Genomic DNA, 111,466 nt, shown 5'->3' on the forward strand with positions numbered 1-111,466 from the left:
TAAATAAATAAATAAATAAAATCTTAAAAACAAAAACAAAACAAAACAAAAAACAAAGAAAATGTCCATATCAGCACTTCAGGTTCTACTCTATATTGTTTGGATTCACATAATCTTATTGATTCCCACTTAGCATGTCCAGTTAATATTGCTTGAAGGGCAGATTTACATGCCTTCTATTTTACAATTATAGGTAGGTGAAATGTTCTCCAATCAGATATGATGTTCATCCCCATAATGCAATCAGGTAAAAGGGATACAACCACTTCACATAAAGCCTGTTGCAACATACTAATTCTCCTCCAAACTTTCTCCTTAATTTTATCAGCCTTTACATTCTTAGCTATAGCTTCCATTAGGACTCCATCAATGGGTCCTAGTTTTATAAAACTAACTACAGACAGTGTTCCCCAGTCAAACATAATATTCATTCCTATAAAACACTCAGATAGGGCACCTGGGTGGCTCAGTTGGTTAAGCATCTGCCTTCAGCTCAGGTCACAATCCCAGGACCCTGGGATCAAGCCCCACATTGGGCTCCTGGCTCAGTGGAGAGTCTGCTTCTCTCTCCCTCTGCTAATGCTTTCTCTCTTGCTCACTCTCTCTCACATAAACAAAATCTTAAAAAAAATTTCAGCTAAAAGAGACAATTTCTTTCCTTAATGCCTGTTTAGTTTAAACAATATAATTTTTATAATCACATCAACTCTTACATTTCTATTTTCTCTCAATCTGGTTGTAATCCAAGTTAGGGCTTCATAAACAGGTTTCCATGCCACAGTGCATCTGTTTCTTTTTCTTTTTTTTTTTTTTTAAATATATTCATCAGAGACACAGAGAGAAAGTCAGAGACATAGGCAGAGAGAGAAGCAGGCTCCTTCTGGAAAGCCTGATTAGGGACTCGATCCCAGGACCCGAAGATCATGACCTGAGCTAAAGGCAGATCCTCAAGCACTGAGCCACCCAAGTGCCCTTGGAGCTTTGTTTCAAAAGAGTATCAGAAATTTCTCTACCTCCTGATCATTCTATCCACACATGTTCATATTGCCTCAGGTGTCATGCCAGAATACTCTGGCCCCTTGGTAAATCTTTACCTTGATTAATACACCTAGCCATCACCCCAAGCAATTCTGGGTAGATTTTTTTCTATAGATTGTAATCTATACCTTCTGGCTTTTAAAATTCCTCCAAACTGAGGTCAATAGAGCAGACTTGTTTGGGGCCTTTCAACATTGAAGATCTAGCAGGGAGTCCCAGTAGTCTGCCCAACTTTGATGATGCCGTATCAATATCTTTGTTTCAACACCATCAATGTCCACCACTCTCTAAAGACTTCCACTCTGCTGAGATGAGTCCCCTAACTCACCTATCTTTCCCCCATTTTCTTGTTAATCACTTTAATGATTTGTTTTCAGTAAAACCCATACTGGGAAGCTAAGACAGCAAATCTGATTGTATTCTCATGATGTTGTTTGATTTTTGCAAAAGTAAAGTTACATGGCATGCCCATGCAACAGAGGCCTCCTTAATCACAGCATCTACCAGAACCTGAGTAATGAGCATATTCATCAAGTGAATATCCCAGTCCTCATAAAGCCAGTCCCACATTGCTTGCATAAAAAGTGCATCAGCTGTTTCATCTGATGTTTCCATTTGGCAATTGTAGGGGGAGTTAGGCAGTCCCCCCTTTCCCAGATAAACACAATTTACAGTGCCTTTTATGTAGTCCATCAGGATGACTATTCCCTTGGGAATAACCACCTGTGTGCCTGGATCATGTATAGTCATGTGTGAATGTTTAACAATGAGCTTCAGGTCCTGTATTAGCCCAAACAAATTCTTCCACTCAGCAGCATTTAAAACCAAAGATACTTCTCCTAATTTAGTTACTCTTGCAATCCATTTTAGTAAGGGTTCTTTAGCAAGCTGATGATACTGATCTATAAAATGAGACAAATCCTTCACACTATACCCACTGTTCTCAGTAGTTTCTTGGTTTTGCCTTCCCCCACACAGACTTCCTTGTTGGTGACCAGAAGTATTAGAGGTAATTTCTATTGTTCTGGCATAATTTTTCCCTTTGTGGGCAGCTTTGAGGCTAGTGGCCAAAACTCTGACCAACCAAAATCTGAGCTTGGTCCAGCATCAAAGCCTAACCACATTTTCTTTCATTTTAGATTATTACAGATAACAATAAACAAGGGATGTTATTATTTTGCATTTCCCTACATATCCAATAAGTCAGCTCTACAGGAGTTGGGTCTACCACCATTTCTAAATTCAACTGGTAATGTTTTAAAAAATATTTTATTTATTTACCTGAGAGAGAGAGCTAGCAAGCAGTGGAGTGGGGGGAGTAGCAGAAGGGGAGGGAGAGGGATAAACAGACTCTGTACTGAGCACCAAGCCCAACACAGGGCTCACAGGACTTGATCCCAGGACTCTGAGATCATGACCTGAGCTGAAACCAAGAGTCAGACACCTAACCAACTGAGCCACCCAGGTACCCCACCAATAGATACTTTAAACTGAGAAACATATCAAAACAAAAAATTTCACTAGATAAGATCAAAAACAGGATAAAAGTGATAGAAAAACTTGAAGATATATCAATAGAAATTTTCCAGTCTAAAGAACAGAGGAAAAAAAGATTGAAAAGAAAATGAAGACAGCCTCTGGAACCTGTGGGACAATATCTGATGGTTTAATATTTGTGTCATTGGAGTTCCAGAAAGGTACATTAGTTTCTATATAAAGGTTAGTTTCTATTAGTTTCCTCTTGATGTTATATCAAATTACCACAAACTAGGGTGCCTGGGTGGCTCAGCAGTTGAACTTCTGAATGCCTTCAGCTCAGGGTGTGATCCCAGGGTCCAGGGATGGAATCCCACATCAGGCTCCCTGCCAGAAGCCTGCTTCTCCCCCTGCCTGTGTCTCTGTCTCTCTCTCTGTGTCTCTCATTAATAAATAAATAAAATCTTTTTAAAAAATTACCACAAACTTTGTGGCTTAAAACAACTGAAATCATATTTCACAGGTCTGGAAGCCAGAAGTCTGAAATTAAGGTGTCAGAAGGGCTGCATTCCCCTGGAGGCTCTAGGAGAGAATCCATGACTTGCCCTCTTCCAGCTTCTGGCAGCTGTCAGCATTTTTTAGCTTATGGTCATTTCTCTCTGTACTCCATTTTCACATTACCTTCAACTCAGTGTCTTTGTATTATCTCTTTTTGCCTCTCTTATAAAGGACACTTGTGATGGCATTTAGGGCCCACTTAAAAAATTCAGGGTAATTGCCTTAACTCAAAAACCATAATTTAATTATATGAGCAAAGACTGTTTTTCCAAATAAAGTAACATTTTAATTTTTAGGATTAAGTCTTGATATCTTTGGGTAGCCATTAGTCAACCTATTATAAAAGAAAGAGTTTGGTGCACATACACAAACTTTTTTGAAAAAATAATTACCAAAAACTCCACAAGTTTGGTGAAAGATGTAAATTTACAAATCTGCTGAGAATCAAGAATCTTAATGAATCTCAAACAGGATAAGTTCATAGAAAACTACCTCCAAAGATATCATAATAAAACTGCTAGATATACAAATATTGAATCACTGTTTGTACACCTGAAACTAATATAATGTTGTATGTCAATTATAACTCAATTAAGCAAAACAAAACAAAACAAACTGCAGGAAACCAAGATTAAAAAAAATCTTAAGAGTAGCTAGAGGAAAATAATACATAACATATGGAGGAGCAAAGACTTAAACGACTATGGATTTCTCATTAGAAACCTTAGAGAGTAAAAACAATGAGATATCTGTAAAATGCTGAAAGAAACTATCAATCAAAATAGCTTTCATTATGAAAGTAAAATAAAGACATTATCAGAATAAGAAAAACTAAGAGAATATATTGCCAACAGATTTACCCTAATAGAAATAGAACAGAAATTTTTCAAGACAAACGTAAGTGATACCACGGGGAAACAACTTAAAGACTGAAAGAAATGCAAAAGAAATGTAAATATGTAGATAAATATAAAAGACTATTTTTTTCACTAAAGTTCTTTAAAATTTGTATGACTTACAAGCAAAAACCATAATATCATCTGATGCAGTTTTCAAATAACATAGAAATATAATCAACATGACACACAACAGGAGGGAAAAAAAGACATGTATATGGATATAAGATTTTGACATTTTACTTAAACTGTGAAAAGTTAGTGATGTATACCATAGTCCTTAAAATAACTATTAAAAACACGGTATCTTCAGGGTACCTGGGTGGCTCAGTGGTTGAGTATCTGCCTTTGGCTCAGGTCGTGATCCTGGAGTCCTGGGATCAAGTCCCACATCAGGCCTCCTGCAGGGACCCTGCTTCTACCTCTGCCTATGTCTCTGCCTTCTCTGTGTGTCTCTCATGAATAAATAAAGTCTTAAATGCACATCAAACCATAATGATTACATGCCAGTTCTATCTCAGCAAAACTGGATAAAGATAGGACGCCTAGGCTCAGTGGTTACCAGGTAAAAATTAGAATATGAAAGTGTTTATAAAGACAGATAACAACTAAAAAACCAATATATAATAGAACTAAAAATATCCAAACAACCCAAAAAAGGCAGAAAAGGTGAAAGAGCAAAATAAAAAAGAGGAAAAAATAGAAAACAACACAAGGTTAACTGAAGTCCAATCACATCAATTATTACATTAATTTAAATGATCTAAACACACCAATTAAAAGCAAAAATTGTCAGATTGAGTTTTTTTAAAGAGTTAACTAAAATAAAATAAGCAACCCACAGATTAGGAGAAAGAGATGGTAAAAGATAACATTAAAACACTAGTCAAAAGAAGTGGGAATTGCTGTGTATCACCATGGATAAAGAGGTTTAATATAAAGAGGTTTACTATACAATGTTAAAAGGATCAAACTGCCAAAAAGACATAAAAATTCTAAAACAGATCTTCAAAATACATGAAGCCCAAACTTGAAAGGATAAACAGACAAATTCATAGTTATACTTGGAGCCTTCACTGTTTCTCTTAGCAATGGACAGAATAAGCAGAAAGTCAGCAAAGATTGAGAAGACCTGAACAACACTATCAACCAACTTGGCCTAAGATATTTGTGGAACACTCTACCCAGCAACAGCAGACTACACCCCTCTTCCTGTTGCACTCCCCCTGCTTGGGCTGTCTCTCTCAAATAAATAAAATCTTTAAAAAAAAAGTCACAGGGAAGTTAAAAAATACTAAACTTAGCTCAAATAAAAATACAACATATCAAAATGTATGAGATTCAGCCAAAGCAGTGCTCAGACAGAAATGCATAAAATCACATGCCTATATTAGAAAAAGTAAGCTCTCAAATCAATGGTCTAAACTTCTGCCTTTAAAGGGGCACTTACGGGATCCCTGGGTGGCGCAGCGGTTTGGCGCCTGCCTTTGGCCCAGGGCGCGATCCTGGAGACCCGGGATCGAATCCCACATCGGGCTCCCGGTGCATGGAGCCTGCTTCTCCCTCTGCCTATGTCTCTGCCTCTCTCTCTCTCTCTCTCTCTGTGTGACTATCATAAATAATAAATAAAAAATTAAAAAAAATAAATAAATAAAGGGGCACTTGGGGGCAGCCCTGGTGACCCAGCAGTTTGGCGCCACCTTCGGCCCGGTGGTGTGATCCTGGAGACCTGGGATCAAGTCCCACATCAGGCTCCCTGCATGGAGTCTGCTTCTCTCCCTCTCCCTCTGCCTGTGTCTCTGCCCCCCACCCTCTGTCATGAATAAATAAATAAAACTTTTAAAAAATTAAAAAAGAAGGGGGCACTTGGCTGACTCAATCAGTAGAGCATGAGATTCAATCTCAGGACATGAATTCAAGCCCCATGTTGGGCATGGAGCCTACTTAAAAATAAATAAACAAATAAATAAGTAAACTTCCAACTTTAAAAACTACATAAAGAAGAGCAAATTAAATCCAAAGGAAATAGGAGGGAAATAAATAAGAGCAGAAAACAGTAAAATTAAAAATATGGAAACAACAGAAAAAATAAATAATACCAAAAAAAAAAAAAAAAGAAAAGAAAAGAAAAAGAAACCAAATTTTACTGAAAATACCAAAGGAGTGCCTGGGAGGCTCAGTTGGTTAAGTATCCCACTCAGTTTTTGCTCAGGTCATGATTTCAAGGTTGTGGGATCAGGCTCCACACTCAGCACACAGTCTGTGTGAGATTCTCTCCCCTTCCCTCTCCCTTTGTTCTTCTACTCCCTTTCACCATCCCCCTCTTTGTGCTCTCTCTCTGAAATAAATAAAATCTTAAAGAAAAAGAAAAAATACCAATGAAATCTATAACCTTCTAGCCATGCTGACAGAAAAACAAACAAGACACAAATTACTAAAATCAGGAATGAAAGGGTGACATCATCACAGACACTACAGATATATAAGAGAGTATTGCACACACCTTATGCCAATTCATCCATAGAGACAAATTGCCAAAGCTCACTTAGGTAGAAATATGTAACCTGAATAATCCTATATCCATTAAAGAAATTAATTCTGTATTTTAAAACCTCCAGGTCTCCAGGATCACACCCCAGGCTGAAGGTGGCGCTAAACCACTGAGCAACCAGGGCTGCCCAAGAACTCAACTCCTAAGACTCTATTTCCACAGCTGAATTTATTATCCCTCCAAACTTGGTCTTTACAAATATTTATTTCCAGGGACGCCTGGGTGGCTCAGTGGTTGAGCATCTGCCTTTGACCCAAGGCGTGATCCTGGGATCCCTGGATTGAGTCCCATGTTGGGCTCCCTGCATGGAGCCTGCTTCTCTCTCTCTCTGTGCCTCTCATGAATAAATAAATAAAATCTAAAAAAAAAAAAAAAAAAAAATTATTTCCAGGGCACTGGCTGGCTCAGTTGGTGGCACACATTAACTCTTGGTCCTGAGATTGTAAGTTTGAGTTCCGTGCTGGGAGTAGAGATTACTTAAAAATAAAGTCTTAAGGGACGTCTGGGTGGCTTAGAGCATGATCCCAGGGGCCCGGATTAAGTGCCACATTGGGTTCCTCGTGGGGAGCCTGCTTCTCCTTCTGCCTGTGTCTTTGCCTCTCTCTCTCTGTGTCTCTCGTGAATAAATAAATAAAAATCCTTTTTAAAAAGTCTTAAAATGTATATATATTTTTCCCATTATCTTTGGTAATATCACTAATTTACTTTTTCTAATATTCATAACTTTACAAAATTGATTTATCTACCCACCCAAGCTACAAAAGAGAGATTCATCTTGGACTTCTAACCCACTCCACATCACTTGGGTCACTTAGGGTATGAACTAACTTTTGTTATGAATCAAACTGCTCCAAATTTGAAGGCTGATAAGGAAGTATTTATTATTTCCTGTGATTCTGTGGGTTGACTAGCTGATTCTTCTAAACTGATCCATCTTAGTTGGGGCTGGATGGTCTAGGATGACCTTACACATATATTTGGGGCCTCAACTGGCAAGGTTGAGATGGTTGGGATACTTGGAGCCTCTCTCCACGTGGTTCCTCATCTTCTAGGAGGCAAAGCCTAATACGATTACATGGTGGCAGAAGGGTTGTTGGCTGTAAAATGGCAAGTCCCAATATGCAAACATTTTTCAAGTTTCCACTAAATTACAACTATTATCTCAATGGCCTAAGTAAGTCACCTGAGTTATTCAGTCTGGAAGGGGACTACCCAAGGGCATGGATATAGGGGGCATAACTGCACAATTTATCACACTTAATCCTATTGATTTTATCTCCTCCTTATAACCCCTCTAATCTCATAAATCCCATTTTACTGAGTTCAAGACCTTTTCATCTCCTACTTCAACTATTTGTAATAATCTCCTGAGTTTGTATTACTGTAAGCTATCAGCATGTGAATGTTCTGGAAAATGCAAATCTTGTCACAAAACTCTGCTGCTTAAAACTCAATGGCTTTCCTTTGGCCATTAGAATAAACCATAGAATAAATTCCTAAATGAGACACACAAAATCTCTCATTTTCTAGCCCTATTCCCTAATATCCTCCCTACTCTTTCAGAAACAAAAAACTAATTCCTTCATTTTTTTCATTTTTTTTAAGGATTTTATTTATTTGTTGGAGGGAAAGAGAGCACACACAAGCAGGAGGAGCAGCAGGCAGATGGAGAAGCAGGGTCCCCACTAAGCAAAGAGCCCAATGGGACATGACCTGGCCGAAGGCAGAGGCTTAACAGACTGAGCCACTCAGCCATCCAGACTAATTCCTTCAAAGGGCCATTGTATTTCTTTTTCTTTTTAAATATGTAACATGTCACAAATTTGCGTGTCATCCTTGTGCAGGAGCCATGCTAATCTTTTCTGTATCATTCCAAATTCAGTGTATATGCCTTCAAAGCAAGCACAGGCCGTTGAATTTCAATGCCATGCCTTTCAACCTAATGTGGTTTCTATCTGGAATGTCCATTTCCTGCTGTGTCCTGGCAAATTTCTACATATTCTTCAAGATTTATCCCGAATACCACAAATTTAACGAAGCAATTCCTTTCCTTCCTGACAAAGTTAAATGCTCTAGTTCTTGCTTCCACTGTGTTGCTCATACAACCTTCAATTATGGTGTTTATTCCAGTACACTACAATTATTTGTTTGGAGACCTGTCTAGCCACTTATTTCACTGTGGGAGAGGAACTCTTTTTTTAATGTCTACCTCTCCAACATCTAGTACAATTATTGACACTTAGTAAGTACTCAGCAAATGCTATTTGAATTACTCAATTAAAATGCCCACCTCCTACATTCTAGATGCTAGTGGAAAGAAAATTTATCAGGTAAGTCTGTCACTGTCAAATCTTATCATCAACTCAGTACTCTTCTTCAAATGTTATTTTTCAGTCAAGTTGAGTTGAATACAGTTCCAAGTATACTAACAAACTTTCAATATACACTAATATACCTGCAGTGTTATGAACATGTTAAAATGAGAATTTAAACATTACAGTGATGTGTATAAATGTATAAATTATAAATGTATAAATGTGTATAAATTTAAAATGTACCTAATGTACTAAAATTATCAATGCATTAAAACAAACTGATGCCCTATTGTAGCTACAGCTAGATTACATGAGATTCTTTTTTTTTTGTTTCCCTAAATTATCATACCTTTTAAATTTTAAAATAAAAATACCCATGTTGTAGTTGGAATGAGAGAATCTACACACAAATAAGTCTCCTAGAAAAATTCACTACAGTCCTTAATCTGGCCCTTGGCCTTTGCTACAGTCCGAATATTTGTGTCCCCTACAAAATTCATACACTGAAATCCTAACGCCCAGTGTGATTAGGAGGTGGAGGCAGGTGATTAGGTCATGAGGGCAGAGCCCTTATGAATGAGGTTCCAAAGAATTCCCTCCATCCTTCCACCGTAGATAGACAACAGCAAGAACAGGAAACAGATATTTAAGGAAACAGGTACTCACCAGTCTCCAAATCCGCCAGCACTTTGATGTTAGACTTCTTAGGCTCCCGAACTGTGAGAAATAAATGTGTTATGAGCTACCTAGTATAGCTTTGCAGCCCAAATGGACTAAGACAGCCTTACTGACCCACAAACCTAATTTGCCAGCAAGACCAACGTTAATCAAACTCATGGAGACCTATGAATATTTTTAAAAAAGCCCAATATCTTAATCAACAGTAAGAACCAGATCTAAGACCAATTGGGGGTGGGGGTTAGAGACTGCTTCTCTAACCAAAAGAAGTGATTTGGTGACAGAATCAATCTGACTTAAGTATAGCATCAAAGTGGATAACTGAAAAAACAAAACAAAAGAAGTGGATAACTGAGGTTAAACAGTGTACTCAGTTGTACAGTCAGAATAAAAGTGCAAACAACTTCATGATTAAGAAGCCTCAGAAAGGGATCCCTGGGTGGCGCAGCGGTTTGGCGCCTGCCTTTGGCCCAGGGCGCGATCCTGGAGACCCGGATCGAATCCCACATCGGGCTCCCAGTGCATGGAGCCTGCTTCTCCCTCTGCCTGTGTCTCTGCCTCTCTCTCTCTCTCTGTCTGTGACTTAAATAAATAAATAATAAATAAAATATTAAAAAAAAAGCCTCAGAAAGTACACACCACCAAACTAACTTGGGCAAAGTTATGAATAGTTTTAAATCAGGTAGTGACCAATTAAAAAGACAAAGTATCGCTCATTCCACTAGTCAACTCATTGCATATATGTGTAAATTTATGGTCTCTAGGGATGAAAGTAAAACCCCTTGCCAAGTAAATTCAGTCTACAGGGCACAGAATATTTAATTTCAAGACTGTAGGAAGACTATTGAGTTATTTACTTGACGTCAATTTCTGTAAATTGAAGGTATAAGCTTACAGTTCAGAATGAAAAGGCTTTTTGGTAGTTGTGTGGAATGGAGATTCATGAAATACATTTAACATCGTTTAAAATATATTGTGGCTGGGCACCAGGAGGCTGGATTTTGTTTCTTTTGTTTTAAACTTTTTCTTAATAAACTTTTCGTTTTAGAACTTATAGTGAAGATAGCAGAGTTCCCTATATCCCACACAAGACCGGGTTTTTAAATTTAACTTCTACGTCCATCGCCATCCAAACCCTGACTTCTCTTTGCTTCTCCTCTCAAGTTCTGGCAGGGCCTAGCGTATACAGTGCAACGCTAGGAACACAACGAAAAGCCAAGTCAGTTGAAACTTCACCACACAGCCACAACGCGGTCAGGGAGGGGTTAGGCTCGAGAAGCGCGACTACGAAAGCCCGAACATTCTCGCTCCGCCCCGCTCTTCCAAAGACTCGCTGAGGCCCTCGCCGACGTGGCTCTTCTAGCTCAGATCCCAAGGGACCGGCGCGAAGCGGGACCAGGGTGGGGGTCAGCCTCCACACGACAGGCGCCCGGGATCCTGCGGGACAAGCCAGGGCAGGCCTGAGACAACCCCTCACGTCAGGCCTCTCCTCTGAGGGCAGCCGAAACATTTTTAACCTCCAAACGTTCAGGTCTCTGAGGCGAGGGGCGGATGGCGCGTATATACGCACACAGGTGACGGCGGCTTAACATTTAATGCAGACACCTGCGGACGGTCCTCAGGCACAGCCCCCAAGCCGCCTCAAGCCCGCGGGGCACCCAGGGCGCAGCCCGTCCCTCAGCGCGTTGCGCGGGGGCGGGTACGCGGCGGGCAGCGCACGCGCGCGTGAGGACGTCCGGGGAGCGCGCGCGCCGCCGCCGCCGCGCTGGGCCGGAGTTGCTGGTAGTGAGTGGGGTTTGAAGGTGATGGCCTTGACTAAAGGCCTCCAGGCGGGGTCTCTCGCTGTTCCTGCAGTCGCTGCCGCGGCCTCCGTCCGCTCTTCGTCATGAGAGGTCAGGCCTGGGGGAAGAGGGCGGAGGCGAGGGGCCGCGGCGAATGGGGCTCGGGGGGAGGGGGGCGGAAATAACTAAGGCACTCGAGGCTCGAACGTGGGTGGAAAACTCAGTCCTGGGGATTCCGGAAGAGTTGTGTGCGTTTGCTTTTCGTAATTTTTTTCGTTCCCTTTCTTGTTTGTGCTGGGAGGAAAGTGGGAAGGTTCTACGTTTTTAGTTATCTAAAAAGACACAGAAAACAGAAAACTGTCCGGTCCAACGTTGGTCTTCGGAGGTTTGAGGGAATAAATAGCACCTGTGGCGTCGGAGCATCGGTGAAAGGCCTTAGTGAAAGGCATTAAAAACCGCACCAATATATAGTAACTGAAAAAACAAACAAACAAACAAAAAACCAGACTTAGGAAAGAACTAGAATGACAGAACACACCCTGAGTTAACCCTAGCATCCCCCTATAGAAACGGCAGACTGGGATAAGGCTCTGGGCGTCGTCAGCTGGGAATCTGTCATCTTCCAAGGCTGCCCACACTGGTCATTTAGGGATCCTTCCCTGCTAGTTGTCCGTCCCATCCCCCCCGCCAAGATGGTGGCGTTTTTAATGGACAGACTATGTAACTATCCTTACTCAGACTAAAGACTTACCTGGCAATTACATGGCGACTCCCCAGGTCTCCCTATTTAAAGGTTATTTAGGTAGCATTCATTCTTGGGGAAGGATAATACTCTTGGGAGTAGTTATTATAAATCTTTTAAGCGTTGGGAAAGCTATTTCAACAAAATGAAATTTGTAGGTCACCTAAGTGAAATGTTTATTATTGGTTTTCCACCATAGTTTAAAAGGCATTAAGGGGGGCACCCGGGTGGCTCAGTGGTTGAGCGCCTGCCTTTGGCTCAGTGCCCCATCAGCTCCCCTAGGGGAGCCTGCTTTTCCCTCTGTGTCCCTGCCTCTGTGTCTCTCATGAATAAATATAATCCTCTAAAAAAGAAATAAATAGGGATCCCTGGGTGGCGCAGCGGTTTAGCGCCTGCCTTTGGCCCGGGGCGCGATCCTGGAGACCCGGGATCGAGTCCCACGTCGGGCTCCCGGTGCATGGAGCCTGGTTCTCCCTCTGCTTGTGTCTCTGCCTCTCTCTCTCGGTCTCTGTGTGACTATCATTTAAAAAAAAAAAAAAAGGGATCCCTGGGTGGTGCAGCGGTTTGGTGCCTGCCTTTGGCCCAGGGCGCGATCCTGGGGACCCGGGATCGAATCCCACGTCGGGCTCCCGGTGCATGGAGCCTGCTTCTCCCTCGGCCTGTGTCTCTGCCTCTCTCTCTCTCTCTCTCTCTCTTTCTCTCTGTGACTATCATAAATAAATAAAAAAAAATTAAAAAAAAAAGAAAAAAGAAATAAATAAAAATAAAAGGCATTAAGATTTGATGTTTTTTCTCTTCCTAGCCTTTCTAAGCATTAAAAAATACTGTCTCAATTTATGATATACAGAATCTCCATCAAAGATGAAGAGGGGCTCCAGTGGAGCAGAGTGAATGTACAGATGTATTCATGTATGAATGAGTATTGGTACATTATTAACATCTGCTGGGCACTCATACTTTGACTATTTTGCTCTTAACCTGTCATTAGAGAAAGGGGCATCTGAAACTAAATTTTTGTAGCATATGTTCCCTAAAAAATAGTTTGGGTATAGCAGCAGAGCCTTGGCATTAAGAGAAGGGGGAGGACTAGTAACAACTGATTGATAACCTGAAGATAATTCATCAGCTATGACTACTGGCCTCTCCTGTAGTGAATAAAGGATTCCTATTCAGCAGTATTTTCTCTGTATTTAACTGTTCACTTAGAATATTTTCTGCTCTGATTTTTAGGAGATAGAGCCCTGAAGCAAAGAAATCTGGATCACAGAAAAAGTATTCAAGGGTCATGCAAGCCAACTGTAGTCAACTACACAGCCCTCCAGGAGCTGCAGGCAATGAAGATGCCTCAGCTACCCAATGTGTGCATACAAGATTGACAGAAGGTTCTTGTCTTCATTCTGGAGATATTCATATCCAGATAAACTCCATACCTAAAGAATGTGCTGAAAATCCAACCTCCAGAAATATAAGGTCAGGTGTCCATAGCTGTACTCATGGATGTATACATAGTCGCTTACGGAGTCACTCCTACAATGAAGCAAGGCAGCCTGATGATACTGCCACAGAGTCTGGAGATCATGGTAGTAGCTCCTTCTCAGAATTCCGATATCTCTTCAAGTGGTTGCACAAAAGTCTTCCATATATTTTGATTCTGGGTGTCAAACTTGTTATGCAGCATATAACAGGTAGGGTATAATAAAACATTGAATTGTTTCATTGCTAAATTCAGTTAATTTTATTTCTATTAGTAATCTACTTGAACCTTTGTATTTGGTTAGCTTTTAAAATTGCATATGTTTCCTTTAAATTCATGTCATTGTGTTAGCTCTTGGATTTTTTTTTTTCTTTCAATTAACTGGAACTTATTTCCTAACAGGAATTTCTCTTGGAATTGGGCTGCTTACAACATTTATGTATGCAAACAAAAGCATTGTAAATCAGGTTTTTCTAAGAGTAAGTATAACAAGTAACTAAAAAAAAAAAAATTAAATGTTCTCTCTATAGAATTAATTATATACTCACTTCTGAGAGAAATAGGAATTAAGATCATTTTCTTGACAAATTTAAATAGACCTGTTATAGCATCCATGATATATTAAATTTTGTTATCTAAATGATCTGTCCTAATGCTAAATTGTTTTACTTTATTTTCTTTGTATGTTGAATTCCTGATAGAAAAACTAGATAGGAGTAAAAGGTTTAGAATGCACTGTTTGATCTGATTTTGTCAAGTGCCTTCATACTTTGAGTACTTTGACCAAATGAGGTAATATATCATTAAAAACTTTAGCTGTTGCCCTATAAGATTTAAAATAGTTAAATAAAATGTACATTGAATGGATATTAAACTATTTAGGTCTCTGTTATTTAAAGAAAATTAAACCCAAATAGTTTTTCCATAACATAAATTATAAACTATTAGGTAAGTTATTGGAAAAAATAGGATTAGTTTATAAAATTTCATCTTCAAGCAACTTTATAAAGGGTTGTATCTGTGTAAAGGATCATGCATTCTGACCTGGATATTTCTAGTCAGAACCTATAAAACTATAAAAATTTAATTCAGGGTTTATAATAAAACTTTTAATTAAACTAGTAATTAAAACAATTTTAAGGGGCGCCTGAGTGGCTCAGTGGGTTAAGTGTCCTACTCTTTTTTTTTTTTTTTTAATGTTTTATTTATTCATGAGAGATACAGAGAAAGAGGCAGAGACACAGGCAGAGGGAGAAGCAAGCTCCCTTTGGGGAGCCCACTGCAGGACTCAATCCCAGCACCCCGGGATCATGACCTGAGCCAAAGGCAGACTCTCAACCATTGAGCCACCCAGGCATCCCAAGTGTCCTACTCTTGATTTTGGCTCAGGTCATCGTGAGACCGAGTCCATGTCAGGCTACACACCCTGTGGTTAGTCTGCTGCTTGTCCCTCTCTGCTCCCCTTTTCCCCCTCCCTTCATGCATGCTCTCTTCTCAAATTAATAAATAAAATCTTCAAAAAATGTTGAAGTGAGATTAACAACAAATCACCTTGTTAAAATCTTAACTGAATTGTTTGAAATTTTTTAAAATTATACTTACAAATCCTAATAACTTAAGTGCATTTTTAAAAATTCTGTTTTGTCAGGGAGGCAAAAATAGGGAGCTTTGCAGAGGTAAAGTTTGTACTTGGTTGGGTCCTTTATATCAGCTTGTAGAAGACTGGGCTTCTTTGAAACCTGGGTAATGTTTTAATACAATGAAGAAACTTGTATTTTAAAAATCTGTTTAAATATGAGTTCTGTTTTGTTCACTAAAGATTCATAGAGTGTGGTGATGTACAATTCAATATATTAAGATTAATTTCTTAAAATGTTCTAAGTTAATAAATTAGTCATGAAATAAAAGTTTAATGATGTTTATAATTCTGGCATAATTCATAGTAACAAATTACAAAATTGTTTATTTTTCAGGAAAGGTGCTCAAAGATTCAGTGTGCTTGGTTACTGGTATTCTTAGCAGGATCTTCTGTTCTTTTATATTACACCTTTCATTCTCAGTCACTTTATTACAGGTAATTTGAGGTCCAAATACACAATCCCATTTTTTATGTAACAATTTTTCCATAGAACTTTGTATATATCTTAACTTGCACATATTTACTGTTAGAGTTCAATTTTTACTTGTCCCTCTCCTTCCAAGATCAGTAGGTCTAAGTGACTTACTCAGATTTGTATACTCAGTGCCTTGGCTTATAGCAAGTACTATTTAATTTTTGATAAATTTTTACTTATATAATCAATAGTTTTGAATACCATTAGGTTGTTGATAATTGTCTTTTTAAAATTTTACCTATTTTTGACAAAAATTATATATATTTAAGATGTACAATGTGATGTTTTGAGATATATATATATGTATATGCACATTGTGAAATGATTATACAGTCAAGCTAATTAATATATCCACCACCTTCCTCAGTTTTGTGTGTATGGTAAGAACACATGGTCTTTGTTTCTAGAAGTAAGGAGAAGACTTACTAAAAGACAATAATTAAGTTTCCATGTCAGATAAAAGTGTTTTGAGTGTTTGACTTTAATTAGATAATTAGAAGCCTTGGCTTCAATAGAACTGGAGAGCAAATCTGAGATATAGATTGTAGGGGGAACTACTACCACTCAGATTGGATAGGGTGGGAAGGTAAGGGGTAAGAATCAAGGATGACACCTAGGATTTAGTCTTAGCAACTGGCTGGATGGTGATGCCATTTATGGGCTGGGAAAGACTGGGGACAGAACTGGTTTTGATAGGAAAATCAATAGTTTTTTTGCTTTGAACATGTCATGATATACAGCTATGTCATGAGCTCACAGTTAAGGTTAGGGCTATAAATTTTGGTGTTATCCAGTGTATGGTTGATACCTAAAAACCATGGAATTCACCAAGACTAAGGAGGGAAAGAAAGTTTAGACAGGAGAGGGTGCAGGACTGGACATGGCCACAATTAAGAGGAGCAGCAGCAATTGAGATTTAAAAAACCATCAGAACTAGAAGAGTGTGGTGTTAGAGGTCTAGGAAGAAATAATTCAGGGAGGGAAGATAGAGAATGAGAAGTGACCTTTGAGTTTAGCAAGATGGAAGGAACTGGTGATCTTGACAAAAGCAATTCAATGGAAAGGAGAGGATGGAACCCTGGTTGGAGTTGGTTGAGAAGAGAAATGGCAGATGGCTATTTAGTGAACTTTTTAGATCACATGCTAGCTTTCCAACCATGACATGCTAGGACTTTTTCTTTGTTTTATGGAGAAAAAAGGTGAAATTTAAGTATCTTAAAAGTCTCTTTAAAATAAGCAAAATGATTTCCCATTCTATTTACCTACACTCTAACATCTTGCGAGACACATTTTTTTACACATCAAATTAAATATTTGGTAGCAAATTAAACCCCCTATCAAAACTTGACCTTTGTATATTATATTGCTCTGGTTAAGTTTGGTATTTTCTCTTGGTAGCTTAATTTTTTTAAATCCTACCTTGGACCATTCAAGCTTCTGGGAAGTACTTTGGATTGTTGGAATTACAGACTTCATTCTGAAATTCCTCTTCATGGGCTTAAAATGCCTTATTTTGTTGATGCCTTCTTTCATCATGCCTTTTAAATCCAAGGTAAGAAACTAACATGTTTAATTGAAAAAATGTTAGCAAATCACCTTAATGCTTAGTCTTTGTTGAAATGACTCTTAGAACTTTTCATTTTCTTAAATAACCTAATTTAAATATCTGTATTATCTCATACTGGCGACCACTGCTCAGAGACTTGAACCCAAATACTAACCTAGTCCAGTAAAATCAGAATATTTGTTTCAGACTAATCTAAAAATCAGTCCCCACAGCACATATAGAAAAATAATATTTAGATTTGTACTGTTCTCCTCCAGGGCTTTATCAATTAATAATGGATAACTGACTATATTGTGTTTTTCCCATATTCAGTAAAAACTTTCATAGATTTTTGTAATCAGCAAAAATGTAAGTTTTACTTATAGTATACATAAAAAATTTTCAGTGTCATTCTTTTGAAATTCTTTCGAAACCACTCAGTAATTATGAAAACAAGGTTGAGATTGTCAGTTATAACCATTATCATTTTGAAGATTAATTTTATACTTATTGTACCATATACTCATGATCATCTCAGTCCAATATGAAATATTTGTGCTATGTATATAAGTAGCTTGTATAGCTTTGTTTCCTTTTTCCTTCCCTTTTAGGGTTACTGGTATATGCTTTTAGAAGAATCATGCCAGTATTACCGAACTTTTGTTCCCATACCAGTTTGGTTTCGTTATCTTATAAGCTATGGGGAGTTTGGTAATGTAACTAGATGGAGTCTTGGGATATTGCTGGCTTTACTCTACCTCATACTAAAAGTAGGTAACTTTATAAATCTTGTCATTGAATAATGATTCATGTGATGATTACAGATTTTACATACTACTGTTTTTGTCTTTGTTTTATAGTTTGTCTTCATATGATTAATTTGAAGTAATGGCAGGTTCTGTATCTACTTAAGAAAAGGAAAAATGGAAATATAGATCTTTATCTTAATCCAGTAGTTCTCAGATTTAATTGGGGGGAGTGGACCTCCACATAGCGTGGGTAGAATAGAACATACCCATCCCCAACAGTAGCATCTGTCATATACAAAATTCTTGAACTATTATACTGTCCTGTTCTCCACAAATTAGTATGAAACTTTAAAAAAATCTAAATACATTTGAACCAGGTGAAATTGCTTTATCTTTTACACAGTTAAGTTTATATTTGTCTTAACCAAATTGTAACTCTAGATATTTAAATATACTTCATTTTGGTTAAGAGTTGGCTGAAACCTATAAATTTAAAGCACGGATGGGTGGAGGAATGGGCAAAATGGATGAAGAGGGGTGGAAAATTTTTTTTAAAGAGTTGGCTGAGGGGAGCATAGGTGGCTTAATTGGTTAAGCATCTATCTTCAGCTCAGGTCATAGTCCTGGGGTCCTGAGATTGAGCTGAGCCCCAGGTTGAGCCCCTTGCTCAATGGGGAGACTGCTTCTCCCTTCCCCTTTGCTCCTCCCCACTGCTTGTGCGCACGCACGCACACACACTTTCTCTTTCTCTCTCAAAATCTTTTTTAAAAATTGGCTGATAATCTATAAATTGAATGAAATATTCCATAATTAGACTTTAAATATTTTAGAATGAAGTGAATATGCAATGAGCATTAAGTTAATATCAGTATTTTATATTGTGGGATTTTAGCTTTGATCTCTAGGTTTAACAGGGCTCTTTGAATTCATGAATTCTCATTTCCTTTTAGCTTTTGGATTTCTTTGGAAATCTGAGAACTTTCCGACGGGTTTTGCAAATATTTTTTACACGACCAGTAAGTATTTTTATCAATTAAAAAAAAAAAAAAAAACCACTTTTTGGGACGCCTGGGTGGCTCAGTGTTTGAACGTCTGCCTTCAGCTCAGGGCATGATCCTGGGATCTGGGATCAAGTTCCACATCATGCTTCTTGTGGGGAGCCTGCTTCTCCCTCTGTCTGTGTCTCTGCCTCTCTCTCTGTCTCTCATGAATAAATAAAATCTTTAAAAAAGAAAACATCACTTTTTACATTTCTTCGTTATGCAAATGTTTTAGTTCATCAATTTTACAAGTATGGGTCTCATAGAACACCTGGCTAGCTCATTTGGTAGAGCATGTGACTCTCGATTTTGGGTAACTGCCTTCAAGCCCCACATTGGGTGTACAGCTTACTTTTAAAAAGGTGTGAATTTCATAATTTCATGCTTTTTTAGTACTTTGGCACATGGGGTTATGATAATTTCAGAATTTTATTTCTAAGATCGGTTTCTTGACTTGAATGTTGACAACTGCCTGATAGTTCATGCAGTGCTTGTATTTCTGAATGTGCCTCTTGCCCCTTCACATCACTTGACATAAGGATTTATATACATTCCCTTAAAAGTCTCGTCGTGAACTTTTGTTCCTCCTTTTTTAACAATTCACATGGAGTACCTAGGTGGCTCAGTTGGCTGAGTGTCTGATTCTTGGTTTCTGCTCAAGTCATGATCTCAGGATTGTGAGATTGAGCCCCATAGCAGGCTCTGTCCCCACCCCTGCTTACGTGTGCGCTCTAAAAATATGTAAATCTCTAAAAAAAATTTTTTTTCACAAATGGTGGTTTTTTGTACTTCCATTAACTCTTTACTCAGCTCCTAATTATAATTTATTGTGTATTTGAGAAAAGCTCATTACCAAAAATGTCTCTTGAAATTTCCTTACTGGAAAAATTCCCCACCAAGTCAATTCTGTATGTACAAATAAGTTCATGGCATGGAATTTAACAATAAATTGAGATTCCAGTGTCAATTATAAACCTGATTATGTGATTCCACTCGTTACACATTACAGAGAAAGGCTCATTTGCTATTCAGTAGCCTCAAAGGTTGTCAGTACTTAGATGTGGACACCCTTTGGCTAGATAGAGCTAGTAATTTTTTCATTTTTTTAAAGTAAGCTCTATGCCCAACGTGGGGCTTGAATTTGACCCCAAGATCAAGTTGTATGCTCTACCAACTGAGCCAGCCAGGTGCACCTAGAGCTACTAATTTAATGACAAGTTTTGCTGCATCCTATTCAAACTTCTTTTTTTAGACAGGTACAATAAAATTGAGAGTTCGACTTTCATGAAGTTATTTCAATTGATTATATGAGTATCAACTATTTTACTACAATTTAGTAAGACTTGTGCTGAAATACTTTTGATATTCATTCTCTGTAAGGCATAAAGAGAAATCACAATCATTGATACTCTAATTCTTGAGTCTCTCAGGAATACGTGTGTGTGTGTGTGTGTGTGTGTGTGTATGTATATATATATATATATTCCTTAACTTTGCCAAGGAAATGGCAATCCCATCAAAATTAAGTCTTCACCTGAAGGGAATCTGCAGAATGCCACACAGAAGTGCAATTTTTAAAAAATATTTATTTGAGAGCACTCACGAGCGAGCCCAAGCTGGAGGGGCAGGAGAGAATCTCAAGCAGTCTCTTTTCAGGTCCCCCAAGGTGGGGCTTGATCTCAGAATCCTGAGATGACAACTTGAGCCAAAACCAAGAGTATGATGCTGAACTGACTCTGCCATCCAGGTACCCCCAGAAGTGCTATTTTAAAAATTTGTCAGGCTTATGTATCTGCAGTGCACTCTGCTAAGTGACATTTTAATGAAGGGAAATTGGCACCAAGATTATGCATCAGTATCCCATATTGTTCCTGGAATTTTTATATCAGCAGACTCAAAAAAAAATCTTATTTTTAAATATTTTTTATTCTCTGAATCTTAGTTTGATTTTGTTAACTCTTGGTATTTAGTAAAATAATTTTAGATCAAAGTCTCAAGTTATGAGTCAAGTCATGCTTTGCTCTCATTACCATGACTGAACTTGGGTGTTCTTACTTCTCTTCCACCTTTTCCTCCTCATTTCTACAAAAAGGTGATCTCATTTGTTAACATTTTGTCATGTCTAGTTAATAACTATATTCTACTGAATTTGGTGAGGAAGTTATTAAAGTCTTAAAGAGATAAACTAAGGACTTAAGGAGAAAAGGAAATTCAAAGAAATGTATGATCATTCAGATCATTTAACTCTACCCATGATATTTTGCAATTCCAGTTCTTTTATAAAATTTTATTTTTTCCTAGTACTAAGTGTTCTCTGACTTTTGTGATAATTAAGGATGACAGTCAAATTACTTTTAGATTTAGTAACAGGAAACTGTTCACTGGTCCCCAAACCTTATTCATATTCAGTTACCTAGAGAGCTTTCAAAAATTAGATTCCTGGGTCACATCTTAGTATGTCTGAACCTATTAAGTCAATCTCCAGTATGGAGCACAGAAATCTATTTTTAAAGCTATCTCTACATGAGTTATATTCAGCCAACCAAGCTCTGAATGGACTGTTTTGAACCACTGCCATAGGTAGTAAGTGGACTATTTGGTAATACCAGGTCACAAAATACATGAATATAGATTTTATAATAGTTATATTTCAGACTGCTTAGTCTCTTAAGCCAGTTGATATTGTAGCACTATCATTATTTGGGAAGCCAATGAATCTGACAATCTTCCAAGATCCTGGTATGTATCTAATGAGTTCACCTTGATGCATACAGCCCATCAGGACATGATTCTACATACACAGTTTAGCTTTGAAATGTTTAATCCTTCAGGAGAGTCTTCAAATGCCTAGTTCCAGGGAGAATTGAGAAATACAGCATCACCTATGTATTTGAGTAATAGGAAAGAAAAAGATTTGTAGATGAACAGAAACTTTTTATCTTCATAGAGTTATGGAGTAGCTGCCAGCAAGAGACAGTGTTCAGATGTGGATGACATTTGTTCAGTATGTCAAGCTGAATTTCAAAAACCAATTCTGCTCATCTGTCAGGTAAATATATTTTTTAAGCATACAAAATACAGCTCTTCTCTGAGTCACGAGTCACTTATGTTAGCTATAAGGAAAAATCTAGTGTTTAGCCTAAAGTAGCATTCAGGGCACATACTAGTCATTTCCTATTTGTAATCAAGGGTTTAATAGATTAGCTAAATCTTGTCGCTTATGTTCTAATGATTTGTATGCAGAGGAATAATATGTGGGGAAAGATAATTCAAATGCATACTGGACACCAAAGTGACTGGATAAATAGGCTACCTTTAACAACTGGATACTAGTCTTTTAGAATAATACCAGTGTTTATTATTGGATGTGTAAGGCTCTTTTCTATACTTGATGGCAGTTACTTTCAAAGACTTTATTAAACCATTAAGTCATTATATCTAAAGTTATCACCTAGGGATACCTTATAGTTTATATATAGCTTATATTTTATTAAAAGATGTTAAATGAACAGTCAAAAGAACACTAGTGGCTCTACTGCTAACATTGCTTTGTGTTCTTGGATGTCATACTTTCTCATTTGTAAAATGGATTAGTGCTCTCTAAAATTCCTTTCAGCTCTAGAGTATGATTCTCTGGAATGTGATGATTTTAAAATTAAAATGTTATCAAGAATAAAATCTAATTTTAATTCCCTTACAGCATATATTTTGTGAAGAATGCATTACCTTATGGTTTAACAGAGAGAAAACATGTCCACTGTGCCGAACTGTGATCTCAGACCATATAAACAAATGGAAAGATGGAGCCACTTCATCCCACTTTCAAATATATTAAGTTGTATAAACTATAAAGGCCTCAAAACACTAATTTCATTTGGCTACACTGACTATTGATAAATAAAGACATTAGAATGGGTTTTTGGGACTAGAAGTTAAAGAAAATGTTTCCAAATGGTTTTAGATTACTATAGTAAGACTTAAGTGTGTAGTCTATTTTATCAAAAGATTAAATGAAAGAACCTTATGTTTTATTTTTATTTTTTTAAGAACCTTATGTTTTAAGAAATATATAAGTAATGTTCAACCTAATGCATATGAACATTTATTCTGTCCTAATTATTTGACAGGTGGTTGCAGTGTTAAATTGTGACTGTTTTCTCATTGTTACCAAAACAGCTATTGGGTAACTGAAACTAGTGGTTTTAGAGGAACTCAGGTATTCTTTTCCTGACATTGTTTTCAGAATAAAGAATATTTTTCATAATATTTTAAGATACACATTATCTGAAAGTAGAATTTACTTTAGCATTGACTTTTGTAGTTCCCATTCTAAAAATTCTTAAAATTTTCATAAAGTTTGTATTTAAAATGGAAGTTCTAAATGCTATTTTTTATCTGTAAACAGATTTTCTAAGTGAAGATTAATTTACTGAGGATGATATATTTTAATATTGTATTGTTTTCTGTAGTATGATTAGCAATCAATTGAGAAGATTTAAATTGTTTGTAGACCTCAGACATACAATCCTGCCGTCAGCTTTAATGTACATAATCTTGCTTTTTGTATAGTGCCATGAACTATCTTTAACTATTAAAATAATTCACATGGATTACAAACAGCTGGCTTCACTGAGGATTTGAATAGTATGACAAATGAAACCTACTCAAATTCTTAGAAAAGAATTTTCCTTATAACCAATCTTCTCCAAAGAGTTTTAGAAACTTTATGCTTGGGAGATTAAAGCTTGCACTCAAAGGCTTCCAGAAAAGCCTTAGATAGTGTAGTTTGTTTGCTTCTAGGTATTTGTTCAGGGTTGATTGGAAAAAGCAATGAAGCAATTTCTCTCTCCCCATGAAACCTTTGAGGCAGAATCAAATCTTTAACAGAAGTATAAAGGGCTGGTTACATCTAAGAGTCTAAGTTTCTGCCCATTTTCTCTATTACCATTAGTTTACACACAAGGGTAAAAGTGGAAAGGAAAAGTTGGGAGGTGAAAAACAAATCTGCAGTATTAAGACAAAGTCTAAACCAGCATATGGATTAATAAGGATAGTGACCAACCAGCTACAGATTAAATCACTTTCATGCTTGTATAACCACCCAAGTTGACAAAAGAATATTAGAAAGCCAATAACTATTTTTTTGTACATAAATATTGCCAGGTTCTAAGTTCAGCTATTGCTATTCGATGAGGATACATTGAACTCTATTACCCACTTTGAGAACAGTTGCAAATATTGAAACAAGCTTACTTGGCCTTAAACTACCTTGATTGTGATGAAGCCAATTTTATTTAGGTATACAGCAGGAGATAGGTGAGGAAGGCAGTTTGGGATTAGAATGAGTGTGGAGGTGCCTGGGTGGCTCAGGTGGTTGGGTGTCTGCCTTTGGCTCAGGTCATGATCCCAGGGTCCTGGGATCGAGCCCTCCATTGGGCTCCCTGCTTAGTGGGGAGCCTGTTTCTCCCACTCCCTCTGCTGCTCCCCCTACTTCTGCTCTCTTGCTCTATCAAATAAATAAAATTTAAAAAAAAAAATTTGAGTGTGAAAGACAGCTGTGCTGACTTCCTATTACCAACAAAAGAGTAGCAACTTACTACATTAAGCCCTATTCCTACTCTTACCCTATGGCTATATGGATAGCTTTGTTTCTTTTTTTTTTTTTTTAATTTTTTATTTATTTATGATAGTCACACAGAGAGAGAGAGAGAGGCAGAGACATAGGCAGAGGGAGAAGCAGGCTCCATGCACCGGGAGCCCGGGGTGTGATTCGATCCTGGGTCTCCAGGATCGCACCCTGGGCCAAAGGCAGGCGCCAAACCGCTGCGCCACCCAGGGATCCCGCTTTGTCTCTTAATAAGATTTAATAAAACAGGAGGTCCATGATATACAACTGGGTTTTGGTTTTTAATGAACAAGAAAGCAGTTCACATGAATTTAAAAGGGGGGGAAATGTAAGAGGAAAGCTATGCTATCCACCAACAACACTGATGAACTGGAAGTGTTTCTCTACTTCTATTTCTTCACCTCAAAACGAAAACAGGGATTCAAAAACCCATCTATTCTGTGAATTCAGATCACACCCTCTGAAAGACTGTTTTATCAGCATTAAGGGCCACAACCATGTTTTATAAAAAAAAAAAGTAGCCGGTTTCAGAACTTCTATAGAGAAATGATCCAACTTCAAATAATGGCTTATACAAAACACTGATCTTACACTAGATATATTTAACATTAGTTAAAACAGATTTATGTACCTACATTATGTAGTACATACACACCCAATAACCAAATGTAGTTGACAAGTGTGGCTGAACAAACTGTCAATTGTTAGCACAAGAAAGTCTTCCTAATGTATCTATGTGAAGCTAACTTTCACATATAATTCTTCACATGAGCTTTTTTTTTAATGCAACCAATTCAACTATTGGACAGAACTTGGAAATTACAAGTGTGTAACATCTAATATATAATATTAGTACTAAAACTTGTTATATATTTAAGTAGCTTAAATTTCTCAGAAAGTTTTACAACTGTCAGTCCTCACACATATAAGCAGTTTATTAAATAAGAGAACCTGAACATATCTGGTATGTTAATGCAAAAAATTATTGAAACCATTTGTGCACCTGATAGTTATTTCTTCCTATCTTAGAATAAAAAAAATCACTTCTATTTTATGTTCATTCAAATTTGCATTTAATTTCTATTTACATTCATTCAATCCGAAATCAAAATACTTAATACAGTAAACTAAATACAAGATGAAAAGCAGAAAAGTGTGTTACCCTCATAGCACTCCTAATAAGGCAGCTGAAGAATTTATTTACTCTGATAGATGCAAAGCCAACTTGGGATAGGAAAAAAATAATAGTTTAAAGAACAAACACAGATGAACCTATCCTTCAGATATTACTTCAGATAATCCACTGAGATAATACTTGTGCTGTAATGATAAATTAAGAATCACACAAGAAAAGTTTTTTCTCAATCAGCAACAGACGACAGGTCATGGTGTGACAAGTATTTTTATGATTTTGTCCAGCTTGCTAGTTTCTACTCCTATGAAAAAGGGTAGATGTTTGGACACTGGTGCTTTTATTTGAGAAATTAACCATTTTCAAAGCCTCAAAATCCATTCTTCATAAATTCAACATTTCTCATGGGAATAATCTTAAAATCTAACCCTTGTAAGAACCATATGACTAACCAAAATAGGTCCTATATTAAACACAAAATCCAAGGCTCAGTATATTAATAACTATTGAAGATGCATCTTGTTTATAATCTTTTATTAAAGAATGTTGAATTTATGGAGTATCATACATGCATTCTTAACCCCCACCCCCCAATTATCTTCTATCTCAAAAAATAGTATGGAAAAATTCTTCTTGAAGGATTCAAATTAGGTGAGACCATAAAGGGGAAAAAGAACATAATTTTCCTAAAAATCTGATTCAAGTTTAATAATTCTTTACATTGTTAATCACAGCTGGTTTATAAGTCCCAGTTTATTCGTAATGCTACAAACCTTATAAAATCAAAATTAGTAAACTTCAGTTCTCAGTGATTATATTTTAATTAAAAAACAACATGTATAAAGTAAAAAAATATCTTGTAATAGCTGATTTTAAAGAAAATAAGTGATGAAAGAAAAGCACTTAATCTCTTTTATACACTTACCTGGAATAATCCTAAAGAACCCTCTTAAAAACTTAAGACTAGTAATATTGACATCATATATTTTAAACTATGCTTGGATTTTTACAAATAAATATAGGGTAAGCCATATTGCATAGGTGTGTGCTTTCTGTCTGTGACACTAAAGTGGCACTTGACATGTTTTCACAGTCATAGTAGGGATATCCATTTATGAAACAATTTCTCAGTAAACTTGCCACAGCAATGGAAATTAATTTCACTTAAGTTTGAAAGACTATTTGTATGGGTGGTAGGTATGTAATTAATGCTTTTTATGCAGAAAAGTTGCAGTGTATGCCACTACTGCTGGCAGTACTAATTATGAAAATAGTTTATGGGGTAATCAGAGCCAGCCAATCACAGTGCAAATATTACTAGCAAATAGGACTGAGGAGGACTGTTTTGGTGTAAAAATTTCTCTGGAATTTGGTTAGGCAGTCAACACTACAGTTAGTAAAAACACATTTGAAAACAAGTATCAGAGTAGCACAAGCCATTTACAGTCTGAAATAAAGCCTGTACCTATCACCATAGCTTTTGGGTTCTGTTTTTTTCAGACATAAAATTTCTGCCCTTATCATTATTGTAGCTTCTAAATTACCAGCTACAGTTGTAAAGTTCTCAGTAGGCTGCTGCAATAAGGAAGGAAGGGGTCTAGAGGAAGTGATTAAAAAAAACAAAAAACAAAATAACTTTCTGTCCAAAGATGAACTGTTACCAATTCTTTCATTTATTGCCACAATTGAAAAGGTATATTTCCAATCATTCTTCGTGGTTCTATTTTGCCTAATGTCATAGGATTTCATCTCATCTCACTTGAATTGCCATTTAAATAAGCAAAGCTCTGCTCTTTTCTGACTGAATTCAACATGCATAAAGAATCTTATGGCTTGGATCCTATGGCTCAAAAAGGTTTGAAAAACATAGCAAGCAGCATCTATTTAAAAAAACTGTAGGGCTGCAAAATATTACAAATTGACTTTATAATAGCTCAGACTGAAAACATTATAAAAACCAAAAAAAGGTGGTAAGACTCATCTGCAACTGCATGATATCTATTATACCAGTATGCACTGAAATGTATTTTTATAAAGCTCTGCAGATATTAAACCCTTTCACCAGCTAAAGTCATGGAAATGCTCTCTTTAAGGCAGGAAGTATTTAAGAAAGGTAAAGTTACCTTTATTTTTATTCTTTGTACCTGTATATATCACTTATGTTGATTTTGTTACAATTTCAAAAACATAGTGTCTTGTTAACACATTTCCTAAATTAAGCCACTAAGTTTTCTTATTCACTGTGGAAGACATTCATCAAAAGGCCATCAAATATTTTTACAATCAAAAAATGTAGCCCCAGGATAGGAGAAAGAAGAATACTTTTTTTCCTTTTAAAACTGTTGAGGAAAAAAAAATGTAAGGAAGGTAGACAGCAAAAACAGTTAAAGTAAAACTTAAAATCTTACCAATTTGCTGTAAAGAGATTAGACATAGAGAGTGGAACATGACAACACCCTCTTCCCCTGGATCTCCCTCTCTTCCTCACTTTACTGCCCTCAGTATGCATTTTATCCTGACTCTTTTCCATCCTTCTTCAGCCATAGGCTGAAAACATTTGGCGTCTTGAACCAAATACTGGTATAAGAACAGGTGGCGGTATTTTTCCAGTGCAATGCAGGCCCAGGACAAGGGTGAAATGTAGGACATACAACTTATGCCCATTCCAAAGCTTCCAGTTAAGCTTAGCACATAGCAGTACTGCGAGTAGAAATGATTAAATAGATTTTTTTTTCTAGTATTACAGACAGGTATTGCAGCTGGGTTACTGAAAATAAACCCCAAGTCCACCCCAATCCCTCAAACGAGCAGCCACAGCTGTGGTTAACAATGATTCATTTGCATTTTTATTATTTCACCAAGAGAAGAAACAGAAGTTGTCTGGCTTTCTTCACACCAACCAATAATTTTGCATTTTAAAGTTGGGATGTTTTCCATAATGAGCTGAATCAAAAATCTATTTGAAAAATATATATTTATATAAAAAAAAGATTCAGGTTGTTTGCACGTAAAACATCAATCGTTAAGTTTCTTTTGTCTTTGATTCCATGTTGCTGGAAAAAGTTTGAACAAGCTTGCATGCTAATTTGTCCTTAGTTGCAAGTATTACAGGCAATTTCATACTTTGCCTAATGAAAGGATTACCCTTCTTCGATACAATCAGAACTCAACAGTGATTCAGAAGCAACATCCTACCCTTAATACTGTCAGTTCGAGCCATCAACATGAAAATCCTTGATAAGGTTGAGAAGATGTCGCTAGGAATCAATTAATTGATGTGCCTAAGAGTTCCACAATACTATTTTGCTTTAGTTTTTTTTTTTTTGCACCATTGATTGATTTTTTAAAAATCCATGTTTATTTTTCCTCTATCCAAAGTGTTCAATGTAATGACACTGACTCTTCGAGACTGTCATTTTGAGTCTTCTTGTTTCACCTTACAGGATGCTCACACATCCCTTCCCCACCTTTTTTTTTTTCTTTGCCTTAAATTCATTAAAATCATTGCTCTGTCATAGATTCATACGTAGGTGCTCTGGTCGTTTGGAGATCATGGGAAAAGCTTGTTTTTTGTATGGCCCGGAGTTCGGCTGTCGTATTGGAAGTGGTGCTGAAGCTTCCCCACTCATTGTCACATCCATCTGCTCTACTCCACTTGTTTCCATTGGATATTCCACAGGTGTCTGAGGATTTGCTGTGCTGGCTGAAGCACCTCTTCCCCAGAAATCCCCAGGAGAAAATTTGACCGGGCTTTAAGACAAGGAAGAGCTATCATTCATTTATCTCAAGGATTATCTCACAAGAAATATTTCCCTTATTTTTAAAAGGAGTGGGGTAATGTGACATTTATTTTTATTTAATTTTATTTTTGTGTGAATTTAGTACAAAGGCCATTGCTCCCCTAGACTAACTGCTAGAGTTTCCTAATCGGTCTGTTTACCTCTATTACTGCCTGTGTAAAACCCTCAATGATATATATATTTTTTAAATCATTTTACTCCCCACTTAAAAGAGCTTTCCATTACATTTAAGATGAAATACTTCTCCAAACCTTTCTCTTCCTCACTCACATGTCAGGAACATTGACCACCCTTTCATTTCCAAGACCAAGTTTTTTCCTCCCTTAGGGCTTTTACATGGGCTGTTGCTCTACCTGTAACACCCTTAATACTTCTGATTTTTGTGTAGGTGGCCTTTTCTCTTCGTTCTTAGAATTTACTTCATCAGGGAGGCCTGGTTCTCCGATCACGAACAGAAGCCCCCCTGTTGTTATTTGCTACCACCACACTCTTTATATTTTTCTTCATATAGTAGATTGATACTACTTGTGATTACATATTTCTTATATTTCCTTCTTCAGTTGTTTTGACTCTCTTCTCACTAACTGTAAGCTTCATCAGAACAAGGGCAATTCCTATGCTAATCATGTACCCCCATTATGCAACACAGTCCCTGGTACACAATATAAATGTTGAATGAATGGGTAAGGAAGACATTTGCCAGTGCAGCAATTTTCACAGGAGGGAAAGTATATATAGCATACAATAAGATGGAGATGCTGTGCTTATGTCAACCAAAGAGAATATGACAGATCTTTTATTTATGTAACCTGGCATAAATTTCTTAAGCATACTCTTCTAGGTTAAAAAAAAAAAAAAAAAAAAAAAAGAATAACAAAGTCTGAATACCTGACAGGTGTTCGTGGGCTGCCAATAAATCTTCGAGGTGATCGGATTTTTGGTTCAAAGGAAAATTTTTCTTTCACACTTTCAAGTACAGATGGAGCCACATATGTAAAACCCTGAAAGATAGTAATTGTAGACTACAGAATGGCACTGTGTCATATACATCAAGAAAATGTGGTTTCAGTCTGACACACCAAAACAACAATGCACACCTAAATCACCACTCTTATACTCCCATCTCCTCAATCTCATTTCATACCAGTTAGATTCTTTCCAACCATTTCTTGAGGCACAGACCTCAAGAAGACAGAATTCTACTGAGCCCCATATGCCAGCAAACAATATTCCACACTGTGTTGAAAGGAGTTGAACAAAACAGGAAAATTTAGGCTCTATGTTAAGATATTAAATACCAAGAGGAATGCAAAGAAAATTCTAGTGTTTCTAGCTACATGAACACAAGCAACTAAGATTATCACATCCTAGTTTCTCATCACACCCTAGTAAAAAGAGAATTCTCCAACTTAGCATGTGTGATCTCTCTGGTTTTATACCAATGATTGGATAGATTTGGTATTTTCTTGAATGTATGAGGGAAAACCCTCAGCATTGTGAAAACCCTCAATTGTAATAGGCAAACAGGCAGTTTTGTTAGCTTTAGTTCTTTCTTAGGCCTTGCTATCCAGCTACCAGGTGTCATTTCTCTTGCTGTCAATGTTTTTAAAGATTTTTTTTTTTTAATTCATGAGAGACACACAGAGGCAGAGAGGGAAGCAGGCTACCTGCGGGAAGCTTGATGCAGAACTCGATCCCAGGACCCTGGGATCACACCCTGAGCCGATGGCAAATGCTCAACCACTGAGCCACCCAACTGTCCCTCTTGCTGTCAATGTTTATCCCTTTAACAATCAGTCCTCCACCTAACTTCCCTTCAATTTACTATTATAGTCACCTATGAATAGCCATTATGAGTTATAGCCAAAGCCTCCGGGTGAAGTCCTAAAGAGTGAGGTGCAAATCTGCCATGCATATTCTTTGTGACAGGTATATGTGGACTTTAGAAGCCATTTCCCCACAGTCTAGTGGGCTAAAGCCATAACTACCAAGAGGACCAGGCTGTGCCTTCTTCAGCTTTGAATTTCCTTTAATTCTGTGATAGGAATTTAAATAATTATTGAACTGAAGTTGCTCTGATCACAATCTGCATGTAAGTGGGATGTTACTATTTTTTATTAATTTTTAGGGATCCACTTTACATAAAGAATTCTGTCTATAACCTAACAAATGAATTATTCTTGTGTTTATTATTTGGCCAGTTTAAGTAATTATGAAAAGTTTAACTGGCAATGAAGGCTTAGTTATATAACTTTTGCCACCATGACTCTAGATTTCCTTATAGCAAGGTAAGATATATCTAGACTTTTTTATGGGGGCAAAATTGTCAAACTAGTTGAAACTTTGCAATGCCCAACTGAGGAAAAGACCTCTATGTTATTTTTTTTTAAGATTTTATTTATTTATTCATGAGAGACACAGAGAGAGAGAGAGAGGCAGAGATACAGGCAGAGGGAGAAGCAGGCTCCATGCAAGGAGCCCGATGTGGGACTCGATCCTGGGTCTACAGGATCACACCCAGGGCTGCAGGCCGTGCTAAACCGCTGTGCCACCGGGGCTGCCTGACCTCTATGTTAAATCAAAGCTATAAACTCCACATCAGTAGAAAACAAAATTCTGTATCACAAGAGAAAATAAAGAAAGCTATGCAAGAATTAAAATGAATCATGAATACTTCACTAACAGAACATGAGAGATTTTGCTAAGGAGTATACAATGATTTTGCTTCATGTAGACATAAACTTAACATTCATTCATATTTCATCCCTTATGTAAATTGAAAATATTGTAAAATTATATTTTGCATATGTGCTCTACTCATATCACTATATAATCATACATTTATAAAATTATTATTCAAAATTTCCTCAAAACTATACTGTACTATGGTGATTTAAGACTAATTTTACACAATTTCTCCATTCCATGCTAACTTTAGAACTTACCCTCTGCCCCAAAAGACTACAACACTATTATGTATTATAATGTGAATAGTATAAAAAAAATTGAGAATTAGTGACAAATCTAGTGAACTCAGAAATAAGAGGGGAAAAAAACCCAACTTCCAAATTATTATTTTCTCCATATTCCATTCTCCCTAGAGGTAGTCTAAAAAGAAATGACAAAGGATAATGCCAAGTAACAAAGGAAAAAAATGAGGTTTTTGTTATCAAAGTCTACAATCTCTAAAAAAAAAGATTTAAAAAAATCTAAAAGCTTTGATTTTTTTCTTTTTTTAAGATTTTATTTATTTATTTGACAAAGAGAGGGAAAGCAGGGGGAGTGGCAGGCAGAGGGAAAGGGAGAAGCAGACCCATGGAGCAGGGACCCTAATGTGGGGCTCGAACCCAAGACCCTGGGATCATGACCTGAGTTGAAGGCAGATGACCAACCAATTGAGTCACCCAGGTGCCTCAGCTTTGCTTTTCTATTTGAGGAGACAAGGTACAAATCAATACAGATACTTCCACAATGAAAATAAATCTACTACTGTTTCCTATGAACCAGTCAATATATTTTGATGTCAAATATTCACAATCAACAGGTTAAAAATCCCCTACAAAGTTATACTACATGTACCAAAAATCTGTAGCTATTTCAGGAATAGAATAGTTATAGTGAGCTCTTCTCCTATGGTTATAATAGTGTGACTTCCAATTGAGATACTGAGTCAAACATCATTTTAAGTCAATGGCCTATCTAAAAAAGGAATCATATACTCCAAAGAATTATATAGTCCTACTCTAACTGCTGAAATGGATACTGGATCATGAGAATCAATTTTCTAACTTAGCAATTAGAAAACTTAAAAAACGTTAAATATAACTAAATTAAAAATAGTATCTCAAGTTATCTGTATCAACCGCAAAGCAAGTAAACTGAATTTTCTTATTGAAAAGGGTCCATCATACTTGAATTCATACTTGATTTTCTCATGGCTACATGGAAATTCTTTCACTTACCAAAAAGACCTGGTTGGCACTTTCACTGAGAGTTGAGTCATCTGGGCTGTCAACAGGTGTCTGACGTGTAAACTTTGAATCAAACTGACTCACATCCTCTTCAGATTGCTTTGTGAAAAACAAAATTAGAAAATGATGAATAGTCTATATTATACATATCAACCAAATGCCATTACTTGCATTAGAGAAGGCTCTAGCTAGAACTCTTCACAGGGTTTGACTATAATAAAATCTCAGAATAGTCTTAGCAGGCACAGACTAAAGAATAAATATAGGTGGGAAGTTTCAAAGGTCAAATTACATCTTCAAATTTTAAACATATTAAAGTAGATTTTTATTAGTACACACCATTTAAAAAAAAAATTTTGAATGTCAGTCTTTCCCACTTAAAAAGCTTCAGTGTGCCTAGTCCACTGGCTAAATTTTCTAGTAGAGATAATTTGCTTAGTTGACTACTGCAGGTGTATGATAAACCTGAAAAACTATTGAAGCAGAGTTTCTTTTTTTTTTTTTTTTTTTTAAATTTTTTTATTTTTTTATTTTTTTTTTTTTATTTATTTATGATAGTCACAGAGAGAGAGAGAGGCAGAGACACAGGCAGAGGGAGAAGCAGGCTCCATGCACCGGGAGCCTGACGTGGGATTCGATCCCGGGTCTCCAGGATCGCGCCCTGGGCCAAAGGCAGGCGCCAAACCGCTGCGCCACCCAGGGATCCCTGAAGCAGAGTTTCAACACAAAACACATTTATAAAATGCTCTGAAGTTTCTTCTATTATTTCATCTGACTACAGATTTCTCAAGGAGCAAAAATGGTATTCTACTCTGTATGAGTCTATTTGCTTATGAAAAACATCACCTAAATTTAACCACTACATCTGTTTCTTTAATTCCTTCTCCCTGATACAACATCAGACTTTGTGGTCATGTCAAAAGAGCCAGGGAACCAACATGAAGAAGCACCCAGTATCCAAAGATGATAAAAACAAAGCATCAGCAAAAATTACTGCAATGGATTAAAACACAAATATATTCAAAAGCATAAGTTCATAATTATACTTTTAAAAAAATTACAGAATTCATTGGTCAATTTTGGAAGATGTTAAAGAACTAATTTATTATTTTGAAAACTGGGAAGGAAACAAACATTTATCCTGCCTTTCCTGTATGAACAATCTAAGTTTCTTTTTAGGGAAAAATTCACTAATGAAGAATTAATAATAGTATTAGAATAAGAATTTTGCAAACCCCTAACAATCTTCAAGCTAGGCCAGGGTTTCTCATTCTCAGCGCTACTGATATTTTGGGCTTGGTAACTCTTGTTGTAGGGGCCTATCCTGTGTAACAGAGGATGTATATCAGCATCTCTGGCCTCTACCCACTGCAAACCAGTAGCATCTCCTCCTCAAGTGGTGATAACTTGTCTCCAAACCTTACCAAATTGACCTTAGCTAAGAATCACCAATGTAGGCAATGATCAATGACCACTAACATCACTAAAAAAAAATACAAATACATACATTATGCCTCCTGACCAAAATATATAACATCAAAAGTTTTATCTCAATCAGATTAATTCTCTAAATCTAAATACTACTATCTAAATCAAAATCTAAATACAGGGAACTAATTACACCATATGGTCAATGACACTATGGGGTTTTAAAATCAACAAAATTGGGGCAGCCCAGGTGGCTCAGCAGTTTAGCACCGCCTTCAGGCCAGGGCGTGATCCTGGAGACCTGAGATTAAGTCCTATGTCAGGCTCCCTGCATGGAGCCTGCTTCTCCCTCTGCCTGTGTCTCTGCCTCTCTGTGTGTGTGTGTCTCTCGTGAATAAATAAATAAAATCTTTTTTAAAAATAAAATAAAATCAGCAAAATCAAGATGTTAGGAACCCTACAGGACAGAACCCTCTAGTTTCTTCAGTTAAGTACTCAGGAGAAGAATTGAGAGGGGGTATCTACAGATGGAAAGAGACATAAAAAATACAATAAACAAACTGTATACACCTGGACTGAATCCTTACTGAAACAAACCAACAGGGGGAAAAAGCAAACAAAGTGGGAAAATGTCAGCTTTTTTTTTTTTTTTTAATTTTTTGAAATGTCAGCTTTTTAGTTGTGACAATAGCTAGCAGTTCTATTTTTATTTATTTGTTTGTTTTTAAAGATTTTATTTATTTATTCATGAGATACAGAGAGAGAGAGAGAGAAAGAGAGGCACAGACACAGAGGGAGAAGCAGGCTCCATGCAGGGAGCCTGACATGGGACTCGATCCTGGGACTCTAGGATTGCACCCTGGGCTGAAGGCAGGCGCTGAACTGCTGAGCCACCAGGGCTGCCCTTTTTTTTTTTTTCCAGTTCTGTTTATATTTAAACAAGATGACCTGACAAGCTGGACAGTTGATACATAAGGGTTAATTAGCCTCCTTACAATTATATATATAAAATTTTTTTTTTTTAAGATTTTATTCATTCATGAGAGAGACAGAGAAGCAGAGACACAGGCAGAGGAAGAAGCAGGCTCCATGCAGGAAGCCTAGTGTGGGACTTGATCCCGGGACTCCGGGATTATGCCCTGAGCCAAAGGCAGACACTCAACTGCTGAGCCACCTAGGCGTCCTAATATATGTAAAAATTCTAAAGCAAGTCACCTTGTACTCCAGGACCAAATTATCATTTTCCTCCTCCTCCACCTTCATCCCAAGAAACAGAAAAACAAACTACCACCTCACACCAGTGAGATTGGTGAAAATTAACAAGACAGAAAACAACAAATGTTGGAGAGGATATGGAGAAGGGGGAACCATCGTGCACTGTTGGTGGGAATGTGAACTGGTACAGCCACTCTAGAAAACAGTGTGGAGGTTCCTCAAAGAGTTAAAAACAGAGCTACCCATGATCCAGCAATTGCACTGCTGGGTATTTACCCCAAAGATACAGATGTAATGAAATGCTGGGACACTGCACCCCAATGTTTATAGCAGCAATGTCCACAAGAGCCAAACTGTGGAAGGAGCTATGATGTCCTTCAACAGATGAATGGATAAAGAAGATGTGGTCTATATATACAATGGAATATTACTCAGCCATTAGAAAGGACAAATACCCACCATTTGCTTCAACGTGGATGGAACTGGAGGGTATTATCCTGAGTGAAGTAAGTCAATCAGAGAAGGACAATCATCATATGGTTTCACTCATATGTGGAATATAAGAAATAGTGAAAGGGATTATAAGGGAAAAGAAGGAAACTGAGTGGGAAAAATTAGAGAGGGAGACAAACCATGAGAGTTGACTCAACCCGGGGAAACGAACAAGTGTTGAGGAGGGGGAGGTTGGCAGGGGGTTGGGGTAAGTGAGTGACAGGCACTGAGGGGGGCACTTGATAGGATGAACACTGGGTATTATTTTTTTTTTTTTCAAGCACTGTGTATTATACTATATGCTGGCAAACCAAACTTCAATAAAAAACGAAAATAAAATAAAAGAAAAGCTGTATTTTCTCAAATTCTGAGGTCGAAGAAAGACAAGAACTAACACACCAACTAATTTACTCATAAACATATTGTTATGCTTATTGTTATGGTTTGAGTTGTGTCCCCCTCAACATTCATGTGTTGAAGCTCTAACTCCAAGTACCTTAGAATAAAACCTAATTTGAATGAGGGTCACTGAAGATTTAACAGTTTTTTTTTTTGTTTTTTTTTTTTAATTTATTCATAGAGACACAGAGAGAGAGAGAGGCAGAGGCACAGGCAGAGGGAGAAGCAGGCTCCATGCAGGGAGCCCGATGTGGGACTCAATCCAGGGTCCCCAGGATCAAACCCCGGGCTGCAGGCGGCGCTAAACCGCTGCGCCACCAGGGCTGCCCTCACCGCAGATTTAATTAGTTAAGATGAGGTCATTCTAGAGTAGGGAAGATCCTAATCTAGTATGACTGGTGTCCTGATAAAATGGGAAAATATGGACGCAGATCTGCACAAAAGGAAAATGCAAACATAAAAGCAGAGATCAGGTGATGTGCCACGGAATGCCAAAGATTGGTAGCAAACCTCCAGAAGCTAGGAGAGGCACAGAGTGGAACAGAAGCTATCTCACAATCTTCCTAATGAACTAAGCCTGTCAACACCTTGACCTTGGACATCTAGTCTCCAGAATTATAACGAACTACTGCTGTGTAAGCCACCTAGTTTGTGGTACTTTGTTACAGCAACCCTAGCAAACTAATACACATATATGATGTATTTTGAAGGAAAAAATTCCCAGAAAATCAAATTAAAAATAGGGTTGAATCAGAGGGTAACCAACTTACCTTGGTGAGCATTTTGTTATGTATGTAACTGTTATATCACTATGCTGCTTACCCAAAACTTACATATTATTATATGTCAACTAAACTTCAATTCAAAATCAAAAATAAAATAGGGGCATCTGGCTGGCTCAGTCAGAAGAACATGGGACTCTTGATCTTGGGGTCATGAGATCGAGCCCCATGTAGGATGCAGATTACTTAAATAAATAAAACTTAAAGAATAAAAATAAGAGGAAAAAATTATATCCCACAAAAATACAATAGGGTTGAATTAAGCAAAGTAAAAAAGTTTCAGTTACTTGAAATATTTGTCTAAGGCAACCAACTTAAAAATAGGTAATACAGTCATCAATTGCTGCTGGCAGTAGTCCTTGAAAAGACTGCACAGAATTAAGGATTGTGAAAAGTTTTCTGAATTGTAAATATAATGTTTTTGAATACTCTAAGATTCTCCTATTCTGAGAAAGTACCAGGTCCTTCAAATTATATGCTTTCATGTATACATACCAACAGAGGTTTAAAGGGTGGCTCCACCTTCCGAGCCAGCAGTTCTTCCCAGTTAATATGCCTGAAGAATGGATGAGCCTAGGAAAAAAAGAACAGGAAGAAAAGTCAAGGGGAATTGACTTCACTGGATTGACAAATTAACTGTTTGAAATTACAAATCATAAACTATACTATTTATTTTTTAGATTTTATTTATTTATTTATTTGAGAGAGAAAGAAAGCATTCACTGGAGAAGTGGAGGGAGAGGGAGACAGAATCTCTCAAGGTGACTCCACGCTGAGCATGGAGCCCAACACAGGGCTCAATCTCAAGACGCTGAGATCATGACCTGAGCCAAAACCAAGAGTCAGATGCGTAGCCGATTGAGTCCCCATATGCCCCACAAAATAAGCTATACTTTAAACTACATACAACCGACACAAACACATATAATTAGCATTCTCTTTCCCTCAAACCACCAAAAAGGCCAATCCCTACTTGAACTTCTCCAGCATCTCCAGGACCAGCTCCAAGCCGAGAAGCAGCATTTCTTTTCAGCAGCTTTAGGGAGGAAAAAAAAAAAACAACTGATGAACCTTAGTCAAAGTGATTATTTTTTACTTATAGAATTTGCTCGTCTATTTTGAGAAAATAGGCTTTACTAATTACTACTAAAAACTGGTTGGGAATAAAAAGGAAAGAAAATCTTTAAGCAAACAAACTTGTACTTTACCTGCAAAAACTGTAGGCTTTTTTGTTTAATATATGTGTATGATTTTTTATTCAAAATGTATGCTCAACTCTATTTACTTAAATCCTAGTAGTTGAGGCTTATCATTTCATGCCCTACCTTTTTAAGCAGATCTCTGGCTTCTTGTGTGAGGTAGGGAGGCAAATTGAGTTTACATTTGAGGATTTTGTCAATTGTTTTCTTTCTATTCTCCCCAGTAAACGGAGGCTAGGAGTAGAAGAGAGTGAGAAAAATTAGCATATAAAAAATAAAATTATCCATTTCCTGAATCAGTTATGCACAGAGATCAGAAATGTAGCCTGTGATATGGGCTGACTGCTTAAGATCTATGTAGGGTTTTTTTTTTGTTTTTTTTTTTTTTTTAAGATTTTACTTATTTATTCATGAGAGACACAAAGAGAGACAGGCAGAGACACAGGCAGAGGGAGAAGCAGGCTCCGATGTGGGACTTGATCCCCGGACCCAGGATTACACTCTGAGCCAAAGGCAGACGCTTAACCGCTGAGCCACCCAGGTGTCCCAAAGATCTAGTTTTTAAGCAACAGGACAGAATAGCAACATCTCAGAAGAAACTGGGTTTTCATTATTAACACATTATTAATATGATAATAAATGAGCCACGTTATGCTTTACTTTCTCCTTTTATAAAATAAGGGCAGTATCTATTTTTACCTATTTCACAGGATTGACATGACAGATCATTTAAACAAAAAAGTTTTTAAAAGTATAGGAGCCCATACTGCTACCAATAAAGCATTACTAGTGTTAATTTTTTAAAAATAACTCCATCAGTAACATTTTTAAAAAGCACAGGAAAGGTCTCTTGCCATATGATTTAATAACTACTCAGCACAGACCATAATACATGCAGCTTTTAACTGTGCACCTACTGCTCCAGTCAGCATGTCATACATTAATGCTCCCAAACTCCACCAATCCACAGCACGATTGTGGCCGCTTCTCATCAAGATCTCAGGGGCCCTACAATGAGAAAAATAACATGCCTAAAAAATTCACCATTTGCATATCATCTGAATTAGAAGTTTAAAAACAATATACAGAGCCAAATGGTACTACAGAAAATACAGCACCCTATTACATAAACCAGGTAAATGTTAGCTATTACCCCCCAAAACCACTTATATTTCTTTCAACATGCAGCTCACATGTATTCTATTGTTCCACAAAATGTGTGTGTGACCGTTCCATCATGAATAGATTCTTTGCATAGTCCAAAGTCTGTTAGTTTCACATGACCTACAATGGAAGATCATAGCACAGTTATTCTGAGAATTCTAAGCATGTGCAGTGTTTGAATGTATCATACAATACAATAATCTATCCTTCAATTTTCTGCCTTAAATATTTTTTGAAGATACAAACTAGCAAGGTGCCACCCATAAAATGGGATGCTAACTTTTTAAAGCTACCACAGAGTCATTTTTCAACAATATAATCTATAAAGTAAAGAGAAAATAGAGAAAAAATTAAAACAGCTGCTCCAAGACTCTAGCTTCACATATACTTAGAATCCTCCACCAGGGGCAGCCCGGGTGGCTCGGCAGTTTAGTGCCGCCATCAGCCCAGGGCGCGATCCTGGAGACCTGAGATCGAGTGCCGTATCGGGCTCCCTGCATGGAGCCTGCTTCTCCCTCTGCCTGTGTCTCTGCCTCTCTCTGTCTCTCATGAATAAATAAGTAAAATCTTAAAAAAATAAAAATAAAAAAAAGGAATCCTCCACCTGAGAAAGCAAGCCCTTTCAAGAAAAATTCTTGAAAGTCTTGTTTAAGTACACAAATCCTTGTAAAGATATGGTGCACCTTTTAAAGGTGTGACACTGTACTTCAAATATATAACCTTTCACCACAGTGAACTCTAACTGGGCAGTTTTAAAAATGGTCTCAGAAAGTCACTATAACAAGTTAGCTTATTCTGCCAATACTGCCAGTTCAGAAAAAGAAATCAAATTGCTATGGCGTGGGACCACCATCTCTTATCCAGGAAGTGAAAAACTCACCACCTTACACAAAACAAAGAACAAGTTTAGCCTTACTGAACTGTTATTAGATATCCAGTGGTTCAGCCACCCCAGGGACCCTACTATTCCAAGTTTATTTCAGAGAAAAGAAAAGGCAATGGCCTATTGATACAAATGTAAATGTGTACTTTATTGACAAAAAATATGACCTTTATTTTCACAGAACCACCTGACACAGTCAAGCTAATGGATCAAAGAAGTTAACTAGTCACTTCCCTAGTCTATCCTTTGCCTTAGAGTTCAAAATCAGAATCCAGGTTTGGGGGGATGGGAGCAGAACTGGGAGGGAGAGAGATACATAGATTCCCATGATGTACTTGGTTAAGTATAGCATTTCTCCTAAAAAACAAAAAAACAAAAAAAACAAAAAAAAAACAAAAAAAAAAAAGAAAGCACATTTTGAAATGTATTCATACTAACGTTAGTTGTTCACACTACTTCCTGTCCAAAAATTTAAAACCCTTAAATACATCATGTATCAATTTGCAGACATCAAAGGATCAGCAACTGCTACCAGCACCCGGATAACCTAGTTGGCTGGTTGTTCCTTTGGGGTATGAGTGAATTGTGAAGTCTATCTAGCCCAGATTACTCTTGCATAAATCAAACTATCTATAGTAGCATGAAGATGTAATCCAGATTCAGTCGGCCCTACCTACAGCTATACAGAATATTAGCCTTTCTGATCTTTATGTCTGTTGTTACAAACAGCAAGAATAAACTGATGCCTACTAAACATTTTCTTTCCAAGGCTACATCAAATATTTTGGTTCAATTCTAATCCTTTTTTACAGCATTAATAAAATTTATCATAAAAAGCACTGCTTCTAATACTTATGTACTTTATCATTAAAACTCAATTTATAGGGTTAAGATTTACTTTCCAATTTAAGGAACAAACCAAAATTAAAGTTTGGACTGGCTTTTGGCTCACCAGATATTATGTAAAGATTTCAAAAGAATGACAAGCTATAAAGAGCAAGGATTAAACCGAAAAACACAGCTGAGTGCACGGTTATTCCTAACTCCCTTTAATCTCATCAATCATAAATATCTAAATACCTAAATCTCAGCAAGTATTATGATGCCATAAGTTCTGAAGGAAGAATGTATAATAATAGATACATGACTATGGGGCTTTGAAAATGATCATGACCTGTGTGGGAGGATTTTAAGATGATTATCTACTATAAAATTGTATACAGTATATATCTCCACCTTGGTGATTAAGCATGATATTCTCCGGCTTCAGGTCTCTGTAGATGATCCCCTTTTGATGTAAATGCCCCAAAGCCATGGAGATTTCTGCCAAGTAAAAGCTGGAAACAAAAGTGATTTAATAAAATTAAAAAGAGTAATATACTCAAAGCAGTTTATGTATGGAGCAAAATTCCTTGAAAGAAATAGACATGCACCAAAGACCAAATTAGTGGGGATGGGGGTGGGTATGGGGGAGAGAGATGGCATAAGATGCTGCCAAAAGGCGTGAAGACATTTATGTTTCACTAATTTAGTGAAACTATAAAATGTTTTATTTCACCATCAGAACATACTGGTAATTGCAAAGTCCAGAATATGCCAAACTACCACTGGTTTTTGTTCTGTCTATATAGGAATTAGGCCAATAGTCATTCAGAGCAAAGCAAATTTCTCCCACCCACCCCCAATTTTAAACTCCCACAGGACATAGGAACTTCCTTATTCTCAGAGATCAAGTCTTAGTTTCAAAAGATACCTTATAAATAACCTGACCCTTAGAAGCCCGCTCATCCCTTAATATAGCTGCATATATACAGTTCATGCCCACAGTATCTGCCCTCCCTCTTGCCAGCCAGCCCACAACTATAAACTGTGTGACACTCAAATTTATCTACCTCAAAAGAATAAAGGGCTGAGTCAACCCTGTCTGGATTCGAAAAGCACAAGGTACTGCAATACTGGCTGCATAACAATGTTGCAATCCTGCAGATTACTCCAGGATGGAGAGGGTGTGTCCTAGAGGACTGAGGCAGTTTCACAGCCAGCAGGACCACAAATACAGCCTCCAACAGGGCTCAGAGAGCCTCCTCCAAAAAAGGGCACTTCATCCCTAAGGCTCTTAAATGCAGCTTCTGTGTTAGAAAAGGCCTGAAATTAAACAATGGAATGCAGTTTGGTAATTAAGGTAGAAAAAACATTTAAGTGTTTTCTATTCAATTAATGTGTAGGATAAACTGATTTATTGTTACCCAATACTGTCATCTCACAAAAGGATGTGTATATTTTTAATTTGAAGCAGATGCCATCTTAAGAAATATAAGGGTAGATCCCATCCTGGCCATAGAATCAATCCACAGATGATGTGTGCCGGCTTATCACCTCCCTAAGACTGCACCTTGGGAACTGGAAAGTCTAAAAAAAAAGAGGAGATGATTTCTGATACTTTCCATTGTTCCAGACATAAAGTTTCACCGGAAAACCACACTCACCCACAGCCAAGGCAGGCAGCTTACCAATTCAAGGAAAGAAAGCCCCAGTGAGAATGGTTCTGTTAGGAACTGGCGTTCCTGGTGAAGAGCGTTCCACCCAAGGCCTGGGGGCAAAGGAATGATGTGACCTCCAAAAGCTGCCCCATCCCAAAGAGCTTCTCCCCCTTGAACTCCTGAGTGACTGGCTCCAGAACAATTTATTGAATCATTTAGCTGCCCACAGTGGGGAGAGGGCTTTGCTTTTAATTATACGAATCAATTACCTGAATCCACGCAACCAAAAAATTTCACTTACCAGGCTGTGTCTTCCATAAATATTCCCTCTCTTTCTAACTGCATAAATAATTCTCCTCCTGTAAAGAAAAGGAAAAGACATTAGAAATAAAACAATCTTCATTTCCAATCCATTTCTAATGAGAGGTTTGTGTTTTCCTTTTAACCACAGTTAAAAGATATCAGTCCATTGAAAATAAAAAAAATCTTAAAAACTCTAGGTTTAAAACTAGGTCTTCAGGATTCTATTTTTAGCAGTGTTCCTATTCATATGTGAAATATGTAAGTTTTGGAATTCTAGGTTTTACATCTTTGAACTTCAAAATAGTTATAGATTTCAGACTGGATGTTAAAAAAATAATCTTGGTTAAAATTTCTCTCACATTTTATCCTACACAGAAAAATGTTAGCATATAATTAAACCACCCTTACATTAAAATTAGTGAATGCCCTTATTCCATATTTTCAGATATCTTAATCTAGAGGAACCTAGCAGTGGCTTTGTTAAAAGCATGGCATTATTTTGAATATAAAAATCAATAATATTAATAAGGAATTATATCCCACTGAATAATCTCAGAATCCATGAGTCCACAATGATGTAAATCAATGAAGAGATCAGTAAATTAAGTTTTAAAATGGGAGAGAAGGGAAAGCTCTGTTACAGTAGAATGCCAAATAATAAATGAATGAGGCACAATGGAATAAGAAAAATCACTTGGCAATCATCATAGTTAATTGTTTCAAGCAAGAATCGATGAATGCTAAAACTGTATGTGAAAGCTTGATGAGAGACAAGATATTTAAATAATCCCAAAGTATCTCAAGATACTTATTCATTACAAAGGAAAACTTCACCAGGGGAAAAAACTGGCAGACACCACCTTATAAATGTGATCAAAGTGAACATCAACAGTAATGGGATAAAGATATAAACATCATGTATCTCTTGATCCAACAGAGAAGGACACAATGTCACTTCGATGGTCCTCCCCAAATGCATAACCTAAATCTAATCCTGAGGAAACATCAGATAAGCCCAACTGATGCATTCTACAAAATAACTGGCCATACTCTTCGAAAATGTCAAGGTTATAAAAGACAAAGAAAGACTGAGGAATTGTTCCAGATTAAAGGAAACTGAGAGATATTACTTTATCAATGTTAATTTCCTGTTTTTGATAATTTTAGTAGAATTAAGATACTATCATTGATTTTAGACAACATACACTGAAGTATTTAGGGGTAAGGGGAAATCATGTCTGCAACACTCTCTTAAGTAATCCAGGATAAAAAAGAAGTATGTATATACATATACGTGTATATATATACATACACATATACATGTATACACATACATAGAGAGGGAGAGAAAAGAAGGATGAAGCAAAACAACTGTGGTAAAATGATAACACTTGGGGAATCTAGATGAAGGGTATGTGGGAAGTCTTTGTACTATTTCTATAACTTTTCTGTGTAAATCTGAAATTATTCAAAATAAAGTTACCCAAAAAATGGCAACAGTCAGAAAACAGTTGCTAAATTCTACAGCTTTCTGTTCCATGTTACAGGCCATTGTGAAACCTATTTTTCAGAAAACTCAAACATGTTGGCTGGAAATAGATACCTGTGGTCTAGAAATGTTAAGAAGCAACAAGTTTCAAGGAGGTAGTAAGCCCTGGAAATTGTGGATGTCTTCCTATGTAAACTGCTTGGTCTATCAAAAAGGTTACATTCAACCAAAAAATTACTCTGTTTAGAGATGCAATTCTAAAAATACTCATTATCTTAAATACTCTAAGTTTTTCATTTGAGTTTAGAAAGAAATGCTTTGGTGATTCATTTAAATTATAGTATCTTACCCGAGTACAGTCAACATGATGGCTATGTATCAATTAGGTGTTTCTTATTTTAAGTAACTGATTACAAGGGAATTAGGATTAAAGTAAAAGTTTACAGATGGGGGAAAAATTTAACCTTTAAAGTTTCCTTCATATTTGTCTGCAAAAAGAAACATATGGTCATATCTGAATTCCTTATGTCATATATTTATCAATTTTAAGAACTATTTAATCACATTGGGGAAAAAGCATTTTTCCATTGGAAAATATTGTTTGACCCAGTTTCTGGAGCAAATGCAAATAATTACACCAAACTGAGTGTACTGACCGCTGAGATACTCAAGGATGAGGTAGAGTTTTCCACCGGTCTGAAAGGCATAAATTAAATCCACAATGAAGGGATGCTTTACTTCCTCCAGAATATTCCGTTCTGCTTTTGTATGAGCTGTATCTTTAGCATTTCTTACTATCATTGCCTAAAGGAAAAGAGATGATCTATAAGAACAAAACAGTAGACATTTTTATTCTATAGTAACTGGAAAATCTATTTTGTGCTTCCCTTGCCAATATTAAACTACTAATCATAGTTTCCACTAGAGACTGAGATAGGAGTAATGGAAGACATTCACTTCTCATATATATATCTGCACTCTTTGGATTTTTTGCAGGGATCATGTAAATGACAACCTAAAGATAGATACCTTTTTAAAAAATGTAAACAGATGAAGTTTATTCATATATTCACAACTGTTCAATGTCTACTATGCTACAGGCTCTGTAATAAGAAGGAAGAACTAACAGAAGTCTCCAGCCTACAGGAGTATTAAGTCTCAGGGAAAAGAGAGAAGTCAATGTAGGTAAAGCACAAGGTGCTATAGGATAACACAGGAACTGCATCTGACCTGGCAAGAAGTGTTCCTGGAGGTGGCAATACCTAAGCTGTATTATGAAAAATTATTAAAATGAAATGTAGAGGGTAAAAAAAAAAAAGCATTTCCAGTGCTTGACAGGACATGTATAGGGAATCTATAAGTAGTTCAGTATGGTTGGAAGTGGCTAGAGATTAGGCTGGAGATGTAGGTGGAGACCAGGGAATGGTAGGCCTAGGTATCTAGGCAAAAGCATCTGAATCTTATCTTAGAGGCAGAAGAAAAATGTTGAGGTTCCAGAAATGAATAATCCTTGGCTTGAAGACAGACAGTTTTAGTAGCAGTGTGGAGTTTTAGGGAAGAGATGAGACTAGTTAGGAAGCCGGTACAGTAAACTAAGTAAAGTGAGATCTCTAACTAAGGAAATGAAGCTGGGGGGTACCTGGTGGCTCAGTCGACTCGTCAAACATCTGACTCTTGATTTCAAGTCAGGTCATGATCTCAGGGTTGTGAGACTGAGCCCTCCACTGGGCTCCACACTGGGCATGGAGCCTGCTTAAGATTCTCTCTCTCCCTCTCCCACTGTGCCTCCCTACCCCCACTCTCTAAAGAAAAAAAAAAAAAGGAAAAGAAAAATGAAGGTGGGGAAAAAAAAAGGAAAGATAAAGATGTGTCATCAGCACTTGCTGATGAGGTTGAGAAGAAATGATGATACCGTGGTTTCTTTGTAAGTAATAGGATAATGGTTAGTTATCATTCAATAACAGACAATGGAAGTTAAGAAAATCTTTTGGGAAAATGATGTATTGTTTTGGACATGGTAAGTCTAAATTCTAGGACTAAGTTCTGGCATATCTCCAGTAACATGAAAAAGCATACACACAAGATTATTAGTTGCAATATTATTTGTAAAAGTAAAACGTTAGAAACAACCTTAATGCCCATGCATAAAACTTTTGCTGAAAACCTATGGACTACCTAATGTGCAAAAAAAGCTATAAAAAGAATGGTAAATGTCTCTAAAGCAAGGTACAAAACAGCACATATGTATATGGCATATCAGTATCACAGTAAACTATCTTTTGTGTAAAAAAGGGGGAATATGTATCTGTAACTCCTCATATCTTCAATAATTAATGCAACTGAGATAAACCAAAAGCTAATGACAGTGGAAAGATAAGAAAAGTAATGGGACTAGACTTCTGAGTACACCTAAGTAAAATCTCAATGATTTTAGCATTCATTTTTCTCTCTTACCTAAATCAAAAATTATTTTGGTTACAAAAGGGAGGTTTTTGAATTCTGAACCACATTAATGTTTTATACATTCCAAAATTAAAATTAAGTCAACAAGGATGGGGAAGAAATAAAACTGAATACAACAGAAATACATAAATGTAATTGAGTATTACCCTGATAATTTTACTACAGGAGAAAAAAGACATTTAAATAACTTTAAACTGCACATTCTTACTGACATATATTTAAGCATAACAAAAATAACTGCACATTCTTACTGACATATATTTAAGCATAACAAAAATTGCAAAGAAACTGCACACTTAGTAGGTTTGTACTTGCTAGTATTATTAATATTGCAATTCTCAAGCTATTATGCATATATTGTACAACTGAGCAAAGGAGTCAATTTATCGATGTTGCTACCAGGTTTCTCACTGTGGAAAACCAGAGATGTAAACATGGACTGAGAGAAGAAAAGCCATATGGAACTAGACTGGAATTAGGGATATCAATATGAAGCCATAGTTAAAACAAAACAGGGACGCCTGGGTGGCTCGGCGGCTGAGTGTCTTTTGGCTCAGGGCGTGATCCCGGGGTCCCGGGATTGGGTCCCACGTCAGGCTCCCCGCATGGAGCCTGCTTCTCCCTCTGCCTGTGTCTCTGCCTTTCTCTGTGTCTCTAAGGAATAAATAAATAAAATTAAAAAAAAAACACAAAAAAACCTCCTAGCTCTACCCACTGAAAGAGCCATAAACAATGGCACTTTAGTAGTAGGAAGCATAGCTGGCACCCAGATCTTGGTTTCTCCACCAAAAGAAACCAGGGTTCCCTAGAGAAAAAAAAGATGGTTCTAAGCCAGGGTCTGGTAAAGTGCAAGGTAAATTTGGAGCACTCTATTATACCAAGAAGTACTCAAAAACCACCAAGGACACGTCAAAAGGACATAGAAGACATCTTAATAGAGCTCACTCTAGCAAAATTTGGGATAATGTGAGAACAAAAATGAATAATGAAAGAAATAGATACTATTCTGAAAAAAAAAAAAAGTTCATACTGACTCTTAAAAAATTAAATTTAGGAACACCTGGGTGGCTCAGTGGTTGAGCATCTGCCTTCAGCTCAAGGCATGATCCTGGGGTTCAGGATTGAGTCTCACATCTCCCTGCTTCTCCCTCTACCTGTGTCTCTGCCTCTCTCTGTGTGTGTCTCTCATGAATAAATAAATAAAATATTTAAAAAAAATGTAACTGTCATGAAAGACAAAAAAAAAAGCACTGTTTATCAATGTTAAGTTTCCCAAATGCGATCATCACACTGTGGTTATATATGAAAATGCCCTTACTCTTAAGAGATACAAACTAAAGAAAATAAGGGTAAGATACTGTATCTACAATTAACTTTCGAATTGTATGGCAAAAGAATAAAAATTTTGAATATGCATAAATATACATATACACGGAAGGGATGGAGAAAGTGAGGGGCAAAGAAAATATGGCAAACTTAACTGGTGTTCACTATAGTATTTTTGCAACTCTTTGGAAAGTTTGAAAATTTTCCAAGATTATTTTTTAACTGCTCAGGAGGTCTGGATTTTTTACAAGTAATTTTGAGAAAGTGTGTGAAGCAAGAAACTAAGAGATAAGAAAAATTAGTAAAGCAGAATCATAGAAGTCAAGAAAACAGAATTTCAAAATGGTATGGTCAATAGCTTCAATGTAACAGAGAGGTAAACTAAGAATGATGAATTAAGTAAAGACCATTGGATTCAGCCATTAGGAGACTCGTGGTGACATAGGGGACAAGAGTTTCATTGAAATAATAGAGTCACTGAGTCAAAATATAGTGACTGAAAAATAATAAAATATGATTTCTCAAGAAATTCAGCTATGAAAGGCAGAAAGGGTGGAAGCTATTTGTGTGAAGGATCTGTTCTGCTAAATATGGCAAAGACATGAATATATTTAAACAAAGAAAGAAGTCAGGATAGAGAATGGAAAAAAGAGAAAGTAGTGACAAAGACCTCTAACAGGCAGAAAGGGATGGATGGGATCCAAAACCTAAAGAGAGGGCTTAACCTTGGAAAGGAGAAGGAATACACCTCACTAACACTGGAGAGAAGGAAGTAGACAGGTGAAAATGCAGATCAGTAAGGTATTAGGAGTAGGGATTAGAACAGAAAGTGGAAGGTAATCATATATAACAGCCTGAAGTGGAAGGTAATCACACATAACAGCCCCTAATAGGAAAAGAGGCAGTCTACTAAAAGAGGTAAGAGGGACTGCTAGCAAAGTTATAGAGAAGGAAGAAGTTGTCTAAAGACATGTAGAAAAATAGCTGGTAAATACTGAGTCAGGGAGTATGAATTTGTCCTAGCAGCAACCTATATGTTTATGATTTCTGCCAGCAATGTTCAGTAGTTAAGATACATAAATAAAGGAGCATTAACAATTAAACTATTAAGAGTAAGACTTTCCTAAAAAGGTCAATGGCAGGGGCAGCCCGGGTGGCTCAGCGGTTTGGTGCCACCTTCAGTCCAGGGCCTGATCCTGGAGACCCCGGGGTGGAGTCCCACATCGGGCTCCCTGCATAGAGCCTGCTTCTCCCTCTCTTTCTCTCTCTCTGTGTCTCTCATGAATAAATAAATAAAATCTTTTTTTTTTTTTTTTTTAAAAAAGGTCAATGGCAGATCATGCTGATTAGGCTGGATTGAGAATAAAGTGAAATAAGAAGGAGGTTAAGAACTTTAGAAGAAAAAAAAAAGTCAAAGAACTAAGAGGCTGAGAGCCAAAGACCAAGCATTGTGGGAATAAAGTGAGAACGTTATTGTTCTATTATAGTCCAATACTTCAGAGGTGGAGAATACAGCTATAGGGGCTGGAAAAGTAGAATGGAAGTGAAAGCTGATGGAGTTGAGAGTAAGGAATTAGAAAGCTAAGCTACTGATTACTTATTTAATATAAGGACAGTGAAGACATTCAAGATGACAAGGCTTAGAAGTGAGGGAAAAAAATCATAAAGGGTAAGGGAAGTTTCAAACTTAAAATAGGATTTTGACCACAAGATAGAAGAGAAATTGTAAGAATAAGCTTAATAGTTCTTCCCTTGAATTATATGGTAAGCAGAGTGAAAGGGAGAGACCACATTTGCCTTAAATGCTAAATCCTAGTATCTAGCATAATGCGTGGCACAGTGCCAGTTCTCAATTGATTTAATAAAAGGAGGAATGGAAGAAGTATGACCCACAAACCTTTAGCCAAAGGGTCTAAAATTTCAGTGTGGACTGAACTAATGACATGGGCAATAGTATTTTGCTCCCAGGTTACATTTTGGTTGCAAGTGGTAGGAAAGAGAAATAGTCTTTTCCTCAACATTCCACCCTGAGAAAATACCCAAATAGTACTATTCCTGTAAAAAATTCCAGGAGAACTGATAAATTCAGACAGCCTGTCCAAATGGAAACACCTCATTTAAGATAAGGAGACACATGGTTCTACTCTGATTTCATCTTCAAGGCTGGAAACAGATAATGTTCTTACCACACACCGAGTTCAGAAGGGGTAGCATGCTCTGCTTCTAGGATAATAAAACCAGAATAAAGAAACCCAAAGGCAGCATACAGCATCTTATCTAATTAGGAATTAAAATTCTGGACTTAACCCTATCAACTTCTTCACTTTCATTATTTACACTGTGAGCTTGTCTTGAGGGACAGTAAGGAAAACATGAGACAATATCCGATTCTCTAGCCAGGCTTGGGGAAAGAAAAACCCTGAAAGTGGGAGGGAGTGGTACCTAAGCAAAAAGAGAGGCAAGTTAGGTCTTGGATGTCTGGCCCAAAAAGGATGACTGACATGTAGCAGTAATTAAGTCTATGGATTTCCCAATACACTGTGCCCAACCACCATCAGTGGAAATATTACACCTTATTCTTTTCATTGAAGATACACATGCCAGGAACACACTTCACTCAAGACAGGATTATGACTAATAATGGTCAGCCCTGATTATAAAATATATCAAAAGGAATAAATTAACCTAAGAATCTTAACCAGAACTTCAACATTTCTAAAACAAGCATTATTATACTGTCTTCAATCCTAAATCTAACATGTTTTACAGATCAAAACATCATTCATTAATCTCAAAGGATTCCAATGGAAAAGCCAGACAGCAGATTAATACTGCCTTATTGATAAAAGTGATGTTCAGAATATCTGAACCACTTCTCTTAAGACAATCACCAGGGGTGATCCTGGCTGGCTCTGTCAGAACAGCAGCAACTCGATCTCAGGGTCATGAGTTTGAGCCCCACACTGGGTGTAGAGATTATTTAAATAAATAAACTTTGAAAAAAAGACAATCACCAATAAAGTTGTGGTCATATTTGTTCCTCAGCTTTTAAACTAGTAAGTCATGTATATTGCTTAAGTAAAAATCAGGAGGATAAAGATCAAAGTATTACAAACCCTGTAATTTTTGTTAAAAGTCATTTTGATTGTCTTTTTTTTTTTTAAGATTTTATTCATTTATTCATGAGAGACACAGAGAGAGAGAGAGACAGGCAGAGATATAGGCAAAGGGAGGAGCAGGCTCCTTGCAGAAGTCTGATGTGGGACTCAATCCCTGGACCCTGGGGATCACATCCTGAGGCAAAGGCAGATGCTCAACCACTGAGCCACCCAGGCATCCCTTGATTGTCTTTTAATATAGTTTTCTACTAAGACTTGTTTTAAGACAGCGTGATTTTTTCAGAAATCAGTCCCAAACAAAAAGAACAAGAAACCAAATACACATGATGCATTTTCAATCAAACTAGGAAACCCAACAAACTCCATTACCTCAAAAGGTGAAGAAAACAGAGCAGGAAAATGCAATGGTATGTGACTCAGGGGAGTAGTGCATGATCAAACCTAAATGCCCGTACAGAGAACTCAAAAGAAGTTGATTATCACCTATAGAACCCAGCAGGTTCAAAACTAAAGGCAAAAATAAAAAGCAAAAAGGGGGGGAAAAATGAGTCATTAGAGACTGCAAAGGACTAAAAACAAGTAGATGACTACTGCTTGGAAAGGTGTACTCTCCAGAAAAAAAAAAAAAAAAAGAGTGAAGGATCAGATACAGAGTGAAGTGCTAAAGGAAAGACTTGACTTCAGTGTAAGTCTGCATGTTGAAAAATTAAGATCTCCATCTCTTCTCTTCCATCCAGCTCCAGAATGCTTTTTCTAGGCAAAAGAATATTTCTCAGCACTAACTGACCTACAGACAATGATATTTGGACGTTCTCAGTCAATTGGCAGCTCACCACGTAACTGTCCTACACAAAAGGAACTTCTGATCAGCTTTTCAGAATTCTACTCTTAAATACGAACAATCAGTGAAGGACACCAGGCAGCTAAACAAGGCCTTTGGCATGGAAGAAAAAGACTAAACCAAACTCAAAGAAAAAGAGATACAATGCATATGGCAAAAGAACATTTCAAAGAATAATCATCAATACCCTCAGAAAAATAAGAAAAGATTATGTACTCATAAAATAGGTTGCTATAAAAAGAAAATATGACAAAGCTCTGGGGAACCACAAATATAATGTTACAAAAATCAGTAAAAGGATTAGAAAATAAATTTCTAGAAAAATCTCAAAGTAAACAAAAAGACAAAGAAATGAACCAATAGAAAGGATAAGAAAAATAGTTATCAGTCAGTCCAGGAGGTCCAACATCCAACTGACTATAAATCCAAAAAGAGAAAACAGTAGAGGAAGAAATATCAAAGACCATATAAGGAAACCTCCTAGAGCTGAAGGACTGAAACTTTTAAGATAGAAAGAGTAAAAAAATAATAAAGATCAAAGCAAGATAAATATAACACTGTAAGAAATTTAGAACAACAGAAATCAAAAGAAAATTGTAGATATCTTTAAAGAAAAACAGATCTCTAAAGAACACCTGGGTGGCTCAGTCAGTTAAGCATCTGCCTTCCAATCAGATCACAATCCCGGCATTCTGGGCTTAAGCCCCACGTTGGACTCCCTCCTCAGGCAGGGAGTCCTTCTCCCTCTCCCTTTCCCTCTCCCCCTCCACCTCCCCACTGCTCATGCTCTCACTCATTCTCTCTCTCTCAAATGAATAAATTTAAAATAAAGCCTTAAAAAAAAAAAAAAAAGATGGGAATCAGTAGTATGGCAAGGGACTCCTTAATAGAAACACTCAATGCAAGGTGAAAATAAAGCCAAATCCTGGGTGAAAATGATTTTCAACTTCAATACCACAGCCAAACAATTAAACAAGCATAAGAGTATAATAGAATTCTATTCTACTCTATTCTATTCTAGAATATAATTTCAAATATGCAATGCTTCCCCAAAAATTTACCTTCATGCACCCTTTCTCAGAAGCCATTGATAGATGGTTATCAACAGAGGGAACAAGGGCATAAACTAAGAAAAAGGAAGATACGGGATCCAGGAAACAAAGAATCCAACACTGATGGAGCCAAGGGCAGCTATGCCTAGAGACCTACCAATAAAGACAGGAACAGGGAACAGAAGGTTCTGATGGGATATCTACAGGAAAATAAATGGAACTGACAGGCTACCTGATAAGTGGGACCATAGAACACTGGTCTAAACAGTTGTTGGAAGGTATGATAAGACAAATAGTAGACTCAAAGAAAACAAAGTAAAATGAGAGGATGGAGAGAAGGGAGGAAGAAGTAAAACAGAGTAGAGTGGAAATCAATACATAATTCTAAAACTGCTGGATTAAGTGACAGAACATGCTTATTACTTAGAAATATGAAGATCAGAACGAAGAGCTAAAAAAGTTCCCTCAGAGGAGAATTAAAAGAGCTTTCCTTCCCATGCTCACCAAGGAAAAATAAAACGGGAATACCAAAAATGAAACAGTTCATAATCTAAGAGGACTTGAAATATTATGTTAAAAATACATTTTCTGGACTGAGAATTTTGGGCCAAAATATGGCTTTTATAGCAATTAACAATAAAGTTGAGGAGGGGGATCCCTGGGTGGCGCAGCGGTTTGGCGCCTGCCTTTGGCCCAGGGCGCGATCCTGGAGACCTGGGATCGAGTCCCACGTCGAGTTCCCGGTGCATGGAGCCTGCTTCTCTCTCTGCCTGTGTCTCTGCCTCTCTCTCTCTCTCTGTGTGTGACTATCATAAATAAATAAAGAAAAAAATATTAAAAAAAAAAAAAAAAAAAAAAAAAGGTTGAGGAGGGGCACCTGGCCAGCAGAGTCAGTGGAACATGAAATTCCTGACCTCAGGGTCTTGAAGTTCAATGCTGGGCATGGAGCCTACTTTAAAAAAAAAAAAAAAAAAAAAAAAAAAAGAACAAAGAGGAGGGAGGGAATTACCTTTTTAAGCACCTTCATGGCAAATATTTTCCCAGTATTTGCTCCTGTTACTTTTCGTACTTGAAAAACCTGGATAAAAAGAAATAAAAGTGTTTGTGTGTTATTAAAAGCTAAACTATGCTAGTTACACTCCCTTAATTCCTGTTTATAGGAATGATACAATAGTTTATATTCTTAAAGAAACTAGTAATACAAAGGCTGTGAAAAAATGATGAACTAAAAGAGCAGATTATATTAAAGACTTAGTAATGAAATCTGCTAAACATGGGACTGTCCAATTTGGTCTGCTGACATCTGGTGGCAAAGCTGGTTAGTGACCATCCAATGACGGGCACTCTAACTTCATACACAAAATCCAAGTTTGCTCAGAAAAAGCTTTAATCAGGGTTCCCAGAAGCAGAATAACAAAAGTAAAAATTATAAAATATTTTATAAATTTCTTCCAGGAATACCACTATTCTTGCTTCTCATAAAACTTTAATAATAGTTGACATTTACCTATTCCCTAAAATGGCTAACTATGTAAGACATTATCATGCAACAGCTAAAATAATGTGAGACTCAAAGTGCATATGTTCCACATCTGAGATGATTAGAACACACTAGAATGCATCCTTAAGCCTAAGAAAAAACTACAAATGTCATGCTATGAAAAAATTAACACTACACAGTAGCATAAATAGTCCTTAAACTTAATCCTAACTACTAAAATGTTATCCAAATTCTATCTCTGGATAAAGAATAGCTAGCTAGGTATAAATTTTTTTAGGCAGAATACACAAAGGTGAGGTAATAAATTAGAAAGCCTTGGGCAAAATATGAAGCTAAGAAGTTCTCTTCATTTTTCTTCTCCCTTATATTATATATATAATATAATATATAATATTCTTTAGCTTCCTTAATGTTCCAAATACTTCAAGTAAAAGAAATACAATTCAGACGTAGGTCTCAGTAACAGATAACAATTTAATGTGCCAAGCCTCTTAAAAGTAAGGAGTGGTATCTCTTTTAAGAGGATACCTATAGAGGATACCATTTAACCAAAAGAAGGAAGGATTCCTCTAATAATAGACTTTGCCTGGCATAGTTGCCAATTTATTCAACAAATATTGACTGAGTGCTTGTTATGTGTCAGTCTTTTATGTGCATGGTGGTAGAAAGAGAAGTTCTAAGTTCTGTACATTCCTCAAATAATGCCAGGTTAAGTGATCACATCCTTTGCTTGATAGCTAACAAAGATTAAAGAGGACTGCTGGGGCAGCCCGGGTGGCTCAGTGGTTTAGCGCCGCCTTCAGCCCGGGGTGTGATCCTGGGGTCCTGGGATCGAGTCCCACATCGGGCTCCCTGCAGGGAGCCTGCTTCTCCCTCTGCCTGTTTCTGCCTCTTTCTGTGTCTCTTATGAATAAATAAATAAAATCTTTAAGGGCAGCCCCGGTGGCGCAGCGGTTTAGCGCCGCCTGCAGCCCGGGGTTTGATCCTGGGGACCCTGGATCAAGTCCCACATTGGGCTCCCTGCATGGAGCCTGCTTCTCCCTCTGCCTGTGCCTCTCTGCCTCTCTCTCTCCCTCTCTCTCTCTCTGTGTGTGTAAATAAAATCATTTTAAAAAAATAAAATAAAATCTTTAAAAAATAATAATAAAAATAAAAAATAAAGAGGACTGCTGAACCAGGGTATAAAAATTAACCTACCCACCCCCCCCCCCCAAAAAAAATTAACCTACCCAAGACAGACAACAGCTCTTATTTCAAAAACACTTCCTACCTTTCCATAGCCCCCTTTACCAAGTACCCGAAGTAGCTCAAAACATTCTGGTCTGATTTTTTCTGGCCCTCTGTTCACACTAGTTTCCGAAATTTCAAACTTCTCACAATGTTCCATGCCACTAGGGAGAAAAGTAAAGCCAAAAGTAAATTCTCAAAAAGTTAAATCATCTTCAGTTTACTATAATTGTAATCCAAATAAGTAAAAAGGAAAAAATACATAACAGCCAAATTTACTATCCATGCTCTCAGTAAGGATTCGATGACATGGTAGGTCAAGATTAGGCTGGTTTGATACTTATCTGCTTATTTACAGAATATGCTATTATTTATTTTTGTAAGCATCAAGCATCCCCAAATTAAGATAAATTAGAACAAGCTTATTAAGTTGACAAAGGAAAAAAGTCTTTTGGTTATTCATATTTAGTTCATTTGAAATGTCTGTAAGACTAGATATTACCCAACTTTAGAAAATCTGGGAACTTTCTAAAAGTACCCAATTAGTTCAAGTCTTTATGCTGCAAAAATTCTTGCTAATAAAATGTACCCATGAATCCTTCCAATCTACTATTAGATGGATTTAAAGACTCCAAAAGTGGCACTTAAGTGGCAATTTGTCCCTTAAATGTTTTTTTACATGAGTGATCTTGGTCTACCCCCATCCATGGTTTTTACTTAAGGTTGGTGTACAGAGCAGATTAATCATCATACTCGCCTAATAGAGTTTGCCTAAAATGACTTGAGTTGCACAAATCTCTGTATGAATGATGTATTACAAGCAAAACAAAAAGGATTTGGCTTTGGAAGGTTATTTCTAAAAAATTTATTTCTATTAAAATTTTATCTCGGGGGATCCCTGGGTGGCGCAGCGGTTTGGCGCCTGCCTTTGGCCCAGGGCGCGATCCTGGAGACCCAGGATCGAATCCCACGTCGGGCTCCCGGTGCATGGAGCCTGCTTCTCCCTCTGCCTGTGTCTCAGCCTCTCTCCTCTCTCTGTGTGACTATCATAAATAAAAATAAAAAAATTAAAAAAAATAAAAAATAAAATAAAATTTTATCTCTATTAACCTAATTAAAATTCCTGACTCATTCAGATTCATTTTCAGTATATTGTAAATCAGAATGAATAGCTCTCTCAAAATCTATATATATGACCTCAAAACCCAGGATATATTACTATATTGACGCTAAAGTCAATAAACTAAGTTTACGTATATGACTGGATAATTAAGAACAGGTTATTGGAATCGCATGATGGCTACAAACTAGAAGTGATAAAACCTACTTGTAAGAAACATAGCACAATGAAATCTTTTCATATAAACTTACAGTTCATATGGTCCAACTCCCCCATGGTCCATGCTTTCATTTAACTGACCCTGAAAAATACATTAAAGTTGTAAAAATAATCTCATAAACATAAAATCAAAATACTTAATGTTTTACTCTACTACTAAAGGAGAAATGAATGAAATAAACCAGCTTAAAAATTCTCTATATTTTAATTATCGGCAAATGTGGTGATGAACAAAATAAGGTAGACAAGATTATAGGGGTTTCACTTTTAATTTTCTGTGACAATTAAGCTACAGATGCTACTCATCAATGATCTACAAAACTAGGTGATAGCTCCTTCAAAAATTACATTTATTCAAAAGATACATCTTGTGTATTATGAAACTAAAGACACCATAGTCTAAGTATGAGTTACTAAATCAAATGATTTACATAAAGTTATCAGCTATTCTGATATGATTCTGATATGCAAGACTAACATAACATATGTAACTACAACCTAACTAAGCCTAAGGTAACCACAAATAGTCCGAGATACTATAGTGTACAATGTGGCTGTACACAAATTAAGCATCACCCTCAAATTGTCAGGAATCACACTAGCCAAACATTTATTCTGGCCATAGTATAAATGGGTGCAAAATTTAATTAACTTTCTGCATGCTAAAAAAAAATAAAAATAAATAAAAAAAAAAACTTTCTGTATGCTAACACTGAACAATTTAAAAACAAAATTAAGATAACTGTTCACAATAGCATCAATAAGAATAAAATAGCATCAATTAGAAAAAATTTAACAAAGTATAAGACTTATACATTTGATAACTGTAAAACATTGCTGAAAAAATTAAATAAGATCTAAATAAATCAAAAGACATTCCATGTTCACGGATCTGACAACTTAGTATTGTTTAAGATAGTTATACTAGCCAAATTGGTCTACAGATTCAACTCAATCCTATCAAAATCCCAAGTTACTTTCTTACAAAAATTGGGAAGCTGACCATAAAATTCATGCAGAAATGCAAGGGACCCAAAATAGCCAAACAATCTTGAAGAAGGAGAACAAAGTTGGAGAATTGACATTTCCTAATTTTAAAATGTACTACAAAGCAACAGTAACCAAGACAATGTGGTACTGTGATAAGAACAGACATATAGATCAATGAAATAGAATTAAGAGTCCAGAAACAAACCCTTACATTTATGGTCAACTAATATTTGACAAAGGTGCCAAGAAAATTCAATGGGAAAGAGGCAGTCTTTCAATAAATGGACATCTGGATATCCACATGCAAAAAAATTACTTTGGTTCCCCACTTTACACCATACTCTACCATACTAAAAAATTAACTTAAAATTGATCACAGGCCTAGAGCATCTGGCTGGCACAGCTGGTTGGGTGCCTGACTCTTGGTTTCAGTTCAGATTGTGATCTCCGGGCTGTGGGATTGAGCCCTGCATTGGGCTTCACACTGAGCATGGAGTCTGCTTGGGGTTCTCTCTTCCTCTCCCTCTGCCCACCCCCACCCTCATGCTCTCTTTCTCTCTCTCTCAAATTAATAAATCTTTTTTTTTAAGATTTTATTTATTCATGAGAAAGAGAGAAAGAGAGCACACACAAGTGAGAGAGAGAGAAAACATGAGCAGGGGGAGAGACAGGGGAGAAGCAGACTCCTCCCTGAGCAAGGAGCCGACATGGGCTTAATCCTGGGACTGGGATCATGACTTGAGCAGAAGGCAGATGCTTAAATGACTGAGCCACCCAGGCACCCTAAATAAATAAATATTTTTTGAAAATTGATCACAGGCCTAAATATAAGAGCTAAAACTACAAAACCCTTAAAAGAAACCAAGGATAGCCAATGATTTCTTAAGACACATCACCAAATGCACAAACGATTCAAGAAAAAAAAAATCAGTAAACTAGATTTATTCAAAATTTAAAACTTTCGCACTTCAAAAGATACTATCAAGAAAGTGAAAAGAAAACCCACAGAATAAGAATATATAAAAGAACTTCTACAACTCAAAATTTAAAAATAACCCAATTTGGGGGGGCACCTGGGTGGCTCAGTCAATTAAGCATCTGCCTTTGGCTCAGGTCATGATCCCAGGGTCCTGGGATTGAGATCCGTGGCAGGCTCCCTGCTCAGCAGGGAGTCGGTTTTTCCCTCTCCCTCTGCTCCTCCCCCCTGCCCTGCTGTCTCTGTCTCTAGCTCACTCTTTGTCTCAAATAAATAAAATCTTAAAAAACAAAACAAAACAGTATTTTAAAAATGGGTTAGAATTTGAATAGGTATTTCTCCAAACAATATACACAAATGGTCAATAAGCACTTGAAAAGATGTTCAACATCATCAGCCATTACAGAAATGCAAATGTAAATCAAAATCACATTGAGACACCCCTTGATAGCCACTAGGATGACTATAATTAAAAAGACAGAAAAATAAGTTTGGCAAGAAGTACAAAAATTGGAACATTCATACACCACTGTCAGGAATATAAAATGGTACAATCTCTTTAATAGTTTGGTAGTTTCTTCAAAAATTAAACATAGGCTTACCATATGATCCAACAAATCTACTCCCAGGTATCTACCCAAGAAAAATAAAAATATAGGTACCGCAAAGACTTGGGTACAAATGTTCATAGCAGCATTATTCACAACAGTCAAAAAATGGGAACTTCCATGAACATTAACTTGTGAACTGATAAATAAAATGTGGTTGATACATACAATGGAATACAACTTGGCTATATACACATACTATCACACAGATGATCTTCAAAACCGTTAAGTTAAATGAAAGAAGACAAACACAAAAGTCCACATACTGGATGATTCAATTTACGTGGCATGTCCAGAAAAGGCAAGTTTATAGAGATGGAAAGTAGACCATTGGTTATCTAGGAATAGAGGTGGCAATAAGGAGGGAGTATAAATGGGCCCAGTTTCTTTTAAGGGTGATATAAATGTTCTAAAACTAAATTGCAGTGATGGTTGTACAATTCTATAAATATACTAAAAGTCACAGAATTGTTAAAAAAAATAACTTGGCAGTAGAAATGCAGTTATTAATATTCTAAAATACAGCTTTAAAATGCCTATTCTTAACAAAATAAAATAAAATGACTATTCTTGGGGCCTGAGTTGGTTTAGCATCTATCTGCCTTTGGCTCTCAGGTCATGATCTGAGTCCTGGGATTGAGCCCCACATCAGGTTCTCTGCTCATGAGGATCTTGCTTCTCCCTCTCCTCCCTGCTCATGGTCTCCGTGTCTCTCTCTCTCTCTCTCAAATAAACAATAAAATCTTTTTGAAAAATAAAAAGAAGGAGCCCGCTTCTCCCTCTGCCTGTGTCTCTGCCTCTCTCTCTCTCTCATGAATAAATAAATAAAATCTTAAAAAAAAAAAGATTAAACTAAATGGATGCCTCAGTACAAGGGCAAAAAAAGTTCTTGCAGTTTCAACTTGAAACAGTTTCTTTTGGGGGCAGTGGTAGTTATGGTTAAAGGTTTGGTTAAAGGTTTGGTCATCTCTGGTGCTTCACATAATCACCTACGATGGCTTCACTTTTAAAGACCAAAGACTAACTTCTTTTAAATGCGATAAAACTGGTAATATATAATTGTTTTTACTTTATTTGTTGTTGTTGTTGTTTTGTTTTTACTTTAGTGTTAGTTTTACTTAATTTTAAATTAAAGACCACAGAGTAGTTAACACTAAACCATGACTTTGAAGCCACCTAGAAAGATATGCCCTGTGGCTATGTTTCATTTCCGGAGCCAGCCATGCCTGTATTACCACCTGCATCTGTGTTTATAACTTCCTACTGTTACCTTCTAGAGCAGAAGCATTTGAGGCACAATGCTTTTCTGCTACTCCATGTTACCTTCAGAAAAATCTCACATCAGAAGCATCAGGCTAACATCACATAATACAAAGACAACTCTCTTTCATAGGAAACTTTCTAGTTAGATTTTTTTTTTTCTGCTGCTTTAAGCTTTATGACCCATCCAATGCTTTTTTTTCCTGTACTATGATTGACAAAGTGAATCCTGCTCATCTAAGGTACTTTACAAGATGTTTCAAACCAGCCCACCAAACGATTTCCAAAGTTCTAAATTAATATTGTATAAAAATTCAAGTTAATATGCCTAAAATCCCAATTAAAGACGGAAAATTTAAAAAAAAAAAAAGACGGAAAATTTCATAAAAATGTAAATAAATTGTTAAAGAATAGGTGAAATATCTTTAATTCAGATATTCATTATACTGTTTATCTACTTGCCTGTTTGCTCAGTCATTTCCTTACAAAATAAGACTCAGTAACTCAATGAATTGGAAGAAAAGGAGTAAACATTGCCCAAAATCTTGAGCTGTTTGCCTATTGTAATGCAAGATATGTACTGATGAGAGATCTTTCTGTAATGTTTCATAACCATGAATATTTGCTCTAGCACTGCTTTTCAAAGCACTAAAAAACTGTAAACTTTTTATCCAATAAAAATCTGATATTCCAACCTGAAACCTATGCAATAAACTTCTGTGAGTACTTCAAATTTTGAATTAGTAAAAATTAAGGATTAGACTTTTCCGAGATCACGCCCGGAGTCAAAGGCAGATGCTCAACCTCTGAGCTACCCAGGCACCCCTCCTCTGGAGATTTTCATTAGATTATGAAGATATTGGAAACTTATTTTCTGTGGAGACACAAAGTTAAAAGTAATAGAAAAGTCTAATCCAAAAAAAAAAAAAAAAAAGCAAAGTCTAATCCTTGGGACGCCTGGGTGGCTCAGTGCTTGAGCATCTGCCTTTGGCCCAGGGCGTGATCCTGGAGTTCCAGGATCGAGTCCCACATTGGGCTTCTGCAGGGAGCCTGCTTCTCCGTCTGCCTGTGTGTCTCTGCCTCTCTCTCTGGGTCTCTCATGAATAAATAAATAAAATCTTTAAAAAAAAATCTTTAGAGGAAAACTTGCCCTCAGTTTCAACTCAGTCTCCCCAAATCATACCATCACCAGTGAAAAGCAAACAAAAAAGACCTGGACCTACCCAGCCAGCTTCCCCTCCCCCAAAAAACCCTCTTACCCATTGCTTTTTAACACAGTCCTCTGAAGTATTCAAACAGGGTCTTTTTGGGACCCCTAGGTGGCTCAGTGGTCGAGCATCAGCCTCCAGCTCAGGGCATGATCCCGGAGTTCTGGGATCAAGTCCCACATCAGGCTCCCCTGTAGGGAGCCTGTTTCTCCCTCTGCCTATGTCTCTGCCTCTCTCTTGTCTCTCATGAATAAATAAATAAAATCTTAAGAAAAACCAACCAAACAGGGTCTTTTTTTAAAGTTAGGTAACAGACATTCAACTTTATCCATAAATGCATTCATTTACTGTCCTTTTGCTTTACTCAATGAAGAATTAACTATGCTGTATAAATACATAATTTGCTAATATAAATTTAGTCAGTGTGACATATCTAAAAAGGCATATATTTATAAATTTAAAAATCCTAGTTTCAAAAATGTAGCACCTCTGGTATAACTGCATTTAAGTCTCTAGGCATACATGAGGGTAAATCTGAACATTTGATTCCTTTGCAATGAGTAACACCAACAAGCTGTATTTCCATGAACTAGCTAACTGCTTAATATGCCAGAATATTTTAAGAGGGCAGTATTTTATATGGTTATTTCACATAATCCTCATTTTGCAGAGAACAAAAAAAAAGTCAGAAAAATTAAGCAATTTATTCTAGGTCATACAGTGACAATGCCTAGAGGGATCTGAATGAACTTGGCATACCACAAAGAAGTACAGTATGAACAAGACTAGTAAAAACAATGAAGAAGGTGTGCAGTGAAGTCTTAGGCTGAATGGAGTCAGAAGACACTACTAGTCAACTACTAGTTATCTATATGGTCTTGGGCAATCACCTGTTTTATGCCTCAGTTTCTGTACTATAAAATGAAGAAGTGGGACTACTCTAATGTGCACTGATATTTTAAAAAGTGTGTGTACTAAATGTATATTTACAAATAGCCAGATTTTCCAAGAATCTAAGCTTCTCATCCTTTAGAATTTTAAAATTTTATTTTAGAGATATCTGGATGTCACTGGCCAACTCAATCCCATTCTCAACTCTTTTTGCTTGTCTGTCCACCTTGAGGAACCTCTTAGAATAACATTCAAAAAAAAATATTTTCAACTCCAAAAAGCATTGCTAAGTAAGATGTATTTTGCTGTTCCTCAAAATCCTCTTTACCTTTGCTTTTTCTCCAAAGTTCTCCTTCCCAGGGTAGAGGCCATATTTCTTTTTCTTTTATATTTCTACCAATTTCTCTGGCCTCCTCTTCCACACACTCTCAAAAACCTGTTTGCTTGCATTTGCCAGCAAAATGAATGTACATGAGTAGGTGAAAAATACATCTCAAGGAGGGCCCAGTTCTTTTTTTTTTTTTTTTTTTTTAAGGTTTTATTTATTTATTCATGAGAGACACAGAGACTTAGGCAGAGGGAGAAGCAGGCTCCATGCAGGGAGCCCAATGTGGAACTCAATCTCAGGACCCCGGGATTACAACCTAAGAGGAAGGCAGACACTCAACAGCTAAGCCACCCAGGCACCCAAGGAGGTCCCAGTTCTTAAAAGAAATCTTAATTCAGTGTTTTACTTCCAAGGGCTTTAATGTCTCCTGAATTATCCAGCTTTCTCTCCTGCCCTGCTCCAAAGCCACTGCCATATGGAGCCAATATAGTTAATGAGAGTATGCAATACATAGTGAAAGTAATTCCATATTTGTTTCAAATTGTATGTAGTGTATCAGGTATTCCACTAAAAGGCTAACTGGAATTCCATACGCAAACATATTAAAAAGTACACATCTCAATACTTACCTTACACACTATGTGATTTTTATTTAGACTCATTTGATTATGAAAAGAATAATATTATTTCAGCCCACTTAGTTTCTTAAAATATCCAAAGCTCTTTACTTATAGTACCTGGATCTAGCAACAAGCAGGGCACAACTTACTTTCCAGAAGAGAAAATCAGGTGAGGAAAAGGGAAGCCCCTTACATAGAGCAAATATCTGACACCCGTCCTTAACTCATGTATTAACCTAGACAGTGGGATTCAGAACCTAAATTATCATGAGGTTATCACTGATGATCATTTGCCCACAATCAGTGATGTAGTATGACAGCAGTATTTTTGAACTTCAAGCACAATTTCTGATTTTTCAGTAAATTTATCTTGAAAAAAGAATATTCTTTATTCCATAAAGAATAACAAACTATTAAGACATCAATGGTAAAACCAAGCTATGTATTAGGAAAAAACAATTCTAAATTTAGTACCCTAAATTACAGCAAGGAAAGCCCTCACACCACCATTCACAAGTCTCAGTTCAAGCAATTTATTTTTGGCAAGCCAAATCACAGCTGTCAACGCTGGTTTTTTTCCACCCCAAAATTACACAAAGTATTTCGAAAAAATGTAGACATCTTCAACTAGGGGAAAAGTTACAAATACCGTGTGTCGTTTTAAGTGCTTAAAAAAAAAAAAAAATCACACGGAAGGGGGGGTTAAAAAAAAAAAAAAAAGCAAACAAACAAACCCTGGAAGATGCAGCAGAGCCCCCTTGCTCCCGAAATAAAACTCCTGGTGGCTGTAACAGCAGCGGCAGCGCTACTCCCGACAGAAGTTTTCAGCTGTCACTTCTAACAGCTGAGCGCTTCCTAGGAGAGAAGCGACAGGCCGAGAAGAGAGGTGGTTGTGGGAGGTCTGAAGATTTAATATATGAAATCTTATACCCGAAGGGAAACCCTTCCGCACTTCACCTGCACTTCAGGGACACCCAGAAAGCGCAGTCCCCCTCCCCCCAACACGCGCTTACACCACTCGCGCCCCGCCACACCGAAGTTCCACAGCTCGAGGAATCGACCACGCACCCCTTCTCGCCGCCTCCACGAATAGACTGCTCCGGGCTGCGCTGATCTGGGGCTACCGGCGCGACCTGCACCTGCGAGCCCCGCAGCGGCCTCACACCTAGTGCCAGGTCCGCCCCGCCCGCTCCCCCGCCTCGGACCGCGCGGCGCCTACGCTCCTCCTGGAGACTACACGCGCCCGCCCGGATCTCCGCGCTCTCGGACGCGCCGGGCTTCCAGGGCCCGCGCCGCCGCCCCGGCCCTGTCACCTCGGGCCCCCCGGGACCCCGGGCCTCACCCCCTCCTCCAGCTCATCCTCAGAGCCCGCGTCCTCTGGCTGGTCCAGGTCTATGTCAAACACTCCTGCCATGTCCTCAGCTTCCCTGTCTCGGAAGTCCGGCGCTGGGTAAAAGCCGTCCCGCCTCCGTCGTCGCCTCATGGGCCCGGACCCGCTGCAGCCACCGCCGCTGCTGCCGCCATCACCGGCTGCTTGGGCTCAGTGCGTCTGCGCCTAGGCCCTAGACTGGCTCCTCAAGTTCAGCGCTAGAGCATGCGTACAAGGTTCTGTGAAGCCTAAGTGTGGGCAATGAACATGCGTAGAGCTATCGCCTGGAACCGGGTGCTGGCAGAAACATGCGCAGAACCCCCGTCGAAGCCTCTTATGGTAGCTAGATCATGCGCATTGTTGGCCAAAGCGTTTGATGGGCAATGAGCATGCGTGCCATGTCTGAAGTTGATAAATTGAAATTGAACATGCGTAATTAACCTTTCTGAATGGGGCGGGGGGGGGGGGGAACCCACAACAAAACTCTTCGTTTGTGAACATGCGCATTAGTTCTCCATAGCTTTTTTTGGTATTGAAAGTGAGCATGCGCATAATGAGGGGGTTGGCCCTCTGAAGTTTGAACAGAGCGGAGAGACGGCTGGTTTTGGGTCTGTCAGTGAGTGGGGTTTATGGGGAGCCTCTGGGACTGGTGGGGAAAGGGAGAAACTTACCTTTCAGAACCTCAGTTTCCTTATCTATAAAATGAGAATACCTAGTTTGCAGGGTTGTTTGAAAATTAAAAGTACAGTGTGGCTCGAAGATCATTGCTCTTTCCAGTGCTGCATAAACCTGGTGTGAGGTCTTTACCAAAAATTGTCTCATTTCGTTGTTAAAAGTGGTGAAGACTTGCTCTCCTATTTCATCTGACCCTCTCTTTCCAAGCTTTGTCTCCCTTGCTCTCTTGCCTAAGCTAAATGCAGTCTTTCTTATGTTATTGTAGTTACCAGGCAGAAGGTGATCAGTAGAGAAAGAAAGTCATTATTTAGAAGAGAGAGAAGGTTAATTAAATGTACAATTCTTTTTTCTTTTTTTAAAGATTTTATTTATTTATTCTTGATAGACATAGAGAGAGAGGGGCAGAGACATAGGCAGAGGGAGAAGCAGGCTCCATGCAGGGAGCCCGATGCGGGGACTCGATCCCGGGACTCCAGGATCACGCCCTGGGTCAAAGGCAGGCGCTAAACCGCTGTGCCACCCAGGGATCCCCTAAATGTGCAATTGTTGAGCTAACTTCTGCGTTTTGTGTGTCCCAGTAGTGTAAAGTACGTACTAGGAATTGCTTCAACTAACATTCGTTTTGTTTTGTTTTGTTTTGTTTTGTTTTGTTTTGTTTTAAATGCATGCTTAGGGGCACACCTGCCTGGCTCAGCAGTTGAGCGCCTGCCTTTGGCTCAGGTCGCCATCACCAGGGTCCTGGGATCAAGTCCCACATTGGCTTTCTGTGAGGAGCCTGCTTCTCTCTCTGTCTCTGCCTCTCTCTGTGTGTCTCTCATGAATAAATAAAATAAATATCTTTTTTAAAAATGCATGCTTAGGGACACAGTGGATACAAATCAGATTTCAGTAACTATTGAGCTGTCTATGAATGCATCTGGGTACAGTAAATTCCAAATCCCAAAACTACGTAGAGAAAGAAAACAACTTCCTTGAATGATTAGCTGCTTAGACAACATACCTGTTAAATCTATAACACGTTATATGGCATTTTAAAATTAATTTTTTAATCTATGTACATATGACATTTTATTTGTTCTTTGTTTATTAGTACTGTAATGGTTCTCAAAGCCTATGTTTTTCTATTACAGGTTGCTTACTTTTTTGAGGGAATAGGTCTACTTTGCATCTCAGCATGTCAGTAGTAACAGTGCAACTTGGTCAGTGTGGCAATCAGATTGGTTTTGAAGTATTTGATGCTCTGTATAGTGACTCACACTGTCCCCAAGGACTCTGCTCTGAACGAGAAAATGAGGCATATCAAGCATCTTCCAAAGAAAGATTCTTTAGTGAGGAGGAAAATGGAGGTATGTGTGATCCATCTATAGTCCTCTCCTGTACTCTGACTCCTCTTCAAGGCCATTCTTCCACATGGTGTCTGAACCCCATTTCTTCACATCTTAATAGGGAATGACTTTGCTCTCCGCCCTTTTTTCTATGTTAACAACCTTTGCCTCTCCAGTGGCAACTTCCCCTCAGCACATGAGCATGCTCAGATCTCACCAATCTAAAACCAGCCAAATAGGGGCACATGGGTGGCTCAGTCAGTTAGCTGTCTGCCTTTGGCTCAGGTCATGGTCCCGGGATTCTGGGATCAAGCCTGGCATTAGGCTCCCTGCTCAGTGGGGAGTCTGCTTCTCCCTCTCCCTCTGCCTGCCGCTCTGCCTGCTTGTGCTCTCTCTCTGTCTCCATCAAATAAATAAATAAAATCTTTTAAAAAATAAGTACAAATTAAACCGACCAAACAACTTATGACTACAGCTTTTAAATTTTTTTTTTTTTAAGATTTATTCCCTTGGGGATGTAGGCACTGTGGGGTGGTACAGAGTCCAAAGATTTGGAATAAGCTTTGCAATTTTTCTTTAGGTAAACTCTACCCCAATATAGGGCTGGAACTCATAACCCCTAGATTAAGTGTCCTTAAGTTGGATGCTTAACCGACTGAGCCAGCCAGGCACCCCAAGCTTTTCTTTTCCTACTTATCTCTTTACCTTCCCATCTAAGATTCTCAAAGGTGAACCTCTTTAACCAACTTCAGTCCTGTTTTAGCCCTACACCCAATTGAAGTGCTCAAAGAAAAAAAAAAGTGCTCAAAGAACAGATCCTAGTGGGGTGCCTGGGTGGCTCAGTCGGTTAAGCATCCAACTCTTGATTTCAGCTCAGGTCATGATCTCAGGTGGTGAGATCAAGCTCTATGCTGGGCATGGAACCTGGTTAAGATTCTCTCCCTCTCCCTCTTCCTTTCCCTGCCTCCCTCTCTTAAAAAAAAAAAAATCCTAGTAATCTTATCACAAGATCCAGTGACTTTTTCTTTTCCCAGTTCACTTAACTTCTCTCCTGGATTTTATAATATTAACTATAAAACTTCCTCCTTAAAACTCCTTAGGGGATCCTTGGGTGGCTCAGTGGTTCGGTGCCTGCCTTCGGCCCAGGGCCTGATCCTGGGGTCCTAAGATCGAGTCCCACATCGGGCTCCCTGCATGGGGCCTGCTTCTCCCTCTGCCTGGGTCTCTGCCTCTCTCTCTCTCTCTCTCTGTCTCTAATGAATAAATAGATAAAATCTTAAAAAAAAAAAAAAAAAAACCACTCCTCCTTAGTCTCTGAACTTTTCTTCTCCAGTGGTTGCATCTCAAGCTCTCTCTCCTCTGTCCTCACTCATATATTTCTCTTTGGGCAATTTCAGTTACTCTTGTGATTTGCTACTTCTTTGACGCTAATGACTCAAATCTGTAGCCTAGCTTCTCTTCCAGGCTGCAGACTGATTAGTAGACATCCGCATCTGCATTCCCATGTGTACCTCAAGCTCAACATCTCCATACCCTAGGGCATTCATTATCTTTCCTTTAGAAGTTGGACTCTTACTGCCCACATACTGTCAAACATAATGATCTGCTTTTTTTTTTTTTTTTTTTTTTTTATGATAGGCACACAGTGAGAGAGAGAGGCAGAGACATAGGCAGAGGGAGAGGGAGAAGCAGGCTCCATGCACCGGGAGCCCGACGTGGGACTTGATCCCGGGTCTCCAGGATCGCGCCCTGGGCCAAAGGCAGGCGCTAAACCGCTGCGCCACCCAGGGATCCCCTGATCTGCTTAATTTACCTCCTACATATCTCTTCTCTTTCCATCTTCACTGTCATTGGCTTAGTTCTGGCTCTTGTCCTCTCTTACCTGAATTGTTTCAGGTCCTCTAGTTTCCCTGCCTTGACTCTTGTAAGTCTATCGTATCTATCCTCCACACTGCTGTATTTAGAAAGTCATCTGATGGGGCACCTGGCTGGCTCAGTTGGTAGAACATGCATCTCTTGATCTCAGGAGTTCAAGCCCCACGTTGGGTATAGAAATTACTTAAATAATAAATTAAAAATAATATAAGTCATCTGACTACTCCTCACCTACTTAACATTTTCAGTGGTTTCACATTATCTTAAAGAAAAAAATTTTAAGTTTTTTAGCACTGAATAACAGAATTTCTTAAGATCTGAGCCCTGTCTGCTTTCCATACCCATTCATTATTTCTTCTACCCTACCTACCCCCTACCCCCTCCTTCTCCATCTTCTGCTTCAACTATCGTGAGCAGCTTGTTGTACCCATGGTATTTCATACATCTGAATGTGCTACTTTATTAATGTGGATTCATCGTGGATCATATCACATCATACTGTGAGTAAGTTTTATCTCTTCCACTAGTCCATCTAGGGCTAGATTGATGTTGTCCATCTCTGTGTTCCCAGCACAGTATATGGCACATTGTAAGCTCTCAACAGATGTTTGTAGACCTGACCCAGTGATCATTTTAGCCCACATTGATTCATCCTGCTTAGCAGAATGCTAGGCATTATTAACCATCTGCATAGACTTGCTGCTGCCCACTTTAATTTCTAAGCAAAAAAAAAAAAAATTTCTAAGCAATAGGACAGATCTTTCTATCCTCAACTTTTGTCTCCCTCTGCCTGTGTCTCTGCCTCTCTCTCTCTCTCTGTGTCTCTCATGAATAAATAAATAAAATCTTAAAAAAAAAAAAAAATTTTATCAACTTTTGGATTTCTTTTTCTTTCTTTTTTTTTTTACCTATAAATTTGTACTCTGAAATAACCCAAATAAGATATATGAAATATTTTTCTTTTGGTCTTTTTCTTCCCTCTAGTTTCAATTGCCCGGGCTGTCCTTGTTGATATGGAACCAAAAGTTATCAATCAAACACTATCAAAGGCTGCCCAGTCTGGCCAATGGAAATATGCCCAGCATTCGTGCTTCTGTCAAAAAGAAGGTTCTGGAAACAACTGGGCCTATGGGTAAGAGTAATTCCTCATGATTTTTAGTTTAGATACAGCTACCTGGACAGCAAAGTTACAGCTATACTGTTTATATACCAAGCATATAATCTTGAAATTGCTATTTTAAAATTTAGAGGGTGACTTTACCAGAAGAACTTCTTCATTCCATTTCATACATGTCTGTGCTTCAGGTCCAGGTAATGATAAAACCAAAGCTCTCTTGCAACAGGGGTTTCCACTTCTTCCTTGTCATCCTGCCAACTAACTTATTATCAAAACAATATCTTTATCTTTATCTGGCAGGTATTCTAGCAAATAGGGAACACAGCAAGGCAGTAGTACATCCTGGGGTTCTTTGGAAAATTCCAATGCCTGAGTCTTACTTCCAGAAATTCTGATTTAAGTGGTTTATGGTGAAGCCTGGATCTTGGGATTTTTTAAAGCTTCCCTCAGTGATTCTAATGTGCAGCCAAGTTTGAGAACCACTGCTGTAGGAGTATTATTATGAATATTGAATATTATTTTGCACCATAAACTTGCAGAACATCCTGGTATTGAAGTCTTCAATTATAGGAATGGCCTAGAAAAGAGAATTTTCTGTACCCAGCAGTCCTATTCACCTCTTAAATATATTTAACTTGTATATTTTAAATTTTAAATTTAATCTATCAAGGCACCTGTATCTCTCATGAGAGTTAATTCACATCCATGGGTTTAAAAAACCTTATCTATCCTATATCTTCCTCTCTGCATTGCCTCTTTCTGAGTAAACTGAAAGGTGTTTGTGTTTGTTTCTTTTGTATTGCATAGTTACTCTGTTCATGGACCCAGGCACGAAGAATCTATAATGAACCTCATCCAGAAGGAAGTAGAGAAATGTGACTCTTTGAGTGGTTTTTTCATCATAATGAGTATGGCTGGGGGCACAGGATCAGGGCTAGGAGCCTTCGTTACACAGAATTTACAAGATCAGTACTCAAACTCTTTGAAAATGAATCAGATTATATGGCCTTATGGAACTGGTGAGGTATGAACATATTAATTGAAAATTTTATATTTTGAGGGTGCCTGGCTGGCTCAGTCAGAAAAGCACAAGACTATTGATCTCAGGGTTGTGAGTTCAAGCCCCACAGGGGTGTAGAGATTACTTAAATAAATAAAACTTCTAAAAAAAGAGAAAATTTTAGGGGCAGCCCGGGTGTCTCAGAGGTTTAGCGCCACCTTCAGTCCAGGACCTGATCCTGGAGACCCAGAATCGAGTCCCATATCAGGCTCCCTGCATGGAGCCTGCTTCTCCCTCTGCCTGTGTCTCTGCCTCTCTCTCTCTCTCTCTCTCTCTCTCTCGTGAATAAATAAATAAAATCTTGAAAAAAAAGAGAGAAAATTTTATATTTTGTATTTGCAGTGAAATAAATATAGGTAAAAAATTGATCTCCCCCTTTCTTTGGAATGTCAAGTTACTACATCAGGAGTCATTCACTATATAATATGGCACTTTTGTGAACAATTCATTCAACTTTGATTAAACTTTTCCAAACACATGAGGTGTCCTTGTTTTAAAAAATTCCAAAGAAGGGGCACCTGGGTGGTCAGTGGTTGAGCACCTGCCTTTGGCTCAGGGTATGATCCTGGTATCTCGGGATCAAGTTCCACATCAGGCTTCCCACAGGGAGCCTGCTTCTCCCTCCTCCTGTGTCTCTGCCTCTCTCTCTCTCTCTCTCTCTCTCTCTCTGTCTATCATAAATAAATAAATAAATAATTAAATAATTAAATAAATATTTTAAAAAATTTCTGAAGAAGACAATTGTGCATCTTCTCTCAGGAACCCATTCCTGGGTTAGTCCTGGTGACTATAGCATGTAAAAGACGGACCTTGACATCATGTTGGGGTTCATCATGCCACTGCCAACCTTCCAAGAATTTACCTTTCTTTCTATTTGGAAGAAATTTCTATATAGGACAATTTTCTGTTGATCAGCCTTGTAAGAAAAATAATAAAACAGAAGTGAGTTAAGTACTATAGGAAATCCTGTAGAAGAAAGTGTGATAGCAATAGTCACTATTTATTGAGACTTTACTATATATAGGACACTGTTCTAAGTGCTTTACTTGCATTCTATCATTAATCCTTACAACTCTAGGAACTAGTAGAATTTTATCCCCGCTGTACAAGTGAGAACATTGAAGCATGGAGAGATTACATGATTCATCCCAAATCATACAGCTAGAAAGTGACAGACCTGGGATTTGAACCCAGGGAGGATGCCTTTAGAATCTACCCTCCTAACTGCTCTTTTCTCTTGCCTTTCTTTTTTTCTGACCCCTTTCTCTCCAGGTTATTGTTCAGAACTACAACTCCGTTTTGACTCTTTCTCACTTATACCGATCTTCAGATGCCCTACTTGTTCATGAAAATGATGCCATTCATAAGATCTGCGCGAAACTGATGAACATCAAGCAGATCTCCTTTAGTGATATAAACCAAGTCCTTGCGCATCAGTTGGGAAGTGTGTTCCAGCCTACTTATTCTGTGGAAGGTTCATGTCACTACAGAAGAAATCCATTAGGTATTTGTCCTTTTGTACATAATTTGTAGGAAAGTCTTATGTTCTGAACGCCTCAACGTTATTCCCCACTGGGTCCTCCTCTCTGTCCAGAAGCAGGCAGAGGGAGAAACAGGCTCCATGCAGGGAGCCCGACGCGGGACTCGATCCCAAGTCTCTAGGATCACACCCTGGGCCAAAGGCAGCGCTAAACGGCTGAGCCACCCCAGGCCGCCCTTTTACAGCAACTTTTTTTTTTTTTACAGCAACTTTGACATATAATTCATATACCATACAATTCACTCATTTAAAGTATACAGTTCTATTTTTAGCATATTCACAGAGTTGTGCAACCATTTTTATCACCCCATAAAGAAACCCATCATTCTCTTTTTAGATTATTTGTCAAGTGGTGCCTTATCAATTTAAATCTTCTAGATGAGGGATGACTGGGTGGCTTAGCAGGTAAGCGCCTGCCTTTGGCCCAGGGCGTGATCTTGGAATCCCAGAATCGAGTCCCACATCAGGCTCCCTGCATGGAGCCTGCTTCTCTCTCTGCCTATGTCTCTGCCTCTCTCTCTCTGTCTCTCATGAATAAATAAATAAAAATTTAAAAATAAATAAAGTAAATCTTCTAGATGCAAATGACTCTATAATGTAGACTCTCCTCAATACTAATCTCCTTCCCAAATAATTGCCTATCTCAACTTTCTTAATTGCTTCCTGCTTCTTTAAATTTAGATTGTTCTAAATGGATCCATCTTTTTTCCCTGCCGTATCTCCCCAGCTCCCTCTTCCTCAATTTCTATCACCTGGATTTTTCTCCCTGTCTTCATATCTCATTAGTATGTCCAGACCTGTTGGTGCCATCCCTGCCATCTGCCTACCTTCTTCCCCTCCTTCCCAGTCTATCTGACATTGGCTCAGGTTGTCAGTATCTCTCAACAAATACTGCATACTCTCCCTGAATACAAAGCAAACTAGCCTCTTTCTATTCTCTCTCTCTTTCATAAAACAGAGATAACATAAAATTGACATTGCTGTCTTAAAAGGTGGTCCTAACCCTGCATTCCTTCCTGTTGCCTGCCTCTTCCCCCTATATCCATCTTGCACACTGATTGCAAAAGAGCCTCCCCAATGCACAGATCTAATACTTGTACTTTCATGTTCATCCTGTGCCCAGATTTGTCAGAATTCCTTAGCCTGGCCTCCACCTAATGCCCTGAACCCTAACTTTCTGGCTTCATTACCTACTGCCGCCTCTGCATGGATCCCCACCTACTTTTCATCCTATCTCCACTGTCTTTCTTCAGTCTGTCTTTCCAGCACTAAACCCTTTGCTTACTGTTCTTTCTCCTTAGTAATCGCTTCCTCCTTCCCTTCATCACCTCTTTTGAAACTTTACTTGTCCTTCAGTGTCCAATTCAAGTGATGATTTTTCTATAAAGCTTTCCTACCTAGGCCTTAACCTAACCCTCTTTTCTCTGAACTTTATGACATTCTCTATCTCTTTTGTGTCACTTAGTATTTTGTACCTTTATTTTTAAGTGTGTTGGCTTATCTTTAAAAGTAACACACGGGGATATCTAGGTGGCTCAGTCGGTTAAGTGTCTGGCTTTGGCTCAGGTCATGATCCTAGGGTCCTGGGATTGAGCCCCGCATCAGGTTCCCTGCTCAGCAGGGAGTCCGCTTCTCCCTCTCTGTCTGCCTCTCCCCCCTGCTCGTGCTCACACTCTCTCTTGCTCTCTCTCTCTCTCTCTCTCTCTCAAATTAAAAACAAATAAGTAACACACACACACACACACCTATTCAAGGAGTGCAAAAGAATATGCAATCAAAAATAAGTGTCCTCCTTACCCTTTCCCAGATGCTACCACTGTAAACTAACACCATGTGTTTCCTTAGAGGGGAATACTGTCATGTACATATTATGTAGTCCCACTCATTTTCAGCTTCCTTAGAGACCTGTGTCTTGTTAATTTCTGTCTATGTCATAGTACTTACCATATTGCACATCTGTTTACTCAACCAATATTTCTTGACTTCCTGCTATGTGCCAATCACTATGCTAAATGTTGGGGATCCAGTGGGAGCCAATGCAGGCATTGTGTTCACTGTGAAATGTGAAAGAGAAACATTAAGCAAATAAAGCACACCAAGAACATATAATTAAAAACTGAGTTAAGAAAAAAAAAAAAAAGAAACTGAGTTAAGTGCTCCAAAGGATAAAAGTACAGTTTCAAGAGAATGTGTCACAAAGGAATCAAACTTAGGCTGAAGGGGACAGAAAAGGCTGCCCTGAGGACATAACACTTGAGCCGAGAGCTGGACAAGGACTCGGAGATGACTGGCCCAAGGGAGGGAGGAGCCAGTAGCACGTGCAGAGGTAATAGCATGTACAGAGGCCTTGCAGCAGAAGGAAGCCTGGCACGTCTAACAAAGAGAAGTCCAGTGGCACTGGAGCACAGAGAATGGTGTAAGGGGTGGGTGGCTGAAATCTGAGGCTAAAGTGGTAAGCAGGGACAGGCCTTGCAGGTCCTCGTGAGCTGTTGAGAGGCCTTTCCCAAAGAATGGGGGAAAGCTGCTGGAAGATTTTAAGCAGGTTGGTGACATAATCACTTTTACTTTTGAAAAATCCACTGGACTGCCTCTGCATAGCTGATTGGAGGCTGAGTCTGCAGGCTAATCTAGTCATTTCTCAATGGACCTTACGGAGAAAGTAAAGGTATTTAGCCACACAGGAGCTCTCTCTACAGCCTCACTATGTTTGCAAACCTTACTTTGCTGTCTGGGCTCACCTTTGCATTTCACCTGGTATCACAGTGGGAGAAGTGTCCTGTTCCTATCAAAAGCCAATCTTGCTTGGCTTCTGGGTCCCATTCCCTGTACTTTCTCAGGGACTTAATTTTTTTTTTTTTTTTTTTTTTAAGATTTTATTTGGGTAGCGCGGGTGGCTCAGCGGTTTAGTGCCGCCTTCAGCTCAGGCCTGATCCTGAAGCCCAGTGATCAAGTCCCACATCAGGCTCCTTATTTATTTATTCATGAGAGACAGAGAGAGAGGCAGAGACACAGGCAGAGGGAGAAGCAGGCTCCATGCAGGGAGGCCGATGTGGAACTCGATCCTCGGTCTTCAGGATCAGGCCCTGAGCTGAAGGCGGCACTAAACCGCTGAGCCACCCATGGATCCCCGACTTAATTCTTTACTCATCTTTTGTCCTTTCATGCATCTTTCCTGGATTGCTGCCATTACATCTACTCTCTGGCACCTCTCACACTCAAAATACTCTCTTTTGACCTCACCTCTAGTGATTGAACCCATTTCTCTGTTATTCTTTAGAACAATGCAAGGGGTGTCTGTCCTTGCTATCCTCCGATCTTCCTCATTTCTTTACTCTTCAACCCACTCTGCCCTAGTTTCTCCCCTACCACTCTTCTGAAATTGCTTTTTACAAGTCACAAGCATGTCCACATTGCCAGATTCAGTGACACTTTGCTGTCCTCATTTCTATCAGCCTATCAGTAGAAATTGGCATGGTTGACCTTTGTCTTCCAAATCTTCCCTTTGTTTTTTGTGACCTTCCTCTCCTGATTTCCCTTCTATCTCACTGACTACTTCTTTTATTCCTTTCTTTCCTCCTCTTCTGGCCTGTTCCCAAGCTCGAAATGCTAGTCTTGGACCCTCTCTCTAATAACTGGCTCAGTTCCATGATTCTAAACACCATTTGTATTCTCTAACCTACTGGTTTATCTCCAATTCCAACCAATTCCCTGAGCTCCAGGTTTCTATATCCAGCAGCCTTTCTGCATGATATCTGTCTGTATACATTTCGTGGTCATCTTCTACATAATATGTCTAAAACAGCTTTCCCCCATAAGCTTGTTTCTTTTTCACTCCCTCAGTTGCTCAGTTTTAAAACCTTAGATCCAGGGCTCTAAGAAGCCTACTGGGGCGGGGCGGGGGGGAAGGATTCTAAAATCTTAGGTCCAGATTTCTTGCAGTAAAGTCTACCATTGCCTCAGTTGTATGTGGTTCATCTTCTGTCTTCCAGATTCCCTTCTCTCTTGTCATTCTCCCTCATTCACCAGCACAGCCTCAGGGGCCTCATTACTTGTCCTACAGCCCAGCTCATTCTCACCAGGGTGTCTGTTCTTGCAGTCCTCATGAACTTCCTGCTCCTTTGACCGGGAATGTTTTCAAAGCCACTTCCCTTCCATTTTTCCAGTCTCAGGTCGCTGTGAGTTCCTTAACATGGCTTTTCATGATGAGTGTCTATAATATCATCTCGTTTGTTTCCTTCCCAGCTTTTATTATTCTCTGACATCGTTCTGTTCATTTATTACCATTTTTATTCTTTGTTTCTAACTACTAGAATACAGGCTCTCTGAAGGCAAGGCCTTGTCAGCCTTGCTCATCACTATGTCCCTTGTCCTCAGAACAGTACCTCTCATATAATCAGTCCTTGCTAAGTGGGACTAAACAAATAGAACTAAAGAGGATGGATTTGGGAGAGTTTGGGGCTGGGGTAAAATGCAAAGATCTAGGTGATGGATTAGATCTGAAAAATAACAGAAAGGGTGGTACAGAGCACAATTCAAGGGGCCCTGGTTTACATAACAGTGTAGATTGTTCACTAGACCCTATTTACTAGAGTTGGGAACAGTGAAAAAGGATCTGGTTTGTGGAGCACAGTACAGGGTAGGGAAAGAGGTGGGTCTTAGACATCTTAAGTGTGAAGTGCCTTTGCCATATCTAAATGGAAATGTCATATGAGAAGTTAGCTGGAGGATAGCTTACCTGGTCTTCCCACTTCAACCTTTGCCATCCTGTGGGATGGCCTTTTCTTAAGTATAACGACCAGACTGAACTCTGGCTTTACTTGTCTAAAAGGTTAAATCCTATTAGATCCTGTTATTCTCCTACTCAAAACCTTTAAGAGGGGCAGCCCGGGTGGCTCAGTGGTTTAGCGCTGCTTTCAGCCCAGGGCGTGATCCTGGAGACCCAGGATCGAGTCCCACGTCAGGTTCCCTGCATGAAGCCTGCTTCTCCCTCTGCCTGTGTCTCTGCCTCTCTCTATAAGTCTCTCTCATGAATAAATAAATAAAATCTATTAAAAAAAAAAAAACAAAAAAACCTTTAAGAGGTTTCCCATCTTACCCAGAGTTAAAACCAGTGTTCTTAGAATCACATGTAAGACTGCTCTGCCTGGCTTCCCACTGCTTTCTTGATCTTATATCCTGTTACTCACTCTCTTCCCGCCACATTGGCCTCCATGGTGTTTCTCAGATATGTCTGTTGTGCTCCAGAGTCTCTGCCCCGAGTGACCCAAGATATCCACATGGCTCCACTCAGGTGTTTGAGGAGATGGCACCTTTACCACAAAGCATCAGCATTGGTGGGCATCGGTGTTTGACATCTAAATTCTGAGTGGTCCAATCTGTGATATGGGGTGACTTTCTACAGCTGTACTTTAACAGGCACAGAGAATGTGAGGAGTGGGGCTGATCCAAGATTGGATTTTCACTAGAAAGATTTGATGAAGAGACAAGGGCAGGTAACTGGGTAAGAAGAGAAGTAAAGCAAGGGGAATACTAATGGACTGAGAAGTCAGGAGGTCCATGGATTAGTTTGTCTTAGTCCATTTAAGCTGCTGTAACCAAAGTGTTATATACTAGGTGACTTATATAAACAACATAAATTTATTTCTCATGGTTCTGGAGGCTGGAAAGTCCAAGATCAAGGCACTGGTAGTAGTCTGGTAAGGGCCTGTTTCCTGGTTCTCAGATGACCATCTTCTCATTGCGTCCTCACATGGCAGGAAGAGCTAGAGAGCTCTGTCAGGCCCCTTTTATAAGGGCACTAATCCCATTTATGAGGGCTCCACCCTTACCATACCATCACCTCAGGGGTTAGGATTTGCATATATGAATTTGAGGGGGGAACAAACCTTTAGTCCATAACAGGATCTCAACAAGGTCCCAGAATGGTTAAAATGAGAGTAGGTGAACAAGAAGGCTAGAGATAAAAGCAGATTATGACAGTTAATAATTCATGTATTTTTACTCAGGCTATGTTTGTTGACTGTTATTTATTTGTGCTATGCAATAAATTCAACTCTAGGTATTTTACAAAAAAAACCTCTTATGTTTAGAGGAAACTCCATTAGCCATAAGATCAATTTGTGCAGCACTTTGTAGATGTTTGTGTCAAAATCTGCTTTTCCTTAGGATATAGGATATGAGTTTGTACTGTTATAAAATTTACATTTCATGTTGTTATAGTAATATATTTTTCTCTCTCTAGTTTTTTTCTATGAATATATAAAACAGCTCTGAGTGCAGAACAAATTAGCCTTTCTCCATAATCCTGTTTCATTACAAATATAAGTTTCTAAAGATAGGCATATTCTTGTCTTCAGGAATCACTAATCTTGTCTTTTTCCCTAGTAGAATTTGATTTAAAAGATTCTAATTATCATTTAACTAGATAAAATAAGAGAGCTAGGAAAATTTCTTAAAAAAAATATTTTATTTACTTATTTGAGAGAGATCAAGCACGAGCAAGGGAAGAGGCAGAGGGAGACTCCGCGGAGCAGGGAGCTCAATGTGGGGCTCAATCCTAGGACTCTGGGATTGTGACCTGAGCTGAAGGCAGCTGAGCCACCCATGCGCCCCTAGGAAAATTTCTAAAGGAATATTTAGTGACTATAGAATGATGATAAAAGCATATTAGCTCTCATGCTTACTTTATTTTCCTGAAGTGTAGCTAAATATTTTATTCATGTTTCCAGTTTTAGTTTCTAAATTCTTGTTTCCTTTTTGGCAAAGTGTCTTTTTTCACTCATGCTAAAATAGGGGCCAAAATATGTGATCTGACATAGACATTGTCTCCAAATTTTTATTTACATTTTTTATTTTAAGCAATTTGGCCTTGGAGGAGAAAATATGTTTGGCCCCCAAACCATCAAACCATAGTTGTATATGAGCCAATGGAAACATGGAATTTAAGTCTAGTTCAGGGTGGCTCAGTTGGTTAAGGGGTCTGTCTTTGGCTCAGGTCATGATCTCTGGGTCCTGGGATTGAGCCCTGCTTAGGACTCTCTGCTCAGCAGGGAGCCTGCTTCTCCCTCTGCCTCTCTTCCTGCTTGTGTGCTTTTTCTCTCTGTGTCAAATAAATAAACAAAATCTTTTAAAAAATATGTATTTTTTAAAAGTTTAGTTCAGATTTTTTTCTTTACAGGAGACTTAATGGAGAATTTAGTTCCCCATCCTGAATTCAAGATGCTGGGTATTCGTAACATTCCTCAAATGTCTGAGAACTCACTGACATACAGCACGTTTACTTGGGCTGGCCTCCTCAAACATCTGAGACAGATGCTCATTTCTAATTCAAAAATGGAAGAAGGTAAGGGGTATTTTAAAAATATGCAAGCCACAACCTGGGAAAGGTGCCTATACTGGAATTCTCAGTATAAACTTGCTTGGGCCAGTCGAAATAATGGTGCCTTCTTCTGGTCAGAGAAGCTCCTACAAAAACCCACTAAGACATCCCAGGAGGGCTTCTTAATCACTTTACAGTTTCATTTCCCAAAGTGAAAAAAATTCAGAGGAGCATGACATTTTTTTTAAAGTTTGTTTGTTTGTTTGTTTTTAGTAATCTCTACACCCAACATGAGGCTCAAGCTCACTACCCCGAGATCAAGAGTTGCAAGCCAGCTGCCCCTATTTTATTTATTTTATTTTTTTCAAAGTAATACATGAACATACCTTTTAAAAAATCAAATAGTCAAAACTCATCAAGTGTATACTTATATCCATACGTTGCATTGAATATAAATTATATCTCATTTTTTTAAAAAAGCCAAGAAATTGTCCAATATGAATTTATAATGAGGAAAAGAGCAGTTCCCTGTCTTACACTTCCTCACTGCCCAGATGAAACTGCTTTCCATATTTCTAAGTATCTTGCTTATGCTGTTACTTATTTTCCGGTTTATTTATTTTTTATTTTTTAAAAACTATTTATTTATTTATTCATGAGAGACACAGAGAGGCAGAGACATGAGCAGAGGGAGATGCAGGCTCCCTCTGGGGAGCCTGATACAGGACTCGATCCCAGGACCCTGGGATCACGCTCTGAGCCAAAGGAAGATACCCAACTACTAAGCCACCCAGCCATCCTTTCAGGTTTAGATATTATCAGTTGCCTTCCTTTTTTTTTTTTTTTTTTTTTTTTTTTTTAAGATTCTATCTATTTATTCATGAGAGACACACAGAGAGAGAGGCAGAAACACAGGCAGAGAGAGAAGCAGGTTCCATGCAGGGAGCCTGATGTGGGACTTGATCCCGGGACTCCAGGATCACACCGCGGGCTAAAGGCAGATGCTCAACCACTGAGCCACCCAAGTATCCCCATCAATTGCCTTCCTAATATGAAATTGAGAATTGAATTTTATACTTCCTCTGTTCTCTCTCTCTCTCTCTCTCTCTCTCTCTCTCCCTCCCTCCCCCTCCCTCCCTACTTCCTACCATATGGTTATAACATACTTTTGAATTAGATTAATCTTCAGTGCTTATATTACTTTTGATAGGTAAATATTATTTACAACTGAGCCAGATTCATTACCTGTTTGGAAATATCCCTTTAGGAGACCTCATCTTCTTTTTCTTTTCTTTTTTTTTTTTTTTAAAGATTTTATTTATTTATTCATGAGAGACCCAGAGGAGAGGCAGAGACACAGGCAGAGGGAGAAGCAGGCTCCATGCAGGGAGCCCGATATGGGACTCGATCCCGAGACCCCAGGATCATGCCCTGGGCCGAAGGTAGAGGCTCAATCGCTGAGCCACCCAGGCGTCCCTTCTTTTTCTTTTTAAAGATTTTATTTGGGCAGACCCGGTGGTGCAGCGGTTTAGCACCGCCTGCAACCCAGGGTATGATCCTGGAGACCCAGGATTGAGTCCCATGTCAGGCTCCCTGCATGGAGCCTGCTTCTCCCTCTGCCTGTGTCTCTGCCCCTCTCTCTCTGAATAAATAAATTAAAAATCTTTAAAAAAAAATATTTTATTTATTTGAGAGATTGAAAGGGGGGGGGATGAGCAGGCAGGGGGGCAGGATGTGAGGCACAGAGAGGATAATGGGGAGCCTGACTCCGGGGCTCCATCCAGGGACTCCAGGGCCAAGACCTGAGCCAAAGGCAAATGTTTAATCCACTAAGACACCAGGCGCCCCAGCCATCATCGTCTTATCCCAGACTGTCCTGGTTGCTCTCCAGGACTCGATCCCAGGACCCTGGGATCACGCTCTGAGCCGAAGGAAGATACCCAACTACTAAGCCACCCAGCCATCCTTTCAGGTTTAGATAAGCAAACACTGAAATCGCCACCTCATTTTCTATTCTGATTTCCTAGATTTCGTGTCTACCTTTGTTGTTTTGTTTTTGTTGGTTTATTTCCTCGTGTTGATAGGCTATACTCTCCAGAAGCTTCCTAAGAAAAAGAGAAAGTACAGGGAAGGCATATATATATATTCCAGCCATTATTTGTCATTTTTGCTCAGAATTTTGAAAGCATTGTTCTGTTCTCTTCCAGCCTCCAATGTTGCTGTGAAGTCCCATGTCAGTCTGATTCCTAATCCTGTTTTGTTCTCTCTTAAATCTTTTAGGATTTCCTCTTTGTATCTAACATTCTGGAATTCCTCACTGTGGATCTTCCATTGATCTCAGTATAATGTAAGCTTTAGGAGGGCAGGGATTTCTGTCTATTTTGTTTACTGCTCTATCTTCAGAGCCTGGAAGGCAGGGCGCAGCACTTAGTTTGGTGGAGGCCAGAACCTCACTGGTTTAGCCTTCCCGAAGCGACAGCTTCTAGGATGGGGGGCGGGGGGGTGGAGGGGGCACGTCCTCTGCTGCCGGGAGTGAGGAAGCTAGGAAGCGTCTAAGGCTTTCACCACTTGGCATGTAGATCTTTAATCCTCTCATTTCCCCCTTTTTAAGAAGAACCTGGCCTGCTTTCAGGACCTTACTGTGGGCAGAAGTTTCAGCTTTCCCTGAAGTCACCACTAATTCATTTGCTTTCCAGCTTCCAAAATGTTGTTCCCATTATCTTGTCTTCCCTTCCTTGTTCTTTTGTTTATGCCTTTTAAAAATGTCCCTGTAAGGTGCGCTTGGGTAGCTCAGTCAGTTTTCTTCTGCCTTAGGCTCAGATCTTGATCTCAGGGTCCTGAGATCAAGCCCCACATTGGGCTCCCTGCTCAGCGAGCCGTCTGCTTCTTCCTGTCCCTGCTGCTCCACTGGCTATGTGTCTGTGTGTGCGTTCTCTCTCTCTCTCTCATAAATAAATAAAATCTTAAAAAAAAAAAGTCCCTGTTTGATTTGAGGAGAGAGTGATAGTAGACTGGTATGTTCAGTCTGTCATGTTTAACTGGATGGAAATCACTACTACCAGTGATTTTTTTTAGTAGCATATATTTTACCACAAATAACAATAACTTAGGTTTCAATACTATGAAAGTGGATGGATTTCTTCTGTTTTACATACTAGTCATATACTTTATCACTAGATTATAGTTGTTTGAGGTTTGGAGAGAAATAGAAAGGTTTCATCTTAAAGGAATGCTTACCAAATTTTTTGGCCTTGGTACCTGTTTTTCTAGTAATACCTGTTAACATCTCAAGGAGCACAGTGTTCCTCAGGTATAGTATAAGACAAGCTGCTCTGAGCTCTCTTAGGTCAATAAACCATAGTTCGCTTAGTCATTTTCCCATGCAGGACTTTGAATGTCAACATGTTTTCACAGTTATAGATATAGCTTTGAACATATAAATATTTTCATATATTTGAGTATATATGAATAAATATATTTATGTCACGAACCAGGTTGAGGCAAATAGCTTTAAAAATGCTCATATAGGGGATCCCTGGGTGGCTCAGCGGTTTAGCGCCTGCCTTTGGCCTGGGGCTCTATCCCGGAGTCCCGGGATCGAGTCCCACGTCAAGCTCCCTGCATGGAGCCTGCTTCTCCCTCCTCCTGTGTCTCTGCCTCTCTCTCTTTCTATGTCTATCATAAATCAATCAATCAATCTTTTTAAAAAAATGCTCATATATTAGGCTGCTCCTTATGAAGATTGACTCTATTAATATCACCATCAGCCAGGTATGTATCTGTTTCCACATGTCCTGGCAACGAAAGGAATGAATGTTCCCAGAGGGAACTAGGAGAATTTACCATGTCTTTTGTGACCTACCTTTGGAAGTCACACACCATTGTTTTTTTTTTTTTTTTTAGTTTTAATTTTATTTAAGTAATCTTTACACCCAATGTGGGGTTCAAACTCAACGACCCTGAGATCAAGAGTCACATGCTGCACCAACTGAGCCAGCTAGGATCCCCACGTGCCATCATTTCTGCATCATCCTTTAGGTTATTAAGGTTGTTAAGCACTATGCCATGTGGGAAGAGACCACATAAGGGTTGTATACCAGGAGGGAAGGATCATTGGAGTTCATCTTGGAGGCTGGCTACCACTATCCACCTTCTGCCTCCTACTGAATCATGTCTTCCCATATGCAGAATGGGCTTAACCTCTCCCAAAGCCCTTTAGCACATCAGGTTAAATTCCAGAATCTTGTCATCTAAAACCAGGTCCAGGTACAGATTTACACTCCTCAGGTGAGACTTTTTTTTTTTTTTTTTTTTTTTGGTATAGTGCTTTGTTTTTTGGGGATTTTTTTTTTTTTTTAAGATTTAATTTATTTATTCATGAGAGATACAGAGACAGAGAGAGGCAGAGACACAGGCAGAGGGAGAAGCAGGCTCCACGCAGGGAGTCCGATGTGGGACTCGATCCTGGGACTCCAGGATCACGCCCTGGGCTGAAGGCAGGCGCCAAACCACTGAGCCACCCAGGGATGCCCGATTTTTTTGTTTTTGTTTGAGTATTGTTCTTTGAGTACAGTTCCTCACACCCCCCTCCTGCCCCCGATCAATAGACTACGGTTAAATAGGCATAGCATAACTGGTAGATAGCCTCGTTAAAAAGGGGGAAATGGAAGGCACATAGGAGTCATTGGCCCTTAACAATTCAGCAGGGCACATCCTGGCAGTTTCTTGATTACAGTGTGAGGCCTGTGAATAATTTTTCATGACTTTAGGCTTGGCTCTCTGAACCAAGCTACATTATAATTTCCTTTCTTCCTTCCTTCCTTCCTTCCTTCCTTCCTTCCTTCCTTCCTTCCTTCCTTCCTTCCTTCCTTCCCTCCTTCCTTCCTTCCGTCCTTCCTTCCTTCCTTCTCTTTTTCTCTCTCTTTCTCTACCCACAATGTGGGGCTTGATATCACAACCCCAAGATCAAGAGTTGCCTACTTGGAACACCTTGATGGCTCAGTCAGTTAAGCATCTGACTCTTGATTTTGGCTCAGGTCATGATCACAGGGTTGTGAGACTGAGGCCCATGTTGAGCTCCATGCACAGCGGGGAGTCTGCTTGAGATTCTCTCTCTGCCTCTCCCACCCCCACTCATGCACGCTCTCTCTCTCTCTCAAAATAAATAAATACATCTTTTTAAAACAGAAAGAGGGGATCCCTGGGTGGCTCAGCGGTTGAGAGCCTGCCTTTGGCCTAAGGTGTGATCCTGGAATCCCGGGATCGAGTCCTGCATCCAGCTCCCTGCATGGAGCCTGCTTCTCCCTCTGCCTGTGTCTCTGCCTCTCTCTGTGTGTCTCTCATGAATAAATAAAATCTAAAAAAGGGGGGGGGGATCCCTGGGTGGCTCAGCGGTTTGGCACCTGCCTTTGGCCCAGGGCGCGATCCTGGAGTCCCAGGATCGAGTCCCGTGTTGGGCTCCCGGCGTGGAGCCTGCTTCTCCCTCCTCCTGTGTCTCTGCCTCGCTTTCTCTCTCTCTATGTCTATCATAAATAAATAAATCTTTAAAAAAAATCTTAAAAAAATAATAAAAATAAAAAATAGAAAGCAAGCAAGCAAGCTCTCCTAAAGCCATCTGCCCTACTTCAATCGAGACTTTTTGCCCTCTACAACCAAGGTACATTTGCCATCCTGGATATTCTCTTTGCCTGTCTCCTGGGTTGGGTATTCTGCTGTGAAGGTTTAGGCAAAGCCCAAGTGATCTGGTGAAAGAAGAGGGGTTTTTATGGGTTTTAGTAGATCTCTCTGGTTTCAGTATGTACCTTGTCCTTAACTCTGCCTTGGTTCTCCAGACCAGAGACCCTCAATCATATCCTCTCCAGAAAATAAATCTTTAGTTTTATACTAGAGTAGTGAAGAGGCAGTCATCCTAAACAGGCACATTCCTTAATCAGGAGTCAAACGTTGATGGTTCTCTACTTGATAGCAAAGCTAGTATAAGAGCCAACAACTTACTGTTTCCATGGATTCCCTTAAAGAATGCTACATCACTGGGATACCTGGCTCAGTGGTTGAGTGTCTGCCTTTGGCTCAGCGCGTGATCCAAGGGCCCAGGGATCGAGTACCACATCGGGGTCCCCACAAGGAGCCTGCTTCTCCCTCTGCCTATGTCTGTGCCTCTCATTCTGTGTCTCTTATGAATAAATAAATAAAATCTTTAAAAAAAAACCCCACTATGTCACCAATGCTCTGGAGACAGAGGATAATAATGTGTGAAAAAAAATTGGCATCATTAATGCCAAGTCAAAAAGTAATTAAGTCACTAAATGTGAAAACATTTTTGGAAAACCTTAACCAATTTATTTTGTTATATGTGTTTTTTATGGATGCTCAAAGAGTGATAGGATTTTTAAAAATCTAAACCTAATTTACTCTAAAAGAACTCTTTCAATAAGAATGAAATTGAATGATCTAAGTGAATCATTTAGTTGACATAATTTGACAACATTTTTTTCTTATAATCAGTGGTGTCTTGGAAGCAAATACAATGTTATGGATTTATACACCATTTTTGTTACATAGATTGCAAATATTTTTGTCCATCATTTTTGTCTTTTGTATGGTATTTTTCCATATGGAGGTTTTCCATTTTTATGTGAGCAAACCCATATATCTTCTTATTTTATAGATTCTGAGCCTTGCCTCAGATATAAAATATTCTTTAGTATTCCCCAGTATTTTTTACAGCTTTATGTTTAATACTTAAGTTTTAACCAATCTGGAATTTGTTTTTATTTTTATTTTTTAAAAGATTTTATTTATTTATTGGCAGAGAGAGAGCACAATCAGAGTGAGGAGCAGGCAGAGGGAGAGGGAGAAGCAGGCTCCCTGAGGAGCAGGGAGCCCAATGTGGAGCTTGATCCCAGGACTCTGGGATCATGACCTGAGCCAAAGGCAGATGCTTAACTGACTGAGCCACCCAGGTGTCCCAGGATTTGTTTTTATTTCTTATACTGTCTTTTTTGTTACTTCTCTTCTCATTTTAAATTTTACTTGTGGGACGCCTGCGTGGCTTAGTGATTGAGAGCCTGCCTATGGCCCAAGGTGTGATCCTGGAGTCTGGGGATCGAATCCCACGTCGGGCTCCCTGCATGGAGGGAATAAATAAATAAAATCTTTAAAAAAAAAAAAAAAACCTTTTATTTATTTACTTTTTATTTATTTTTGAAACTTTTGGATAGAGTTGATTACCTTTTATTTCTAATATAGAGTGATGAATTATCTAACAACTATAGCTTTTACAGCATGTCACAAATATTGAAATATTTTTATTGCTGGGTGACTTATATACCATAGCCTTCACCTATGATAAGAGTACAATCAGTGATTTTTTAGTAAATTTTCAGAGTTATACAACTGTTATCATAAGCTAGTTGTAGAACATGTCCATCACTTCAAAAAGATCCTTGTGTTCATTTTAAGGCAATTCCCATTTTTTATTCCTAGTGTCAACCACTTGTATGTTTTCTTTTTCTATAGATTTTCCTATTTTGGACATATGTAAATTGAATGATACAACATACAGTCTTTTGTGTCTGACCTTTTTTCACTTAATGTCTTTGAAATTCATCCATGACATAGGATGTATCAGTAGTTCATTCTTTTGTATTGCTGAGTAGTAGTATTTCATTATGTGGCTCTACCACATTTTGTTCAGATGTCCAACAGCTGGTGGACATTTAGCTTGTTTTCACTTTGTGTCTATTATGAATACTGCTGCTGTGTACATTGTATTCAGTCTTTGTGTGGACATATGTTTTCAGTCTATTGATTATACACCTATAAGTGGTAATGGTGGGTCAAAGGATGAGTCTGTGTTTAACATTTTGTAGAACTGCTATACTCCTTCCAAAGTGGCTGCAATATTTTATATTCTCATAGTTTAAGAGGGTTTCAGCTTCACCACATCTTTGCTAACACCTGACATTGTTAGTCTTCTTGATTATAGCCTTTCTGATGGGTGTGAAGTAGTGTCTCCTTGTGGTTTCAGTTTGCATTTTCCTAATGCAAAAGATGTTGAGCATCTTTTCATGTGCTTGTTGGATTTGTTTATCTTTTTTCGGTAAAATTTCCATTCAAACATCTTTTTGATTTTTAAATTGGCTTGTCTTATTATTGAATTCAGCATGCAAACATTTTTGGTTTCTTGTGTTTCTATTTTTGCTGAAAATCAGTCTGTTACTCTGTGCTGAATTTTATCCCTATCTGACATATACTTTAAGAGGATTTTCTTCATATTTCCATATGACTGGTCAGTTTTCAAACTTTTTGCTTTGTGTTTGTACATCCCTAACATTTTTGTATGTGTCCTGTTTGTTTGCACAGGCATATAGAGTAAGGTTCACCCTTTCTGGTGTATGGTTCTATGAATTTTAACAAACTTCTATAATGTGTAACCTCCATTACAATTGAGATAGAGGATTTCCATCATCCCAAAATGATGGAGGATCATTATTCATACTCATCTGTAGGCACTCTTTTCCCCTCAACTCCAGCCCCCAGGAACTACTGATCTGAATTTTTTTCCTATGGTTTTGCCTTTTCTAGAATGTCCTATAAATGGAATCATATGGTACATAATTTTTTGAGTCAAGCTTGTTTCACTTAGCATAACACTTTTGAGATTTATCCATGTTGTTTGTTATATTTATCAGTAATTTCTGTTTTTTTGGTGAAGAGAATTCCATTGTATGTATCTATCACCGTCATTTAATACTCTACAAAGAATAATTTATGCCTTTCTCAGGATTGGATAGTTGGAATCATTTCAGGTAAACCAGATAAGAATTTTTAAACATTTAGTAGAAAAAAGCAACTTTTACTTACTAAATAAAATTTTATGTAAAATAAACATACTATAATATATTTTTCTCTTCTTGCTCAGAGCTATTTATAAAGTCTCTTGCTTTTTTTCCATTGGCAGGTATTAATTGGCAGGTACGGCCTCCTTTACCAGGACTTCCTACTCTTGGTAAAGTGTCTCTCAACAGGGAGCTTCATTTTAACACTTCCATTGCTAACTTGGTCATCCTTCGTGGGAAAGATGTACACAGTGCGGATCTGGGTAAGCAGAAATTAAGATGAAATTTTTTTTTTTTTATTGGTGTTCAAAGATGAAATTAATATATACATTTTGTACATGTACATGGTAACATTTCTTTTTTTTTTAAAAGGAAGTCTCCAGGGATGCCTGGGTGGCTTAGTGGTTGAGTGTCTGCATTCAGCTCAGGGCCAGGGCATGATCCTGGAGTTCCAGGATTAAGTCCCACATCAAGCTCCCTGCAGGGAGCCTGCTTCTCCTCTGCCTATGTCTCTGCCTTTCTCTCTCTGTCTCTCATGAATAAATAAAGTCTTTAAAAAAAAAAAAAAAGGAAGTCTCTGAATTTATTTTTTTAAAGATTTTATTTATTTATTTGACAGAAAGAGAGAGAGGGAGAAGCAGGCTCCCTGCAGAGACCCTGGGATCATGACCTGAGCCAAAGGCAGACGCTTAACCCACTGTCACCCAGGCATCCCCCTAAATTTATTTTTAAAGAAAGGAAAATAATAATTATGTGTTTTAGTGGCAAAATATAACCATTATATTGGTATGTGACTGGACACTAAAACCAGATGTGATTGAAAAAAGATATGAGTTTAATTCTTTTTTCTAAACCTTACTGTTCTTACTGTACTGGCCTTACGGCTTCCTCCTTATAGTCCAAGACATCTGTTTGAGCTTTAGCTATCAAATCACATAGGAATGAGCAAAAGATGGCATGCTGCTCTCCTCCTGCTAGGGTTGCACACCACACTAGTGTTTATATACCTTTGATTGGGACTGACTCATGTGCTACACCTAGCTGCAGGGGTGGCCATGACCACAATTAAAATTTGAGGGTTTTGTCACTAAAGAAGGGGAGAACAGGTAATGTAGCACAACTAGTGATCTCTGTGACAGCATTTTGTTATAAAAATTTTCAGGAAGTTCAAAGAACAGAACTTTTATCAGCTTTGCATTTCTATGGCAGATCTGCAGGCTTGCCTTATCTTTATTTGATGATTTTCTTTCTTTTTTTAGAGATTTATTTATCTATTTGAGAGAGAGAGTGCCCATGCAAGTGTCAGGGAGAGGCAGAGGGACAGAATCTCAAGAAGACTCCACGTTGAACACAGCGTGCTCATTTACTTATGAATAAATAAATAATTTTTTTTAAAGATTTTATTTATTCATGAGAGACAGAGAGAGAGGCAGAGACACAAGCAGAGGGAGAAGCAGGCTCCATGCAGGGAGCTCGATGTGGGACTCGATCCTGGGTATCCAGGATCACACCCTGGGCCAAAAGCAGGCGCTAAACCGCTGAGCCACCCGGGCTACCCATAAATAAATAAAATCAGATATAACTCCAGGAGGAGTCAGTCACTAGAGAAGAACCAAGCTGGGTCTATAAGGCATTACACATCATGAGATGGCACACATATTTAAGCTGCATGAAGATCACATGTTCCTATCTTATCACTTTGTAATCATCCCTCCTACCTAGCCAATAGACATGTTTTATCAGGGAAATGATTTTTTCTTGTTACTATGCCTCTACTCCAGTGGGTTGCTTCAGTAATAAATGTGAGACCTTTCGGCTGAAAAAAAAAGGAGATCATTTCAAGTGTGTTAATTGGTATAGTTTTTCCTTCTTCAGAATATTTTTTTCATATTCTTCATTTTAGATTTTAAATTAAGAGAAATAATAAGAGAATATATAAAGTAATCAAACTTCCAAAAATTTACTCACAGAAAATGACATAGGTACAGAGAGGTATTCTTACAAAGATATTCACTGCAATGTCTTACACACAAAAATGCAGAAACAACCTAAATGCTCAATAGTAGGAAATGTGATAAATTATAGTATATTCATGTAATAAAACTTTAAATATGAGTGATACTTATTGACATGGAAAATAGATTCACAACATATTGGTGAATGAAAATGCAAATTACAGAACAGTGTTTGTATAAAATTACATACACAAGAGGGTCAGCAAAATGTTCATGGTCTTCTATGGGTGGTGACATTTCAGATGTTCAGTTGACTTTTAAATTTTCTTCTTTGTTTGTTTAAGTTTTTATTTTAAATTCTGGTTAGTGGGATCCCTGGGTGGCTCAGTGATTTAGTGCCTGCCTTTGGCCTGGGGCACAATCCTGGAGTCACCGGATCGAGTCCCACGTTGGGCTCCTGGCATGGAGCCTGCTTCTCCCTCTGCCTGTGTGTCTGCCCCTCTCTCTCTATGTCTATCATGAATAAATAAATAAAATCTGAAAAAAAAAATTCTGGTTAGTTAACATATAGTATAGTACTAGTTTCATGTGTAGGATTTAGTGATTCATCACTTACGTACAAGGCCCAATGCTCCTCACAAGTACCCTCCTTAATACCCATCATCACTTAATACCCATTGAACCCATCCCCTCACCCACCTCCCCTCCGGCAACAGTTTGTTCTCTGTAGTTACGTCTGTTTTACGGTTTACTTCTTTCTTTTTCCTCCTGTGTTTGTCCATTTTGTTTCTTAGATTCCATATAAGAGTAAAATCATATGCTATTTGTCTTTCTCTCGGTGACTTCGCTTATGCTAAGTGAAATCCACGTCATTGCCAATGACAAGATTTCATTCTGTTTCATGACTAAGTTATGTTCCATCATATATGAATAACACAACTTCTCTCTCTCTTTTCTCTCTCTCTCTCTCTCTTTTTTTTTTAAGATTTTATTTATTTCAGAGAGAGAGAGTGAAAGCATAAGCTTGGGGAGGGGCATAGGGAGAGAAAAAAATCCTGAAGCACTCTCCCCACTGAGAAGGGAGCCCAATACAGGGCTCGTTCCAGGACCCAGGGATCATGACCTGTGTGGAAATCAAGAGTTGGACACTCAACCAATTGAACCACACAGACACCCCTGTATACCACAACTTCTTTATCCATTCACATTGATGGCCATTTGGTCTCTTTCCATAATTTGGCTAGTGTTGATAATGCAGCTATAAATATCAAGGTGCATGTATCCCTTTGAATCAGTATTTTTTTATCCATGGGTAAATACCTAATAGCGCAATTGCTGGGTTGTGGAGTAGTTCCATTTTTAACTTTTTGAGGAAACTGTTTTCCACAGTGGCTGCACCAATTGCACTCCCACCAGCAGTCTAAGAGGGTTCCCCTTTCCTCACATCCTCACCAACATCTGCTGTTCTTTGTGTTGTTGATATTAGCCATTCTGACTGATGTGAGGTAGTATTTCATTGTAGTTTTGATTCCTATTTCCCTGATGATGAGTGATGTTGAGCATCTTTTCATGTGCCTGTTGGCCATTGGGATGTCTTTTTTTGGAAAAATATCTATTCACATCTCCTGCCCATTTTTAACTGGATTATTTGTTTCTTGGGTGTTGAGTTTGATTAGTTCTTCATACATTTTGGATGCTAACCCTTTATCAGATATGTCATTTACAAACATCTTCTCTCATTCTGAAGGTTGCCTTTCAGTTTTGTTGTTTCTTTTGCTGTGTAGAATTTTTATCTCGATAAAGTCCAAATAGTTCATTTCTTGCTTTTGTGTCCCTTGCCTTTAAAGACGTATCTAGTAAGAAGTTGTTATAGCTGAGGTCAAAGAAGTTGTTGCCTGTGTTCTCCTCTTGAATTTTGATGGTTTTCTTTTTCACATTTGGGTCTTTCATCCATTAAATTTTCTTCTTAATACTTTTCTGAATGATACGAATTGTTTTCTCTCTTTTCCTTTTTTTAAAAGATTTTATTCATGAGAGGCAGAGACACAGGCAGAGGGAGAAGCAGGCTTCATGCAGGGAGCCTGGTGTGGGACTTGATCCCAGGACTCCAGGATCATGCCCTGGGCCAAAGGCAGGCACTAAACCGCTGAGCTACCCAGGGATCCCCGAATTGTTTTTTTTTCTTAAAATGAGTATGAATTATCTATCCAAAAGCGATATAAAGCTAATTTTAAAAGGCAAAACAGGGATCGAGTCCCACATCGGGCTCCCTGCATGGAGCCTGCTTCTCTCTCTGCCTATATATCTGCCTCTCTCTCTATGTCTCTCATGAATAAATAAAATATTTTTTAAAGGAGATTTCTGGTGAAATGAATAAAAAAATACCTGTTTATTAATTTGTTTCCAAAATTAATTATTTATGATATAAACAATGGCTTATGTTGTCTTACTCTAGGAGGATTTAAAGATCCAGCTCTCTATACTTCTTGGTTGGAGCCTATTGATGCTTTCAATGTGTGGAAAACCCAGCGAGCCTTTAGCAAATATGAGAAGTCTGCAGCATTGGTCAGCAATAGCCAGTTCTTACTAAAACCACTTGATACAATTGTGGGCAAAGCCTGGAATATGTTTGCTTCAAAGTAAGTAAAAAAATCTACAAACCTTTCTAACCTTAGGCAGATAATATCTTAAAATACAAGGCAGGATCTGGAATGTCTTGGTCTGTTTGGTTTGCTATAACAAAAATAGCCCAGACCGAGTATCTTATAAACAACAGAAATTTATTTCTCAGGAATTCTGGAAGCTAGGAAGCCCAAGATGAAGGTGCTGGCAGATTCCATGTGTGATGAAAACCTACTTCCTGGTTCATAGGCGGTGTCTTTTCCTTGTGCCCTCAAATGGCCAAATGGGCAAAGAACCTCTTTTAAAAGGGTACTAAACCTATTCATGAGGGCTCCACCCTCATGACCGAATCACCTTCCAAAGGCCTTACTTCCTAATATCATCACTTTGGGGGTTAGGATTTGAATGTATGAATTTTGGGGGAACACATTCAACCTGCAGCCTGGAATAATCGTGGCTACCACTATATAGGTGTGAAACTGGATCATGTTACTTCAGGTGTCATTTTTTTATCTGCACAGTGGGTTTACACTGAGGATATGCAATGATGATTAAATGAGATAATCATGTAAAATTACTTACTACAGTGCTGTTAATTGACTAGAGGATTTTTTTAAAATTTTTATTTATTTATGATAGTCAGAGAGAGAGAGAGGCAGACACATAGGCAGAGGGAGAAGCAGGCTCCATGCACCGGGAGCCCGACGTGGGATTCGATCCCGGGTCTCCAGGATCGCGCCCTGGGCCAAAGGCAGGCGCTAAACCGCTGCGCCACCCAGGGATCCCCGAGGATTTGTTTCTGAATGAAATGAAAGTAGAAATTTCATTACAAGGCTGGACAATAAAATAGTTTTCTAAAATAAGATCCTTGGAAGAATGGAAGAGATCCTGATCTTGTTCAGCAAGAAATATTGTGAGTTCAACTCCATCTGCTTCTAAGAAATGTCTACTTGGTACTAAGAAATGTGTTATCAGATTTTCTGACCTTGGCCGCAATTACTTAATGTCAAAGGAAAATTCCTCATATCAATGGGCAAGGCCTCTATGATTAGCCAGGATTCCCAAGGGCCCCTGCTCATGACCGTTTCATAAGCCCGCACTCCCAGGACTGCCCTTTCCTAGTATCGTTCTCTTCCCACTCCCATTAAATGGCAGCAGGCCTTCTTACCTCAATTTAATCCATGTCTGCCCTTGATATTCTTTTTAATATGATTTTTCCTGCCTCAGAACATTTTGGGGGTACAGGGTATTAAAAGGGCTACCTAGCATAACTGCAAATTAAGTAAAATCCTTGAGAGACTTCACTTCATTCCTAGAACTGGATGAATGTTTCTGCAGTTTCAAGGCTTGGGTAAAATTTCTTGGGTACTTTTTAAGAGTTTATATTGATGCCAGTCATCTCTGTAGAGTGTTGAATGTGTGCTGGGTTTGATAACCAAATCTGAATGTGCTTTTTTTTCCTGTGTGCTGCTTTTTTTTTTTTTTTTTTTTAGATTTTATTTATTTATTTATTCATGAGAGACAAAGAGAGAGAGGCAGAGACTTAGGCAGAAGGAGAAGCAGACTCCCCACAAGGATCCTGATGCAGGAGTCGATCCCAGGATCCTGGGATCACAACCTGAGCCAAAGGCAGATGCTCAACCACTGAGCCACAGGTGCCCCTTCCCATGTGCTTCTTACTGTCACTCTCTTGGACACTAAAAAAGACAGGAAGCTTGACATAAACTTTCACAGTTTGTGACTCTTTGGAATAAACATTAAAGCAAATATAAAACATTTAAGATGGGGATCCCTGGGTGGCTCAGCGGTTTGGCGCCTTCGGCCCAGGGCGTGATCCTGGAGACCCGGGATGGAGTCCGACATTGGGCTCCCTGCAGGGAGCCTGCTTCTCCCTCTGCGTCTCTCATGAATAAATAAATAAAATCTTTAAAAAAAAAAAAAAACATTTAAGAGAGTCTGCCATCTTCAAATATTCGGATCTACGAAAGTTCTATTTATTGTTTGATTTTAAGAGTTATTCATTTGCCTGAGAATCTTATATTTTACATTTTCTGTTTCTTTCACCAGAGCCTACATTCATCAGTACACAAAATTTGGAATCGAAGAAGAGGACTTTTTGGACAGTTTCACTTTGTTAGAACAGGTTGTGGCCAGTTACTGCAACCTCTAATCTTGAACAAAGGAGAAAAAGTACCTTAAGTCATTTTCAGGCTAAAATATTTTTAATAGTACTTTCTCTGAAAGGTTTTCATATCTCTACCTTAAAGGAACAAAGTCAAATGCCATTTTCTTTGGCTTACTATGACCACAGAAAAGGAGGAAAACCTTTTAAACAGAGACATCATCATGTTTTCAATGAAAATGTCTACTTGATATTTTCATTTGTAAGAAAGAAATTGGTGCTCCTGTAAAGAAATTTGGAAACATTTTGCTGAGATGTTGGAACTCTGGAAGTATGCAAAAAAAAGGGAATATTCTGTTTTGTCCCCATGTTTCTAAGTCTTCCCTTTTTTATTCCAAAAAGGATTCACTAAAATAACAGCTAAACTTTCACCACACAATTTGAAGCTAAGAAATTGCAGTTCTGCTTTTAATTGAAGTGAGTGCTTTGAACCACAGGGGGGAGCAATTGTCAAATGCTAGATTTATAAATACCTCGAATATTTTATTCTCTAACAGATTTTCCACTTGAAGCAGCTATTTAAAAAGAGATCTCAGATTTTGTTAATAAATGTATATCATGGGATCCCTGGATGGCGCAACGGTTTGGCGCCTGCCTTTGGCCCAGGGCGTGATCCTGGAGACCCGGGATCGAATCCCACATCGGGCTCCCGGTGCATGGAGCCTGCTTCTCCCTTTGCCTGTGTCTCTGCCTCTCTCTCTCTCTCTCTGTGTGTGACTATCATAAATAAATAAAAATAAAAAATAAAAATAAATAAATGTATATCATGCTTACATACAAAAGTAAGTTTAAAAAAAAGTAAGTAAGTAAATGTTTGCTTTTCTTAAATTTTCTAGGCATCAGAAAATTGGATCAGTTTTTCTCTGAGATCTTGAAATGCAAGAACAGAGAAACTTTTTATTCAACTAGTGCTTTCAGATTACTTAAAGGTATTCAGCTGGTGTGGAAACTGTGCTCATCAGTAAAAGGGGTAAGAGATTTCACCAGAATTTCATGAAATTGAGAAAATTATCACCAAGGAAATATTGTCCTTGATGAAACTGACACATAGAGATGTGAGTCTCACTCAGAAGGACAAAGCACACTTGGAAATTGGCAACTGAGTTTGAGGGTAATTGTGTACTTCTGTAAAATACATCACATGCAGTGTATTAATAAATGTAAAATAGGAAACAAATAGGAGCATTTGCCCCTTCTGCCAAATCTACCAGTGGTGATTTATTTTTATATGGAAAAATGACAGTTCACAGCTTCACTGGTTTCTTTCTTTTCTTTCCATATGGAAATGATTACTTTTTTGCTGTTTTTCTTATCAACTGTTGCTATGATTAAAATTCTGAGCCATATCTTATTTCTAAGGAATGTAAAAGTGGTCTGTTCAACCACTAAAAGGCACACCCCTGTGCTGTACTTTGTTAACACAAGTATACTTGAAAAATACTCAGATAATTATTTTTACAAAATAAAGTTAAAAATAACTGTTTTACATTGAAACATCCAAAGACTGAAATAATTTCCCAAACTGAACCAGCATTAATGAAGATCTGGAGCTCACCAGGGGTTAAGCTGATTCTGAGGTATCTGCTAGAAGTGAAGCTTAAAGAAAGTCATAAGTAGGGATCCCTGGGTGGCGCAGCGGTTTGGCGCCTGCCTTTGGCCCGGGGCGCGATCCCGGAGACCCGGGATCGAATCCCACATCAGGCTCCCGGTGCATGGAGCCTGCTTCTCCCTCTGCCTGTGTCTCTGCCTCTCTCTCTCTCTCTCTCTCTCTGTGTGACTATCATAAATAAATAAAAATTAAAAAAAAAAAAAAAAGAAAGTCATAAGTAGGGATCCCTGGGTGGCGCAGCGGTTTGGTGCCTGCCTTTGGCCCAGGGCGCGGTCCTGGAGACCTGGGATCGAATCCCACATCGGGCTCCCGGTGCATGGAGCCTGCTTCTCCCTCTGCCTGTGTCTCTGCCTCTCTCTCTCTCTCTCTCTCTCTCTCTCTCTCTCTCTCTCTCTCCGTGACTATCATAAATAAATAAAAATTAAAAAAAAAGAAAGTCATAAGTATTAAATCATTTTATTAAGATTTTATTTATCTATTTATTCATGAAACACACAGAGGCGGAAACACAGGCAGAGGGAGAAGCAGGCTCCCCATGGGGAGCCCGATGCAGAATTCAATCCCAGGACCACGACTTGAGGCAAAGGCAGACACTCAACCACTGAGCCACCCAGGCATCCCAGTATAAATCATTTTATATTTAAGAAAGGAATTCATGAGGTACCAAAGGGACAAGTTTATTTCTAATTTGGTAACTCATGGAGTCAATGGCAGGTGAATATTAGAAGAAAGCCCCAATTAGACACAGCTCTGGGTCTATTCACTTATACGAATAGAGCCTTTTTCTTTTTTAAGATTTTATTTATTTATTCATGACAGACACAGAGAGAGAGAGAGGCAGAGTCACAGGCAGAGGGAGAAGCAGGCTCCATGCAGGGAGCCCGATGTGGGACTCAATCCCAGGGTCTCCAGGATCACGCCCTGAGCCGGAAGGCAGATGCTAAACCACTGAGCCACCCAGGGATCCCCCCAAATAGAGCCTTTTTTATGATCCACAACACAAGTGCATTATTTGATGCGTGTAGATACCTAAATATTTGCAGACTTGTTTTAAACATTTCCATGGAAAAGTTGTTTTGGTCTGTTTGGAGTAACAAAAAATTTTTGCTATTAGAGTTGTGATTTTAACTTAAAAATTAGCGCACCTGGGTGGCTCAGTCGGTTGGGTGTCTGCCTTTGGCTCAGGTCGTGATCCTGGGATCCTGGGATCAAGTCCCACATTGGGCTCCCTGCAGGGAGCTTGCTTCTCCCTCTGCCTGTGTCTCTGCCTCTCTCTCTCTCTCTCTGTGTGTGTGTGTTTCTCATGAGTAAATGAATAAAATTAAAAAAAAAAAAAAAAAACCACCAAAAAAGCTGATGCCAAAGCTTCAAGATAAGGGATGTCACTGAAAATGTACTCTGTGTAGAGAAAACAGCCAGTCAGGACAACATTAGAATCATAACTTCCTGGGCAGATAGACCCAGAAGCTTTGATCTTGCAATATATTAGATTACTGGGTAACTGGAGTACTATGTTTTTCACTCACATTATCCCACAGACCTGGGATGTACCCCTGCTAGGCAGTAAGTATAAAATCAAACTACTTATTTTCAAGTCTTTTCACACTCCTTCATTTGTGCTTTTTTTTTTTTTTTTTTTTTAAGGTTTTATTTATTTATTCTTGAGAGAGACAGAGAGAGAGAGGGAAGCAGAGACACAGGCAGAGGGAAAAGCAGGCTCCATACAGGGAGCCCAACACAGGACTCAATCCCAAGACTCCAGGATCAGGCCTGGGCTGAAGGCGGCGCTAAACCACTGAGCCACCCAGGCTGCCCTCATTTGTGCTTTTGTCAAGAGTTCTTTAAGCTGTAGAACATGTTTGGTCCCATTCATTCCCTCTTGCTTCTAGCTTTGCCCCTGCCAACACTATCCAATCTGCAACATCTTTCTCCTTTGTTACTTAGATCTTAGTGAATGTATCCACAATTCACTGTTCTCAGTTCATTCATTCAATCAATATCTAGTCTGTGCCAGGCACTGACCTAGATATTAAGGATGTAGAGGTTAATACCACATAGTCTAAATGAAAAACCTTACAGTGTAGCTGAGTTTCTCTGAATGTCCTGATGCTCCAATCCTAGCTTCCTAATTATTACTTATTATCTTCCCTGTGTCCATGTTCGACTTTTTTTTACAGGAAAGATGTAGTACAGGGAACATCAAACTGGGAGCTCTGGTCTGGGCTTTAAATTTGTCTGAAACACCTCCTCACTGGCTCTGTAGACTCTTCTGCAGTGTGCATACCAGTGATTCTTCTCCTGACCGCCATGTTTATCACACTTGAAATCCTGTCCAAAATTTTGTTTTAAAACATGCTCCATATGTTCCTATCACAGTATTCTCTCCCCATGAGCCCAAAGTTTGGCAGTCAACCCTTTCTTGTTCTTTAACCTACCTACCAAATATGGCTTTACTCACTAACTTGTCATTTTTGGCAAATAATCAATTATTTAAGCGATGTTTGCTCATCTTATCGATCACATTGTTTTCTATGGGTTTTAGGGGATGTGAGAGCTAAAAAAATCTGGCTTTACATATCTAATTAAATAATTTCCTACTCTTATACTCTGAAATGTCTCAGATCATGCAATGTCCGCCTTATTAATAAATGGAATCCCCTTTCCACCAGCCAGAATGCTTGCACAAGAAGTTAAGATAAACAATGTAAATATTTCCAGTTTCTGGGCAACACAGTGTGGAGTCAGTGTTGTAGAAGATATGGCATTTAAGGGAGAAGAGGGAAAAAAGAAAATCCCAATCATTTAGATCCCAGGGAGCCAGTGACAGGAACAGATAAAAAGGAAGGTTGATGCCCCCCGCCCCAAGAATTGCTTACAAGCAAAGAATAGCTTACAAGCATTAAAAAAAAAAAAAAAAAAAAAAAGACTTGATGGTTTCTGAATTATGGAATTTACCTAAAGATGAAAAATCTAAGAATATAGCTTAAAAAGAAACAGTAAGCTAAATAACGTGTCATCTAGTAAATAATTCTCTTACCTGAATTTATCTCCTTTGCTAATGATGGAGCCAGTAAGATGAACACTATTATGGCTTATCTAATTATATACATGGTGAGTACACAAAAATTCAAAGATTCTGTACCTGTGCTGTCCAGTAAGGTGCCATGTGCAGCTAGTGCTTTAAGTATAAAATACATGTTGGGTTTTGAAGACGGTATGAATAAAATAATGTACAATATAAATATTTTTAATTAGCTGTTGAAATGATATTTTGGACATACTGAGTTTAGTATTCAAATTGGTATACTGGGATCCCTGGGTGGCGCAGTGGTTTGGCGCCTGCCTTTGGCCCAGGGCGCGATCCTGGAGACCCAGGATCGAATCCCACATCGGGCTCCCGGTGCATGGAGCCTGCTTCTCCCTCTACCTGTGTCTCTGCCTCCCTCTCTCTCTCTCTGTAACTATCATAAATAAATAAAAATTAAAAAAAAAAAAAAAAACAAATTGGTATACTTTGGACACCTGGGTGGCTCAGCGGTTGAGTGTCTGCCTTCAGCCCAGGGTATGATCCTGGGGTCTCATGGTCAAGTCCCACATTGAGCTCCCTGCATGGAGCCTGCTTCTCCCTCTGCCTATGTGTCTGCCTCTCTCTCTCTCTGCGTGTGTGTCTCTCATGAATAAATAAAATCTTTAAGAAAACAAAAAACAACCCAAATTGGTATATGTGGTTTTTTTTTACATTTTATTTATTTATTTATTTATTTATTTTTTACATTTTAAAATGTAGCTACTAAAGTTTTTAAGTTAGATATATGGCTTGAATTATATTTCTGATGGACAGGGCTATTCTAGACACTTCAGGAGCAAAGGCCTGGGAACTATAGGTACGGGAGTTGAACAAAGCTGATCCTTATTAAGTGAGAGGTCATGAGAACATGATAGTAAGAAACATGACATAAGGCAAAAGATGGAAGTTTCCTTTTAGGGAAAAAAAAAAAAGGACTTTGCTTAAGCTCCACTCATGTAAACGGTATGAAAAAGGCAGGATGTGAGCTTAATTCAACAAACATCCATTAATCACCTGCAAGGAGAGACAGTGCCAGGATAGGCAGATTTAAAAAATGAGTTAGGGGATCCCTGGGTGGCTCAGCGGTTTGGCGCCTGCCTTCGGCCCAGGGTCTAATCCTGGAGACCCAGGATCAAGTCCCATGTAGGGCTCCCCGCATGGAGCTTGCTTCTCCCTCTGCCTGTGTCTCTGCCTCTCTCTCTCTCTCTCTCTCATGAATAAATAAATAAAATCTTAAAAAAAAAAAAGTTAAACCTGGCCTCTGTCCTTAAGGAGTTCACCATTTGGTAAATTCTTTGCTGCAAAGCATATATCTGGTTCATAGTAGAGATTATAGATTAATATAAATGTCTAAAAAACACTGCCTTGGGGTGCCTGGGTGGCTCAGTTGGTTAAGCATCTGCCTTCAGCTCAGGGCCTGATCCCAGGGTTCTGGGATCAAGCCCCTCTGCCTCTTCTACTCTCATTCTCTCTCCCTCTCCCTCTCTCTCTTGCTCTGTCAGAGAACCAGGCTCTCCCCTGAGCAGGGAGCCTGATGCGGGGCTCCATCCCAGGACCCTGAGATCATGACCTGAGCAGAAGGCAGACGCTTAACTGAATCACCCAGGTGCCCCATAAATAAAATCTTCAAAAAATTTTTTTGTCTCTGAGCCATCTTATACAAAAGACCCATTTAAGACAATATAAACTCAATATATTGAGAATGAAGAAATGCCTTTGTAAGTCCTTGCCTAAAATCTAAACTCCTGGTCCAGGAATTCCAAGACTACTAAAGTTTGGCCACTCCCACTGTTCCCTTTACTTATGCTGCAGTAGCCAAGACAAACAGAAATGGCTGTTAAATGTTATGAAAACCACACAGATTTGTCTATATGGTTCTGTTTAATTTTGTTCAGACAGGGATGGAGCGGTCTATCACTAACCTGAAGATACTGAGAGGTGACCCAGTGATCCTGGCTGCCCCTGCTTTGCCCCTTCTCCCAGGCTCCCAATACCATGAAAAATGGGGAGCTCAGAGCATTTTTGAAAGGATACATATTAAATCTCATAGTAATTTCTTTGGGGGAGTACCAGTCTCAGAAGATTTCCTTTTTATATTATTCATTTCTTCTGCATATAAATATATATATTTTTAAGTAAACTCTTTGCCCAGTGTAGGGCTCAAACTCATGACCATGAGATCAAGAGTCGCATGCTCTTCCAACTAAGCCACCCAGGCACCCAGCATATTTTTATTTTAAACAAAGCTTTAAAAACCCAGTGTAGGGCAGCCCTGGTGGCTCAGCGGTTTAGCGCCGCCTTCAGCCCAGGGTGTGATCCTGGAGACCTGGGATCGAGTCCCACATCGGGTTCCCTGCGTGGAGCCTGCTTCTCCCTCTGCCTGTGTCTCTGCCTCTATCTCTCTCTCTGTGTCGCTCATGAATAAATAAATAAAATCTTAAAAAAAAAAAACACCCATCGTAAAGGGAATGCTTGGGTGGCTCATTGGTTGAGCGTCTGCCTTCCGCTCAGGGTATGATCCTGGGATTGGGGATCGAGTCCCACATTGGGCTCCCTGTGGGAAGCCTACTTCTCCCTCTGCCTAGGTCTCTGCCTCTCTCTGTGTCTCTCTGTATGAATAAATAATAAAAATAAATCTTAAAAAAAAGTGTAAAGATAAAATAATCCAAATGATTTTTAAAAGGGTATTAACAACTGGAGACAGTTTGAAGAATGGAGGAATAAGTTAAACGAATCAGAAGGCAGTAACAAGCAGTGGAAGTAGTAAGCAGCATCATTGTTCTGTAAACTATCACATAAATAGGTGTAGAAATTACAGGATGCTCCATGTATGTTCAGGGAACAAACAGGAGGAAGGGGGAAATGAAGGACTAACTTTGGAGTCCTACTATATCAACATGTCCTTCTAATGAACACACTGCCTACTGCAGGGAAGACTAGTAAGTATATCTCACATACACACACAGTCTGGGAGCAGCCTAAAAAGCACCCTAAAATGTAGGGTAGCTTTTGTATATGAAAGAACTTTTTACAATTAAAAAAAAAATCTTTTTTTAATTTATTCGTTTGAGAGAGAGAGAGAGAGAGAGAGAGAGAGAGAGAGAGGCAGAGGGAGAAGCAGGCTCCATGCAGGGAGCCTGACGTGGAACTCGATCCCAGGTCTCCAGGATCACATCCTGGGCCAAAGGCGGCGCTAAACCGCTAAGCCACCTGGGCTGCCCTAATTTTTAAAAAATTTTAAGTAATCACTGTATCCAAGTGGGCTTGAACCCACAACCCTGAAATCAAGAGTCACATGCTCCACTTACAGCTAGACACCCCTTACGTAGTTTCTTGAGACATTTTTGGTCTTTAAGATTTTATTTATTTATTCAACAGAGCATAAGCACAAGCAAGGGAAGAGGCAGAGGGAGAAGTAGGCTCTCAGGGAGTCCAACACGGGGTTCGATCCCAGGACCCCTAGATCATGACCTGACTTGAAGGCAGATGCTTAACAGACTGAGCCTAACCAGGCGCCCCGAGACATTTTTTGTCTTTAAAAGTAATTTCTACACCCAACATGGTGTTCGAAATCACAACCCCAAGATCAAAAGATGCTCTACTGACCGGAGCCAGCCAGGCATCTCTGTATGAAAGAACTTTTTACTTCCTCCTTGCAAAGAGCAGGGATGTCTTTTATGTTCCAATGGATTATGTTTGAAGAAGGATATGTAGAGCATCTGAAAATTTGACTAGAGGCTCTACATTTTTCTAAAACCACTATTTTCAGCTTCCTTTTTCTCTTCTGAAATTGTGCAAAGCACTCCTACATACATGCTTTTACTAGATTGGCATCTCATTATGTCTGATACCATCAGAAAGCCAGGAACAGTGACACCCCAATTCTCCCAGGCTTCAAAAACTGCACACCCACCTAAGATCGGAATACTCAAGTTTTGTACCTCTCTTCTCCACCAAAGGATCATACACAAGTAGATCTCTTCTTCTGAACTCTCCCGCTCCTGGTGAGTGGTATAATTGTGGTCATATGTCATTTATTCTGAACTCCTAGCCAGCCAACTTCAATAAGCGTAACTCATTTATTGAAACATGTAAACAACCCCAGCACCAAAGCAGCCAAATGGAAAGCCGCCTTGACCACATGCTCTAGAAGGTGTAATAAAGCCATGATTCTGCCTTTTGGCTTGGCAAAGGCAGTTGGGAGGATGCCCTCATACTTTCTTGGGAATACTCATGACATCTGGGCTCTAGGTGGCTGCCACTGCTGTCTAGGCTAGCACTCCTGGAATCTTGGACTCCAGTAGAAATATACAGGAAATCACATTGCCAAACTTTTCTCCTTATAAAGACAATCTATCCAGGAACTAGCATCCTCCCAGTTCTCATAGGGAGGAACCATTCATTAAGCAAGCAGGATACAACTGGGGTGAGGAATTTTAAAGCAGTTTCCTGTGGCCCCGAGGTCTGGTTACAATGCATCTTTTCAAGAACAGTGCTACATAACAATAAGGCTTAGATGATCACTTACAGGAAAGTATAAGGGACATATTACTCTAGAGAATTCTCTGAAAAAAGAATTCCAGTTTATTCTCTGACAAGTCACAAAGAGGTATAATGGATAACACACTCACCTGTTTAGGAGTTAGAAATCCTGAGATAGGGGCACCTGGGTGGCCCAGTGGTTGAACGTCTGCCTTTGGCTCAGGTCATGATCCTGGACTCTTGGGATCAAGTTCCACATCAAGCTCCTCACAGGAAGCCTGCTTCTTCTGCCTGTGTCTCTGCCTCGCTCTCTGTGTCTCTCATGAATAAATAAATAAAATCTTAAAAAAATAAAAAAGAAACCTTGAGATACAGACCCATGCTGGGCAGTACCTTCCCTCTGCATGTTTGGAACAGACCATCATTTCTCTCTCTCAAACTTGCACCTCCTCCTGTATTCCTGGCTTGGTGATGGATCAGCACTGTTGTCTTCTCGGGTTCCTTCTTGACTTCTCCACCTCCTTTACTCTGGCCTCGCCTAGTAACCTGGTATGTCGACTCAGGTAGCCTCCCCTGTCTGCTTCTCCACTGCGATTTCACCTAGACCACTGCAACATTCACGCAGCAAACACTGTGAGCTTACCAAGTGCCAGGCCAAGGGTGAACAATGGAGAGCACGACGGTGCCTGCCCTTACAGGGCTTATGTTCTAGTGGAGGAAGAGCAAAAACTAGAAAACAGATAAACTACTTGTGAGTTATGCAGGTGCTTTAAAGGATACAAAATGGGGTTAAGAATAACGGGTGGGTGGACTGACTTTAGGTGGCTCTCTTCTCCCCACCAAACACAGAGCTCTCCCACTTGTGCTTTCCTGCTGTCTCAGAAGGCTTTCTCTGGTTGAACTACCTTCCCTTTCCCTACTCTAGCTGGCAATTCAAATACCACATCCTCATGAAACCTTTCCTGATCCTTCCTAGTCAGCCATTTTCATCCTCTCCTCAGTCTTTTTTTTTTTTTTTTAAGTTTTATTTATTCATGAGAGACAGAGAGAGAGAGAGAGAGAGAGAGGCAGAGACACAGGCAGAGGGAGAAGCCGACTTGATCCCGGGGCTCCAGGATCACACCTTAGGCTGAAGGCGGCGCTAAACCACTGAGCCACCAGCCACCGGGGCTGCCTCCCCAGTTCTTTTCTTAGCTAGACTTCACCTTACATTGTAGTTACCTTCATATATGTATTATTACTTCTAAGAAGACTCCGAGCTCCTAGAGGGAGAAGATTGTCATTAGCATTGTCTCTTTCCCACAGTACCTTAAACCCATAGAAATTTAAAAAGTGAATTTAAAAATGCCCCCAGCCCCACCTGCCCCAATGTGGCTAATGCCACTTTAGCTCTAAATATTTCATAGGGTTATGAAGATCAAGTAAAATTTAACGTGTGAAAGTGCTTTGAAAGAGGAAAAAAGGTCTATACAAATAGAAATTGCTTTGTAATCATAATTACAGCAAACGCCGGACTGGGAACCTGCCCACACAGGATGGCTAAGAATGGAGACGGCTTTTCCAACCTTGTGATATAAGGAAGCACAAAGACTGCTCATCTATTTAGATAGCAAAACTTTTAAGGCTCTGGGCTTGATTTTCTGTTGTCTCTTTCTCCATTGCCTGTGATCACAAGATGAAACAAGTATGTAGACACAAACAAGCTTGGACTTCTGTCCTGGACTTTTCTGTAGAACTGAATGTTTAAGAGCCAGAATGCTTAGGTTTGAATCCTTTTTCTGCATCCTTCCTTCCTTTTGTTTTTTTCTTTAATTTTTATTTATTTATGATAGTCACACACAGAGAGAGAGAGGCAGAGACATAGGCAGAGGGAGAAGCAGGCTCCATGCACCGGGAGCCCGACGTGGGATTCGATCCCGGGTCTCCAGGATCGCGCCCTGGGCCAAAGGCAGGCGCCAAACCGCTGCGCCACCCAGGGATCCCGCATCCTTCCTTCCTACACCAAACTACTAAACTTCTCTACCTTAATTTTCTCAGGGGTCATTGTATGGATTTTAATGTTCAACAATACCAAACAGCGCTGAAAACAGCGCCTGGTACAAAGTAAGCAAACAATCATTATCACAGTTACAGTAATCCACTGTACTTCCTGGTAAAGGGCACATCGGAGGTTGTTTCTAGGAGCTAATCTTGATTGCTGGTGTTACATGGTTATGCACAAAGAAATATACCATAGAAGGGCCATGGGAGTGGAGAGGGGCTGATACAATGGTCAGAATGGAGCAGAAGTATCTGAAGAGCCTCAAAAGCCTGGCCACTGTGAGGTGAGGCAGAGAAAGTTTGGTGCTCGTCAGGGGTTTAGTCCTGTCACTCAAGTGAAAGGACCTCTCAAGAGGCTGGGAGGTACATTAAAAAATGAAAGGCATCCTCTCATTTTTACCTTTCATATTTTATTTATTAAAGAATTTTTTTTTATTTATTCATGAGACACACACACACACAGAGAGGCAGAGACACAAGCAGAGGGAAAAGCAGGCTGGCTCCATGCAGGGGGCCCGACGTAGGACTCGATCCCAGAACTCTAGGACCATGCCCTGGGCCAAAGGCAGATGCTTAACCACTGAGCCACCCAGGCACCCCAGCCTTCTTTTAACTAATGTAAAGAGGTTGAGAACAACATAGTTCTTGGGGTGACTGGTGCACTTGGCTTCTGTACTACTGCTGAGAACCTGAGCTCTTTGTTTCCAACACAGCATGGTGGCCAAAGAAGGACAAGACTAATCTGAACAGTCATTTCCCACCTTCAGGGAAAGGCAGAAACATTTCTCTTCAAATCTCAAACTGCTTTACGCCACAGAAATAGATTTTCTTTTTCCCATCGGAAACAGGCTGGGACACACACAATTAAGCAATGCTGTGGGGTTGGTCAGTCAAAAGCGCCTGAAGGAAAAAGCTGCTCATACTCTAACCCCCTAAAAGGGATACATAGCAACAAAAGGAAATGGCACATTTAGGATAAGGTGGGGGAGAGACATGTGGCATACAAAGGCTTCCTTCTGAGAACAAGGCCTCTCCTGAGGCCTTTAGGTAGAAGGGTATCAAGTCAAGTTGCACTTACCCCCTGGAAACTCTCAAAAGAAGACAGTAACTGTTAGCTGAGATAGATGGCTTGAGGTCCCTCTTAGATGCCCAGAATAAGCCTTCCCCTCAAGAATTCAGGAATGTGGTTTCCAATGCAAATAAAGACTACATTGTAGAAATACTGCTGGAGTGTGTCCAAGCCCTCCCTCTGTCCTTTGAGTCATTTGGAAATAGTTAACAAACGGGTTGAACACCTGGGCTGATTACCCATGAAGGGGATTTCCAGACTCTATCCTGTAAAATCATCTCCTCCCCTCCCAAAGCAATTCTGTTCCATTCTCTCTGAATCTTTGCCCTAAAGACTCCAAATTTTCTGATTCTAGGCTTCCTAAGTTAGAGCAGTAACTGCTGCTGACACAAAGAAACAAGGAGCCAAGCAACTTTGTGCTTTTTAAAAAAGTTTATTTTAAATTAAAGGAACAGATGTCCAATGTTTCAAAAAGCCACACATTTGTGGATTTGGCTGACAAACCGTCTAAGCTGCATTTCGTTTCTGTTCCCATAGAGTCAGCCAGCCACTTACAACTGACTCACGCTGGGCCACAGTTTGGGCCAGTCTCCCAACTACACAGAATTAGAATCCCAAATCTCAAATGAATCCAGGGTGTTTGGGTGGAGAGTGGGGGCCATCTAAAATAAAGTTTTTCTTTTAATTTAGTAGTATCAACACCCACACAGCAAACTGTGCAAGGCTAGTAGGTCAAAGAGAATGAGCAAACAGTTGGCACCTGCCTATCCCAGTACCACGCAATTCTAAAGGCAATGAGTAAGCAGCTGTCCAGAACAGGTTTTTATTACAATCTCTTTTATGAGTACTGGTTAAATATGCAAATACATGTAGGTTATTTGCTGCAATTCAAGGCCTCACGCCCAAGGAAATGCATTACCTCAGGTGAACTCCTGGCCTTGCTGAAAAGGGCAGGAATCTAATCCCCTGACTACCAGACACAAATGACTCAATTGATTTTAGAATTTTCAAGTACATTATGTGCTTTCTTCTCGTTGTCTTTGAAAATAAAGGAACAAACATTTCAGATGCAACAGTTTTGCTTAGCATTTCACTTACCATGTTTTATGAATACCAGAGAAGCTTTGATCAATGTCAGTTACAAATGGAATGTTTCTTGGCTTTCACAAATGGCTATTAAACTCTTGCTTTGGGGGGTCTGGCTGGCTCAGTCAGTAAAGCATGAGACTCCTGATCTAGGGATTGTGAGTTCGAGCCCCACGTTGGATGTGGAGCCTACTTAAAAAAACCCAAATTCCCGCTTAAGTTGTTTTAACTATTTGTGAGCACATTAAATAACTATGAATAAAATAAACCAAATTTTTTGTTTTTCTAATAAAAATAAAACTTTTACGTCTATTGAGGAAGGTCTTGCATGACAACTTTTTTTTTTTTTCTTAACTGTTTTAACTATTTATACCCATCAAACCTCATTGGATATTCTAGATGAAGTTGTTTTTTTTTTTTTTTAAGATTTTATTTTATTCATGAGAGACAGAGGCAGAGACAGATGCAGGCTCCCTGCAAGGAGCCCAACATGGGACTCAATCCCAGGACTCCAGGATCATGCTCTGGGCTGAAGGCAGGCCCTAAACTGCTGAGCCACCACGGCATCCCAAGATGAGGTGTTTCTAACCAGGTATTAAAAGTGGATATTCTATTTTTCCTCTACCTTCGACTTTTTTAGTACTAATGTCCTTTTAAAAATAAATTAGGAGGGATCCCTGGGTGGCGCAGTGGTTTGGCACCTGCCTTTGACTCAGGGCGCGATCCTGGAGATCCAGGATCGAATCCCACGTCGGGCTCCTGGTGCATGGAGCCTGCTTCTCCCTCTGCCTGTGTCTCTGCCTCTCTCTGTGACTATCATAAATAATAAATAAACCAACATTTTAAGGTGCTAATGTTAGAAAAGTATTTTCAATTATTTTATAGTAAACTTTGTGTATCTGTGCTTTGTACTTTATGTTGCCTAGCTGGGGGCTTATTTTTACATTTAACAAGGTTTTGGTTTTACCAAGTCAACTGATTCTTTAATTTCTGCTTTTCTATTCATTTGTATCTTGGGTTTGACATTTTCACAGACTCTATCTACACCATAACAAGGGCATACATGCTAAGAGTATTTAAAAATGTGTGGGCAGCCCGGGTGGCTCAGTGGTTTAGTGCCGCCTGCAACCTGGGGTGTGATCCTGGAGACCCAGGATCGGGCCCC

At 38.8% G+C, this 111,466-nt stretch overlaps 3 protein-coding genes, 1 long non-coding RNA gene and 1 other non-coding gene across 17 annotated transcripts; 2 read left to right on the plus strand and 3 right to left on the minus strand.

The window, feature by feature from the left end:
• Positions 1 to 8,318: 8,318 nt before the first annotated feature.
• LOC140607598 (U6 spliceosomal RNA) lies at positions 8,319 to 8,425 on the minus strand. The gene has a single exon (XR_012009566.1). It is a non-coding gene; the product is annotated as a U6 spliceosomal RNA (small nuclear RNA).
• Positions 8,426 to 10,554: 2,129 nt separating this feature from the next.
• RNFT1 (ring finger protein, transmembrane 1) lies at positions 10,555 to 23,575 on the plus strand. 3 transcript variants are annotated; one of them, XM_072779737.1, is made up of 9 exons: positions 10,555 to 11,086; positions 13,266 to 13,720; positions 13,912 to 13,988; positions 15,483 to 15,583; positions 17,022 to 17,175; positions 17,781 to 17,939; positions 18,869 to 18,934; positions 21,906 to 22,007; positions 22,659 to 23,575. In XM_072779737.1, exons 2-9 carry the CDS (start codon positions 13,321 to 13,323, stop codon positions 22,791 to 22,793), a joined length of 1,194 nt encoding a protein of 397 aa, XP_072635838.1. In that variant the 5' UTR covers positions 10,555 to 11,086; positions 13,266 to 13,320; the 3' UTR covers positions 22,794 to 23,575. The 3 variants fall into 3 exon arrangements, with proteins under 3 accessions (XP_072635838.1, XP_072635837.1, XP_072635836.1); XM_072779736.1 differs by having other exon boundaries at positions 10,555 to 11,043; XM_072779735.1 differs by lacking the exon at positions 10,555 to 11,086 and adding an exon at positions 11,230 to 11,404.
• A 4,964-nt stretch (positions 23,576 to 28,539) lies between these two features.
• Positions 28,540 to 66,658, minus strand: RPS6KB1 (ribosomal protein S6 kinase B1). 3 transcript variants are annotated; one of them, XM_072779716.1, is made up of 15 exons: positions 66,413 to 66,658; positions 58,222 to 58,271; positions 56,894 to 57,014; positions 55,132 to 55,200; positions 45,978 to 46,125; positions 43,831 to 43,888; positions 42,286 to 42,386; positions 40,196 to 40,286; positions 39,920 to 40,010; positions 39,129 to 39,236; positions 38,777 to 38,839; positions 38,299 to 38,376; positions 33,479 to 33,586; positions 30,405 to 30,517; positions 28,540 to 29,484 (listed from the first exon to the last, which is right to left on the minus strand). In XM_072779716.1, the coding sequence occupies exons 1-15, from the start codon at positions 66,551 to 66,553 to the stop codon at positions 29,469 to 29,471; spliced, it is 1,356 nt and encodes a 451-aa protein (XP_072635817.1). In that variant the 5' UTR covers positions 66,554 to 66,658; the 3' UTR covers positions 28,540 to 29,468. The 3 variants fall into 3 exon arrangements, with proteins under 3 accessions (XP_072635817.1, XP_072635815.1, XP_072635816.1); XM_072779714.1 differs by having other exon boundaries at positions 28,540 to 29,466; positions 66,413 to 66,655; XM_072779715.1 differs by lacking the exon at positions 66,413 to 66,658 and adding an exon at positions 65,805 to 65,899 and having other exon boundaries at positions 28,540 to 29,466.
• On the plus strand, positions 66,370 to 98,125 carry TUBD1 (tubulin delta 1). Of its 9 annotated transcripts, XM_072779726.1 has the most exons (11): positions 67,009 to 67,047; positions 68,245 to 68,460; positions 70,078 to 70,814; positions 71,299 to 71,446; positions 72,239 to 72,455; positions 73,764 to 73,995; positions 81,209 to 81,373; positions 90,312 to 90,452; positions 94,600 to 94,783; positions 96,834 to 96,909; positions 97,785 to 98,125. In XM_072779726.1, exons 4-11 carry the CDS (start codon positions 71,328 to 71,330, stop codon positions 97,821 to 97,823), a joined length of 1,173 nt encoding a protein of 390 aa, XP_072635827.1. In that variant the 5' UTR covers positions 67,009 to 67,047; positions 68,245 to 68,460; positions 70,078 to 70,814; positions 71,299 to 71,327; the 3' UTR covers positions 97,824 to 98,125. The 9 variants fall into 9 exon arrangements, with proteins under 9 accessions (XP_072635822.1, XP_072635820.1, XP_072635818.1 ...); XM_072779721.1 differs by lacking the exons at positions 67,009 to 67,047; positions 70,078 to 70,814 and adding an exon at positions 66,370 to 66,778; XM_072779719.1 differs by lacking the exons at positions 67,009 to 67,047; positions 70,078 to 70,814 and adding an exon at positions 66,754 to 66,871.
• Positions 92,126 to 97,157, minus strand: LOC140606404 (uncharacterized). Its single transcript, XR_012008723.1, has 2 exons — positions 93,597 to 97,157; positions 92,126 to 92,681 (listed from the first exon to the last, which is right to left on the minus strand). It is a non-coding gene; the product is annotated as an uncharacterized lncRNA (long non-coding RNA).
• Positions 98,126 to 111,466: the final 13,341 nt, after the last annotated feature.

The sequence above is a fragment of the Canis lupus genome, chromosome 16 (assembly GCF_048164855.1).
Source record: "Canis lupus baileyi chromosome 16, mCanLup2.hap1, whole genome shotgun sequence".
NCBI classification, from domain to species: domain Eukaryota; kingdom Metazoa; phylum Chordata; class Mammalia; order Carnivora; family Canidae; genus Canis; species Canis lupus.

Excerpts from the sequence above, each read along its gene's own strand:
- RNFT1 (XM_072779737.1), top strand. The coding sequence starts at position 13,321 with ATGCAAGCCAACTGTAGTCAACTACACAGCCCTCCAGGAGCTGCAGGC. Across the intron at positions 17,940-18,868 it reads TACTCTACCTCATACTAAAA|CTTTTGGATTTCTTTGGAAA; the intron begins GTAGGTAACTTT and ends ATTTCCTTTTAG. Across the intron at positions 22,008-22,658 it reads CAATTCTGCTCATCTGTCAG|CATATATTTTGTGAAGAATG; the intron begins GTAAATATATTT and ends ATTCCCTTACAG.
- RPS6KB1 (XM_072779714.1), bottom strand. The coding sequence starts at position 66,553 with ATGAGGCGACGACGGAGGCGGGACGGCTTTTACCCAGCGCCGGACTTC. Across the intron at positions 43,889-45,977 it reads CATCCTTGAGTATCTCAGCG|GAGGAGAATTATTTATGCAG; the intron begins GTCAGTACACTC and ends TTTTCTTTACAG. Across the intron at positions 38,840-39,128 it reads CCAGAGATCTGCTTAAAAAG|CTGCTGAAAAGAAATGCTGC; the intron begins GTAGGGCATGAA and ends TCCTCCCTAAAG.
- TUBD1 (XM_072779721.1), top strand. The coding sequence starts at position 68,289 with ATGTCAGTAGTAACAGTGCAACTTGGTCAGTGTGGCAATCAGATTGGT. Across the intron at positions 68,461-71,298 it reads TAGTGAGGAGGAAAATGGAG|TTTCAATTGCCCGGGCTGTC; the intron begins GTATGTGTGATC and ends TCTTCCCTCTAG. Across the intron at positions 81,374-90,311 it reads TAATTCAAAAATGGAAGAAG|GTATTAATTGGCAGGTACGG; the intron begins GTAAGGGGTATT and ends TTCCATTGGCAG.